Source organism: Miscanthus floridulus, chromosome 12 (assembly GCF_019320115.1).
Source record: "Miscanthus floridulus cultivar M001 chromosome 12, ASM1932011v1, whole genome shotgun sequence".
Classification (NCBI taxonomy): Eukaryota; Viridiplantae; Streptophyta; class Magnoliopsida; order Poales; family Poaceae; genus Miscanthus; species Miscanthus floridulus.
This window is the reverse complement of record NC_089591.1, coordinates 74789874-74929412: the sequence shown is the minus strand read 5'-3', so window position 1 is coordinate 74929412 and position 139539 is coordinate 74789874. Positions and strand designations below refer to the sequence as shown.

The following is a 139539-nucleotide window of genomic DNA, read 5'->3' as shown; positions in this document are numbered from 1 at the left end:
TCGGCACGCGCATGAGAGAGCCCATGCCCCGGTGCGTGAAAACCGAAGAGACCCGAAACGGAATGCGGGGCCGGCGGGACCGCAACAAAGGCAGGCTGGTGCGGGCGGCACGGCAAGTTCGGCAGGCGCGGGCCGTGACAGGTCCAATCCCCGCCTTTGATTCGCCAGCTTCTTCTGCGCGCTTTGACCGCCCTGCCCTGCACGGCTGCACCCCGTCGCAGCTTGACTGCGCCTTGACCGGGTCCGAGACCAGACCCACGCCCACGCCATGCGGTTTTTTTTTTAATTTTAACACATTTTAAAAACTAATTTTAAATCTAACACTTTTTTTTTATTAACACTTTTGACCGCACCTATTGTCATGGTATGGTCAAATGTCTGTGCCACGCCATGCATGGTGGCGCGACATAGGGCTGACGTGGCGACGATCGGAATAGCTGACCGATGACGTGACAGGGTTTGCCGCCCCACCGATCTGGCGCGGTAGTGCCGCTCCCTGATCCGTGGCACGGCAGAGCCGAATAAAACCCTTGCGGCCAGTCTCGCTGCCCGAGCAGCAAGGCCCTACCCGTCGCCGCCGCGTCCGCCCACGCCATCCCGCAGCCGAGCACGCCGGCCCTGCCCGTTGCCAAGCACGCCGGTCACCGCGCCACGACGCAGGCACGGCACGGTCGTCGGCCGCCCGGTGCGGCCGCCACGCCAGCACGCCAGCGCGCCACCCCCTCCGGCCACGCACGGCGGCTGCCCGCCAAGGCCTGCGTCGGCGCCTTCCGGGCCGGTCTAGCGCGCCACCGCCGCGAGGACGAGCGTCACTACCGCGAGGTACTCCCTTTATGTAGTTAGTATAGTTAATAAAGTTAGTAAAATTAGTAAAGTATAGTTATTATAGTTAATAAAGTTAGTTAGTTTAGTTAGTATAGGTAATATAGTAAGTTAGTATAGATAGTAAAGTTCGGTAGTTTAGTTAGTACAGTTATTGAGTCTAGTTATATATTGGATTTAGTCTAATTAGTTGTTGTAGTTAGCCTTGTATAGATGTTAATATTAGATTAATTAGTATAGTTATAGTTAGAATATGTATTAATATTACTACATATAGTTATAGTTAGACTATTTCGACGATTTGATGAAGTTTGTTGAAATACTTTTATAGATGAATTGTTGTTTAGAGTTTTATACAGAGGAAGTGTTAGGAGAGAAGATGGTATGTTTAAGAATATGGAAGAAGAATTGGAATAGTTTGATGAACCTCCTAGCTTCAACGACATCTGTGTCTGTTTGAATACAAAGTTTGGCGGTGATTTCATACTGAAGGGGAGGTTTGATACTGGAAAGACTAGGGCACACTATGTCCTCATGCTCTTACGCGACTCTGCTCGCTGGTCCCGCTACACTAGGGTTCTCTAAGGTTCCAATATGCCCATGGCTGAGGTGGTGGTAAAAAAATAGATACAGGATGCAGGGTGTTCAGGACGGCCCGTCCATTAATGATTTTGGAGGCAATGAACATAAATTAGGGGTCGAAGGGGAAGCAACTCAGGATAACATGGATTTGGACGGACAGTTGATGTAGGAGCAGTTTCATTCAACTGCAGTAGGCTGTATAAGTAATGATTTCGATGTGAATGAGTTTGAACAGAAAGATAAGAACTAGCAGGAGAAGGAGGATAGGATCGGTGATGTAGTTAGGAGTGATTCGGACGATTTTGATGATGACCAAGGAGGTACAGATGCTATGCCAACACCGGTTGATGCTATGCCAGTACCGGTTCATACTATGCCATCACCAGTGCCAACTGTGATTTTGCTTGGTGTCCAGGCTCAGGGTACAGTAATCACAGATTTGGCTGCAGATGATACCCCCTATGATTCATGGGCTAGAAGTAGCGAAGCGCAGCAGTATGTTCCACCACCATCTTACATAGCGACTGAGCTTGAGCAACTAAGGTCCAAGAACGTACCTTTCAGGGACGTTCTGAACTATAGGGATGTCAGTATGACGGATATGGTAGTTTGTGACACCGGTCGCAAGATGTGTAGGAAATCATTGTATGACCATGAAAAAAAAACCCTTAGGAAGGGGATAATATTCAACACAATGTCAGAGATGAAACTTTTTCTTCAGGACTATACTGTGTACCACCTGTCGAAGTTTCACCACCGATAGCCTGCCACGGGGATATCCAGGGCAGTTTGTTCGGACTTCAGCATATACAGAACTCGACGGTAAACACAAGAGACAGTCGATTTATCCTGGTTAAGATCCTCGATCGTGATCGAGTAATAGCCTTATGTCCAGTCGACGTTAGCCTTTGCGTTGGATTAGTTGTAAAGTGTTGTCTAACTCCCTTCTGCTCTCCCGATCTAAGGAGCCATGCCCTCCTTTATATAGTCAGAAGGCCAGAGTCCTAGTCGGTTTATAATATAGAGTCCTAGTAAAATTACAGGGTAATATTACTACTAGGATTATATGGGAAGAATCCTAATCAAACTAGATCTCCTCTCTTCCTTGCGAGGTATCCCGTGGGTCCCGCATCGATAAGCCCCCGAGCACTTCATGGTTGAACTCTAGAAACCTTATCTTGTTTCTCCAGGTTTTGCCGAGCAGGAACAAGCATCGCCCGAGTGCTTTCTTGAGTGATACCATATAGCGCTTCTTGGGATCTTTGAGTGGTGTGTGCTTTTTTGAAGAAAAAAGTACTCCCATCTTGGTGTAGCCCCCGAGCCTCTTACTATTTGGAACAAGGAGCTGGAGGGTCTTGTCTTGAAATTGCTCTGATTCTTCGTCGAAGGGCTCCCGAGCATATACCTGGGTTCTTTATCAAAAAGAACTCGGTTATAGCTTGGTCCGGGTTCTTTTTGTCTTGAGGCCTTAAAGTGGTCTGTCTTGAAGAAGTCTTCTGGGTGACGTGCTCTTTTTCAAAGAAAAAAGTACACTTACTGAGTGTAGCCTCCGAGCCTCTTGCTATTTGGAATAAAAAGTTAGAGGGTCTTGAATCTGAGTTGTTCAAAGAACTAAAAACCTCTTCTGAGGATATGTGGGATCTTGTAGACATTCTCAAGGGTGTATCTAAGTAACCCGCAAACTGCAGTAGGCTATCCATATACCATTGCAAGACAACACAGTTGCGCCACCGAGTACTTTCCATAATTAGCTTGTGTGCTTTATGTCTTCTTGCATGCTGCTGTATGTCATGCCTCTTCCTTTGTTTCGCTTGAGTAATGAAGGTACATATAAATATGCACGTGTATCCTCATAGTCGTGCTCATCTTGCCGACGTAAAATCTTCTCGTTCGACCATGATCCGATCCGAGTAAGGCAACCTAGATAATTCGTCAAAAAGCTTTGGGTGGGCAGTCCCCTCACTGGAGACCCCGTATCACCCCCACCTTAGAATTTCCAAATCACCGCAACAAGGTCGACCTTTGCTGTCGAGTAGTTGATCACCCCAACCGAGTAGTCGATCACCGCGACCGAGTAGCCGGACGTCCTGGCGACTTGTAGAGCAGCAACCGAGTAAGATAGCGCAGGGCGTGTGTCTCACCCAATGAAGTAGTGGCCAAGTAAGGCAGCCAGGGGCGAGCTCCTTATTTGATGATGTGGTCCAGAAAATGGTTCCCTGCAAAGTAATCATACGAAAGTATGTAATAATTGATACACAAGATATCAAGTTAAAAGTATGTCCCAGTATTATAAAATACATATTAAATTTTTTCACGTCTTGCTCTTACTAGGCTATGTAATTTCCCTATGTAGGTAGTCTATTACGTTTAAACACCTCTCGCACCTTTCCGACGAGTAGGCTTCACGGATTAAGGCCTCAGCAACCCAAGTAAATTAACAACCGTTAAGAGAAGACATTATAAAATGCATATTAAATTTTTTCGCGTCTTGCTCTTACTAGGCCATGTAATTTCCCTCAGTAGGTAGCCTGTTATGTTTAAACACCTCTCGCGCCTTTTCGGCGAGTAGGCTTCACAGATTAAGGCTTCAGCAACCTAGGTAAATTAACTGTAGTAGAGCCACGGAGGCATATGGATAATATCCAGAGATATATGATGATTAAAGAATATTTGAAAAAAAATATTAAACCATGACTTAGCTTGATTAACGACCGTGTGGAAGAGTCGATGAGCCATAGTATCCGTGTAGATGGATGTGGCTCGACGTCTTGCTGGATGGCTCGATCGATGGCATGATGGCTCAATGTAGTAGAACGGCTCGCTGAACGGCTCGATGCAGTTGGACGGCTCACTTATGGCTTGACGGCGTCTCGAAGGCTCGCTTGCGGCTCGAGGCAGCCTGACGGCTCGATCGTGGCTCGACGACGGCTCGACACAGTGCAAAGTCTCACCCATAGCTTGATGTAGTCAGATGGGTGCCGCCGTGTCCAAGTAGGACTCAAACTGGAATTGTTGTTCACATGTTTCTGAGTCCAAGTGGAATCAGAGTCAAACTTGGTCAGGCTTGATGCTATGATCTGGATGGCCGCCTTGAACTTGATTTGAACTTATCCACCGACCAGAGCTAGGAGTCAGACAGTCGCTACTCTGGGAGAGTCAGAGTTGAGCTCAGGCAGAGTTGGAGTCAAACTCGGTGAAGCTGAGCTGGGATGCGCTGGTCTCCAATGTTGACGCGCGCAGGATCATCTTTGCAGATTTGCTTTTTGGTGCTAATCTCGTCGAATACATGCATGCTGCTTGATGTTGTATGTGCATGTGCTTATGCATGCTGGTCTCAGAAATCTTGATCATTTTAATCATCTTGCTTGCTGAAAGGACATCATGCCGATAGACTCCATCGCCGTCATGGCTGTGGGCTGGATTTGATTCCACTGACTTGGTGCGTTATGCTATTCCGCATTTGCTGTAATGTCTGTAAGCAAATCTTGTTGCCAAGAACTCTGGTTTCACGAGAGACGACGCATCGGACTCTGATGGATTTTGACGTGTGGAGGTGTGTTGATTAGATCTTCTGACACCGGTTGCTTGAGATGTGAAGTATTGTCAGTAGGTCGTCTAGTAACCGCCGCCATACGTCGACGATGTTGTTGATCTTGAGGCTCATCGAGATCTTGATTGCGATTTCGCTAGAAGCCCCTACCTGGCGTGCTAGCTGTTGATGTTTCACCATCGATAGCCTGCCACGGGGGTACCCGAGGTAGTTTGTTCGGGCTTTAGCGTATGCAGAACTCGACGGTAAACGCAAGAGACAGTCATTTTATCCTGGTTCGAGCCCTCGACCGTGATCGAGTAATAGCCTTACGTCTAGTCGGCATTAGCCTTTGTGTTGGATTGATTGTAAAGTGTTGTCTAACTCCCTTCTGCTCTCCCGATCTAAGGAGCCCTGCCCTCCTTTATATAGTCAGGAGGCCGGAGTCCTAGTCAGTTTATAATGTAGAGTCTTAGTAGGATTACAGGGTAATATTACTACTAGGATTACATGGGAGCAATCCTAATTAAACTAGATCTCATCTCTTACTTGTGGGGTATTATGTGGGTCCCGCATCGACACCGCCATAGGCCATACACCGTCACTCATTCGGACCAGGAGTTAAGGTTCCACGTGATATGCAAAAATGGTTGTATGTGGAGGTTAAATGCACAGAAGAGACAGAGTGATGGCAAGTGGAGGAAAACTAAAGTTGTCGAACCCCACACTTGCCTAGACAATAGGGTAGAGGAAAATCATCAGCAGCTCACTGCATGCTACCTTGCCCGTCATATATTGGGGCTTGTTGATGATAATAACGACATTTCGGTGTCTTCTTTACAACAGTCCATATCTGGATTCGTTAAGTACGATGTGACATACGAAAAGGCTTAGTGTGCTAAGCAAATTGCTCTAGCGATTCGATGGGGTAGTTGGAAGGAAGCGTACAACAGGGTGCCCCGCATCTTATGTGCATTGCATTACTACAATCCTGGCTTGAAATGGTTTGTGGACACTAGAGGGATGTGTTTTTGGGACCCAATGAAGCATGTCCTCTATTGTGTGTTCTAGTCATTCACGCAAACGGAACATGCATTCTAGTTTTATCGAGCAGTCGTACTTGTTGATGGCACTTTCCTAATAGGAAAGTACGGGGGCACCTTGATGATGGCTGCTACTGTTGATCCTGAGGACCAGATAGTACCCGTGGCTTTTGCTTTGGCAGAGGGAGAGAACAATGAATCGTGGTCATAGTTCATGCGGCTTTCTACGTGTACAAGTGCTGGGCCCCTCTCGCATTATATGTTTGATCTCGGACCATCAGGTAGGGCTTCTTAATGCTATAGCTAAGCATATAGACGGGTTCCCGCCTCTAGTACATAGATGGTGCATGAGACACTTTGCCACTAATTTCTGGTGGCGTTAGCGGAAGCAGGAGGTATGTGACAAGGTAAAGGCTCTATGTTGTGTATGTACAGAGCACTAGTTCAAAGAGATAAAGAAAGAGCTAGATAAGATGGTAAATAAAGCGGGAAAGGCCTGGTTAGAGGCGCAGATGGAACAGAAGACTCAATGGGTGTTAGCATATGATGAGGGGGGTTTCAAATATGACATCATGACCACTAACTCCTCGGAGTCCTTCAACCATGTATTCACTCAAGTTCGATCATTACCTGTGTTTGGAATTATTAACTTCTCATTTTATAAGTGCAACGGATATTTTGTGAAGAGGTAGGAACTTACGCAGAGGAATATAGCTGAGCAGAGGCATTTTGGAAAGGTCAAAGCTGAACATTTGAAGGACGCTGATGAATTGGCCAAGCAGCACACCGCCGAGCCGTATGGACCTCACTGCCATATCTTTAGTGTACGGGGCAAGGGTGGCATAAGCTTTGGCGGCGAACGTTATGGTGGACGAAACTACTGAGTTGATCTTGAAAAGGTAGAGTGCAGTTGCAACGTCCCTCAGATCATGCATGCCCCTTGCTCTCATATAATCATGGCCTATAGGGTTCACGGGTACAACTATGAGGATCTGCCATATATGTCACCTTTGTATCTCTGTTCGAACACCGTTAGTATTTGGGAGATGAGCTTCAAGCCATACATTGACCCGACACAGTGGCCATCTTATAATGGTTATGACTATGTGCCGCATCCGGATCTAATGAAAGGTGGAGAAGGGTAGGAGGAAGAAGAACCAACTCAAGGGGGACATAGACGCTATGAGAGGGTACGGCAAAGACATGTACTGTGAGGGAGACTTCAATGAGACCCGTGGCAGAAATCTTTGCTCCGTTTACAAACAATATGGTCACAAGGCTAGCAGACATAGAAGACGAGGACAGCAGATGATTTCATATTATGTTCGTATTGTATAACAAGTAGTTTAAATTTTGCAATGCTACATAATGTTAATCTGAATATTGTTAATTTGAATACTCTAACTCTTTGTTTATCAATTTATAACAGGATGGTCCCTCCCACGCCGCATCAGATGTACCCCTTCTTGAGGTGGAGTACGACGACCCACTTCTTCCACCGGACGACAATGCTTCCAAGAGGCGTTTGAGGGATCCTTACATTCCTAGGACTTAGTTCGTTACGTTGAACTTATGTCGAACGAATATTGTCGACGAAAACTTGCAGACTCATAAACCAATGAAAATGTTATGTGGCAACTTATCGTCCATTTATTGCTTCATATTCGTTTCAACTTGCGCACGGTCTATTGACAACACTTGTCTTCCATCTACATGGTAAACATACTTCTAACTAAATAATTAACCTTAACATTGACAAAATCAAACTAATATTTTCCTTCAAACCGTAGCCCATAGTTCCCAAACATAATTTTTCTTCTAACCTTAACTCCCTTTCATAATATCCTATCCACCATTCAAACGAAAATAAAAAATGTGTCATTACCTTGAACGAGGACGAGGAGGAAGGGAGGCGGCAATGGAGGGCCGGGCGGCCGGTGGGCGCGGCGGCCAAGCGAGGGTAGGCGGTCTTACTGCTTGGGCAGCGAGGGACTGGCCGTGGGGGTTTTATTCAGCTCTGCCGCGCCATGGATTAGGGCGCGGCACTGCCGCGCCAAGATCGGTGGCGCGGCAAGCCCTGCCACGTCACCGGTCAGCGATTTCGGTCGTCACCACGTCAGCCCGTTGCCGCGCCACCATGCATGACACGGCACAGGCATTTGACTGCGCCATGGCAATAGACGCGACCAAAAGTGTTAGTTAAAAAACATACAGTGTTAGATTTAAAATTAATTTTCAAAAAGTGTTTAAATTAAAAAAATCGCCATGCGCTCCTCCGAAACGAACCCGCAAAACCAAAGCTATTGGCAAAGCCGGCTAGGCCAGGTTCTCATGGCGACTTGGCTAGTACTAATAATTGATTATTTGCTTTATTTAAAAATTTGATCAAACCTATTTAATTTTAACTAAGTTCATAGTAAAGTATATTAAAAAATACTAACATTTTAAAAAATATTATAATATACTAGTGAATATATTTTGTTAAACACACAATATCTTTTATAGATTTGGTGAACTTTGGGAGAGAAAAGATTGACTCTATGCATGCAGTTATTTTAGAATGGGTGGAATATATTCGATGGCCTATCTAACGAGTAATTTGATAGTCATAGCAAAAAAAAAGAGGTTAAATTTAAACAAAACTTCAACAACTTATAATTGGAGTGGAGCAGATATTAGCTAATTCTAATAGCCATAACAATACAAATCGTTACTCCCACGTCCCGAATAAGTGCACTTCTAGAATATTTGGGGGAGAATGATGATACTAGAAAAAAAATACACCCCCTCAAATATTATTCTTGCATGTAGTAATTCCGCTTTAAAGACAGAGAAATCAATAAACTATATTAGATCTAGGTGGTTCATGATCTAAATGTGCATTTATTGTAAGACAACTTTTAAAAACTACAGGTATCCTCAGTGCGACAAAGGGTTGCCACACCTCGGGCTACCAACCACAACATCCGTTACAAATCGTAAGCCGTTTTAACTTTTTCTAGATTTATAGTTTTTTTCTATGTATCTAGACATGTGTATAACTAGATACATAACGAGTTACGTTCCTAAAAAATGATCAAAACGGCTAACCATTTGAAAAGGTTTAGTTCCCAACAAACCCGAGGGTAGCAATGTGGACCCGCTCCTACCGATATATGTAAATTCAGTAGCTCATGTCAAAATCTAGGTTAACAATAAGTTAGACGGTCCGTTTGGGTATAGATGGATTCCAATAATTTTATAAGATAAACTCAGAATCCTATAATTCTATCCAAATAGACTACATTATGGAGTACTTTCAACACAAATAATATGAGATGACAAGATCCAAGAATCTTTATCTCATCCAAACGACACTTTAGAAAAAACTGAAAAAAGGTCAAGTGGTGTTTGCAGAGTTGATTTAGACACATGGTCAATTTTGCTATCCTTTCTAAAATATAAGTCGTCTTGACTTTTTAAAGTATATACCTTTTGTTGTGCACCTAAATATACACAATATTTGGATATATTGTAAAAGTTATGTACTCAAAAAACAAAAGTAACTTGTAATTTAGAATCGGATGGAGCAGGGGCAATGCCACATTTGATGAAGTCAGGTACATCGGAGCTAGTTTCTTGAAAATTGAGCTAGTTAATACTACATTTGTTTTTGTATGTAAAATGAGAAAGCATTCAATTCCATTTGTATTTTAAGTACTAATCATTATTCCTTATAACATATTGTCAATTGTCAAATCTCATAGATTTAGTCAAAGTTAAACTACCATGAGTTTGACTAAATTTATGGAGAAAAATGTCAACATTATATCACCAAGTCGATATACTACGGACGTATATTGTAACATATTGAATGTATTAACCTGATTATCATAAATATCGATACCGCTTTGTATAAGTTGGGTTATAAACTTATAATGTTTTGGCTTTGACTAGCCAATCTCTTGAGAAACGAGGGACTATGTCTTTACACTAAAATGTTCAGTTGTTCATAGATTAGTAGTTGTCGGTCAAATTTTAAAAGGAAAAAGTCATAACCCCCAACTATTCAGGGTGGACTACTTCACCCCAAACTATAAAACCGGATTTTCTACCCCCTGAACTTTCCAAAACCGGTCAAATAACCCCCCAAGCGGTTTTGGACGGTGGTTTGCTACAGTGACGGTGGTTTTGTCTTTTTCTTTTTTATTTATTTCTGCTGAATCTTTGAAAAATCATAGTAAATCACAGAAAAATAATAAAATAAAAAAATCCAATTTTGTTGGACTCCACATGAGTAGATCTACACAGTGAACATATAATATGGTATGCTTTGGTACAAAGTTTTTGTTGTAGCTTTAGATCTATGCTTTTTTGTAATTAATTTAAATAATTCATAGATGCAGCTTCTATGGTCCAATTGTGGTAAAATTTTTATGGTGGGCTAATTACTGAATGCTTGAACTATAGAAAAAATTTCATAATCATTGATCATGTATAACTTAGTTATAGATAAAATATAGATTTAACAAGAATAAACCTAAATAAATCTATAACTAAGTTATACATGATCCAATAAGTATGAAATTTTTACTATAGTTCAATCATACAATAATTAGCCCACCATAAAAATTTCACCATAATTGGATCATAGAAGCTGCATCTATGAATTATTTAAATTAACTATAGAAAAGCATATATCTAAAGCTACAGCAAAAACTTTGTACCAAAGCATACCATATTATATGTTCACTGTGTAGATCTACTCATGTGGAGTCCAACAAAATTGGATTTTCCATTTTATGATTTTTATGTGATTTACTATGATTTTTTCAAAGATTCAGCATAAATAAATAAAAAACAAAAAGACAAAACCACCGTCACTGTAGCAAACCACCGTTCAAAATCGCTTGGGGGTTATTTGACCGGTTTTGAAAAATTTAGGGGGTAGAAAATCCGGTTTTATAGTTTGAGGGGTGAAGTAGTCCATCCTAAATAGTTGGAGGGTTATGTAGATTTTTTCCAATTTTAAAATGACAAACGTAAATGGAGTACTATGGCTGAAAAGGTTTCCATCTCTTATATAGGTGAAAAGAGAAAAGGAAAGGCATCAGCTACCGAGCAAAACATCTGATGCTATTTACTTTCTTTCTTTGTTTCTTTCTTTGAAAAAAAGGATGCAGTTTAGTTGCTGAACAAACACCCAAACCTAGGAAATTTAAGAAAATGGCATGAAAACCTTGTTCTACAAGGTGACGCGGTATATAGGAGTACCAAAAGCCTAATCCCCGGTGCGTTTTCTTGGACAATCCAGGATATAAACCAAAAAAAAAACTACTACTAGTACGTGATGACCCAAGTCAAGAGCACAATGCCGAAGCTGACGGAAGTGGCCAGCGAAACTAGCACAGAGATTGGTCAGATCAGCATCGCACGCACTGACGGACAACACAACACAAATCACCCGACCGAATCATGCTCGCGGTCGTTGCTTCCACAAAATCGCACGCTCAGACAAACTCGGCTGAAACGGCCAAAAAAAAATACCGTTTGACTAAAACTGGCTCAAGAACACGGTTTCGGTTAAGGTACCGTTTAGTTCCACTTCATTTTGCAAAATTTTTCAAGATTCTCCGTCACATTGAATTTTTAGATGTATGTATGAAGCATTAAATATAAATAAAAAATAAAACTAATTACACAGTTTAGACGAAATTCACGAGACGAATCTTTTAAACCTAATTAGACTATGATTAGACACTAATTGCCAAATAACAACGAAAATGCTATGGTACTATTTTGCTAAAAAATTTGCAAACTAAATGCAGCCTAAATTATTAGGGTAAAAAATACTATTCTGACTTAAAAAAACCAAACAAACTAAACATAGGTATGTCGAACAGGGCCTACAGGATCCCCAGCCGCGTCGCGTCGGGCCCAGCGGCCGGCCGGACGCCACGGCAATGCTTGAGAGCCTTTTCGTCGGTCGGTGTTGGACCGGAGAGCTGAGCGGAGCCCGGGCAGCTGGCGTGGAGGACGGGGGAGTACGGGACGGCAAGGCAGCAGCAGTAGGGAGGGAGATGAGATGGGACGAGGGACGCGACAACTGACAAGTCCTTCACCTGTCATCTGCTCACTTTGACTGCCCCCCGTGCAACCTTGACCGGGTTCGGGACCCCGGACCCGACCCTCGGACCGAAACTGTCCAGAATCCGTTCTCTACGATCCTCCTCTGTACTAGTGTTTCCATAGCACAGAGCTGATCCTATTTAAGACGATGTTTTTCCCCCCCGAACCCTAATTCAAAACGAACTAAACCTTGGAAAGTTCATGTGCTATAAATTTTCTCCCAACTCCTTTTAATTACTTTTCAACTTAAAAAGGACAAGTCCCTACACAAGAGTATTTTATTACAAAAACATATTTACACTTTGCGACAAAAGGGGCATCCGTTTTTCGTTTTGGTATGGACGGAGTAGCGTGTCTTTGTGTTCGTCTGCTTTGAACAGGAAGACCATTATGCCATCGGTTGTCTGCACATCGATGGATGGATGGATCGGTCTTCTCTAGCGTAACCGTAGTCTGTAGAGGATTTGTTTCCATGGTTCCGGCAACAGTGGTTGTCGTCGTCGTCTAGCATCGCATGCACTGCACATGGGGTTCGCGTACTCGCGTCTGGCCGTGTTCTCTTGTGTTATAATCTTATCTTTTTTTTTTGAACAGCATTTTTTTCTCACAATAAATTAGTCAGAATAATATTTTATTTTATTAAACCCGGTTCTGGCTCTGCTGTGCTCTCTCTGGCTCAGCTGCTCCTGGATGTTCGCGATGCATATCGATTGCGATGACAAAAGGCCGGCCCTGAGGCCCAGTACGAACTGCCGTCGGGTTGCGGATTACGCATGGGCTACCTCATAGCCTATGCGGAAGGGGGAAAAAAGCATTCCCGTCCTGAGGCCCGTCGGGAGGGGCATGGTGTCGTGGGCCACTTTGATTTATACTTTTGCTTTGATCTTCTTTAAGAAATGTGATGACTTTCTCACATATATAGCCCGTTTTTTTTTGTTTGTACTGCACCACGGCGATGAGATCTATGAACCTACGTCCACGATTCATATATTCCAAAATATATTTTCTGTAATAACAACTTATTTATATATAATGTAGTTACTTGTACTAAATATATGCCGATTTTTGTTGATTTTGTTTCCAATTGTACATAAGTGGACAAATAATTACACGACTTGGTGTCTTTATATAACTTGTAGAAATTTATGTCGATGATATCAATCTAAGTTTTCTACATCATATAGATTGTGCATACCTTGCCTTTTATTTAGGGGTCGCGATAGGTATACCAATGAGAGGTCAAAACAAGCATACATATTAGGATTATGTGGTTTCCCCTCTCGTACGTCTTTTCAGGTTGCTATTTTTTTAGAGTACTGGATCCAAGTCTCGTGTATTATTCGTCCATAATGATTAGGGTTACCACATCCCTACTGATTACGAGTTGCAATGTGCATACCCAGCAGTAAGCATACTAATTAGGGGTCCTCACAAGCATACTGATTAGAGTTGCAGCAGGCACCAGTTAGGGTTACGGGCTTTGCCTTTCTAGCGCTCAGGTTGCTACTATTTTATAATTTGCCAACATGGGTCACAACTTGTTTATATATTTTATTATAGTTGAAGCACCCGTAATGAATACGGATCACAACACACGTACTAATTAGAGGTCGCAACAGGCATATTGAATAGGGTTACGTGCTTTGCCCTAACGTCTGCTCAACTTGCTTCCACTACTTACATATTTCATTTTTAGCAACACCTCCATTTTTAAATAGAGGCAAGTCATTCTACGGACGTTTCTACACATCTTTAGATGCACCTGCGTATACAAATAGATTTCTAGAGAAGCTGCTGGAGTTGCCTCAGTTTGAAGTATGTTGTGATATATTGTTGTTATAGGGGTTGAGACTATAATTTGCTTCCTAGTTTGCAACATGGTGTGATCCAGGGTCGCTCTAGAGGTTGTGACCATGGTTTGCCCATAGTTTGACGCTTGATGTTCTTTAGGGCCGGGTTTACTGTGTGCAGGGGGTGTGACTATAGTTTGTCCCCCTATTGCAGCGTGTTTTGATTTAGGATCGTCACATGTTCTTAACTATCTCACTCTCCGCCCCTAATTCGCAGCTTGTTGTGATTTGGTATCTCTATAGGAGTTGTGTCCATGGATTGCCCTATATTTTGTAGCATGTAGTGATCAAGGGTCCGTTGCAGGAGTTGTGACTATAGTTTCTCAACTTCCTAGTTTGTAACTTGTCGATAGGGGTGATTGTAGGGGTTTTGACTATGATTTGCCCCTTGTTTTCAGTAGTCCAAGAGGGGGTTTGATAGTGTTTTGTCTATTGTTGAAAATATCTTAACATCTAAAGTTATTAGATCTAGATCTAGAGCAGGGCCTGTTCGGCTGGTATTAAAGCCGGCTGAAACTGATTTGTTATGAGAGAAAAATATCGTAGATTCTATCTGATAAGTCGGCTGATAAGTTCAGATGAACAGGCCTGTCAATGTCATCCAAACCAAACAAGTGTATTATAGTTCTATGGTGGGAGACCAGTTTTAGAGTGAAATTGCTCTATTGTGAAGCTAATGCTCTGGATCTATGTTTAGAAAGCTGATGTTGCGCTAAACAGGCCCTCGGCCCTTGCATTGTTGCAGCGCTCTACCTCCACGTGCCGGCAACCTGCAGTGCCTGTCGACTATTGCAGACGAGTCACTCGATTTTGTCTAGATTTCTTGATGAAAACAACACGTGCATATATACCTCGATCGATATGTGTTATTCACAGCATCAGTATTCTGTAGACAGGACAGTGGAGATGCACATTCCGACGATGCAGCCTTGTGCAAAGTTTCTCACAAAACAGGAGACTACAAAAGGGTCCGAAGACCATTTATCTGAGCCGCCAACATTTGCCACCGACTGACCGACCTCGCCCCATCGTGTCACTTGAGCACGCTCTTCTCCCCTTCCTCCAGCCCCGCCATGGTGTCGTACAGGGGCTTGTTCATGGTCTCCGGCAGGTAGAAGACGAGCAGGCCGCCGACGATGCCCGAGGCGCCGAACACCGCGAACGGCAGCCTCTCCCCGAGCATCACTACCAGCGGCGCCACGATGGCCCCCATCTGCGCCGCCTGCGCCGTGCACCCCAGCGCTGCGTTCCGCACCACCGTCGGGAACAGCTCCGCCGTGTAGATGAACAGCAGGTTGTACGTCGCCGCCATGCCGAAGATGCCCACCACGCCGCACACCATCCGCGCCACCCTGTACACATTTGTGTGCAGTTTGCAAGTGCACGTTCGTTAGTGGAACATATATATGGATATTTTGAAGAATTGAATCTTGATGAAAGGCTATCACTATCAGTCTGACGGACGGACCTCATGATCCCTGCGCCGGGTATGAGACTCCCGGCGGTGCAGAAGACGCCGCTGAGCAGCATGGTTCCGATGGCCAGAGGCTTCCGGCCGAAATGTTCGAGGAGCAGCGCCGTGAGCAGGTAGGCGGGCATCTCGGCGAGCGAGTTGACGACGACGGTGACGTAGAGGTTGGTCTTGAGGTTGACCACGTTGAGGCTGAGGCCGTAGTACACCACCGAGCTGAGGAGGTTGATGAGCACGGAGAGCACGAGGCGCACCCGCGTGGTCCGGGACCGGAACACGTCGAAGATGGAGCCCGAGGACGCGGACGCCGCCGCCGCCTTGGCCGTGCCCCCACCACCGTCCTTCCCCTGCTCCTCCTCGTCCTCGTCGTCGAGCTTTAGCGTGAGATCCTCCGGGACGGCCCTGCCGTTGGTGGCAGCGATGTCCCGGATGACCCGGAGGGCGTCGTCGGTGCGTCGGCGCACGAGGTACCACCGCGGCGACTCGGAGACGAACGGCACGACGGCGACGGCGAACGCGAGCGACGGGAGCGAGGTGACGACGTAGAGGAGGCGCCAGGAGCGCGGGAAGAGCGCGGCGACGCCCGCGAGCGCCGCGATGCCGCCGGAGAAGAAGTAGAAGGTGGACATCCCCGCGGCGCCGCGGCGGGCGGGGCCGACGGGCTCGGTGGCCAGGACGAAGGCCAGCACGCCGACGCTGCCCGTGCTGAAGCCCGTGAGGAGGCGCAGCGCCGCGTAGGCCCAGTAGTTCGGGGACGCCGCCGTGAGCAGGCCGAAGGCGGCGTTGAGGATGCACACCACCTGCAGCGACCCCTTCCGGCCCAGGAACGAGTCCGAGAGGTGGCCGAACACGCCCGCGCCTGCATGCAGAGGAAGAGAGTCAAATGCCTTATCTAGCTGAAAAGCTAGCCCAGGTAAAAGGCCCACGCTAAAGAGGCCCGCCCCAAGGCCCTTGGTGGTTTTTGTCCGCTTGCGTGTGAGGTGGAAATTCCAGAAAAGGAGAGCCGATGGGTAGTACTAGTACTAGCCGGATCGGATGAGGCAAAGCGATTTTTGATTGGCTGCGCCGTGACATCCTCCCCGTCACTTGCCGTCGTGGCACCTGGCGCGGCGGGGGCAGCCACGTAGCCATGCTACGGGCCTACGGCGAGGCAATCTGCTCCACGCGTGACGCGTGCGTACGTGTCATGTCGCGCTACGGCGTCTCGTAGACCAATCGGTGGCTGACATGACCAACATGGCCACTGTATGTCTGTATATGAGTATATCCATGGACCATTTCCAAACGATAATACGGTGTGTGTTTTTAATTCATCCTCTGTATGTTATCTATCCATCGTCACACGGTGACAGAGTTGGTGGATTAAATAGCAGAAGCGAAGATGGTACGGAGTCAACATGATAGCAACTGGCATCGTAAAATGATAAGATAAGGTAGCCCAGCTCCAGATCTCTCTAAAACCAAACCATGGATAGCCACGAGTATAGCTACTGACTGACACGGCTTCATCTGTTCTGATCTATAATCTGTGAATGGCATCCGCATCCAGCGCACGGTCCGGAGCCACAGGTTAGTGGATGCATGCAGCGGGATGCTAGGATCAGCCGAAAAGATTCCTCGGCATGTCTCGTTTCACGGGAAGCTGTGACGCTGGGGAATTACGTGTCTGAGTGGGACATCTGCATGAGACATTGAGACCATTCTAACAGTGGTTTGGACTCACTCTCTGCGGTAGATGGGGACATGAGAAAGTGTCAAAGTTGTAACAGAGACATCTACCGGGAAAGCCGACAAGAGGAAAAAGATGCGCCGCTGCTCTGAAGTCAAACAACGGCTGCACTTTTGCCTAATACGATTGCTCTCGCCTAATGCCCACTGCCTACGGCGGCCTTACGCCTAGATAGCTGTGGTCCATAATAGTCGCGCTCGCGCACATGTATACGGCGCCCGTGATGAAATGGCACTGACCATCTCGTCCGTCGGATCAATCAGACACGCCATGTCGACAGCGCACAGCAGGTTGGCACTCGTGTCGTGCCTGTGGCCGAGCCGTCGGAAGCGAAACACTCAATCGACGGCCGCCGCGGATTGGCCAAGCAAATTAAAGAAAGCTGCAGCGCTGGCGGGCGGGGGACGCCGACGGCCGGCCAAAAGCGCACCACGACGACGAGATCGCGTCACGTCGCGCTCTTCAATTCTGTCTTCTCCTCGCGCGCGTTCCAGCGCTCCCTGCCGAATATGGTGGGACTTGAATATCCAGCTCCGCGCGCTACTCCTGCCCGTGCTTTACATTCCCGCACCCAACTGTCGACCCCAAAATGCCAAGCCGGGCCTTTACTACTAGCTACCGATTCCACGCGAAATGATTGCCGAAAACTAAACCATTTCCTAACGACGAACGCGCATCAGAAAACGAATCCAGATACGCACACGCACGGCACGGCGAAACGGAACCAACGAACTAGAGCACCGCCGAGCAGTGAGCAGTGAGCACTGACCGATCATGCAGCCGGCGAAGAAGACGGCCTGGGCGAGGCCGACCTTGTAGCGCTCGCCGCAGACGAGGCCCCACTCGGCGACGGTCGACGCCGCCGCGGCGCCGCCGGCCCACTCCCACCCGGCCGCGGCGCCGGAGCCTGCGCAGGGGTCCCCGCACCGGGCGGCGGCGCAGGACGTGGCCGGCTCCCGGTCCGCGAAGATGATCACCATGGTGTGCAGCGCCTCCAGCGCCCACGCGGCCGACACCGCCACGAAGTGCCGCAGCTGCCACCGCCCGAACTCCCCCGCGTACGACGACAGCGCCTCGTCGATGCACACGCGCCGCCCCTTGCTGCTGCTCTGATTCTTCTTCCCCGCCTCGCCATCATTGCCGGCCGAGAGGAGCGGCTCCGTCGTCGACATGTCTGCTGCTAGCAGTGTCGCTTTGATGCTGCGTGTGCGTTCCGGGCGCCGAGTGCGTCGCGGGGCGCTATTTGTAGTTGTAGCCGAGGCGGAAGCAGGCGTCGAGGGCTCGACGGCGCGCGCACGCGCGCCGCTGTTAACGGCGTCACGCTTTGGTTTCCAGAGCACGAAGCCTACTATTCACGGGCTTCCGTCGCCGTCGCCGTCGCGCAAGCTTCCGCGGCTCGTGGTAATCGACGGTCCTGATGCAATCATCCGGTTGATGCTATGGAAATCCTTTGTGCGTCGTATCTGGACGCGCATTGGTTTGTTTGTGTACTCTGCTGTCCGCGGCGCTCGCACTGCAGTGACAAGCTTCTAAAAAAAGGTCAAACGTGTCGGCAGCTCCAAGAAAAATATAATTATGAATCAGTTAAAGTGGTGTAGCACGAACCGAGATGAAAAATAGATGTCATCCCTATCGGCTATCGTTGAGCGATATGCTCTCAGACCGTCCACAACGTGTGGCCTAAGTGCAGCCAGAAGAGGAGAGAGAAGAATTGGAACCGCTCTCTACACTGCATGCTACGGTGCTAATTTCCAGCGACGCCGGAGCGGAGCAAGTACTTGCTCCGGTGCTTGCTCCATAAAATAAGAATTTCCTGGTACCTGCATGCTCAGCCAGATGCATTGATCTTCAGGCTGGTGCTCATCTATTCATGCATGACATTTTTTTATTCTTACTCAGTGGGTCCTAGTAATGATTTTGCAGTGAAGCTCCACACTGCAGCATTTTTTGGGTGATACCTGTTACTATTTATAGGGCCCAAAGATTCTTTTGGGCACTACTCCACACTACAGAAGGCCTGTACGACTGGCGTCCTCCGTGTTTCTTTGTGGTCGGGCGTAAAGCCTACTGCTACACCCGTGCGTCTCCTTTGGATCGGTAATGGCCAGCGGCCGTCGCGCTGTGCGACACGGCGACGGCGTGCGCCAACGATTTCTACCGGTGGCGGCTCTGTTCGCTTAAACTACGCACTCTCACGTCAAATCAGCGACGAATTTCAGCGAAGCGAACAGGGCAGCAGCCGACGTGACCGGCTGATGACCCTTCATCGCATCATTTAGCCTGTTCGCTTGTTAGTTTTAATCAATTTAAACCAGTTAGCCAATAGTATTTTCCTCTCATAATAAACCAACACTAACCAACATAAATCAGTTCAGAAATCAACCAAGGAATAGATGATCGACTTCTTTCCACGTGACAGGCGGCCGGCCGGCGGACTGATCGCAGCCGCAATCAGAACAATGACGAACAATGATGAAGCGGACCGAAGTTATTATCCTGTAGGCTGTATATAGATAGAATAGCCATTTTTTTTCCCGAACTATCGCTCAAGGCTTAGTTCCATCTTTAAATTTTAAAAATGGCTGTTTTAGTTCTTAAATTCTACTTTTAGGTTCAATTTCATCCAAGAACTACGAAGATGATCATTTGAGTCCTTAAACTTTGCATTTTGGACTTAATTTCATCCATAAACTATCAAAGTGTATTTTGTTCTTTAAAATTTTATTTTCAACTCAACTTTGTCTATCGTCCTACGTGGAAAGCTGTACTGTCGCACTTGGTCAGCTCCAACACCACCAACTATTATAGATAGAAAAAATAATATATTCATCCAAAAACTCTTTAGTGGCCATCAATAATTCTAAATTATTATTTTTAATGTTACCTTATAATGGTGCCATTTATATATATCCGACTAAATAATTTTTGTGGGAGCAATTATAGTTGCTTCGAACGCTATTTATTCCTTAAGAAACATGAATACGTTAAAACAATAGCAAATCTATAATTTTTTCGTTAGCTACTTCTAGAGTTAGGCTCCACTAATAACCATTTATGTACAAAATAATATGTCTTATCCATAGGTTAAAAATAATTCATATTTAAGAATATTTAGATCTATATTTATATTCATCTTAGAATATGAATATAAATGTTGAAAGTGTGCTATCTGATTCGGTAGTTGGGACGACGCTAGGGACAATAATACCTAAAATGCAAAGTTTGAGGAATGAAACAACCATCTTCGTAGTCTTGGGACGAATGTAACAGAACCGACCAATTATACGAAATTAAGTAAGAAAATCATCCGCCAGAGCAGACGATTTAGCAAACTTAAGCCCGTATAACCCGGTAGTCCGTGAAATCACGAAGGATTTCAAACCAACTTCCATTCCAGCCAAGATCGTAATAAGTTTAGCGGTCACCATCACATATTACATAAAAGTTCACAATCACAGGTACATCAGAGTTTCAACATCGTTATTACAAAACCAGTTCGAATAAAAGTAGCGGAAGTCATTTGTTCAAACCACACACACTCACGCGGAGTTTAAATATAGTACCAGCGAATGATCATCTCCAACAAAGCATCAGATGAGACGTAAGGAATGACTATGCCCATGGTCCTAAGCATCACCCATGGCAGGATAAAGGCAGTTGATACAGTAGCCGTAATACATCTGCCCATCTGCAATAAGTGGGAATAAAACCCTGAGTACGAGAAGGTACTCAGCTAGACTTACCCGACATAACCAAAAATAAATGACACCAAGGATTATGAAGGGCTTTATAGTAGGGTAGCTGACTCATTTGCAAAAAGAAGCATTTTTAGCATTTCAAGAACCTTTCAAAGAGCATTATTGCCAAGTTAATTATTATTAACCTATCGACTAGATTTGCACCTATACTAGAGTAAACATGTGATTAAGCAGATAAGGATAACCAATGATCATTAAACAACTTCCATACTGTCATATTCATTATAACTGTCCAAGTGTTCCATAACATTTACTACGATGAAGTCACTCAAGTCAAGTGCTCACTATCCAGGAGCGATGGCGATTCGAATCGATTCCTAACCAGCTGGTGATTTATTCCTTACACAAACCTCACTCACCCGCTAAAGTAAGATATTGATCACCGAGTCAACTTTCCAGGAATCTCGAGTTTGCCAGGAACCACATGTACCCGGGGGCCGACCGACTGCACTTTGGTCTTATCATCCCGCCCCCGTGTCCTACCACACCTGCTCCGGCACAGTGCATTGCGGGCAATCTACTCGGCCCGAAAAATCTCCCAGCTTCGCGGTCGGAAGGTACTTTATCCGGTCAGCTAAATGTAAGGCATGCGTTCAACATGACTCGAGGCCCAACAACGGTCGGTCCTTAATCGACACAGACGGAAAGCACTACAGTCCAAAACTCTGCAAGTCTCCATCCGGTCTCAACTTCATTTAACACTTAGTTATACCATGACTTCATAGTCATCCAAGCAGATCCAGGTAACCACCTATAGCTCGCAGGTGACAGGAAATCACCTGACTTCTACCGGTCTAAGCCAGCTAAGCATTGACTCGACTGCGGATACCAGGGTAACAAGGATATAGTATAACAAAGGTAAACAAGGTATAATGCAGCAACGGTTGCAAACAACTCCTAAACATAATGTATTAATTAAAGTAAAGCATTTAATTAAATAATTGCAAACCGGGAGAAAAATGCTCCGGGGCTTGCCTCTCTTGAAGGAGCTCGGACGGTGATCGGGGCACTCCGGAAGTTCCTCAACGTCCTCCTCGTCGGCTTCTGGCACTTCCTGCGGCTGCACCTCGAACTGCTCCTCGGGCTCCTCGGGTATGATGACTGGGTTCTCGGTTTGCGATCCTGTATGATGCAATGCGCGTAAGTGCTTATGCAAACGGTGCATCGAAGGAGATGAATGCAATGGATATGTTTAAATGCAAGGTAGTCTACATCATCAAGAAAATATACTACAAGCACATGTCATCTACTGCATTCTCTTCTACTACTAATATGTTTAAGTCAACACACCTTATCAAATGCTTCAAAGATACACCAAAGCTATTATTATTAACTAATCTTGTATTAAAGAGGATTATTTTATTTCCTTTTAAATTAGGGCTACAACAGAAATCTATATTTCGGGTGCTTATAAAAATCTGAGAAAATTACAGTAGCATAGTACTACTCTAATTAGACTACCATCAGATTTTCATGGTGTTTGAATGAGTGGATTAGCCTACACAAAAATCATAAGCTATGGCATGATTTTATACATAAAAATACTTTGAACTGTGAAAGGTGTCAAACAACAGAATTGATATTTTTCCTAGGTTCTTCATAGCATATAATGACTGTACAAAAATTGTCACACGCATGTTTTATACAAAATTTACTCTCTAGCTAAAATAACAAAATTTAGCCATTATAGGCACTTGCACTACACCTCAAATTTTTTCTACAGCACAAGCATGACACATATTTTTCCGAAGCCTATAGATTTTTCTACACATTTTTCAAGTTATCAGCAATATACATGATTAAATAAAGTTCTACCAAAAAGTATCTCAAAAATGACATGCAATAATTTTCCCAAGTAGATCTGGTGATAAGGAACCTAGGAAAATTTATTTCAACAGATTTGGAGCCAAAATGAGTACACAACCATTTTCTAAAGCATTTAAACAGAATTCTGAAAATCATTTCTTAAACCCTTTTAAAAATCAGCTGACAAAACTGCTGGGTGCACCCGGTGCTGCACACCTAGAGGGGCTGCCATGCGGGACCCGCGGTCAAGCCGGACCCACGTGTCAGCTGGAGCCAAGGCAGGGCCGTCGTTGACCGGCCGGCTCTCGCCGACGGCGAGGTCCCCGGCGAAACGGAGGGCACCAACGTGCTCTCCATGGTAAACCGCGTCAGCTAGGGGTGAATAGGGAGGGGCGGTGCAGGGGAGAGAGGCTCGGCGACGACAATGGCGGAGTGGCGGCGCAGGTCGTCGCCGGTGGAGCATCTTCGGCCACGGCATGGTGAAAGGAGGCACTCGGGAGACTCATCGTTGCCGTGCGGTGCTTGTGCGCGCGAAGTAAAGGCGGGAAGAGGAGCGGAAAGGGGGAGTCCACGGGAGCGGAGCTCACCAGCAAGCTCAGCCATGCTCCGGCGAGCAATTACCAAGGACGGGATGCTTACCACGGCGAAGTAGCGAGAGCATGGGGTGCGCGGGGTGACGGCAGAGCTTTAGGCGAGACGGAGTGGTCGCCGGCGAGCTGTGATGGCTGGGCGAGCGAGCTCCGGCAAGGCGCAGTGCGCGGTGGCGATGGCGGGCGCGCGCGTTGCTGCTGTCCGAGAGAGAGACGAAGGGAGGAGCAGGAAATGCGATGCCAAGCGAGCTCTGCGGTAGCTTAAGCAGTGGCCAGCAGTGCCAGAGCTGCCGCGGTGCGTGGACGCGGTGTCAGGCCACCGTCGACGGGTGGCGCCACGCGGCGGGCAAGCCCTGACGCGGTCGGGGGCGTGGCGCGGCGACGGGCGCTACGCGCGGCGCTGGGCTGGGCCGAGCGAAGCGAGGCGCGCGAGCGGCGGGCGCTGCTGGGCGGACTTGCGAGGTGGGCTGGCGCGTTGGGCGGGCGAGGCGCGCGGCTGGCGGGGACGCAGGCCAGGCTGGCTTCGGCCGTGGGCCGAAAACGAGGTGGCGGCCCGCGAATGAGAAAAAACCTTTTTCAAATATATTTTCAAGGAATTTTTAAATGCCATCTTTCAAATATTATTTTGAGCAAGAAAATGACATCTTTTGAAAATGTACCAAAAATGAAAGTTGACTAGAATTTAATTCTCTACAACTTTGCTGTTATGACCAAAGCCAAATTCTTTCTAGATTTTGAATTATAAATTCAAAGTCAATGTTTAACTCCAAACCCTAATTTTTGGAAAATTACTTTTGAAGCCAAATTTTGAATTAGTTTGAATACAAACCTTGCTCCAAAAATTGAACTATACATTGCTAGATGATTTACAATGATAGCCAAACAAGTTCTACTAACCTAGCAAGCAAAAATTCAGGGCAAAACAATTCTAACCAAGGTATGCAACATTCAGGTTTCACACATATTTCAAATGTTTCGAAACAATGTTTCAGTTGTTATTTACATGATTAGGCATGTGTGATTAGAATGCTTGATGATGCCTGATATGCATGATTTGCAGTGCCTAAATGCAAGCATAACACTAGGGTGTTACAGCCCTCCCCCCTTATAAAAATCTCGTCCCGAGATTTGGGTTACGAACCATTTGTTATAAAATTCTTCATAAGCTTTTTGCAGATACTCTCCTGTTTCCCAAGTTGCATCTCCCTCATCATGATGATCCCACTATATCTTGTATGTTTTCACCACACTATTCCAAGTAGCACGTTCCTTAGTGTCTAACACCCGGACTGGTTGTTCACGATACACCAAATCTAATTTGAGTTGAATACCTCGAGGTTCTATTCTTTCCTCCAGAACACGCAAACATTTCTTGAGATGTGATACATGGAAAACTAGGAAAATGATACTCATTGTCTCAGGTAACTCTAACTTGTAGGCTACCAGACCTTTTCGTTCTAAGATCTTGTATGGTCCTACGAATCTCGCAGCAAGCTTTCTTCGGACTCCGAACCTTTTCTTCTTCATTGGCGTGACTTTTAGATAAACATAGTCACCAACTTCAAACACAAGGGGTCTCCTTCTTCTGTCTGCATAGTTTTTCTGACGTGATTGGGCCGCTTTCATATTCAACTGAATAATATGAACTTTCTTCTCAGCTTCTTCTACAAAGTCAATGCCATAATACCTTCTATCACCAGGCTCAACCCAACTCAATGGTGTTCTACATTTTCTGCCATATAAAGCTTCGAATGGGGCCATCTTGATGCTTTCCTGATAACTATTATTATAAGAAAACTCAGCTAACGGTAACCATGACTCCCATGATCCCTTAGAAGACAATACACAGGCTCTTAACATATCCTCCAAAACAGCATTTACTCGTTCAGTCTGACCATCTATCTGAGGATGATAAGCGGTACTGCGAATCAAACTAGTTCCTAAGCCTTTGTGTAAATGTTCCCAAAAGTGAGCCATGAACTGTGAGCCTCGATCAGATACTCTAGTCTTTGGTATACCATGCAACCTCACAATTTCTGAGATATACTTCTCGGTATATTGAGGTGGTCGATATGTTGTTTTGACAGGTAGGAAATGAGCGGTCTTAGTAAGACGATCCACAATTACCCAAATCGAATCATGTCCTTTTGGGGTAGTGAGCAAACCCGTGATAAAATCCATACTGATATCGTCCCACTTCCAACTAGGGACTGATAAGGGTTGCAACATACCAGCAGGTTTCATGTGAATGGCTTTCACTCGATAACATGTGTCACATCTGGCAACATATGCTGTAATTTCTTTCTTCATTTTGGTCCACCAATAGCGAGATCTTAATTCTTGATACATCTTACTACTTCCGGGATGGATAGATAGCTTAGAAAGGTGAGCTTCATCCATGAGTTTATTCCTAAGCTCTCGATCCTTGGGAACCATAAGACGGTCGTCAAACCACAACACGCCCTGTTCATCCACTTTAAAGTGTTGAGACGGCTTTTCTTTTATTTTCTCTTTGATGTGGAATATCCCCTTGTCAGTTTTCTGACCTTCTATTATCTTACTCTCCAAAGAGCAACTAATCTGAATACTATGTAATACAACATGATGCATTAGATCGAACCCATCTTCAAGTAATGGCTGCATATTCAAGTAATGTGACTTTCTGCTCAAAGCATCTGCCACTACATTGGCTTTTCCAGGATGATATTGCACATTCAAGTTGTAATCCTTTATTAATTCTAACCATCTACGCTGTCTCATGTTTAGCTCTAGTTGGGTAAAAATATACTTAAGACTCTTGTGATCCGTGAAAATATTACACACATTACCAAGTAGATAATGTCTTCAAATTTTTAGGGCGTGCACAACTGCAGCAAGTTCAAGATCATGTGTTGGATAGTTGACCTCGTGCTTTCTCAATTGTCGTGATGCATAAATAATTACTCTCCTTTCTTGCATAAGAACACAGCCCAATCCAGTCTTCGATGTGTCGCAAAACACATCAAATGGTTTCTCGATATCTGGTTGTGCTAGAACAGGAGCAGTGGTCAACAGTTTCCGCAAAGTGTGGAAAGCTGCTTCACACTCCTCTGTCCACACAAACTTGTGATCCTTCTGTAGGAGGCTTGTCATCGGTTTGGCGATCTTCGAGAAATCTGGTATAAAGCGATGGTAATAACCGGCTAGTCCTAAGAAACTTCTAATCTCAGGAACTATGGTCGGTGCTTTCCAATTCATAACTTCTTGCACCTTACTTGGATCGACTGAAACTCCATTCTCTGACAGAATGTGACCAAGGAAAGGAACTTCCTTCAACCAGAATTCACATTTGCTAAACTTAGCATACAATTGATGATCTCTAAGTCTGGTCAAGACAGTTCTCAGATGCTCTTCGTGATCTTTCTTGTTCTCGGAATACACCAGAATGTCATCGATGAACACTACCACAAACTTATCCAATTCTGGCATGAAAACCATATTCATCAAAAACATAAAGTATGCAGGAGCATTTGTCAAGCCAAAAGACATGACAAGATACTCATACAACCCGTATCTGGTGGAAAATGCAGTTTTCGGTATATCCTGTGGCCTAATCTTGATCTGATGATAACCGGATCTCAAATCTATTTTTGAGAACACCTTGGCCTTGGATAATTGATCAAACAGAACATCAATATGTGGCAAGGGATATTTATTCTTGATGGTTACAGCGTTGAGTGGCCTGTAATCTATGCACGTTCTCAACGTGCCCTCTTTCTTTTTCTTCACAAACAAAGCGGGACATCCCCATTCAGACTTGCTTGGCCGAATAAACCCCTTTTTTGACAAATCTTCTAATTGCTTCTTCAGCTCAGCTAACTCATCTGGAGGCATCCGATAGGGTCTCCTTGAAATCAGAGCTGTTCCGGGGAGTAGCTCAATTCCAAACTCAATCTCCCTATCTGGTGGAAGACCAGGTAGCTCATCCGGGAATACATCCGGGAATTCACACACTACTAGAATCTAATGAATAGGAATGACTGTCGTAGCACATATAACACTTATCAGGTCTATTCTCCGAGGCAATGGTACTCGGAAAGTACCCTCACCCAGGGGATCCTTAAGGGTAAGTACTCGACTTCCAGTATCTATGACTGCTCCCCAATCCTTCATCCAATTCATCTCTATAATGACATCCAAGACTAACCCAGGCATAACTATCAAGTTCACTCGGAACTTCCTGCTACCTAATTCAAGGGTTGCCCCTCGAACCATCCGGTTAGTCAAAACATCAGCCCCTGCTGAACTTATACGGTACCCATAACCCAATTCTGTGCATAGTTGTCCATATTTCTGTGCAAATGCTTGACTCATAAAAGAATGCGATGATCCAGAATCAAATAGAACAACTGCAGGGTTTTCGTTGATAGGAAACTTACCAGCAGTGACGGGCTCTCCCTCAGGAATTTCATCCACTGTTGTACTGTGCACTCTAGCATTATAAGTCTGCTGCTTCTTCTTGGGCGGGCATGGACAAAACCTCAAGAAATGGTCAGGTTGATCATAGTTATAGCAGGGTCCTCTCACTGTCCTGGCAGATCCCATAGCTCCCTTGGAACTGCCTTGTACCACAGCTGTGGCTGCTTTGTTAGACTGTACTGCCATCTTGTACGGCTTTTGAGGTCCACGGAAATTTTGACTTCTTTGCTGAGGGGGCCGAAACCTAGCGCCAGGTGCCGATGGGCGATATGGGGAACGACCTCCCATAGGGGCTCTAGCTTGAGACGGCCCACCTTCAAAGGCTCTCTTGCGTGTCTTGGCTACGGTGCTGGCGTTGTTATTCTTCTCCTACTTCAGACAGTCACTGATGAAGTCATTGAATCTAACGTGGTTATTGGTACCAACATGCTTCAGCATTTTTGGATTGAGACCCCTCTTAAAACTGGCTATTCTTTTAGCATCTGTGTCAACCATGTCGGGAGCATAGCGACACAAGTTGTTGAAGACATGCAGGTATTGCATCACGGTCTTGGTGCCCTGACTTAACGCCAAGAATTCTCCCAATTTCATCTCGGTCAGCCCGGGTGGAATATAGACTCCACGGAAGGCCTCAGCAAACTCTCTCCAAGAAATCTGAGCATTTGGAGGGAAGGTGGTGCGATGGTGCTTCCACCACATTCCCGCCGGTCCCTGCAATTGAAGTGCAGCATACTCCGTTTTTAGAACCTCAGTCATTCTCAACACACGAAATTTATCTTCCATCATGTTGATCCATTCCTCAACATCGAGTGGCTCTGTTGCTTCCTTGAATACTAGCGGCCTGGTGTCCATGAAATCTTTGAAGCTGCTATATTGGTTCACTCCCATGCCACCACCTTGATTGTTACCACGTTGAATGTTGTTGGCGATGGTTCGAAGAAGATCCTCCATGTTCTTCTGGGATTGTTCCGCGTTGCGCTGACTCCCGAGCAGCTGTGCGAGGAACATCTCGGGGGTAAATGGGGGAGGAGGCGGCAAATGGGGTTCATGGGGAGGTTCATTGTTGTTGCCGTGGTTTCCACCACCACCACCAGTCCCCGCACCATTAGCACCGGGCTCAGCGGCCTCATACGTGGTTCGGCGAGTGTTTGTCATCTGCATATTTCAGCAACAAGTAACGATTGAGTAAAGCTGTAATAATTGCGAGTGAAGGAAAAAATATGCCGTACTGAATTTACTGGAGAGAATAAATTCATGCAATAAAACAGAGGCACAACAATCGCATCCCAATTAAAACAACAGCACTTAATCGAATTACTTCAACTGCAAACATCGCGTCCATATAATCAAATTGCCAGCATACATACACTAGACTTTTATGCGTTCAGATATCGCACTCGAAAATCAAGTTCCACCCATATGCCAAGTCTCATACGTTCGAAGCAACATACAATAGGTTACATGCCCACAAAAGAAAGGTCATCGCGACAAGACCTAGATACTAGCGCAAGGCAACTAGCCTACTCCTCGGGGCTATCGTCAGGATCGAAGACGTCACCGTCGCCTCCAGGTGAAACTGTAGGCTCGTCCTAGTTGTCGTCGTCGATGTCCATGCCAGCGGCGTTCGGTGGAGCATATGGGCCAACCCCATTGTAGAGCGCATGAAGCTCCTTATGTAGGTTGCCGTTGTATTCCTCTAGCTCATCGACTCTCTGCAGCAGAAGGTTTCTTGCGTTCCAGGCTTCATTCCTTTCCTGAACCAACTGTTCTATCATGCGGTCTGCATTATTGTTGGCTTGAGTCAACGTATGCACTCGCTGCATAGCTCTATCACCTCTCTCAACCGCCTGATCTCGCTGTAAGTTCATATCAGCCAACTGCTCCTGCAAGCTAGCTATAGCACGTGCCTGTCTCTTCTTCTGCTTTTTCCCTTTTAGCTTATCCTCACTATGCAAGCTAGTCAAAGTCCAGTAGGTACTCTCGAGACCCTCATACGCTCTGATGACGGCGAACATAGCACTCATTGCCTGGTTGTCGCTAGCCTATCCTTCAGCTGGACCTCTGACCAATGCACTTCCCTGAGGCTGAACCCAAATGGCATTACGAGGATCATCCCTAGGAAAAGTACCAGCTAGAGCTGCTGCAAGCTCACTGGGAAATCTGCTCATAATGTCCCTAATGACACGGAAGGCTGCTCCCTCTGCACCCTCCGCTGGAGTGCGACCCTCAAACTCCAAATGCCAACCATCCCAATCTGGAGCATCACCAAGAGCATGAACCGTGATCTCCACCACTGCGAGTCCATCCTCTGCTAACTGGCTCTCATTCCAAGAGTACACCAGCTCTTGACCCTCTAGGTACCCCACATCATGGAGCACTCTCCAAAGTAAAGTTAGCATGCCAAACTCGCTTAAGAAGGTGTCCGTGGTGCGGTGCTCCCTCAGGGCCAAAGGACGTCGAGGTGCTCTTCCTCCGGTGGACTTACGGGCGGTCTGCTTCGTGCGGGCCATCTGTAGCAAAAGTTCTTTTATTACCTTGGGAAAACATATTTTAGGTGATACAACTTTTATCAAAATGAGATAATCAATTTATAAGGGGAGGAATGCATGAGATGAATGAAATGCACAAGTAACATGATGTATGTACGTGCCGTACGTTCTCACAAACTTAGGAAATAAATAATTTCTAACGACTAATTCGGTGGCATACAACGATCTCTCAAATACGTAACTAATACGTTCTACACGATAGCGTTGTTATGTACCTGCAGAAGATCCATTTCAGCCCAATTCCCAATGAATGCATAAAAAGCAGTAACTTTTATCTACACGCTCTACACGAATCCCCGGATACGTGTACAACGGTAGTAACTACCCGAACCATCGTCCTATTGACGGCATCGCCTCAACAGACAGAAGACCCATACATGAGATACCTTTGTAAAACATGCATAGAACATGTAATTACTCTAGCATCATATAAGCATTCACCCTAGATCGGCGGTGTATCCGATCATGCTCTCACAACTCACACTTACCGAGGCGTAGAGGCAAATGATCCATTCATTACCACTCAACAAGTGGCACTCATACAATAGCACACCGTATGAGCGACGAAAGAGAAATATGATGCAAGAATCCTAGTCAGTACTTAATTAAGCCACCTAAAGTCCTTAACTGGGCATAAAGGATATGATCACTGGCACACTTTATAGTTTTAAAATCACGTTTTCCAAATGCCTTTTTGTTTTAAATACACTTGTGAACAGTAACACGCTAAACCATGCTCTGATACCAGCTGTAACAGAACCGACCAATTATACGAAATTAAGTAAGAAAATCATCCGCTAGAGCAGACGATTTAGCAAACTTAAGCCCGTATAACCCGGTAGTCCGTGAAATCACGAAGGATTTCAAACCAACTTTTATTCCAGCCAAGATCATAATAAGTTTAGCGGTTACCATCACATATTACATAAAAGTTCACAATCATAGGTACATCAGAGTTTCAACATCGTTATTACAAAACCAGTTCGAATAAAAGTAGCGGAAGTCATTTGTTCAAACCACACACACTCACGCGGAGTTTAAATATAGTGCCAGCGAATGATTATCTCCAACAAAAGCATCAGATGAGACGTAAGGAATGACCATGCCCATGGTCCTAAGCATCACCCATGGCAGGATAAAGGCAGTTGATACAGTAGCCGTAATACATCTGCCCATCTGCAACAAGTGGGAATAAAACCCTGAGTACGAGAAGGTACTCAGCTAGACTTACCCGACATAACCAAAAATAAATGACACCAAGGATTATGAAGGGCTTTATAGTAGGGTAGCTGACTCATTTGCAAAAAGAAGCATTTTTAGCATTTCAAGAACCTTTCAAAGAGCATTATTACCAAGTTAATTATTATTAACCTGTCGACTAGATTTGCACCTATACTAGAGTAAACATGTGATTAAGCAGATAAGGATAACCAATGATCATTAAACAACTTCCATACTGTCATATTCATTATAACTGTCCAAGTGTTCCATAACATTTACTATGATGAAGTCACTCAAGTCAAGTGCTCACTATCCAGGAGCGATGGCGATTCGAATCGATTCCTAACCAGCTGGTGATTTATTCCTTACACAAACCTCACTCACCCGCTAAAGTGAGATATTGATCACCGAGTCAACTTTCCAGGAATCTCGAGTTTGCCAGGAACCACATGTACCCAGGGGCCAACCGACTGCACTTTGGTCTTATCATCCTGCCCCCGTGTCACAGTGTGTTGCGGGCAATCTACTCGGCCCGAAAAATCTCCCAGCTTCACGGTCGAAAGGTACTTTATCCGGCCAGCTAAATGTAAGGCATGCGTTCAACATGACTCGAGACCCAACAACGGTCGGTCCTTAATCGACACAGACGGAAAGCACTACAGTCCAAAACTCTGCAAGTCTCCGTCCGGTCTCAACTTCATTTAACACTTAGTTATACCATGACTTCATAGTCATCCAAGCAGATCCAGGTAACCACTTATAGCTCATAGGTGACAGGAAATCACCTGACTTCTACCGGTCTAAGCCAGCTAAGCATTGACTCGACTGCGGATACCAGGGTAACAAGGATATAGTATAACAAAGGTAAACAAGGTATAATGCAGCAACGGTTGCAAACAACTCCTGAACGTAATGTATCAATTAAAGTAAAGCATTTACTTAAATAATTGTAAACCAGGAGAAAAATGCTCTAGGGCTTGCCTCTCTCGAAGGAGCTTGGACGGTGATCGGGACACTCCGGAAGTTCCTCAACATCCTCCTCGTCGGCTTCTGGCACTTCCTGCGGCTGCACCTCGAACTGTTCCTCGGGCTCCTCGAGTATGATGACTGGGTTCTTGGTTTGCGATCCTGTATGATGCAATGCGCGTAAGTGCTTATGCAAACGGTGCATCGAAGGAGATGAATGCAATGGATATGTTTAAATGCAAGGTAGTCTACATCATCCAAGAGAATATACTACAAGCACATGTCATCTACTACATTTTCTTCTACTACTAATATGTTTAAGTCAACACACCTTATCAAATGCTTCAAAGATACACCAAAGCTATTATTATTAACTAATCTTGTATTAAAGAGGATTATTTTATTTCCTTTTAAATTAGGGCTACAACAGAAATCTATATTTCTGGTGCTTATAAAAATCTGAGAAAATTACAGTAGCATAGTACTACTCTAATTAGACTACCATCAGATTTTCATGGTGTTTGAATGAGTGGATTAGCCTACACAAGAATCATAAGCTATGGCATGATTTTATACATAAAAATACTTTGAAATGTGAAAAGTGTCAAACAACAGAATTGATATTTTTCCTAGGTTCTTCATAGCATATAATGACTGTACAAAAATTGTCACACGCATGTTTTATATAAAATTTGCTCTCTAGCTAAAATAACAAAATTTAGCCATTATAGGCACTTGCACTACACCTCAAAATTTTTCTACAGCACAAGCATGACACATATTTTTCCGAAGCCTATAGATTTTTCTACACATTTTTCAAGTTATCAGCAATATACATGATTAAATAAAGTTCTACCAAAAAGTATCTCAAAAATGACATGCAATAATTTTTCCAAGTAGATCTGGTGATAAGGAACCTAGGAAAATTTATTTCAACAGATTTGGAGCCAAAATGAGTACACAACCATTTTCTAAAGCATTTAAACAGAATTCTGAAAATCATTTCTTAAACCCTTTTAAAAATCAGCTGACAAAACTGCTGGGTGCACCCGGTGCTGCACACCCAGAGGGGCTGCCATGCGGGACCCGCGGTCAAGCCGGACCCACGTGTCAGCTGGAGCCAAGGCAGGGCCGCCGTTGACCGGCCGCCTCTCGCCGACGGCGAGGTCCCCGGCGAAACGGAGGGCACCAACGTGCTCTCCATGGTAAACCGCGTCAGCTAGGGGTGAATAGGGAGGGGCGGTGCAGGGGAGAGAGGCTCGGCGACGGCAATGGCGGAGTGGCGGCGCGGGTCGTCGCCGGTGGAGCATCTCCGGCCACGGCATGGTGAAAGGAGGCGCTCGGGAGACTCATCGTCGCCGTGCGGTGCTTGTGTGCGCGAAGTAAAGGTGGGAAGAGGAGCGGAAAGGGGGAGTCCACGGGAGCGGAGCTCACCAGTAAGCTCAGCCGTGCTCCGGCGAGCAATTACCAAGGACGGGATGCTTACCACGGCGAAGTAGCGAGAGCACGGGGTGCGCGGGGTGACGGCGGAGCTTTAGGCGAGACGGAGTGGTCGCCGGCGAGCTGTGATGGCCGGGCGAGCGGGCTCCGGCAAGGCGCGGTGCGCGGTGGCAATGGCGGGCGCGCGCGTTGCTGCTGTCCGAGAGAGAGACGAAGGGAGGAGCAGGAAATGCGATGCCGGGCGAGCTCTGCGGTAGCTTAAGCAGTGGCCAGCAGTGCCAGAGCTACCGCGGCGCGTGGACGCGGTGTCAGGCCACCGTCGATGGGTGGCGCCACGCGGCGGGCAAGCCCTGACGCGGTCGGGGGCGTGGCGCGGCGACGAGCGCTGCACGCGGCGCTGGGCTGGGCCGAGCGAGGCGAGGCGCGAGGTGGGCTGGCGCGTTGGGCGGGCGAGGCGCGCGGCTGGCGGGGACGCGGGCCAGGCCGGCTTCGGTCGTGGGCCGGAAACGAGGTGGCGACCCGCGAATGAGAAAAATCCTTTTTCAAATATATTTTCAAGGAATTTTTAAATGCCATCTTTCAAATATTATTTTGAGTAAGAAAATGACATCTTTTGAAAATGTACCAAAAATGAAAGTTGACTAGAATTTAATTCTCTACAACTTTGCTGTTATGACCAAAGCCAAATTCTTTCTAGATTTTGAATTATAAATTCAAAGTCAATGTTTAACTTCAAACCCTAATTTTTGGGAAATTACTTTTGAAGCCAAATTTTGAATTAGTTTGAATACAAACCTTGCTCCAAAAATTGAACTATACATTCCTAGATGATTTACAATGATAGCCAAACAAGTTCTACTAACCTAGCAAGCAAAAATTCAGGGCAAAACAATTCTAACCAAGGTATGCAACATTCAGATTTCACACATGTTTCAAATGTTTTGAAACAATGTTTCAGTTGTTATTTACATGATTAGGCATGTGTGATTAGAATGCTTGATGATGCCTGATATGCATGATTTGCAGTGCCTAAATACAGGCATAACACCGGGGTGTTACAACGAAATTGAGCATAGAAACAGAGTTTGAGGACTAAAACGTCCGTTTTAAAAGTTCAATGATGAAACTGAGCCTCCAGCAATAATTTGAGGACCAAAACCATCTTCGTAGTCTTGGGACGAAATTGAGCATAGAAACAGAGTTTGAGGACTAAAATGTCCGTTTTAAAAGTTCAATGATGAAACTGAGCCTCCAGCAATAATTTGAGGACCAAAACCATCTTCGTAGTCTTGGGACGAAATTGAGCATAGAAACAGAGTTTGAGGACTAAAACGCCCGTTTTAAAAGTTCAATGATGAAACTGAGCCTCCAGCAATAATTTGAGGACCAAAACGGCTATTATGCCCTATATAAACGAATCAGCTCGTGGGACACAAGGTCGGCCTGAGACAAAGTTCATATATAATGTGCCAGTCTCCCGGCTTTGGCAGTATGTTCGTTCTCTCCGTTTACTACGGTAGTGCATCTGAATAGTTGTTGTACTCCAGTAATTTGCGTCAAGTTTATACGTGGTGACCGGGGCGGGTCCAGCAACACCGTGGGCTTGGCCCATGCAGGCTGCCGCCACGCAAGATCCACCGAGCGCACGTACGGCGGGGAAACAGACAGATCCGCCGCGCCGGACGGACGCGACGCGATCAAAATCACGCACCAAAATTCAACCGGAGATCCGACTGACACGCAGGCGCATGTGCCGCCCCGCGCGCCGCTGTGGAATCGAATCCCACACGCCACTGCTCCGGCCGGCAGCTCTCAGCCACGCCACGAGGGTGCGCGATCAAGGTTTTGGCACCACACGGCAGCAGCGGCGCGCTTGCCTGGCCGGGGGATAAGACCGACGGGCACGGGCGGCACGACCGCTGCGTTGGCAGCCTGCTGCATTGCTGTCCTCGGAACCACGCGCGGAGCTACCTACCTTAGGGCCATTGAGGGCCATGGCCTCCTTTATCGTGATAAGTTCCGTAGTTGTCATGTGTAAGTGTATGTATATTTCCCCACTGTCTATTGGCATAGCTACATATTGTTTGTTACTACTGACTAAATGCTTGATGCATGCAAAGCTTGCTAGCTATGATGTCATGCTTGCCTGTAGCAGTATGTTTTTAGGCCCGTTTAGCCCGTGCTTGCTTTGAGCGCTAGCTCCGCCACTGCTCGGAACCAAGCATGGCAACCCATGCAATGCAATCGGATCTCGCCATCTCGGTGTGGCCTGTGGCGAATGGCGTGGTGTTAACTCCTCGAGTCGTGGGATGGCTTGATGAGGGTCTCCTGAGACAGTTTGAGTCCTGGCGCCTCGGTTTGGCGCTTGCGTAGCCCTCGTCATCGCCTCCCTCGTCCGCGGGGCCAGCCGGCCAGGAGGGGCTGTGCTTGTACGCGGCATGCCCAAGTGGCGCTGCGCTGCGTTGCGTGACCGCGCGGGCCGCGTGGCGGCTGCCGGACGGACCCGGACCGCCGGCCGGCAGCTGAAGGAAGCGGCGAGGCCGTGCGAGGCGGTGGCGCTGCTGCAGAGATCCACGGTTCCCGGGCCCCGCGTCACAAAAACCGGCTGCGGCCAGGCCCAGCCATCCAAGCTGCATGATGGGCGGCCTACACGTTCGTTCGTTGTCGATCAGCTCACGGGCCGCCTCCTGTTATTTGGTCCAAACAACACGAAACTGTCATACCACATGTTGTTTGGGCCAAATTTTTATATTCTTTTCTTTTATTTACTCTATCTATACAGCTTCAAGAAATAAACTATTGCATCAACTTCTTTACGAAAGAAGGTGGCGCATGAATTAGCTAGTGTATAGCATTGAAACATACATGTATTTCAGTGATGAAATCCCCTAGCTTCATTTTTAAAAAGTTTGGTGAATGGCGTAACTTTGTTTAAATCAATAAAGAGCGACGGCGCCCCCATGACTTCCCTCAAAAAAGAAATAAAAAATAGGCGACACTAGCGCTCGAACGTCCGTACGCGGCTCCACCGTCTCTGCACCTTACGCAACCTCCACGCCCGCGCCCATCCTAGCTCCGGACGCGGCGTCCGCCCGCGCCCACGCTCGACTAAGCTCCCTCGCCCGCGCCGGTCTGAGCCCGAAGTAGACCATGACCTGCTGATAGCGTAGGCGAGCAGGCCATTTGATTCAGGAGCAGCGCGATGAGGACCCACTCCAAAGCCACGTACGACATCGCGGACGTGACCCTGTGTGTCCTCCGGTAGAGCGCTGCCGTTAGCTTACCAACCGTTGCCATGGCTTTCGTGCTAGGTCTCTCTTCCTGGCTTGATCACCCTATATCCAGATCTACTTTTACAACACTCAGATGAAACAATTACGTACAACATATGTATGAAAACAAATGAAATATTTGAAACATTCACTTACAACATAGCCATTGCAACGTATGTAACATCCAGTTATAAACACTTGCAACATATGTCTAAAACAGATAAAACATTTTAAACAACTCTTACGACATATGTGTATAGCAATTGCAACATGTGCAACATCCATATAAAAACACTGGAAACATATCTCTGAAACATCTGAAACACCTGGAACATACGTTTGCATCACACGTTTTTAGCGCAACATGACGCGGACGGCATGGTGAACTGACACGGTGGAGGTGGCCCTGCAAGACGGCCGCGACAGACGAGGCGCACGACGGCCAGGGCGAATCCGCGCGGGCGAGAGCGAGCAACAGCGCGGGCAGGCAGGGCGCTGGGCGCACGGGACATGTGGAGCGAGCAGTGCACGAGCAAGCAATGGCAAGTGCGGGCGGGCCATGGGGCGTGCGAAACGAGTGCGGAGCGGTCGGCCCGTCTGGACAAACGCCCTACAACAAGCATTATTATAAAAAAAATTCTTTGATCACTTTAGATTCTTTTATCTTATTTCATCTATTATTTTTATTACTATATCTTATTTTATTCCATTTTTATATTTTTATTTTGTTTTATCTCTCACGTAGCTTTTTTATATATTTTATGAGATGTCACATGTTATATTTTTTTAATCTAAAAGATTATTCTTGTGAGCATGGAATATTTTTTCTTTGATTTAAATAGTCTGATACCGTTTATAATAATATAAATATTTTATAAGTAACACAAATTATCTATATGGGTCCGGTTTGGTTTACTGAAACTTAACTGAAACTGACTGAAAAATACTGTTCTGGCTGAATTATTGTGAGAAAAAACACTATTCGAAAAAAAAAAAGGCCGGCTTCTGTAAGGCGAACGGGCCACGGTATAGTGGTGAGAAACGATTGGGGGTGGCGGCGAATGGAGTGGAAAAGGGGTGGGCCATGAGAGCGACCCTAAGTCAATGTACATGGGCCCCTGTGAGTATATCTTTTTATAAGACACGCATGCACATTTCAAAATTAAATTTCTCCTCTACAATTCAGGCGGGGTTCGAGACCAGAACCACCGTCCACGTCATCAGGAATTCCCTTGCCTACCGCTTGCATCCCTAATCGTGCATTAGCAACAAGTCAGGAGCACATCTACTTTAAGGTGATCAGGCCCGTGATCCTATCCTCTTCTCAAACAGAAATGCAAGTTTTCTATTGATCTTGACCGTTCAGTTCATCAGTTAACAAAGTTTTACAACGTATGAAAATTTTGGGCAGTTATATTGCCAAATTGAAAAGATTACACCATGAGTCTGCCAAATTTTGGTGTACATTCAGCCTGTTCGTTTGCTCGTATACGATCGTGGATTATAAGCTGAAACGGTATTTTTTCTCTCACACCAAACCAGTCAGCAGTAAATAATCCATGATCGTTTACGGCCTGACGAACAGGCTGATTGTTTTTTCATTAGAGTTTCCAGCACATAGTAAGAATTATAAGTAGCTACGAATCATTTATTTGTTTTTATTATACAGCTGGTCATATAATCGTGGTTATATAGATTTTTTCTATACTAGGGTTTTTATCCTAGGTATAAGAAGATTAGCTGAACTAACGCATTTTTTTGATAAAGGTGTCATTGATGGAATTATCAATGGAGTAGGTCTTGCTGGTTTTTGTATAGGAGAAGAAATCAAATATGTAGGGGGAGGGCGCGTAATGTCTTAACCCACCCACAATCGCAATAGGCAAAGAGTTGTCATGCCTATGGCCCGGCGATGTGGAGGGTCACACGACTCGTAGAAACCAACAAGTTCCTCGACGAGGCCGAAGCACAGTAGAGCGAGAAGAACGCGGTAGCAGAGCACTGTGTGGTGAAGAAAAAATCCGACTGGATCTTTTTATGGCCTATAAGCCTAATGATGCTATTTTGTTGTAAGAGAAAAACACTATATCGTGACTAATAAGAATGGCTGATACGATTAAACGAACAGGGCGTAGATCCTTAAAGGCGGCCAGATAGCCCGCCAGCGACCATAAGGCCGCAACTTACCAGCACTCCCCTCGAGTCGATCGACCCTTGCACAAAAATCGCCAGCGTGCTGTCAGCCACTCCATTGAGTGGAGAGCAGATTCATGTTGTACGGGTGGAGTGTGGGTATGTTGGTGTGCGTACTGAAGAGCTTGCATCCCGTGGTGGATCTAACAAATAAGTTGAGGGGCTAAACAAAAGTGCTACCGTGCTCATTGTAAATCCCCACCGTTGCCTGTCCTGTTCGTTTGAAATTATTAGTCTAATTTAGTATTTTTTTTCGTAATAAAATAGCATCAGAGGGTCACAGGTTCCGGGCCCCGTGTCACAAAATCGGCCTGCGGCCAGGTCCAGCCGTCCATTCAGCACGATGGGCCTACCCGTTCGTTGTCGCTCAGCTCACGGGCCTCCACTCGTATTCAACCTTGTCATTTGGGCCAAACAGCGCGAAACTACCTAATCTCCCCCGATGGTGTGGCCAGCTGCAGCAATCAAATGCCAGCACTACAACGCCTCCTCGTCTCTAGAGATTTGGTCTCTAAGAGCAACTTCAGCATAGCCCTTAGAAGTCCCTAAACCAAAGTCTGAGAGCACTAGCTAATTTTCCCAGAATCAATCTAGGTTGGCTAATTTTGGGTGCGAACACTATGATTAATCATTGGTCATCTGATATGCATGAACAATCTTTAATGGGAATATATATAGTACACTGCTAGAGCAATATAATGAGGACCAGAAGGCCCTTTGCACATGGAGATTTATAGCAATACAATTTACAGTTAATAATGGAATCTTTCGTCCAAACTAGTGTTGGTATATTGTGCTTATTCATGTGATCATGCCGCAGATGCGTGGTGATTTCTAGCCTAAGTGATGCAACTCATGAACGGTGCAGTGCTCTCAATGGGTGCAAAGAAACATTCATTTTTTCAAATCTAGAATAAAATATGATTCATATGGTGTCATCATCAATATAATCATGTGAATCATTATTGTTTCACATAGTAACATACAACCGGGCATCACTGTATAACATCACAATGCCGAAAATCCCATATTTACAGTTCAAAATAAAATCGTAACTATCCAGGAGCATAATAACACAAATTATTCATTAGTTCATATACTTAAAAGTGGCAATCTCCAAGATCGCCTATGTTGACTCCAGGCAGTGGGGGATCCACCAGCAAAGCGCAGAGGATTTTTATTTGTCGCAAAGGGTAAACATAGGATTTATCTAGATAATTACTTAGAGCAGTGAGGATCACCCAGGCTCCAAATAATTTCTAGACCCACCACTGCCTCTAGGGTATGTCATCCGTAGTTCCCACCATCAGTCCATTGGCTTGTATTTTCCATTGGCAAATAATTAACTTCCATGATTACCATCATAGACTCAAACTTAACAACGAGCCTGTGTAATTAGATTAGATGATCAGAGGTTAACAATATGAAACAAAGGGCAAGAACAGCTGAGTTGAGCATTATATTAGTTTATCGGAGAACATTTTGTGCCTCTTTAACACAAGGCTCAAAATTGGATAATTCTTTAAATTTAGGTAGACCAGTAATAACTTCATTTTATGGAAAATTGGCGGTCAAACTATGCTCTTATAGACTTCTCCAAATCCTTTTACTTTCAATAATTCATTGTAAAGCTTGCTTTATAAAAAAATATTAAATAACGTTAGCATGAAAACTACACTTCATTCTTTCATCAATATGTACTTCCTATAAAATCCAGTGGCAACTCGCAGGGTATCATCTAGCTACTACAGAGAACGAAGGCACACGGTTACTGTTTTAGTTCCAACGTCGATAGAAAAAAATTTGTTAAGTAATACCTTGCCGTGTCATTAATATCGGCGATGAAAACCAAATCAAGAGCACGGCTGTCCGTAATCTGAACTGTTTGCTCAAGCCTATATAATAAGGAGACCAGCGTTAGTTATATTTATTGCTTTCAAGAACAAACAGAAAATGTGCAAGCAATGTAGACAATGCTAAAATAACAAAGCACTGCTAGTAGACTGTATTCATGGTTGATTGGACAACTAATCTTTATTAGGTTGTAAAATCACAGGACATTCTTCAGATTTTAAACTATTTATTGTTGGTGAAATACCTCGGAATTCCCTTGCAGATACCTCAGAATTCCACTTTCTCTGAGGAAGCTAACCAAGGCACAGGTGCAGCCAAATATTGACCTAGTTGCTGATCTTTTGCCGGGATGGAAAGCAGATCTTACAAAAGAGGGACGCAGAATTTTAGTCCAGTTTGTCCTCACATCCATGATGGTTTACTGTGCCATGGCAATGGACTTACCACCATGGGCCATCAAAGCTATTGACAAAATAAGGAGAGGGTTTCTCTGGAGAGGCAGGAGAGACGTGAAAGGAGGTCATTGTGCTGTGGCTTGGACTAAAGTGTGTCTCTCTAAAGAACTTTGGAGGCCTCGGTGTGTCAAACTTGCAGAACCTTGGCTGGGCTCTTAGGATGAGATGGTTGTGGCTGAACAAAACTGATACAGGTCGACCATGGTCTGTTTTCCAGATTCAAGTCCATCCCTCCGTACATGTTTTTTTCCTCTATGGCTGCTATAACAGAGGTTGGAGATGGAACAAACACCTTGTTCTGGACTGACCGTTGGATTCATGGCAAAAGGATCAGTTACCTTGCGCCCCCAAGCTTTTGCATTGGTATAAAAAAGAAGAGCTAAGCAGGAGGACTGTACATGAGGCCTCCTCAAATAATATGTGGGTAACTGAGATCCAAGGCGCTCTAACTGTGGGAGTTGTCTCAGAATTTCTATCAATACGGGATTTGATAAAGGATGTGATCCTGCAGCCTGGAGTCGCAGATTATCATATCTAGCGGTTATCTTCAAATGGCCAATATTCAGCAAGGTTGGCTTACAAAAATCGCTTCCAGGGAATGAGTTCTTTTCGGCCTTATACTAAAATTTGGAGAGCCTGAGCTCCAGGAAAATGTAAATTCTTCTTGTGGTTGGTAGCTCATGACTGGTGTTGAACAGCATAACGTTTAGCAAGAAGAGTGCTTCCTCATCCTGATAGATGTCCTCACTGTGATCAAGCTGAAGAATCTATCAACCACTTACTCCTGTCTTGTGTTTTTGCAAGAGAATTCTGGTTCAAACTTGAGTTGGCCTGCAGTTCCTTGCCCCACAGATCGATGAGTTCTTTGATGATTGGTGGGAAAGAATAAATTTGAACATTGGGCACCAGTTACAGAAAGGCCTCAACTCCATTGTCATCCTTGGTGTTTCAACCTTGTGGATTCATCGTAGTGTGTGTTTGATGGAGTTTCTCCAGACTTGGCTAGAGCCTTACTGCTTGCTAGGGAGGAGTTATTTTTTGGGGTTTGGCCGAGGCTAGAGGTATCTCCTACCTCCTCGCCCTTGTGCCTATGTAGCATGTTTGCTTTGGTTGGGCCATTTCATCCTTTGTCACAGGCGAGTCGGATTGTTAGTAGCATGTTTTTTTGTGGTGTTTGGTGTGTGTGTGTTTGTAAGGGCTCTTCCCCTTTTTTCTTCTTAATATAATGATACACAGTTCTCCTATGTGTTCGAAAAAAAAATATTGTTGGTGAAAATTAGTGTGTTTGAATCATGGAATACATGCATGTTCGTATAAAAAAGAGGGGGTATACTGAGCAGAAGCATTGATTACCTGTAGGTACTGGCATCCCAAAAACATACAGTCCCGTCATCTAACATGGTAACCAGTATTGGAAGCGTTGGGTGGCAAGCAATGCAGATTGTTTTGCTTTTGCGCCCACCCAAGCTAAGAGTGTGATAAACTTTTCTTGTCTCCAAATCCAATATCTGATTTTCACATACATGAGAGAGAGAGAGAGAGAGTAATATTATTAGGCCAGTTTCTGCCCTGTATATATGCAGACAACTATTATCAATGCTGTTATGAAAACAATCAATAATGCTTAATATTCTTCACCTGGACTTCGGCTGATGTTGGGCTCAAAGTAACCATCAAGTGCAAATGATTGTGAGAGAAGCAATAATCAGCTTCGAATGGCCCCATCAGTTTGGTGGTAAGACGGGAAGAATTTTCAATGTTCCCAGCCTATAAATTTCATGCAGAGAAGACATCTTGTGCCGTCAAATATACAAATACTCCAGGATAACTGAATTAGTCGATTCTTCACTAATTATGACATGCACACATACGAGGACAAATTATATAGGAAAGGAAGAGGCTAACAAACCTTTACTTTATTCTCACAGGTAACACAAGCAAAAGTGTTGGTGTCCCTTGGTTTAAACTTGAGACTGCGCACTCCATCCGGATATGTAGGTTTCACATCAAATGTTTTAATTCGCACCCAGTCCATGCTAGGGTCACTTCTCCAGTCCCAAAGCTTGATCGTTTTGCCATGAGCAGATGATGAAAGAAGGTACGGCTTGGTTGGGTGGACAGCCAACAAGTCGACAGAGTTGTCATGAGCTCTGAATTTCTTGGCCTCCTTCAGTTTAGTGTCAGTGCAAGCGTAGACATATATGTATCCATCACCATTTCCCACTACCAGCCATTTCCCTTGAGCGATAAATTTGGCTGAACAAACTGAATGCGGGACACCCGTCTCTTTGAAGTTTTGAGAAATGTCATGCGCGAGACGTGCAAACTTGCCTGGCACCTCATTGACCTGCAACTCCATCACAGTTTTCTGCCACACAATGTACAGGTAAGTTTCACCAACTTAATGTTTACTGCATTCACAATCATAGGGAAGCTACACACGTGCAGTGCTGATACCTTCTCCTGGTAGTCCCAAATGGAAACCTTCCCTCCCTCATAACTCATCACGATCCTGTGATGCATATAGTGCAAATCAAAGAGGAAATATTGGAATAACCAATATAAGAATTTGTCATTGGATGAGCTATGCATATGACTCAGACTCACCATGTCTTGGTGGGGTGTCCGTCAATGGATGTCACCGCGGTCATATTCTCGGATAATCTTGATATGATCTGGTATAACCAATTAATGCAAAAGTTAAGATAATTATTCCCTGCACGAAATTAAATGGTCGATCTGGTTCACTGCACAAAATATTTAAAAAAATTATCTAGGACCTATTTGGTTGAAGAGTGTTGTTTTCATTGAAATGCAGGGACTTTAGAAGTAACATGTAATATCCTAGTTGATTTCATGTCAATCTGAACCATATTTGCGTGTGCATCAAAAGTCCACTTTACGATGGAAAAATCAATTATATCAATTAGAGCATAGGACATCCTTTTTATGAAAACAGACCATAGGACAAATGATTTTCCTCAAACAACAAAAATAATATACTGATTCATATATAAGTTAATCATATGGAACAATACCTTGTAGACAATACTAGGGCCACCTTGACCAATCACACTTTTCAGCGCAGTAGACTTGGCTGAGCCTATATATCATAGGTCAAATGCATAAATGTCATAGTCTAGATTATGAAAACATGATACCTTTAAGAGAACTTATGAGTTAAGAGTTTGTAATGCTCATTTGAAGGAGCATAGTAGTAAATAAATGATGATGATATAGGACTCACTAGCCATGGCATGCCAACCTAAGACCTAACCAGCAATGCACCAAAGAGAATTATGATGCAAAAAGATAGATACATCCTTCTACATTTTTACTTATCACTTTGGATACTGACAGATCTCCAATACACAAATTTTTTACCATTAATTGTTCTAAACATTTGGTAGTAGCAAAACATATGGCAAATAAAAATATTGACACTATTTCTTTGAGAAACCATGTAATTTCATTTTGAAATGACAGACAGAAATTTGTGTGTATTAATGTTATAAAAGACACTATTTAAGTTTGGCTACATGCATAAATGGTTAGAATAACATAATGGAAGAAGTGAACTTACAAACTGATAAGGAAGCACGTGGCCCCTTCCTATCTGCTGGTTCATTGTTTGTCTCAATCTTAACTTGCGGCCTGCAATTTCCATGCAACAAAATTGAATGCCTTACCATATGAGTGAAAGTGAAGCTACGAGGTCAATTCATTTCATTGACATTCATAACCAACAAAATTCATAAAAATAGATTAAATAAAATAGGCGCATTTGGATAATCCCTAGGGAAGGCCAAGTGAGCATACTTTGCATATTTTTTTTTGATGGGTGGATAATCACCATGAAAGACTAAGTCACAATATGAGAGTATTGTTCCTTAGCACATTTAAGTGGATTGTACATTAGTTTATGGCATGAATATAACTGAAACTGGTTATGTATAAGGATTCTAATGGCTTGCAGTTTACTTAATATTACATATTTACATCACATTGGCATAAGTTACATAATACACATATCTTGCCTGGTAGTGTTTTTTAGAAAACTCTTACCTTGTAGTGTTAGGTCCATCTACTCTCTTTATCTCCTTTTTCTTTTTTTTGCTAGAACCATCACCACCAGTTGGGTTGCTGCTATGTGCCTGTATCAAAATGAAAGAATATATCTAATGTACGGTATTACGGAAAATGACAAATAAACTTATGTTAGCACTGTTTTATTCATGCCATAATTAATTTTGCATTTCATCCTACATGTATATTTCTTTCTTGGTGTGCCCACATACTCAATAATATGGGTCAGACCCATAATGAATCCTCTCCCAGCTACATCTTGTTGACTTGTTATCATAGTAGTTTTCTACCTTCACTGTGTGACGGTGATACTCTGGTTGGGGTTTCACTGGGACTGAGGATGAAGGAGCATCCACAGTCCTATCCTCAGTGATGATGCGATCTATGGTAGTGCCAGGGACAACAGAATTTCACACACAAATCCTATTGCAGGAACACCTCATGGGCCACCTGGAATAGGTTCTTATTTTATTATCAAATATAGACCAAACAAATTGGCCAGAGTTTACTGTGTTATATACCAATTATCCTAGATTTGATGTTAATTAAACCTGAACCACCCGCTGGCTTCAAATAAAAAAGCAGCTCTATAAGGAAAAATATCAATCAGAGCATGGGGCATCCTTTTCTATGAAATCAGGAAAACTATGATAATGATTGTCCTCAAACAACAAAACTATGACAATGATTATTCATATATATGTTAATCATATGGAACAATACCTTGTTGACAATGCTAGGGCCACCTTGTCCGATCACACTTTTCACTGGAATAGACTTGTCTGAGCCTATATATAGTAATACAAATGCAGTCTAGATTACAAAAACATGATACCTTTAAGAGAAGTTACAAGTAAGAGGTTCTAGTGTTCAATTTAAGGAGCAGAGTACAAAACATGTTATGATGATATGGGACTAGCTAGCTGGCTGGCCATGGCATGCCGGCCTAACCAGGAATGCACCAAAGAGAATTATGATGAAAAGATAGATACATCCTTCAACATTTTTACCTCTCTCTTTGGATACTGACAAGATCTCCAATGCACAACTTAATAAAACTTATGGAGAACACATACTATTTTTTTCATGACAAACCATGTAATGTCATTTTCAAACAGCAGAAAAAAAATTATGTATATTAATGGTAAATGACATTTTTTTTAGTTTGATTACATGCATGTTAAACAACATCAATTTGGGAATGATCAGAGAAGATGTGATCTTACCATCTGATAAGGAAGCACGTGGCACCTTGCTATCCATTGGTGCATTGTCTTTCTCTGTCTTAAATTCCGGTCTACAATTTCCATGCAACGAAAACGACTTACTTACCACATATGAGTGAAAGTGAGGCTAAGAGGTTAAGTGATCAACATTTATAACAAAAATAAATAAAAATAAATAAAAGAGGCACATTTGGATAATCCCTAGAGAAAGCCAAGCGAGCATACTGCTAGTACAGATCTGTACCTGTACTGGTATGTTCACTTGGCCTGGGCAGGCCACTTGAGCGTACTTATGCAGATACCTTACCTGACAACAACTGTTTCCTTTGTCTTCCTTTTGTTTTTATTTTGAGACCTAGTATCATCAGTTGAATTAAGGTAGGTCTGCACCAATCTATCCATCTGAATAGCAAAAGAAAATAAAAAAAAAGTACATGTAGGCAGTATTACTACAACTATGCTTGCATAAAAACATACTGTTTATTTAGCTTTGTTTTAATAAAACAAGCTAATAAAATTTTGGTACCGTCCTGCAAAATTACTGAGGCACTAGTAATACTGCGATGTATGGTAAGCTAAAACAGCAATACCTCTCGTCGTCGCAGATGAACATCGGGATAAGCAGCACAGATTTCCAAAAGCTTGGCCAACATTGAGCTATTATGGGTAAGAATCTTCTTGATGTCGACCACGTTGACAAGGAGCACCGCATTCAAATTCAGCAAAATATCAATGCAAACCCCGCGCAGCTTATCGGCGATTTCATTGGCCTTGAAGGCACGGCTCACTAAGGTCTTGCGCTCGCACTTACTGACGATCTTGGACGCGCGCTGGAGGGCCTCCTCCAGGCCCTTCGTCGTGTCCCCCATCGTGTTGTCCTCCAGCTCCAGGTACTTGGCGATGGCACTCAGTGTGTGCAGGAGCTCACGGATCCTGCGGCAGTCCTCCGCATTGTGGTCGGCCTTCTCCAGCGCGCTCGTTACCTTGAACCCGGCCTCCAAGATCATCTTCAGGAAGCTCAGCAGATCGGCCATCCCTTCCTCCGTACAAGTTCAATCGATCGGTGGGTCGGTCAGCCTACAAGAAGATCAATCGAAGACACGCATCAATCAATCGAATTGAAACGGCGAGTAATAAAGATCCTTGGAGAATCCTTCCCGCCTTCGAGGATCTTCTCAGGAATGTGCAATCGACTAATCGAGGAAGATTTAATTAATTAATTAGAGTAAGAGCACACGCAAGAAAGAGGCGCACTGACCTGCTTATCATGAACCAGCTCCACCTAGCTAGTCCTAGCCAATCGAGCGATCGATCTCCTCCTCGCTAGACCTAGATCTCTTCCTCACCGCAGCTCGTCGCTTTTCCTTTTTCCCCTCTTCCAGTGGAAGCCTCGGACTGGAAGTCAGAGTATATATAGGAGGCGCTGCTCTGCTTTGCGTTGCGTCCACGCCGGGCACGACGCGTTTCCTTCTCGCCCCCGACACTCCCTTTTTTCCCACTGAAACAGGGGGGTTGTCGTACAAAAGCGTCGTTGCTTTGCCAGGCCCCTGGGCCCTGGCCGGGACGACGTGGATTTTCTTTTTTTGATAGAAAAAAAAACCTATGAAATAGTCTATGACCTATACAGTATTTCACACCCTTCTGGAATTCCCATTACAAAATTGATTAAAAGAAAATGGTGCGCCTTTCCTTTGAGGTTAAATACACACGTGTCAACGAGGGGAGCGAGGTCTCCAAAAGTTTGCTTCCGCTCGAAGCATGCATTGTCACGTCTCGGCCTTATTTAAAATCAAATTCAGTGCTAAAGTTTTAAGGTGTCACGTCAGGGTGTTATATGAGAGTGTTTGGATAGTAATAATAAAATAAATTATAGAAATCTTCAGTACTCCGCGAGACGAATTTATTAAGCTTAATTAATCCATGAGTAGCATATATTTACTGTAGCCCACATTGTCAAATCATGGACTAATTAGGCTTAAAAAATTCATCTCGCAAATTAGTCGTAATCTGTGCAATTAGTTATTTTTTAGTATATATTTAATACTTTATGCATGTATCCAAACATCCGATAGGATATGGACTAAACTTTAGAGGAGGAACTAAACAAGGCCTCAACAGACTTCCTCTCTGGATTTTTTCTTCAAAATAGTTCTTTAACAAAATAATGGACTGTCACATACAATTTAAAAAAAAATAAAATCATATGTGCTCTCTCCGTCTCATAAAAAAGGTCATTCACGTTTCCAATAAGTCAACTATATTTAACTTTAAAAAAATATGTATAACAAAAAATTAATATTTATAGTAAATAATTAGTATCATTGATAGATCTTTGAATATATTTTCATAATAAATTTATTTAGAGATATATGTTGCTAATATTTTTTATAAATCTAGTCAAACTTACAAGTCTTATAGTGACTCTTTTTTATAGGACGGAGAGAGTATGTGCTTTGGAAGAGAAGAAGAATACCCTGTGCTTAGGGCAGCTAGCTTCAATCAATGGCAACTTATGAGCTACTTCAAACCCTATTGTTTTATATTTTAATAGAAGAGGGAGAAAAACTAGTTCTTTATCAAGGAATAGTCACATGTACATATTTCAAGATTATGTAAGGATGTGATGTGAGACTATTCATGTTATATGAGCTATATGTTAAAAGTTTGTATTATTAAAAAGGTTAACTTAGAGCTAATAAGCAGTAACTAGTTCATATTATCGACGTATCCCTGTATCGCGTGATTTTTTTTCTGAAAATTATATCCCATATATCTCGGTCTGAGCGCTGAGACCGAAGTAGTATACCGAGCGATCGTATACGCCTAAGGCCCTGCTTGGTTTCCATAAGTCAGGTGACTTATTAAGTCAGGTGACTGAAAACCAGTGACTTATAAGTCATGTCTGTTTGGTTGTAGATGACTTATAAGCTCATTAAAGGTGTGGGCCCCACGCGAAAAGGGTGACTTATAAGTTTTAAGCAGGGGTGAACCAACTTAAAACTTATAAGCAGGGGTGACTTATAAGTTGATGGTGTTTGACAAAATAAGTCACTTTTTCTACTTTTTAACTTATAAGTAGGTGACTTATTTGGAACCAAACAGGGCCTAAGGACTGACTACTCTCTAGTGGTTTCTCTTTCTCTTATTATTTTTTTTCTTTTTCTCTTATTTTTTTCTTTTCTTTTCTTTTACAGCTTCAAGAATAAACTACGTTGCACCGATTTTCTTTTACAAAATCCGGCTGCGGTCCGGTCCAATTGTCCAAGCACGATGGGCCTACTCGTTCGCTGTCGCTACGGGCCTCCGTATGCTACCTAGTTATTCGGCCGAACGGCACCAAACTGTGATACCACACATGCTACCGTGTTATTTGGGCCAAACACCACGAAACTTTTCTTTTCTTTTATTATACCTTCAAGAAATAAACTACTGCTAAGTGCTAACCGGGTCTCGCAAAAAAAATGATAATGCTCCTCTTAGGACGCTCGTCCGTGAGTCTGCATCTGGACGCGGCTAGGAGCGAGCTCCAAACAAAATAATCCCCATTCGGATAGCCTTCCACCGCTCACTCCCGCACCGTGATGGTCGCCCTCGCTTCCTCCTCCCCATTCTTATCTCTTCCGCGCTCGCGCCCTGGGCCACCCCGATGCATGCGCGCCTCACCCACCCCAGCATGCACGCTCTCCCACCCCGGCGTGCGCGCTTCCCCACCCCGGCGGCTCCTTCTTCCCCCACCCCGACGGCGCCCCTCCCCCCACCCTAGCGTCCTCATCCACTGGGAGTGCCCAACACCTGCGGATCCGGTGGCCCTCTCCCTCACCTCGGTGAGATCCATGGAGGTGGCGCGGCGGTGTTGCAGGGGAGTGGGCGACTCTTGCCCCCTCCCCGGCGCGGCTCCCTCTTCACCCTTGCTACCGAGCTCCCCCCCACCCCGGCGGCCGGAATCAACCGGCCTAGCATTTTCCTCCCCTATGTTGCATATAAATGTTTCAGACGTTTCAGAAGCATGTTGCATTGTTTCATATAGATGTTGTAAAAGTAGATCCGGGGATGTTGCAATTGTTTCAGAGGCATGTTGCAAGCGTATGCTTTGAGTGCTTCAGATGTTTCAAAGGCATGTTTCATCTGTGTTTTCCGGACGCATGTTGTAAGTGTGTTTATCTGGATGTTGCATATGTTTCACACATACTTTGCATGTATTGTATTTGGATGTTGCGTATGGTTGTAATGGTTTTCAAGTGTTTTTCAGATGTGTTTTTTTCCAAGTGTTTCAGCTACTTTCAGACGTATGTTGCAACTGTTGTATTTTGATGTTTTAAAAATAGACCGGGTATTACATCTCTCCTCCCCACCTTATGCTGCATCGTCTCTCCCGGCGCCGGCAGAGCATCCATATGATGCCGCGGCCGGGTCCTTCCTAATCGGAGGCACTGCGCGCCGTTCCCCTCTTGTCGCTCGGGCGGCGCGGGCCCCGCGTGGAGCGTGAATCGGAGTGCAACGCACAGACGTCTGGACACGGGCGTCCGTTCGGACGTCTGAGCGCAGCACTACCGGAAAAAACAAATCTACCAGGCCCATGACACTGCAATGAGACTGGCCTTAGAGGCAGAAGCCGCAGTCCTAGATGTAAATATTAAGTGTATGATACATGTGGGCCCATGGGGACCAATGGCCAAAGAGCCTTATATGTTGTATACTATTTGCTTGTGTAAGACAATTATCGAAATTATTATCAATAGAACACGAGAGACAGAGGCAGTCCTTTGCTCCGGTGACTGTATCCCATGATCTCCCTCGTTTGTTCACGTTGTTAACGACTATCGCCGGCGGCAAGGGGTGTTACAGTAGGGCACATGGGTGTACAACCTAATATTTAAAAGAAAATCGAAGCTCGTGTACATGCAAAGGCTTGTAATTTGATAAGATCTGGATACAAATAGCCAAATAGCTCAATTGGTTCTCGGTTTCGCACAACAGGAACGGAAGAATAAGGATCCGCATACCTGGTGGGTGCGCGGTGCTGGTCCCCGACGAAGGACGCCATGATGGCCTGACGAAGGGACCGACAAAGGTCTGGGCATCTAACCAGGGCGCCGGCGGTTTGCCTTACTGCTAAGCTGGTAGCTGCTACACGCGAGAGGAAGACAAGGAGAGTGCACGCGGTGCACGACAGAAGAAAAGGCAGGGGCCAAATTGTAATTTCTTCTTTTTAAATTTGACCCTTTTGTATGCTTATTACAGCCCGCTTGATCCCTAATCGCGCGTTAGCAACAAGTCGGGCGCACGCCTACTTCAAGGTGATCAGGCCCATGATCCTATCATCTTCTCAAACAAAAATGCAAGTTTTTCATTGATGACCTTTCAGGTCATCAGTTAACAAAGTTTCAGAATGTATGAAAATTTTGGGTAGCTATATTGCCGAATTGAAAAGATTACACCATGAGCAGCTATGAATCATTTGTTTGTTTTTATTACAAGTCAAAATCACTAGAGCTTATATGTAAACCCACCCACAATCGCATTAGGCAGCAACAAGGGCGAACACAAAAATATATCTTGGGGGTGCTCATCTCCCTTCTTTCTCCAGCATCCCCTCTTCTTCTTCATCTCCCTTTTCTTCCCTCTTCCCCTCTCTTTTAACTCCATAGAGCTCCGGCGGGTAGGGGGGCTTGAGCCCCAATAGCCCCCACACTGGATCCGCCCCTGGGAACCAGAAGAATGCCGTAGTAGAGCCCTGCATGGTGAAGAAAAAGTCCGGCCAGAAGAATGCCGTAGTAGAGCACTGCGTGGTGAACAAGAAGTCCGGCTGGATGCAGCTTGGACAATGCGAGTCCGACGTTGCCGCCGTCGATCATAAGGCCGAAACTCACTAGCGCTCCCCCGAGTTGATCGATGCTTGCACAGCTGTCCTGTGGAGAGCAGATTCGTGTTGTATTGGTGGAGTGTGGGTGTGTTAGTCGATCAACTGTGCGTACGGAAGAGCATGCATCCCGTGGCGGATGTAGGAATTTTTATAGGAGGGGCTGAACAAAAGCGCTACGGCGATATAACTCCACTACCCCCAACCCCATCCACACACACACAAAAGACAAATATAATAGTTCGAAGTAGTGTTATAACCCCTACAAAAGTCAAATATAAAAGTTTGAAGTTGTCTTATATCAAAACACCGATGAACAATAAAAATCACAAAATAAATCATGGAAATAAAGGAAAGGTTACAAAAGTTTCTTGGACGGTGGGAATACGTTTTACATTGCCGACATGATCTTGCTGCACACACGTTGGTCCCCAAGAATCCACATATTGGTCGACGTGAGTTACGCCGTTTTGGACTAGACTACAAACTCGGGGCGCGGATGCATGCGCGCGCGCGCATAGGTTTGTAATGGGGATTACAAAAGTTATAAAAAATATTCATGAAACATCCCGACGGGAATGATATATACCACATCATTTGGTAGTGACTCCATCACGTGATGAAGAACAGAAAGGAAAAAACAGGGACATCTACCAGTACCGGAGAAGAATCCCCAGTGCCTTGCCGTACTCGATCACGTCCCCGTATATCGCATCCAGGGTGTTGTACTTGAACTCGAACCCCTCCTTCACCAGCTTGGCGGATGAAAGGCTCACTCTCGGCTTCTCCAGGAGCTCATCGTCACCGGACCTGCAAGTTTATTTTACAATAAATACTGTCCGCATGCATGGACAATGCAACCATTATTTGATCATCCTCCAAACAATTAAAGCAATAATTTTAGCTTACTGCTTTATGTTCACGTGGTACTGTGGGTACTGTTCTGCCAGGAACCGGGCGATCTCGACGACGGTCGTGCCGATGCTGCTGCAGATGTACCTCCCTGACGACGCCGTCGCCGTCTCAGCGAGGAACACCTCGGCGCGGCAGAGGTCGTGCAGGTGGATGACCGGCACCGCGCCGAAGGACTTCTCGATGCCTTTCAGCATGGCCAGCGCTGCCTCGTCACCGGATAGCATGGAGAGGCTAGCCCGGATACTTGCGCACGCCTTGGGCGCCGGCGACGCGCCCACGGTGAGGACCGAGCACACGACGACGAGGCTGATGCCGTGGTCCTGCGCGAACCTGAACGCTTCCTTCTCCGCAAGCACCTTGGAGATGACGTACCCCTGCAATGCAGCGCAAACACACGGCAAGCAAGCATGCTTTCAGTGATATATACACTGACTGACTGATTTTATGTGCCATGAGCATATTATTATAGGACCAACAGACATTGGGAGGCGGTTAGAGCTCTCGCCCTTCCCCACGCCACCAACCACCGCCGCGCCCCCATTCCGGCCGATTTCTCCGGCGATCTTTCATTCCACCCCCTAAACACTCCAATCCAAAATCCGCCTCCACTCGATGGTTCTGGATCGCCGCCGCTAGGGTTCTGGACCCATCGGCTGAGCGTTTTCCGGCAAGCGCAAGAGATATCAAGAGATTTGGGTTGCAAGCTAAGAAGATTCGTCGTGTTCCGCCAGCCATCACCGACGAGAGATCCTTCGTTGAGGTAATCAAACAACCGATGGATAAGCGTTCGTATCAGGAAAGAGACAATATGGATGCTGATCGGTTCAAAGATGGTCGGGAAAAGCAAGATGGATATCAGGGTCCCGCAGAGATAGCCGTGATACCAATCAGCGTGATGAGAGATCACAGCGAGATGCTCAAGCCTATGGCGATGGAGATCTGTGGCAGTCTCACTTGATGAATAGAGATCATGACAGAGATTTTCAGGGTCACAAGAGGGCTGGAGATCAGCATGAGTATAGGGATGTGCGACAAATGACAGAAGCTGATCTTCGCCACAAAATTGAGGATCGCCGCAGGGGCTACAATCAACAACAAGCGTGGGATTCCTCTCAAGGTCAGTTCTCGGGTGCCCCCATGAAATGTTTCAATTGCAATGAAGATGGGCACCACTGGTCTGTGTGTAGAAATCCGCCGTTCTACTATAGTTGTAGAGATACTGGTCATAAATCCAACCAATGCCCTATGATGAGGTCAAACAAAGGTCTGCGGCTGTGTGCTTTTGTTATGCCTAGACAACTCTTCTACTCCCTGAACATTCCTGAACCTAAGCCTACCCAAAAGCAGGAATCAGAAACTCCTATTAGAGCTATTGTTTTAGTTCTTGAGGGGAGAGGTACAAAGTTCAGAATCAAGACAGAGCTTCAGTATCTGATTGACTCAAAATGGAATTGGGATGTTAAGAGATTATCTGGTAGTGAATTTTTGGTCAACTTACCATCCAAGGTTGCTTTGAATTTGCTGGTCAAAATGGGTAATATCAAGTTTATCACCTCTGATATCATTGATGTAGTGGAGGAAACAAATATGGACAACCCTGGTGCTTTCCAAGTGCTCCAATCAGTTTGGGTTAGGGCAGTTGGGATTCCTAAAGTGGCCAGATCAGAGTTTGCAGTCATGGAGTTGGCTCATTTAGTTGGAGATCCTGAGGAAGTTCACATCCCATCTCTACATTGGAAGTCAGTGTGGGTTAAGGTCTCTTGCAAAAACCCTGATCAGATTGGAGGGACCTCAGAAGTTTTCATCAACAAACAAGGGAGGAAGATATCCTGGTACTTCTCTGACAAACTCAAACAGTTTTTCTCTAGCAAAGCCTGATGAAGATCTAGATGATGAGGATGATGAGATAACAGATGAGGAGGACCCAGAATCTCAGGAGAGTCATGGGTGGCTGGAGTCTGGCAAACCACCACCACATGATTCTTCTAAGCAAAATGAGGCTGGGCCTTCTGACTATCAAGGCAAAAAGAAGGACTATGGTGATTCAAGTGTAGTTACTGCTAAGATAGCACCTATGGCTCCCACTAATAGTGATTCATGACTGTCAGAAGATGTTGGATATGTCTGATATTATCTAGGAAATAAACAACATGGCATTCAGTTTGAATCTGAGTTCTTTGCATACAAAAGCTCCTTCTGTTGAGAACATTATGAGTCAGTCTGCTCCTACTGAGGAACCTATGAGGGGCACTCAATCTGATAAATCCTTGTTTGATAGTCTTGACTCCTTTGTGAATAGTGACTTAAACAATTTGGATTATGCAAATTTAGAGGTCTCATGTGGTACAAGTTCTGGTGGGAATTTGTCAGTCGAGGTCATCTCTAATGAGGCACAGTTGCTACCCAAGGCGATCAATGTGGATTCTGATTAGCAAACTTCCAAGAGGGCTGAAGATGGTGGGAGTCTGCCAGCAAATGTAGTGCCTGAAGCCCCTGTGCCCAAATGCTCTACTAGACAGAGCTCAAGAATTCAAGATTCTGATGCTTTCTGTCAAGAGAAGGCCATGGCTAGGAAAGCTGCAACTAAAGGTAATTACTCTACTCCCCTCCCCTCCCCCACTTCTTATGATCCACTTGATGATCTTGCTAGAATATGTGGCTTCTCACTGGGGTCTGAGGAGTCAACTAGACTTGCTAATATATCTTTGATACAAGCCAAAGAGGAGGCTATGACTGCTCTCTTGAACACCAAACAGAAACTTCATTCGAGCTCTGTTGTCACCAAAGAGGAAGATGTTAGAGTTACTGATTCCCCTGTGAGTTCTGAAGTACAACATCATCTAGAGATTTTGGATGCAGAAAATAGAGCTATTCCAGATGCTAATTTATTACCTATAGATCAGGGATGAAGATTCTTGTCTGGAACATAAGAGGATTTGGTAATGCAGGTAGAAGGAAACAGTTGGTAGAGCTAATTAACAAATTCTCCTTTGACTGTATCTGTCTTCAAGTGACAATTAAAACATCTTTTGGGCAGAGAGAGCTGGACAGATTTGCAGGTCATAAAGATATGGCATGGTCATGGTTGCCTTGTTCTGGTCACTCTAGAGGTTTGTTGATGGGGGTAGATAAAGATCTGGCTAGTGTTACTGAAGAAGAAATGGGAGAGTTCTATCAGTGTTGTACCTTGACAATGAAGATTGATGGTTTCCAATGGAAATTATTTAACATATATGGCCCTGCATATGATAATAGAAAGGGAGATTTTTTTGAGGAAATTCAAAGTAAGATACAGAGCTTAGAGATACCTTTGCTCCTTGGTGGAGATTTCAACATGATTAGGAAGGTGGAAGAGAAATGTTCTAGCAATGTTGATGTACATCTAATGGACGCATTTAATGACATGATTAATTTTACTGAGTTAAGAGAGCTGCATAGGACTGGTAGTAGATTCACATGGTCCAATAAACAGACCCCCAATTTTATGTGTTGGATAGAGTTCTATTGACGGAGTTAACATTTATCATAAACCGTCAATATAACTTGCTTAAATGGCAAAAATAGATCACCAACATAAACTTAGGGGTTTAAACTGACAAATTCCACGAGTTTTGGTGAATCTGTATTTTCAGTAGGATTTAATTAGAAAGCCATCAAGGGGGACCTATTCGCCAAAGGAAATCACAGAATTCCGCCATGGGATCAACGTGGGAAGGTGCCAGAAGACTCCAGAAGGCTCTCCACCAAAGCGGGGCTCGACCCACTGACATGTGGGGTTGGCCGGCCCCACCTAGAGGCCACCCGACCCCTATGGGCCCCACCAATCATCCTCTTTGTTATGTTAGTCTCCTCTACGCTCCTATTATCTAGCCTTGATTATAAAGTTGGGTTAAGTTAGAATTGGTTATTCTCACCCCCGTTCCTTTGAGTTTGATATAAAACTGGGTTACTCTCGGTGAAGTGCTACAACGGTATAATATCTGTGCGCTTATGGATTATTCTATGTGCATTAATTTATACCAACAAACATTTCTAGCGCCGTTGCCAGGGAACGATCGCTGAGTTAACTTCGAGTCTAGCTTAACCTTTATTATACTTTTATCCTTTTTATTTTTTCTTTCTTTTTTATCATAGGTCTAGAATCCACCCCTATCTACCAATATGGTGCACCCATGGGCACAAGCCTACAACCACAAGAATCTTCAAAGCATATCCTAATGCCTGGCTATGAGCTACGCCCGCAGTTAATCAACATGGTTCAGGATCAACCTTTTTCGGGCGAAGATGATGAAAACCCATATTCTCACTTAAATGAGTTTGAGCAGACCTGTGCATGCCTACACATTGCGGGCAGGTCAGATGAAACCTTACGATGGAAGCTCTTTCCATTTTCTTTGATGGGAAAAGCTAAACGTTGGTACAATCTCACCATTGAGAATAGACAAGGAGATTGGAAAGTCCTGTGCTCTAGCTTTTGCTTGTAATTCTTTCCCATCTCTAGGGTAGTCAAACTTCATTTAGAGGTTCTATCTTTTAGACAAAAGAAAAAAAGAATCTCTAGGCATGGCATGGTAACATTTTAATACTCATTAAAACTAGCCCTAACCTTACCATTCAAGATCCTATTCTTCTTCAACACTTTATATGGATCTTAATAGGAAAACCTCGAAGCATCTTAATACGGCCTCAGGAGGCTCATTCTTATATGTCTCCGCCAATACGGGGAGAAGCATTCTTGCTAAAATCTTAGAGGACGCCCTAAAGAAGTAGAAGAGAAGCCATTGGAGGAAGAATCCTAGATAGCTGAATCTGAATCCATAGAAAACCCATCACCAACTTCAGCTATTTTAGATCCTAAACCACCGGAAAAGGAGGAAACTCCAATTTCGGATTTTATGCCTAAATTTGAGGATGAACTTTTTGATGAATATGAAAATACCTTGAATTACCATACTATGAGGAGACCCCAGAAGTCTAGGAAATCATCATCTTATGAAAAACCTTTAGACCCTTCTAAGGAAGCTTTCCTTAAAAAGACTATGAAAGAGCTAGTGTCTATTATAAGTAATGAATGGTTAAAAGAATTAGAGCTTTCCTCTAATGTGATTCGCTTAGATTCACCTTCTATATCCATTCATTGCCAAATTAATAAAGCTCCTTTTGATGCTCTTTACAATCCAGTTGTGGGTGTTAACATCATGTCTGCATCTTTTGCTCATGATTTATTGAAACACATGCCATTAACCCCAACAATAAAATTATTGAAAGGTCTTTCAGGACACATGCTCCCAAGTTTGGGAATTATGTATGTCCTCCCTATCTAGGTACAAGAAACCAAGGTTCATTTGAGCTTTTATATCTTTGATATCATGGAGTTTGACCTGTTGATAGGATAACCAATTGAAAGATTTATCTAAGAAGAACAAACGGGAAAGTTGAATATAAGACTTGAAAAAAACTTTTAAGCTTTCTATACCCATCACTCATTCTCTAAATGCTAAGACTAAGCCAATTCCTGAGGAACACCCAATGGAAGAGGTTAAGGCTGCATCTCTTGATGACTTGATTGAACCTAACCTGAAAGATGATGCCTAGTTCTTCATCGAAGAAGAAGACAAAAATCCTATAGACCCTAAACCTCTAGATGAATTGCTAGAACCACCTAAGCCCTCCATTGAGCTTAAACCTCTGCCTTCTGGTTTTAGATATGCTTTTCTCAATAGTGATCAGGATTCTCCTGTAATCATAAGTGATAAACTCTCTCAGGAAGAATCCCTTCGCTTACTAATTGTCTTAGAAAAGCATCGTTCTGCTTTTGACTACTCACTCCAAGACCTTAAGGGAATCAGTCCTGCTCTTTGCACCCATCGCATCCCTATAGATCCTAACTCTACCTTCTAGGGGGCCTCAACGTAGGCTTAATAATGCGATGAGAGATGTTGTTAAGAAAGAGGTTTTGAAACTCCTGCATGTCGAGATCATCTATCCTGTGCCACATAGTGAGTGGGTAAGCCCTGTTCAAGTTGTTCCTAAAAAGGAAGACATGACTATAGTTAAAAATGAAAAGAATAAATTAATCCCCCAAAGAACCGTCACTAGATGGTGGATGTGTATAGATTACCGAAAACTTAACAAGGCAACAAAGGAGGATCACTTTCCGTTGCCCTTCATTGATGAAATATTAGAGCGACTGACGAACCACTCTTTTTTCTGTTTTCTTGATGGGTATTCAGGTTACCACCAGATACCGATTCATCTAGATGACCAAAGCAAAACTACCTTTACATGTCCATATGTGAAAGCATCTAGGCCCCTAGTTGGATTTCGGTGATTAATGTCAATACAAGATTACTATGACTAACGTGTGTTTTGCAGAGGCAATTAAGTTAGGTCATGGTAATGGAGATCGATTGGGCAATCGAGGTTGTCATGCCCCTACGATGGAAATCGTTTCGGTTTTCAAAGGATGGACGACAAGGTTAAGGATAACTAGTTCTAAGTGTCGATTGGAGTTGGAGAGACACTTAGAGTAGTTTAGGACTTTGTTTTTCCTTTGGCCGTACTATGAAGGGGGGTATGAACGAGTAGCTTGACCTAGTTGAGTCTAGTGAATTAGGTGTGGTGCACACTTGTTAAAACTAGCTCTAGGTAGCTCCTATGAATGCCTAAGATCCTTTGGAGCAAACTTCATTCACATATGTTCGAAAGATGAAAGTGAATGGAGGGTCAAACACTGACCGGACGCTGGCTCCGGTGCGACCGGACGCTGGCCGCAGGGTCCGGTCAGTTCGTTTGACTGAGGTGGTTAAGTCTGTTGTGACCGGACGCTGGAGAGTCGTGTGACCGGACGCTGAGAGCTAGCGTCCGGTCGACTCCAGTAAGGGTCCAGACTTGGAAAAGTGTGACCGGACGCGTCCGGTCAGTGAGACCGGACCCTGAGGGTTCAGCGTCCGGTCGAGTCCAGTAAGGTTCCAGTAAGGGTTTTATGCGACCGGACGCGTCCGGTCAGTGCTGACCGGACCCTGCCAGCGTCCGGTCGACTCTTTAAATACTGGTTCGCGGGTAGAACTGACCGGAGCGTCCGGTCATCACGACCGGAGCGTCCGGTCACCCCGCAGAAGCTCATAACGGATAGTTTTTCAGGCTGCCTTATAAATAGAAGCTCCACTCGTGAGTGGAGTAACTTTTGCTCATTCCAACAGCTGAGAAACACGTTTGTGAGTGCCAAGAAGAGCAAGTTCCTAGTGAGGTGTTTGTGATTTGAGAATCCAAGAGAGTAGCCTCACTAGCAAATCAAGAGTAGCAAAGTGTGCATCCATCGTCTCATTAGGCTTCGCGTGGTCAAGTGAGAGTTCGTGCTTGTTACTCTTGGTGATCGCCATCACCTAGACGGCTTGGTGGTGATTGGGAGTTTGGTGTTCACCCGGCGGAGCTTGTGGGTGACCCAACTCAAAGTTGTGAGCGGCTTTGGGTGATTCGCCGCGACGGAGTGTCGAAGAATCAACCCGTAAAGAGCACTTGATCCTTGCGCGGATCAAGGGGGAGCTACACCCTTGCGCGGGTGCTCCAACGAGGACTAGTGGAGAGTGGCGACTCTTCGATACCTCGGCAAAACATCGCCGCGTTCCTTTCTCTCCCTATTTACTTTGAGCACTTACTTTGAGTATTCACTTTAAGCAATTCAATACTTGTTTTACATCCATAGAATTGCTTGCTTGAGTAAGGTTGGAACATAGGTGGTGAGTTCGTTGTGCATTAGTTTGATAGAAATACTTTTCTAGGCACAAGGGGTTAATTGGGCTATCCGTAGGATTTGTTTATTGCAAGAGAATTTCGAATTAGCCCAATTCACCCCCCCTCTTGGGCATCTTGATCCTTTCAATTGGTATCAGAGCCTCGTGCTCACGTTTTTAAGCTTAATCGCTTAGAGCAAGATGTCTCACGGGGATGGTCCTCCTCCTATCTTTGAGGGAGATGATTTTCCATATTGGAAAATCCGCATGGAGGCATACTTAGAAGCTCTAGATGTTGGAATTCTTAGAGCCGCCTCCCAAGGGTTCCCCGCACCTAGGAATGCCGCCCAACTTCAAGGCGATGAAGTAAATTATGAAAAATGGAATGCAAAGGCTCGCAACACCATTTTTAGAGGCCTTTGCAAAGAGGTGTTCAATCGTGTAAGGAACCACAAAGACGCCCATGCACTATGGTCGGACGTTTGTGCGCTCCATGAGGGAACCAAGAGTGAGCGTGAGGAACGCTATCATCTTGTGATTAAAAAGCTAAATTCTTTTGAGATGTTTCCCAAAGAAAGTGCTAATGAGATGTATTCTCGACTAAATGTTCTTGTAGAGGAAGTCAATGGGCTTGGACTTACTCAAATGTCACCATCCGACGTTGTGAGAAGAATCTTGAGTGTCCTCCCCATTGACAAATATGGGCACATTGTGACCGTGCTACATCAAGGTGATCTTTCCACCGCTACACCGACACAAATCTTGGGAAAGATCAATGCTCATGAGATGTACATGCACATCACACCACAAGACGGCTCATCCTCTACAAAGAAGAAAGAGAAGGACTTAGCATTCAAAGCTAGCCAAGACAAGGGCAAAGCAAAACTTGAGTATGAGAGCTCAAGTGATGAAGATGATGAAGAAAGTCTTGCCCTCATGGTGAAGAAGACCACCAAGATGCTAAAAAGGCTAAATAAGAGTGGCATCAAGTTTGATGGCAAGAAGAAGAAGTTCTTCACAAGTTCAAGAAGAAAGCCAATCTCCGAGATGGATTGCTACAATTGTGGCGAACTTGGCCATCTAGCTCATCAATGCACAAAGCCCAAGAAAGACAAGTTCAAGAACAAGGGCAAGAAAGATGATTCAAGTGATGAAGATGAAAAGAAGAAGAACAAGCCATACAAGAAGAGAGATGGCAAAAAGAGGGACTTCTACAAGAAGAAGAAGAGTGGCAAGGCCTACATTGTCGGTGATTGGCTCACGGACATCGATTCATCAAGTGGATCATCCGATGATGAGAGTGACGATGAAAAGGTGGCCGCCATTGCTATTGATCTTGCATCTTCACCACCACCATCGCCATCATCCTCTACACACCTATGCCTTATGGCCAAAGGTGAACGCAAGGTAACTAAGAGTGATGATAGTAGTGATGATGAACATGCTAGTGATGATGATAGTGATAGCGATGATGATGACTCACCTACATATGATGATCTTGTCAAAATACTAAGAAAATATACAAAGATCATTAGAAAGAGTAGAGCTACAAATGAAAAACTTGATGCTAAAAATGATTCACTCTTAGCTAAGTGTGATACATTAGAAAAGACTAATGATGAGCTCAAAGAAGCAAATGATTCCATATCATCCAAACTTAAGGAGCTCAAATCTTCTAAGAAAGAGCTTAAAGATAAAAATGATAAACTTGAGTGGGTGCACAATGAGCTTATCACTAGTCACAATAAGCTAAAAGATGAATATACAACTCTAAAGATCAATTATGATACTCTTATTATTGCACAAGAATTCTTACCAAATGAGCCACATGATGCTACTAACCATGTTGTTAAGATTGATATAGCTACCTCATGTGATGATTTAATTGATGAAAGCATTGAGCATGGATCTAGTAGCAAGGGCAAGCAAGTGGTTGAGTGCAATGACTATGATGAGTTTGTCAAGCTCAAGAGTGACAATGAAAAGCTCATGAAAGATCTTGAAGAGATGAAAAGTCACAACACCATTGTGCTAGAAACTCTTGATCATGACAAAGAGGTGATCCTTGAGAATGAGAAGCTAAAAGAAGAAATCAAGAAACTCAAGGAGGAGAAGAACAATGATATTCTCAAGGAAGAGAATAAGAAGCTCAAGATGGAGAAAGAGCATCTCAAGGTGGGATTAAGCAAGTTTGCTAGAGGCAAGCATCTCCAAAGTGAGCTACTCATGAATACCGTCATGAAGATGGATAGAAGTGGCATTGGATATATGGCAAGTGTAGAGAAGAAGAAGGCTCAAGCTCAACACCAACAATCAAAGCCAAAGCCAAAGCCAAAGAGATGTTTTGAGTGTGGACAAGAAGGCCACTTTGCTCATGAGTGTCAAACTCCACCACCACAACCCTTGCCCAAGCATGCTAGACCCTTTGCCTTCAATGCTCACTACATGCTTAGAAAAGATTCGAGTGGAAAGATGAAAGTCATGTTCTTAGGTCCCCCCAACAAGAGTAGGCCTAAGAAAATTTGGGTGGCTAAGTCACTTGTTGAGAAGGTGAAGGGCCCTCAACAAGCTTGGATCCCTAAAGCTTGAATCTCTTGTGTGTAGGTGAACTACAAGACCGGTGGAAGTCATTGGGTTATTGATAGTGGTTGCACTCAACATATGACCGGTGATCCTCGTATGTTCACCTCACTAGATGAAAAGGTAGATGGACAAGAGAAAATAACATTTGGAGATAATTCAAAGGGCAAGGTTAAAGGATTGGGCAAAGTGGCAATATCAAATGATCATTCCATTTCCAATGTACTCTATGTTGCTTCATTGAGCTTCAACTTGCTATCCGTTGGGCAATTGTGTGATCTTGGATTTCAATGCTTATTCACCGAAAAGGAGGTTGTTGTATCCAAAGTAGATGACAATCAAGTGATATTCAATGGATTTAGATACAACAACTTATATCTAGTTGACTTCACCTCCGAAGATGCAAACTTGAAAACTTGCCTATTCACCAAAACAACACTTGGGTGGCTATGGCATAGAAGACTTGCTCATGTTGGGATGAGCTCACTCAAGAAGCTTATGAAGAATGATTTGGTAAGAGGATTGAAGGATGTGAAGTTTGAGAAGGACAAGCTTTGTAGTGCATGTCAAGCCGGCAAGCAAGTTGCAAACACTCATCCAACCAAAGCCTTCATGTCAACCACAAGAGTGCTAGAACTCCTACACATGGATTTATTTGGACCAACAACATACAAGAGTTTAGGAGGAAATCTCTATTGTCTTGTAATTGTGGATGACTATTCAAGATATACATGGGTGTTCTTCCTTCATGACAAATCCGAAGTTGCATCATGTTTCAAGAAGTTTGCCAAGAGAGCTCAAAATGAATTTGAAGTGAAGCTAAAGAAGATAAGAAGTGACAATGGCAAAGAGTTTGACAACACAAATATAGAAGCTTATTGTGATGAAGTTGGAATCAAACATGAAGTCTCCGCAACCTATACTCCTCAACAAAATGGTGTAGTTGAGAGGAAGAACCGGACTTTGATCACTCTTGCAAGGACAATGCTAGATGAGTACAACACCCCCGAAGCTCTATGGGCGGAAGCAATCAACACCGCATGTTATGCATCCAACCGCCTATTTCTTCAAAAGTTCCTTGTCAAGACACCATATGAGTTGCTCAATGGGAAGAAGCCGGACGTCTCCTTCTTTAGGGTGTTTGGTTGCAAGTGCTACATCTACAAGAAGCGGCAACACCTAGGGAAGTTTCAAAGGCGTTGTGATATAGGTTTTCTTGTTGGTTACTCATTGAAGTCCAAAGCATATAGAGTATTTAATCATGCCACCGGCTTGGTTGAAGAAACATATGATGTGGAATTTGATGAATCTAACGGCTCCCAAGGAGCACATGAGAATCTTGATGATGTAGGTGATGAACCATTGAGGGAGGCTATGAAGAACATTCCGGTGGGAGACATCAAGCCAAAAGATGATGAAGATGATGTACAAGTCATTAACCAACCTTCTTCATCAAATGTACCACAAGATGGTGAAAAAGTTGGGAGAGTAGAAAATGAAGATACTCATATCTCCCATGAGCAAATGGTGGTACAAGCACAAGATGTTGATGCTCCACAACCTCCTCCTCAAGTGGTCAATAGAAGAAATACACCTCTCCTACAAGATCATCCACAAGATCTCATCATAGGGAGTCCAACAAAGGGGGTGATGACTCGATCTCAAAAACTTACTTCATTTATTGCTCATCACTCCTTTGTCTCTTGCTATGAGCCTACCAAGGTAGAAGATGCTCTTAAAGATCCGGATTGGATCAATGCCATGCATGAAGAGTTGAACAACTTCACTCGCAATGAAGTTTGGAATCTTGAAGAGCGACCAAAAGATGCAAGAGTCATTGGAACGAAGTGGGTGTTCCGCAACAAGCAAGATGATCAAGGTGTTGTTGTGAGGAACAAGGCAAGACTAGTAGCAAAGGGGTTCTCTCAAGTTGAAGGTTTAGATTTTGGAGAAACCTTTGCACCGGTTGCAAGATTAGAAGCCATCCGTATCCTTCTTGCATATGCATCACATCATGAAATGAAACTATATCAAATGGATGTGAAAAGTGCATTCTTAAATGGCTTTATTAATGAACTAGTCTATGTTGATCAACCTCCCGGGTTTGAAGACCCTAGATATCCTAATCATGTTTATAGGTTGTCCAAGGCACTATATGGGCTTAAGCAAGCCCCAAGAGCTTGGTATGAGCGCCTTCGGGACTTCCTCATTGAGAAGGGCTTCACCATTGGGAAGGTCGACACCACACTATTCACCAAGAAGCTTGATGGGCATATCTTCATTTGTCAAGTATATGTTGATGATATCATCTTTGGATCATCAAATGAAGACTCATGCAAAGAATTTGGTGAATTGATGTCTAAGGAGTTCGAGATGTCAATGATTGGTGAGCTTACATTCTTTCTTGGTTTTCAAGTCAAGCAAATGAAAGAAGGCATCTTCATCTCTCAAGAGAAATACACAAAAGATCTTCTCAAAAGATTCAAGATGGATGAATGTAAGCCAATCAAGACCCCAATGCCTACAAATGGACATCTCGACCTAGATGAGGGAGGTAACTCGGTTGATCAAACTCTCTACCGTTCTATGATTGGTAGCTTGTTATATTTAACCGCATCTAGGCCCGACATCATGTTTAGTGTGTGTATGTGTGCTAGATTTCAAGCTAGTCCTAAGGAAACACATTTAATTGCCGTAAAAAGAATCCTTAGGTATCTTAAGCACACACCAAGCATTGGCCTTTGGTATCCCAAAGGAGCTTTATTTGAATTAATTGGCTATTCCGATTCGGACTACGCCGGATGCAAAGTTGATAGAAAGAGCACATCCGGAGGGTGCCATTTGCTTGGTAGATCTCTTGTATCTTGGTCCTCCAAGAAACAAAATAGTGTGGCTTTGTCCACCGCCGAAGCGGAATACATTGCCGCGGGTGCTTGTTGTGCACAAATATTATACATGAAACAAACTTTACTAGACTATGGAGTAGTTCTAGAGAAAGTACCTCTTTTGTGCGACAATGAAAGTGCGGTAAAACTTGCAAATAATCCGGTTCAACACTCTCGCACCAAGCATATAGATATCCGCCATCACTTTCTAAGAGATCATGTAGCCAAAAATGATATATCACTAGAAGGTGTAAGATCCGAAGATCAATTAGCGGATATCTTCACTAAACCGCTAGATGAAGCTACATTTTGTAGATTGCGGAACGAGCTCAATGTACTTGATTTTAGTAACTTCACAAAAAATTGAGCTTGTGTTGTCCCTTGCATTCATTGTAAAATACAACTTGTTTAATTTGTGGCAATGCATATAGGGCTTGTCTAACATGGTTAAGATAACCGCCGAAAAGCGTGTGAAGAAGCTTAACCTTGGATCAAACTTGACAAGCAACTAGATTTACTTACAAGCATTACATTTGCATGAATGTTGTTTTGTCGTTTTGTTCCATTTGCCCTCTTGTTGCCTACTTTCTTAAAAAGAATTATAGCCTAAGGCAAAATATTTTGAAAAATATGAGGGTTTGAGAGAGGTCACTCACATCAGTCCCAATTGGTGTTTATTTGGATCTTATTCAAGTTGGGACTTGATTGGGAACAGGTAGCGCGAAGGTATGTTGAAGAATTGCTGAAAAAGGTGCACCGGACGCTGCACCGGACGCTGCTGTCCAGCGTCCGGTCAGTTCACAGGAGGTGAACTGCTGTTGAAGGAGTGACCGGACGCTGCGTCTGTGCGTCCGGTCAGAAAGGGTTCAGCGTCCGGTCGATCGGAGGATGACAAAGTTGTACTGACCGGACCCTGCCTGCGTCCGGTCAAGGACCACCGGACGCGTCCGGTCGCGATTCCAGAGGATTTGGACCTCTCTGGAATCGACCGGACGCTGGGTGGTAGCGTCCGGTCGCTACCACCGGAGCGTCCGGTCAATGGATCTCGCGCGTCTTAAGGACTCTTTTTTCCGTTTCCTTCTCTGTCACGTGTTGGGGGTTATAAATCCGGATCTCCTTTTTCTCTTCTGACCCAACCAGCGCCGCCACCTCCTCGCGCCCTACCTCGCGCACGCGCCGCCGCTGCCTCGCCAAGCCGCGCCGCCGCTGCCTCGCCGGAGCCGCCGCCATAGCCGGTCACTTCGCGTCCGCGCCGTCGTGCCCCGGCCTAGCGCGCCACCGAGCCCCGCGCCGCTGTCCCGTGCCACCATCTGCCCGTCGCAGCCAAGCGCCGCCGAGCTCCGGCCCTGCCTTGCCTCTGCTCAGCACCTCGCCGGTCACCTCGCACCCAAGCTCGCTGCCCCATCGGTGCCGAGGCTGCCAATCTTCGCCACTCTTGCCCGATCCTCTAACTGGTTGGTAAGGCAAAATCTTGTGCTTCAATTTTGATCTCAAATTATGACCTAGATCAAACTCTAATCGCACTGATTCCCCATTGCATTCAGGGCATTTGACATAACCCTAGCCCGGTTCCGAGAATCCCCCGCGTGATATCTTACCTCTTCTCGGTTCGCGTTTCGTCAGGTAGAAAGCCATACGATTCAATTTCGCATCTACATTGCTTTCTCTATTAGGATTTCGCAACTATTAGATATATGGTATTTATTTGTATATCCATCTATTCTATCGTGCAGCGAGTCGGTTCCGTTGTGTTTCGTCTGGCAGTTGGCAGTAAACTCGGAGCCAAGCTCGCGAGTAAGGATCGAGGCCAAGCCTCGAAAGCGGCAGATTGACAGTTGATCTTCATCAGCGACAGTTCACCATCTTGTCAGCTCAGATGGCTCGCACCAAGAATGTTGGTGGTGGCCCAGGCGATGATGATCGGAGGCCCCCGCCTCGTCAGCCAGCCGGATCCAAGGGCAAGTCAACCAAGCAAGTAACATCCAAGAAGCGCAAGTACCCCGACGCCGAGACAGCGAGAGCAGCAGCTGTTGCAGAGGCCGCAGAGCGTGCAGAAAGAGGTGGTACCCGCAGCGGAGTTGTTATTGCAGATCAGCCAGTTTCACCCGCACTAAGAGCTGCGATTGAGGAGGCTGAGCGTCGTCATGGTAGTCCAGCTGGGACTGCCACGTTGGCAGGACGACGGGTTGCCATTGAGGAGGGTCCGTCAGCACAGCAGCAGCCCCCACCAGCAGAGCCTCAGCCAGCCCAGGAGACTCAGGAGAGTCAGGAGACCGAGCCTGCACCTCAGCTACGCCGCTCGAGTCGTACCAGTGCTGCAGTTCCACCGAGGCCAGTGACACGGCGCAGGGGTTCACGTCCTTCACAGGGTCCGCCTCCAGTGGTTCACCTCGACTTGAGGGCCGCTACAGCCAGGCAGGTTCAGCAGCTGCGGTTTGTGGAGTTTGAGGTCTGGTTTCCTCCGAGGAGGGATGAGAGAGCAGCTGAGGGGTTCTACACGCCACTGCATGAGGATTTCTACAATGCATATCTTAACAGTGGGGCAGTGTTCAGATCACAGAGGGTCTGTCAGATAGAGTCCATTGTGGCAGCAGCCGGAGAGGGCATTCGGCAATACTTGTCATATTTGCCAGGACTGTCAGATCTGATTGGACGGACGGGGATATATGTACCATCTTGGGTCCGTCAGTTTTATGCCTCGCTCTATGTTGATCCTCATCACAGATTCATTCACTTTGCCTTCAACGGCAAAGACCATAGAGTGACTAGTGGCAGAGCCAGGGAGATACTGAGACTACAGGAGCAACCTATAAGGATGCATGAGGTTTGCTATGGACAGCAGGGACCTCCCAGGCGTCCCCATGGAGGGTTGGTACCCCCTACAGACTTAGTGCGGCATTGCTTCAAGGAGCCATTTGGTGAGGGGTCGAGCAGGAACCCCAGTGACTTGACTCCTACAGCGAGGATACTAGAGGCCATCATCAGGAGGACACTGCTTCCCAGGTTGGGATACAGGGAGGGCCTGACTCGCTTACAGCTCTGGCTTCTCAATGCCATCATGCAGATGACAGTGTTTGACATCTGGGACCTCCTTCTTTCTGAGATGGAGGATACTATAGCTGAGGGATTCAAGGGTCGCAGGCAGCTTCCCTATGCTCACTGGATCACCTTCCTTATTCGCAGAGTTGTGATGGATAAGCCCCCTGGCATGATGGATGAGTATACAGCTGCCACCACAGAGTTCCCAGCTTACAACCTGTCACAGAGGATCAGACACGCCACTCCTCAGGCACCCAGTCAGCCTAGCCGTCGCCCCGACGTGCCAGAGTCTGCAGCTCAGCAGGATGAGATCATCAGAGGGATAGCAGCTACTGAGGAGGAGGAGCTAGAGGCACAGCAGGAGGTGAGCGAGTACAGTGATAGCTCCGACGACGACTACCAGCCTATACCTCAGATGCCTCCTCGCAGACACGATGCAGAGGCCGGTAGCTCCAGTTCTGCTCCACCTGCTCCACAGACAGACCCCGCTCTCATTGCTATTCTCGAGCGGATGCAGCAGGATCAGACACGACAGGCACAGGAGACAGCTGCCAACTTTGCACAGTTTCAGGCTCGTCAGGACGAGTTTCAGCGGCAGCAGCAGCTCCTTCAGCACCAGCAGTTACTTATGCAGCAGCAGCTCATGGGATTCATGCAGCATGTAGTGACGGCTATTGGGATTCCACTGCCACAGCCTTCGCCCCAGCTTGCACAGCCTCCTACCACTTCGACGACTCCAGCAGTACAGCCCATCGGGCTTCAGAGTCAGGGACAGCCTCCAGTTCAGTTCACGTCACCTCCAGTACAGGTGTCCCAGTGGTTAGCCTCACCGGGTGTTGCCCCGCAGTTCACGCCCTTTCAGACGGGCTTTACACCAGAGCAGTCTTCCTCGCTGTTCGTGCCTGAGTCGTCAGTCTCCAGGAGTCTTGGAGCATCATTCAGCGAGTTGACCGGCATGCCTACTCCGCCTCACATGCATACTGCCGGTCCGTCTACAGCAGCTCCAGCTATCATGACCACTCAGAGGCTCCCCTCGTCTGTCGCCTCGTCAGATCCTACGACAGACTTACTTGCAGCGTCACAGGCAGCACCAGCCCCAGCTCAGACCCAGACCGCTTCAGCGACACTTCCTGCTTCAGAGGGTCAGTCAGTTCAGAGCTCAGGATCTGATGATGATGGCGCCCAGTTCCATCTTGCTCCACGTACTTCAGCGCCCGACTCGTCCGCTGCAGCCCCGCCGTCCGACCCTTAGGTTTTGGTGTTTGACGCCAAAGGGGGAGAGGGTTTGAGTATGTAGACTTAGGGGGAGCGAATTTTAGGGGGAGCTAGTTATCTAGTATTAGCTTTTTATATACATTTGGAGTTTTATTTGTGTGATACACTATTACTTATGCATTCGTGTGTTTACTTTCATGCATACTTTTATATATATGTGATAGTGCTATCTACGTGGTTGTGATATTTGACATATGTGATTTCTACTTCGCTTTTCTATATGTCATATCACTTGTGATTATGCTCATTTGCGTTTGCTTCCGCGTTTATACCTCGAAGCAAATGAGCTTTATTATTTGTACTCATGCTTAATTCATATCCTTTGAGTACATTGTGTTGGCTTGGGTCATATAAGCTTGACTAACTCTTTGTTCTTATTGACAAAAGCTTATATGAACCAAGCCCGTCAAAAACCTCACTCCATAACATACTCGAGGTGGTATTGTCATCAATCACCAAAAAGGGGGAGATTGAAAGCATCTAGGCCCCTAGTTGGATTTCGGTGATTAATGTCAATACAAGATTACTATGACTAACGTGTGTTTTGCAGAGGCAATTAAGTTAGGTCATGGTAATGGAGATCGATTGGGCAATCGAGGTTGTCATGCCCCTACGATGGAAATCGTTTCGGTTTTCAAAGGATGGACGACAAGGTTAAGGATAACTAGTTCTAAGTGTCGATTGGAGTTGGAGAGACACTTAGAGTAGTTTAGGACTTTGTTTTTCCTTTGGCCGTACTATGAAGGGGGGTATGAACGAGTAGCTTGACCTAGTTGAGTCTAGTGAATTAGGTGTGGTGCACACTTGTTAAAACTAGCTCTAGGTAGCTCCTATGAATGCCTAAGATCCTTTGGAGCAAACTTCATTCACATATGTTCGAAAGATGAAAGTGAATGGAGGGTCAAACACTGACCGGACGCTGGCTCCGGTGCGACCGGACGCTGGCCGCAGGGTCCGGTCAGTTCGTTTGACTGAGGTGGTTAAGTCTGTTGTGACCGGACGCTGGAGAGTCGTGTGACCGGACGCTGAGAGCTAGCGTCCGGTCGACTCCAGTAAGGGTCCAGACTTGGAAAAGTGTGACCGGACGCGTCCGGTCAGTGAGACCGGACCCTGAGGGTTCAGCGTCCGGTCGAGTCCAGTAAGGTTCCAGTAAGGGTTTTATGCGACCGGACGCGTCCGGTCAGTGCTGACCGGACCCTGCCAGCGTCCGGTCGACTCTTTAAATACTGGTTCGCGGGTAGAACTGACCGGAGCGTCCGGTCATCACGACCGGAGCGTCCGGTCACCCCGCAGAAGCTCATAACGGATAGTTTTTCAGGCTGCCTTATAAATAGAAGCTCCACTCGTGAGTGGAGTAACTTTTGCTCATTCCAACAGCTGAGAAACACGTTTGTGAGTGCCAAGAAGAGCAAGTTCCTAGTGAGGTGTTTGTGATTTGAGAATCCAAGAGAGTAGCCTCACTAGCAAATCAAGAGTAGCAAAGTGTGCATCCATCGTCTCATTAGGCTTCGCGTGGTCAAGTGAGAGTTCGTGCTTGTTACTCTTGGTGATCGCCATCACCTAGACGGCTTGGTGGTGATTGGGAGTTTGGTGTTCACCCGGCGGAGCTTGTGGGTGACCCAACTCAAAGTTGTGAGCGGCTTTGGGTGATTCGCCGCGACGGAGTGTCGAAGAATCAACCCGTAAAGAGCACTTGATCCTTGCGCGGATCAAGGGGGAGCTACACCCTTGCGCGGGTGCTCCAACGAGGACTAGTGGAGAGTGGCGACTCTTCGATACCTCGGCAAAACATCGCCGCGTTCCTTTCTCTCCCTATTTACTTTGAGCACTTACTTTGAGTATTCACTTTAAGCAATTCAATACTTGTTTTACATCCATAGAATTGCTTGCTTGAGTAAGGTTGGAACATAGGTGGTGAGTTCGTTGTGCATTAGTTTGATAGAAATACTTTTCTAGGCACAAGGGGTTAATTGGGCTATCCGTAGGATTTGTTTATTGCAAGAGAATTTCGAATTAGCCCAATTCACCCCCCCTCTTGGGCATCTTGATCCTTTCAATATGGAACTTATGTTTACTGTAGAATGTCTTTTGGATTATGTAACGCTCCAGCTTCTTTCCAAAGATGCATGATGTCTATATTTTCTGATATGATTGAAGAAATCATGGAAGTTTTTATGGATGACTTTTCTATTTATGGAAAAACTTTTGATGGTTGTCTTGAAAATTTAGACAAGGTTTTACAAAGATGTGAAGAAAAATACTTAGTCCTTAATTGGGAAAAATATCATTTCATGGTTAGAGAAGGCATAGTGTTTGGACACTTGGTGTTCGAACGAGGAATTGAGGTAGATAGAGCTAAAATTGAAGTAATCGAACAGTTACCTCCTCCCATAAATATCAAAGGGATCCGTAGTTTTCTTGGTCATGCTGATTTTTATCGCCGCTTTATAAAAGATTTTTCACACATTGCTAGACCACTAACGAATCTTTTGGCTAAGGATGTTCCCTTTGAATTTGATGATGTGTGCTTAAAATCTTTTAATATTCTTAAGAAAGCACTTATCTCTGCACCAATCATACAACCCCCTGATTAGTCACTATCTTTTGAAATTATGTGTGATGCTAGTGATTATGTTGTGGGGGCAGTTTTGGGACAAACTAAAGATAAAAAGCATCATGCAATTGCTTATGCTAGCAAAACTTTGATAGGACTTCAACTTAATTATGCAACAACTGAAAAAGAACTCCTGGCTATTATTTTTGCTATAGATAAGTTTAGATCTTACTAAGTAGGAGCTAAGGCGATTGTTTATACTGATCATGCTGCTTTGAAGTACCTGTTCACTAAGAAAGATGCTAAACATAGACTGATAAGATGGATTTTGCTACTCCAAGAATTTGATTTAGAAATGAAAGATAAAAAGCGAGTAGAAAATTCTATTGCCGATCACTTGTCTAGAATGCAGTTGGAGAATTCGTTGGGACTACCCATCAATGATTCGCTGTGAGACGACATGTTCTTCAAAGTAACAAAATCCGACCCCTGGTACGTAAATATTGTTAATTTTATGGTTACAGGTTATGTACCACCAAGGGAAAACAAAATGAAGCTCATCTACGAAAGTTGTCTCCACATATGGGATGAACTGTACCTCTTTAGAGTTTGTTTTGATGGTTTGCTCAGAAGATGTGTACCGGCAGAGGAAGGCATCAAGATTATCGAATGATGCCACTTATCACCATATGGAGGACATTATTGCACATTCCACACTCATGCGAAGATTTGGCAGAGTGGATTCTTTTGGCCAACCATGTATGAAGACATGAAAGACTTCATTAGGAGATGTGGAACATGTCTAAGGCATGGGAATATCAATTTAAGAGATGCCATGCTACTCACCAATAACCTCTAGATAGAGCTCTTTGATGTATGGGGAATAGACTACATGGGTCCGTTTCTAAAGTCAAAAGGCTATGAGTACATCTTGGTGACAGTTGACTATGTCTCCAAGTGGGTTGAAGCCATGCCATCTAGAGCTACTGATGCAAAGAACTCTAAGAAGATGTTTAAAGAAATAATATTTCCAAGATTTGGAATTCCAAGGATGGTGATTAGTGATGGAGGAACTCACTTCACGGACAAGAACTTCCACCACTATTTGACGAAGCATGGGATCCATCACAATGTCGCTACTCCATATCACCCTTAGACAAGTGGCCAAGCAGAAACATCAAATAAACAAATCAAGAACATTATGCAAAAAACAGTCAATGAGATGCGGACTGCATGGAAGGATCGACTACCCGACACATTTTGGGCTTACAAAACGGCCTATAAAACACTGTTGGAAATGTCACCATATCGACTGGTCTATGGAAAGACCTGTCATCTACCTGTGGAGCTAGAATTCAAAGCTCATTGGGCCATCAGGCGATGGAACATGGATTTTGAAGTCGTAGGAACCAAGAGGAAGATGCAACTCTCTGAGCTTGATGAATGGCGTGAAAAAGTATATCATAATGCTAAGATATATAAGGAGAGAACCAAAAGATGGCATGACAAGAGGATCAAGAGGAAGGAGTTCGCTCCTAGAGATAAGGTATTACTTTTTAATTCTAGGGTTAAATTATTTGGGCACGGAAAACTTTGAAGCAAATGGGAAGGACCATTCAAGGTGATAAGCACCTCGTCACATGGAACAGTAACACTTCAAAACGACGAAGGTAAGTTATTCAAGGTAAGTGGCTACCATCTCAAGATCTTTCTAGAACCTAAAAAACCACTTGAGGATTTGGATGAGGTAGAGTTTCTTATTTTACCATAATTACACCACTGCCATCCTCCATAACGAATTGTAATACGAAAATATATTTTTTGGGATTAGATAGAGTTTAGAAACCCACGTAAGAAAAATCACCCTGAGAGGATGACATGTGGGGCTAGCCAGCCCCACCCCTAGGCCACCTGGCTCACTGTCAGCCCCTCTCGTGTTCCCTCAACTATCTCGTGTCTTCTAGATGCTTCGTTGTTAGAATCCTATAGTTTTTCAATTCATTCGCATATCCTTTCGTACGACACTCTTAGGAGTAGATCTTGACCACTACTACAAGTTGTTCCTCCCTATATAAACAAGCCTCTGTTTGCCTCCATAGCCATCCCATCAAAGCATTCTTCTCCAACAGCAGCAAAGCTCTCCTCCGCTCTAGTTCCCATGGCGGACAAGCAGATCATCCCCTTTGGGACCGACCTCAACAAGCTACCTCCTATAGAAGAGCCTCTAGCCATTATTCCTGTAGGAGAACTTCTCCCTCTAGTCATTGTTCATCCCAAGCAGTTAGCTCTAGTTCCTCCAAAAAGAAGCTATGTACAATCTTACTTTGCCTAAGTTCGTCAACCTACGCTCACTCCACTGTAGGAGCGCCTATTCCTGAAGGACAAGTCGCATCAGTTGAAGGGCCCGATGATCCAAGTATAGAAGAACATCAAGCTCCTTCCCCCAAGACCCAATGAGATGCTGACGAGTGTGAAGACTAACAAGTTCGGGGAGGTCTCATGTGCCAAATACACTATGGCCATGCCTCAAGTAGTTTTTGATGGCGTACGAGCTGCACTAGGGCAGATCAGGATCATTCTGCCAAAGGAGACGATGAAGAGACCTACACCAGCTCCACTAGAGAGGGAAGAGAAGCATCAGAGGACAACAGTTGCAGCCCTAGAGAAGAGGATTGATCTTCTTACCTAGACCGTCACAACCCTCCAAGAGAAGACCAATCTCCTTACTAGGACTCTCGAAGTTATGCATAATAGGATGAAACTAGAGCATCTTTAGCGAAAGAATTTAAAAAGCAAAATCTCTATCCTTTCCTGCTGTGTTGGGAATAAAGGGCAAAACTGAGTAATAGGTCAATTAATAAGGCATAAGTGTTAGGTTAAGTGTTATCGTGTGTTTAGGTTTGTCGCTTAGCTCAGATGGTTAAAAGATTGTGTTAGGTTAGTTAAAGTTTGTGTTTAGTTTGTGCTTATGTAATAAAGTGCCTTATTGAAATTAATAGAGTCATATTATTATCTGCTCTCTATTTCTTTTGGATATGTGTTTGTCTCCACATGTTGTGTAGAAAATTATACAGGAAAACAAGTGTGGGGGAGACACACAGCAACAACAAGACGTAATTTAATCGCGAAAATCACAAAATTCAGAAAAGTAATGAGTCAAGAACCATGTACAACGAAGCGAGCCTCGAGTAGATCCTAAAGTGGGCCACTCGGCCTCCTCTATGGGCTGCTCGGCCCATCATTGCACTGCCTCACCTCGCGCTTTGTCCACGGTCAGGTTTGTGGCCCATACACTCTATTTTCACATATTTTGCTTTCTGTTTTGAACTAAATTGAAAATCACATGATAAAACAACTTAAAACATGAGGAAAGGTTATTTCAGTCATGACTTAAGGATAGACTCACATAATACTTTTCCTGGAAGTCATGCTACTGTTGGGAACTTATTATTAGGGACCCCATGTCACTTAAGTTGTTGTGGAATGAGATATAGTAGAATAATGAGAACTTGATTCTTGATATCTTGTTATTGGAGAATTTTATTTCAAAAAGTAAAATGAATAGCTACACCTCTACTTTGTGGTAAAGCAATGTCCTACCAGAGCCATACATGATATATAGACTAGAGAAACCTTCTACACATACTACTTGTGATGGTATCGAGTTTGGTCAAACCTTTGTGACCCTTGTTGAGAAACTTATCATGCTCTCAAGATCAAGATCACGTACACTCCACATATATCTACTGCTCCTACACTAGGGGTACGCAAAAACATGTTTTTCATCCACCCAAAAATGTTCTACTCCTACACTAGGATAGACATAAAAAAATATAATTGTTAGGATAAATGCTCCAAGTTCTTGTAAAAATCTCTCTTGAAAGTTTCAATTATAGAAAAAGAGACATGGGGCTATGCAAAAGTTATTCATAAAAGAAAAAGAAAATGTATTGAAAAATGGACAAGTGTCCAAGATATTTAAAACAATGGGTACTTAGATGCCCGCCTAAAAAAGAGAGATGGATAAGATAGCCCATGTTTTCTTGCAAAAGTATCTCAAAGTTTTAATCAAGAGAGATATGTTTCATGGAGCATAGTAAAATTAGGTTACCCACTATATACATGTTCCACACACATGCACATCTTGATCTAAGAGTATGCCATTTTCTCTTTGATCCTTGTTTAGAATTTACAATATATGCAATGCAAGTATGTTCTTATATTCATCCCTACCTGAGCTCCACACAAGCTTTCAGAAGTAGGTAAAAAGAAGGCAAAGTCATTAATACCTTGGTGAGGATCCAAAAATACCACATATATTGAGTGATTTGAGAGAACCACAAGAGGAGAAGGTAAGCTATGCTTTGTTTTCACAAATCTTAAAACATTTCTCCAATTGACTTGACCGAAGGAAGATGGTGATCTGTTTCAAGCTGTTCCATTCTTCAACCGCCCAAAGTTTCATGGTAGACACTTTGAAATTCTATAGTGCATGAATGACTGGGAATGGTTTTATGTTGATGCCTTATCCTAAGGTTATGTCTTGAGTAATCCACCCTTTTATCGAGGACGAGTAAAATCCTAAGTGTGGGGGAGTTTGTTGACGGTAGTTAACATTCATCATAATCCATCAATATAACTTGCATAAATGGCTAAAATAGATCACCAACATAGACTTAGGGGTTTAAACTGACAAATTTCACAAGTTTTGTTAAATATGTATTTCCAATAGGATTTTATCAGAAAACCGAGGGGGACCTATTCATCAAAGAAAATCACAGAATTTCACCGTGGGGTCAACGTGGGAAGGTTCTAGAAGACTCCAGGAGGCTTTCCACCAAAGCGGGGCTCTACCCACTGACATGTGGGGCCGGCCGGCCCCACCTAGAGGCCACCCGGTGTAACACCCTCGGTGTTATGCCCTAAACAAACTACTAAATCATGTTATGAGCATCATGTTTATGTAATAATGTATGTGATAGAAGGTGTTGATAAATTTCTTGTAGCCTAAAATAACCAATAAAAATGTTAAATAGAAATTTATTCAATAACTCATGTTATGTCATGTAGGGTAGAAAACCAATTTTTATTGAACAAAAGTATTATAGAACATGTGTGTGACACCTAAATAAGGTTTGAAGTACAAACTTTGTAGATGACAATGCAACTCTTGTTGTAGAAAAATAATATGACTAGCTAGCATTTCTAATGGCTTGGAAATGGAACTTGAAGTTAAATTCAGCTCAAGACTTGGAAGAAATTTTAAGTTTGAAAATAGTGTGACAATGCCATGTTGGTGAATTAATTCTAGAAAATATAGCTAAAGGTCAACACTATGTTTTTCCCCTTATGGTAGACTGATGCCCCCTCATTAGCATGGTCGAGGTAGTTTAGCTTCAACTATGTTAGGTTAGTTTTTAGACACACTTTAAAATTTGTGCACGTCATATGCCTGGTTCGTGCGCATGGTCACCTCACGTGGCCGCTCGGCGTCATGCGGCTGGCCACGTTCCATGCGCCGCGGTGCCAAGCCCGGTTGGCACGTCTGGCCATGGGTTGGTCATGGCTAGCCCTAGCGGGCCGCTGTCATCGCCCTCCAGCTGCTGGCCGTCGCGCTACTGCCCCACCTCGCTGCTGGGCTACTGCCCCGCTACGCCATGCCAGAAGGCTACCACTGTGCTATGCCGGTGCAGTCGCTGCATGGTCGCATGGCGAGGCATCATCGCGATGCTATTATTGAGTGCCCCTACTGTCGCCGTGTGCACGTGCCATTTTGACCGCTGATCCATGCGCGGGGTCGGGCTGAGGCCAAGGCTGCTATTGCCATGGCTACGTGGCAGTCAACCGACCCCTACTTCTGGGTGACGGTGATGCCTCCCTGCTTCGCCCTGTCCTGCTAGCCGACGTCGGTGAGCCGCTCGAGCCCGGTTACCGCATTCAAGTGCTCTGCACGCCGGCACCCCTCTTGGCTCCATCTAAGCACTACCCGATGTGCCTCCTGCCCTTGTTCATGTGGCCATGTCCTTGCGTTGTCGTACCCTATTGGGTCATGGTCGGGTCACCTCTGATGGGGCCACGTCGCGTGATGTAGCAGTGGCGATGCGCCACCCTCTCTCCTTCATAATCACCAACTCAAAGCTTCCTAGCCCAATTCCTCGCGTTAGTGAGAAGCAGAGGAAGTTTGCTAGATGCCCCACTCTCATCGGGTCCAGTGGTGGTCTAGCCGCAGCCAATTTCAGATTTTGCTCACCGCCGGTCATGTGCGCCATCGAGCCGGTAGGTTTAGGGGTAAGGCCCGTAGGGTTAATAGTAGTTCAATTGCTCGTAACCCCGAACTCGCCTTGACTCCCTCCATCCGATGCTCGCGCTATTTTGGCCAAGGAACTCGTCGGTGATGTGGTGACGCATGGGTGTCCATCCTAGAGCACCGCCGCCTCGGTGGCTCGCACATGGCCAGACCATCGCAGCGCTCCCCTGCTTCAACCGTTAGTAGGGCGTACACTACGGTGAGGTAGTGATGTTTCTCCGCCATCTCTACCTTTTCGTGAGGGCGTAGGCTCACCAGAACAATCGTGGCGCCACCGTGGATAGCTGCTCACCGCTGCAGCCCACGATAGTGCGCCTTTGAGTCCCTAACCACCACCCATCCTTGCGTGTTTAGCTGTAGATGGTGGTCGGTCCCTTAATTCCGTCGTAGCGAGCCTAGGTTGCCTGGCGTAACCGCCTTATGCTGTCGGCCACTGAGCCGGCACGCGGGGGGTTTCCAGGGATCTCCCCGTGGTAAAGGTGAAAACATCCGAGGGTGTGGATACAAGATTACTGACGATAGGAATAGTGCGCATAGTAGTCGTATTAATCTTTAGAAGATCGAGGGCTTTTCTGCAAAGCCGCCACCACGCGCGAGCTCCCCCGGCCTTGGGCCATACTGGGCCGCCACGATGAGTGCGCAACCACGCCCATGTTGGCCGCTGGGTTGCCGGGACGAATTGATTACCGTCAGCCCTTTTTTCTTTTCTAAGCATTTTCTAAATTAGTTTCTAAGGCAAAGTTGTAAATTCAAAATAAATTTGTGTAGTTGACAAAAAATTATGAAACCAGTTTTGATAAGTTCCTAAAATCATGATCTATCTGTTAGTATATTTTGTTCACATGGTTTTATAATATTTTCATGAGTTATCTAATTAATTTTATATGCTTAATATTGTAAGATATAAACTTGTAGGAATTGTTGTGATAAATTGGTGATAGTGTTGGCTCTGAAACTTTCGTAGTAAATTCCTAACATTATTAGGTGCTCACTGTAATTTTTGTAGCTCCATAATAATTAGTTTGCTAAGGTAGCTAAATGAGCCCTTTTTCAAAAATATATATTTAATCTATAAAATGCCACAACACCTTGGGATTTTAGAACTAAAACATTTTTCTGAAGACAAAGCCTTACTTGACGACATAGATAAGTAGACTAGTATGTTAGTCATTAAAGCTAGCTCATTAGCTTGTGGAGCGTAATCGTATTTTAGAGTTGCAGTTGTTGTTGATTATTTATGTCTCTACGTTGCATCCATGTATATCATAATAAGAACAACGATGGATCATGGAGTCGACCAAAGTAGCGAAAAAAGATGGTGCCTTGATGATCGTGTCACTATGATGGAATGCTAACTTCTGGTTATATCTTACCCAGGCAAGCCCCGGTGTATAACTCCTATTATTCTGCACTTTATTTTATGCTTGTGCATTAAGTTTTAAAGAGTTGAATGAAACCACCTGCATATATATATATCCTTATCCTATGAGTCCTACTAGTATGTTAAGATTGTGTAGATTGCTATGCTATAGGATCCGATAGAAGTCGAGTGATTATCTGTCACTCGTGAGAGATAGGAAAGATATTATTGTTGTTATTATATTACTATCACATGGAATATATATGGAGGATAATTGGAGACCGGGCGGAATGGTACTTTGGATCTGGACTTGGTTAGACATTCGAGTGAGGCTCGAATTGCACTTATTCCGCCTGTGTCGATTGAGGATTGTCCGTTGCTGTAGATGGTAGTCAGGTCACAGACTTATTATCCTGAGCATATACTTGCTTTTGGGAACATGAAGGCTTGTTACGCTCTTGTTGTGAGTTCTGTCTCTTTCTGGACCGACTGATTGGAGGTGGGGAAAGATGGAGGTCTAAGCACCATGCTGAGACTGGGTCTCAAGTGTGGGGGCTAGAGTCCAAGTTTAGACAGAGATCTGGACCCCTCGATAGGAGTAGAATGGGTTGGTTTTGTTTGTGTCTGGGGTACAAACGGGGCATGTTTTTCAGGATACCTAGCTATGATACATTGATTCATGAATCACCGTTTCCGTGAGACGATACGACTTGGCTATGGTCTAGCACCGTAGTAAGAACTGAAATATGAAAGATGGTAAAATGGTTTTGATTGCTCACCACCTGCTTGAAAGTAGCATAGGTGCTTACATAGAATGGTTCGTTAATGAACTAATGATGACTGCTAATAAAATTGAATATAAGGACGCACGTTTAGTAATGCTTCCTATAGATGCAATAACCCACAAGTCAGATAGCCTTGCATATCCTTGGAGTCTTTTATTTTCCTCCTATTGGGTAAGTCTTATTGAGTACAATCGAGTACTCAGGGTTTTATTCCCCCTATTGCAGGTGACCGATAGATGGTAGAAGACTTTTGTGTGTGAAAACCTCCTAGTGGACACAACGAGGATTTCCTTACATTGCTGATGTAGAGTTTATTCAAAATTTTCATAAAATGTTTTTGCAAAGGAAAAGACTTACAACTTGTTATCATTCCATGTATATAAATGTTCCCAATGTTAGCACTTAAACTTGTCGTTATATACATTTTCGCTGAAAACTCTGATAACATCGTTATTTTCCGCTGTTATAATCAATTGAGGTAATATTCTGCTACTGTAATAAAGTGACATAAGAAATGACTTAAGAATATTGTAAGCTTTATTCTCTCATTTATGATTCTAATGAAAAAATATGGATTTTTAAGTTATCCCTTGAGGTGTGCTCGACGGAACAACACAATTTAGTGCACTCTCTTGGGTACTTAGTGTCTAATGAAAGACAAGTATTCTTGGGAGGGCATTAGATTAGGTGGTTATGCCACACTCGGCCCTTGTGGGCCCCACCTATCATCCTCTTTGTTACGTCTGTTCTCCACCTCCTCCTAGGATGCATCTCAGCTGTTATTTCAAGTCGGTTTGATCCAAGGGCTGAAGATTGATGCTCTGGGCAATATATATACCTGCCTACACCCCCTTCAAGGCATGCCTCATTTGATCCTAAGAGCTGAGAAGCCAGAAACCCTAATTCATATATCCACTAGGATTAGGGCTAGCAATCAAGAGAAGATTAGTCCACGATCGAATCTAGTCTTGTATTAGAGATAGAGAGATAAAGTGAGAGAAAAGAGTTTTGGAGGAGTCTCGGTAAGTTGGTGCTCTCTCTACGGCTTGTACCCTGGCGGAATTAAGTTCTTCTTGAGCTTGCTTCTGAGATTTCTCTAATAATCGACTTCTAATTCAAGTAAGCATCTTGTTCATATTATTTTTCAGGTTTGTGACTCTCTTTTGAGTACTTTAATCCTTGTAGCTCCTGGGTTAAAGTAGTATTCATAGTGTAAGCGTGGTGCTCAGACTCGGTTACTCATGGATGTACCATATTTTTCGGATCGGTGGTAGCTCACGAGGGTGACTCTTATAGCCTCGTTGAATCCTCTGTAGTCCACCTCTTGTTAGTAGGCCTAGCAGGACTTTGTTACTATAGAAAACATATTCTGCTTGTGTTTTCTCTAGTAATATCCTTAAAATCGAATAATAGAAGATAAAACTTACCGAAATTAGAACTAGAAGACTTTAACAGTCTCCTCTATGCTCCTGTTATCTTGCCTTGATTGTGAAGTTGGGTTAAGTTAGAATTGGTCATTCTCACCCTGTTTCTTTGGGTTCGATATAAAACTGGGTTACTCTCGGTGAAGTGCTACAACGGTATAATATCTGTGAGCTTGCGGATTATTCTGTGTGCATTAATTTATATCAACAAGTTATTGTCTCCAATTCTTGGGAGGATAAGTTTAACCTGACATCTATGCTGACTGCTCCCAGGGTGGGCTCTGACCATAACCCACTCATCATTGATACTGGATCCAAACAGAGCCGGCAACAACACTTTTTTAAATTCAACTCTCACTGGTTGAATCAAGGAGGCTTTGCTGATTGGGTGAGAAACAAATGGCCTGATAGGTATAAATTTAACCCTCTTGATCATTGGCACATAGTTTCTAGGAAATTGAGGAGAGCAATTAAAGGTTGGGGTTAGAATAATGAGAGTCAATAGAAGGAGGCCAAGCAGGACATTATGATGAAGATTGGGATATTGGATGATCAAAGTGAGTCTAGAAGCCTGTCCACAGCTGAGTGGGAGGAGAGGTATGACCTGGATAGAGATCTGCAACAAATCTTGAGAGATGAGGAGTTACGATGGAAGAGGAGGGGGGATGAGAAATGGATACTAGAGGGAGATTCCAACTCAAGTTATTTCCATAAATGTGCAAATGGCAGGAAAAGGAAAATGCAGGTTTCTATGTTAGAAGTGGAAGGACAAGAAGTCATAGACCCAGTTTGTCTCAAGAACCACATAACAGAGTACTATAAGCAACTTTTTGGTAAGGCAACAACTGCTGACATGCATCTGGATTCAGATATGTGGCCTGCTAAACAACAAATCCAACAAAGTGAGAATGAGTTCCTTACTAGAGAATTTACACTTGAAGAGGTGGATCAAACCATTAAAGAGATGAAGAATAACACAACACCTGGGCCTGATGGTTTCTCTATGGAGTTCTTTAAAGCTTTCTGGCCACAAGTCAGGGGGCTTATGAAGGAGCTATTGGACTGTCTACATGAAGGCCATCTGGAGCTGTGGAGACTCAATTATGGGGTGATTATTCTGATTCCCAAGGTGAAGCCTGCTGTTAATGTTAAACAGTTCAGACCCATATGTCTGCTCAATGTCATCTATAAGATCATTACTAAAACCCTGACAATCAGGTTGACAGCAGTGGTTGACAAGGTGATTAGTCCATTTCAAACTGCATTCCTACCAGGCAGAAACATTTTGGAGGGTGTGGTCATACTTTAGGAGGTTCTTCATGACTTAAAATCTACAAAATCTGCTGGAGTGATTCTCAAATTAGATTTTGAGAAGGCCTACGATAAGGTAAACTGGGATTTCTTGGAGGAAACTCTACAAAGAAAAGGCTTTTCAGACACATGGATTTAGTGGATTAGTAAAGCTATCAGGGGTGGTAAAGTCTGCATAGATTTCAATGGAGATAGAGGTGAGTATTTTAGAAGCTTCAAAGGTCTCAGACAAGGGGACCCTTTGTCCCCTCTGCTCTTCAACCTGGTGGCTGATGCCCTATCTGCAATGCTGACTAGAGCTAGTAATGTTGGAGCAATACACGGCTTGGTACCACACTTAGTGGATGGAGGTCTAACTCACCTGCAGTATGCTGACAACACTGTCATCTTGCTGCAGTTTTCCTTGGAGAATTTGAGGACTGCTAGACTTATTCTGTCATGTTATGAGGCCATGTCAGGGATGAAAATCAATTTTGAGAAAAGTGAGGTTTTCACTGTTGGTTTTTTCAGATGAAGATCAGTTATTGGCTGCTAATACTCTGGGTTGTAAGGTGGGAACATTTCCCATGAAGTATCTAGGAATGCCTGTAAGTCACCATATAATCACAAAAGCTCATCTGAAATATGTGAGTGACAAAACTGAGAAAAGATTAGGCACCTAGCAATGTGACTGTCTGTCATCTGGAGGTAAATCCACTCTGATTGATTCATGCTTATACAGTATCCCAATGTATACTATGGGTGTTTATCAACTATATGAGGGTAACTTTCAAGCTCTAGACTCCATTAGATCCAGATTCTATTGGCAAGGCACATGGAAGAAAAGGAAGTACCATATTATAAAATGGGAGGCTTTAAATAGACCCAACCACTTCGGAGGCCTGGGATTCTGGATGTTAGAGCTATGAATACCTGTCTGTTGGTTAAATGTATTGACAAGCTGGAGAGAGGAGATGATAGTTTGTGTTGTTCTCTGCTGAGGAAGAAATATCTGGGACAGAAAAGCATATTCCAAATTAGGAATAGGAAAGGATCCCAATTTTGGAGATCTCTTCTAGACTTGAGACCCTGGTATAAAAAAGGTAGAGTTATTGAGGTTAAAGCTGGTCACCAAACTAGATTTTGGTTAGATTGTTGGCTTGGTGACTGTCCTCTGAAAGTTAGCTTTCACAAATTGTTCATGATTTCGAGTAATCCTGCTATAGAGGTAGCAGATGCATTTGTGAATGGGCAGTGGTGTCTTATATTTAGAAGACAGCTAAATGAAAGTCAGAGACATGAGTGGAACACCTTACAGGAATTACTTAGAGATGTACAGCTGACAGAAGGGCCGGATAAAGTTTTATGGGCACTAGAAAGATCTCACAAATACTCTACAAAATCTCTTTACAATGCAATGACAACGGGAGGAGTGATTGACGCTAGAATGATGATGGTTTGGAAATGCCCCATCCCACTGAAAGTCAAATTTTTTGTTTGGATGGCGGTCCATGATAGAATTCAATGTGGAGTTCAGTTAAAAAAGAAAAGATGACAGGGTTTGAGAAATGTTTGGTTTGTGACATTCATGAAACAACCTGTTAGGATTGATCTCCCACCAGTTAGGCCCAATGGCCTATTTGGGCCTTGTTCTCGCGCCCTGATCGGGGGCGCCCAACCCTACATGGTTGCTGGGCCCCCGTCGCACAGCGCTATAAAGGAAAGGTGGGGGCCGGGGCTCGCAGTACGAGGTTCATCGCGCCGCTAGTCACCCCACTGACATCCTAACCCTAGACCCGATCTTGAGAAGGGGCGCTGCCAGCGACGGGAAGCACCACCGACGCCGGCAACGCCACCCCGACGCACACGCCACCGCCGAGGATGCCACAGCGCCGACTCCCTCTCCACTGAACGTCGCTGCCGGCATGCAGATGGCGTCCGTCAATGAAACCCCGGCCAGAGCTTCGACCACTACGGCTTTCGATGGTTTGCTACCTATCACCCCCTTTCTCTCTGTCTCTCTGTGAATCCTGAACACCTATTCTACTACTATGTATCCCGATCTGATGAATATGCCTAAAACGAATTCTAACAATGGTACCGGAGCCACGGTTCGACAAGAAATCAGATCGGGGAAGTGAAACCGACCGATCTGATGTGGATCGGGAAAGAAAATAGAAAGCCGAACCCTAAGACCTAACCCTAATTCCCCAAATCAAATCGGAAGAAGGGAAAAGGGGAGGGTCGGATTCTGAGAACCCTAGACACAAATTCGAAAGAGGGAAAAGGGGAAGAAGAAAGAAAGAAGGGTCGAAACCCTAACCCTAATCCCAGTTTTCCATTCAGATGAACAAAAAGAAAGAAATCGAAAGCAAAGAAAACGAATCGGCAAGAACGAAACCTAACCCTAACCCTAGTTTTTCCCATTCAGATAAACCCGAAAAGAACAACTAAAATCAGAAAGGGGAAATGCGTTAGGGTTAGGGTGCGTCGGATGAACCTTTCGCCAGCACGGGAGAAGAAGCCGAGCCGGGGGGGGCGGGCTCACCGGGCTCGGCCAAGGTAGCGCCGCGGCCAGACCGCTCGACGGCGGCGTGCTCACCCATTGGGGAGCATGCACGCCAGCGAGGGGGCTGGCGACGGCGCCAAGGCTTGCCATGGCTTCCCGCTCTGCCTTCCTCGCTCGCGGCTGCTCGGTGGCTGCTGTCATCGCTGCGGCTGAGAAGAGAGAAAGAGCAAAGAGTGAGAAAGGGGAGGAGCCAAATGAGCTAGGGTTTTCAGGCCCCCGCGCGGTGTCGGGTTTTTATCCGAGCGATGGAAACGGACGACCGTCCGATGGGGAGGAACGACGCCAGATGCTTGGGCCAGCATCCTGGCCCAAGCGAGAGTGCGCTGCCGAGGCACTTTGCCGGCCCAGGCCCAGGTTGCGGCCTGGGTGCGGCCTGGGCGAGCGCGCGGACGCTGGGCTGTCTTGGGCCGCTGCTGCGCGTGCTGCTGGCCGGGCCGCGCTGCTGGGCGAGCTGGGCCGCGCCGGGCTGAAATGAAAGAAGAAGAAGAAAATTTTCTTATTATTTTCTAGAAGCAATTTTTAATGCATAATTTTGATGAATTTGAATGATTTTGATATAATTTTCTGTGCAAATTTTATCCAACGATATTTTGCTCAGAAAACAGTGAATTTTTTAGTGCTTCTGGAAAATAATAATATGAAAAGATTATTAATGTTTCTGCTGTGCATGATAATTATTGTTCTCTTTGATTAAATTTAAACCAACAGGATAATTTAATTTTAAGAGAAATGAATTTCTAATAATTTTGATACGATTATGATATTGTTATTTTCTAACCAACGTTGTTAATAACAATATTATAATTTTTGATCCATGAGAAATTGTGCATTAATTTTACTTCTGCCCAACGGTGATGTAAAATGTTTTGCATGGATGAATTATAAGTTTTAATTTGACCAACGTTGAGTTAAAACATGAAATTTTATGTATAAATGTTCTTACTTACTCTGGTGTGATTTTAGGAGGCAAATGCATTGTGAACATTGCCAACATCCCGACACTAAACGGAACCAATCACCGTGTGTGGCGGGAGAAGTATGAATTGGAATTTACGTTGAGAGAGGTTGATTTTGCCATCACCTCACCGTGTCCTACTGAGCCAGAGGACCCGGTGAGAGGTGACAATGAATCTGACGCTGATTTCGCTGCTCGAAAGCGTGATCATGCTGAAATAAGAATGAAATATGACCTTGAACATAGGCAATGGACTCTCTCCAACCGCAAGTGCCTGTTGGTGGCCAAGGCCACCATAAAAGATTAGATAAGGAGCTCAATCCCTGAATGTGCTACTGCCAAAGAATATCTTGAGAAAATCAAGAGACAGTTTACTGGGTCTACCAAGGCCACAGCAAGTTCACTGATTAAGAAGCTTGTGAATGAGAAATTCACTGGTGGTAGCATAAGAGAGCACATTTTGAAGATGAACACTATGGCATCTAAGCTAAAAGAAATGAATTTGAAGGAGGAGGATTTCCTGATTCATTTGATTTTTGCTTCTTTGCCAAAAAAATATGACACCTTCATTGTGAACTATAATATGCAGCCTAAAAGATGGGACATAGAAAGACTCATCTCAATGTGTGCTCAAGAAGAGGAGAGGATAAAGTCCTCACAAGGTGAATCTGCTCATTTTGTGAAGGATAACAAAAGAAAGAACTTTAATGGCAAGAATTCTAAACCACAAGGGAAACCTAAGTGGGATAAGACCTCTTCCTCTAGTTCATAGGGAAAGAAACCCCAGGATTCTGAGAATCAGTAGTATGGTGGAGCTGAAAAAGATCAGTGCAAGCACTGCTTCAAGAAGGGACACTACAAGAGGGATTGTCCAGACTTCCTGAAATCTCTGCTAAAGAAAAGTGATGAATTTATTATATTTGTAGATGAATCCCTGTATTTATGTTATGATACATCCACTTGGTGGGTTGATTCAGGAGCAACTACTCATGTTGCAAATTTCTTACAGGGGTTAAGTGGGACGAGAACCTTGCAAAGAGGAGAAAGAACGATTAAAGTTGTAAATGAAGTGCAAGCCAATGTTGAAGCCATTGGAGATTTTTCTTTAGAATTGAATAATGGTTTTGTACTTAGACTTAAAGAAGTACTTTATGTTCCCTCTTTGCGTAGAAATTTGATAAGTGTTTCGAAACTTGATGATGATGGAATTGATTGCCATTTTGGTGATGGCAAGTGTAAGATACTGGTTAATAATAAATGTGTTGGTCTTGCCTTCCGACAAGACAAGCTTTATTTATTATCTCTTGCTGAGAATGCGAACAATGTATGTGATGAGAATGTAAATGATTCCCCATCTGCGGATGTAACTAAGAAGCGGAAGAGAATTGATACTGTCTCTTCGAAATTATGGCATTGTCGCTTGGGCCATATTTTGAGGAGGAGAATGGAACGATTGGTTAAGGAATCAATTCTCCCGCACTTAGAATTTTCAGATTTAGAACAATGTATTGATTGCATCAAAGAAAAGTATGTCAAGAAAATTAAGAAAGATGCTAAACAAAGCACATGAACTTTAGAAATAATCCACACAGACATATATGGTCCTTTTCCTGTAAAAAGTGTGGATGGTTATGACTCATTTATAACATTCATAGACGACTACTCTCGTTATGGCAATATTTATCCAATTAAAGAAAGATCGGAAGCATTGGATAAATTCAAAATATTTAAAGCTGAAGTTGAAAATCAGCACAATAAGAAAATCAAGATAGTACGATCAGACCTGAGGTAGAGAGTACTATGGGTGACATACCCCATATGGCCAAATTCCTGGACCATTTGTAAGGTTCCTACAGAAAAATAGCATAGTTGCTCAGTACTCCACATCGGGGGAGCCTCAGCAGAATGGAGTGGCTGAAAGACGTAACCGTACCTTAATGGATATGGTAAGAAGCATGATGAGTTACTCCACATTACCGATTAGTTTATGGATGGAGGCACTGAAAACTGCTATTCACATACTTAATTGAGTACCAAATAAATCGGTGCCTAAAACACCGTATGAATTATGGATAGGAAAGGAACCCTCACTTAACCATTTGCGTGTGTGGGGCTGTCCAGCTAAGGCAAAAGTGTTTAACCCAAACATAGGAAAGTTAGACTCCAAGACAGCCAGCTGCCATTTTATTGGCTATCCAGAAAGATCGAAAGGATATCGTTTCTATTGTCCTGATAGACATACGAAGATTATAGAAACAAGACACCCTGTGTTCTTGGAGGATAACATGATCAGGGGAGGCGTGGTAGCACGAGAAATCAGCCTACAGGAGAAGCGGGTACATGTACCCACTCCGATGGTTGAAGAACCATTCTTCACGCTACCTGCTGCTGTTGCACCGACAGTGCAGGACACTGTAGTGCCAACACCTGTTGCAAGTTCTCCCGTGGCGACAATGAATGAACATGAGGAACCTGTCCTCGAGGAACCTATCCTTGAGGAACCTATAGAACCAAATGTTGCACATGAGGAAGAACAACAACAGCCAAATGTGGAACAAGTGTCGGAGGCACCTAGAAGGTCTCAAAGAATAAGAAGATCAGCTATTACTGATGACTATGAAGTTTATGAAACAGAAGAATGTCAGATGGGGGATGATCCCACCTCATTTGAAGAAGCCATGAGAAGCGACCACTCATCAAAGTGGCTTAAGGCCATGGAAGATGAATTGAAATCAATGAGTACCAATAAAGTTTGGGACTTAGAAAATATTCCTAAAGGAGCTAAAACAGTAGGCTGTAAATGGGTCTACAAAACAAAATATGACTCCCAAGGGAATATAGAAAGATTTAAAGCGCGACTTGTGGCGAAAGGCTTCACGCAAAGAGAAGGGATTGATTACAATGAGACATTTTCTCCAGTCTCATGTAAAGATTCCTTCAGAATTATAATGGCACTTGTAGCCCACTATGATTTGGAGTTACATCAAATGGATGTAAAGACGGCTTTTCTAAATGGGGATTTGGAAGAAAATGTTTATATGACACAACCGAAAGGTTTTGTCGTAAAAGGAAAAGAAAATATGGGATGCCGCCTAAAGAAATCAATCTACGGATTGAAGCAAGCTTTAAGACAGTGGTATTTGAAGTTTGATAGAACAATAAAAGGTTTTGGGTTTGAAGAAAATGTTGAGGACAATTGCGTTTATGCAAAGTTCAAGAATGAAAAGTACATATTCCTAATTTTGTATGTGGATGATATCTTGCTTGCTAGTAGTGATATCAATCTACTAATGGAAACGAAGAAATTCTTGTCCTCAAACTTTGATATGAAAGATCTCGGTGAGGCCTCGTTCGTTTTGGGAATAGAGATTCACCGAGACAGGAGAAAAGGGGTTCTAGGATTATCGCAAAAGGCATACATAGAAAAGGTCCTGAAGAAATTTAGTATGCATGTGTGCAGTCCTTCACCTGCTCCTATAGTCAAGGACGATAGATTTGGGGAACATCAGTGTCCCAAGAACCAATATGAAATTGACCGAATGAAAGCGGTACCGTATGCTTCAGCTGTTGGAAGTTTACAATATGCTCAAGTGTGTACACGCTCTGACTTAGCTTTTGTTACCGGGTTACTTGGCAGATATTAAAAGAATCCAGGAATTGAATATTGGAAATTAATGAAGAAAGTCCTGCGTTATTTGTAGAGTACGAAAGGCCTCATGCTTACGTATAGAAGATCTGACACCCTGCAGATAGAGGGGTATTCAGATTCTGATTATGCGGGAGATGAAAGAAAATCCACGTCAGGATATGTATTTACTCTCACAGGAGGGGCTATATCGTGGAAAAGCTCCAAACAAACCGTGACTACATCCTCGACGATGTATGCCGAGTTTGTAGCATGCTATGAGGCAACGAGGCAGGTGAATTGGCTGAAGAAATTCATACCCAGATTGAAAGTGATTGATGATATAAATGAACCACTGAGATTGTATTGTGATAACAATTCAGCGGTACAGTATGCTCACAACAATAGGTCAAGTGGTGCTGCCAAACACATTGACATAAAGTACTATGTTGTGAAAGATAAAGTTCGGGATCATATAATAAATCTTGAGCATATAAGTACAGAGAAAATGCTCGCGGATCCGTTCACAAAGGGCTTACCACCCAACGTGTTCAGAGAACACATAGCCAGCATGGGTTCAAGGGAAAGCCTATGATACCCGAACATACGAAGGGCCCAATGAAAGTTTATATTTCAAAACGGAGAATTGTATTATGGCTGTTAGTCTAACGGCACTAATTGCTGTGACGATGTGACAGTTCTATGCACTAATCTGTGATGAAATAGGATGGAAGCAAGAAAAATATGAATTGAAAGTTTTGAGTATGAAATTAAAGAACGAAGAATAGATGAGAGATAAGGGGGAGAATGTTAGGATTGATCTCCCACCAGTTAGGCCCAACGGCCTATTTGGGCCTTGTTCTCGCGCCCTGATCGGGGGCGCCCAACCCTACATGGTTGGTGGGCCCCCGTCGCACAGCGCTATAAAGGAAAGGTGGGGGCCAGAGCTCACAGTACAAGGTTCACCGCGTCGCCAGTCACCCCACCGACATCCTAACCCTAGACCCGATCTTGAGAAGGGGCGCTGCCAGCGACGGGAAGCACCACCGACGCCGGCAACGCCACCCCGACGCACACGCCGCCGCCGAGGACGCCACAGCGCCGACTTCCTCTCCACCGAACGTCGCTGCCGGCGCGCAGATGGCGTCCGTCAACGAAACCCCGGCCGGAGCTTCGACCACTACGGCTTTCGATGGTTTGCTACTTATCACCCCCTTTCTCTCTGTCTCTCTGTGAATTCCGAACACCTATTCTACTACTATGTATCCCGATATGATGAATATGCCTAAAACGAATTCTAACACAACCGACCATATACTTTTTCATTGCCCTATGGCAGTTTTCCTATGGTCGTTCCTCCAGGACTGTGTAGGCTGGCCGCGTTCGCCATCTAGCTGCTCATCCCTCTTTTTAGAGATATTGGAAAGTTGCCGAGGTAAGAAACAGACGGTAACCTTGTTTATCTGTGCAGGAGCTTTGTGGTCGATCTGGAAGTCCAGGAATGAGATGGTGTTCAACAAGAAGGTCCTGTCCTCACCGGTGGCGCTTGTCTACAAGACCCTGATGCTGACCAAGACTTGGTGTCCCATCTTGAAGCCAAAACTGAAGCCTATGGCGGAAGACATGATAAATCTGATTTCGGCTCAGGCTACGGCTGCGATATAGCAAAACTTGTGTTCTCTCGTTGGATTGTTAGGCGTGTCTAAATGCCTGTGTTCTGTTTCATAGAATCTTTTGTTGAACTCTCTTGAGTCCTGCTGGGTTGTTAGTTAGAGTTAAAACTTGGATAGGTCTAGTTAGCTGGTCCCCCGCTTATGCGTTCTTTGTAAAGCTGGTGTCCCCAGCGCCGGACCAGGTGTTTGATACGCTTTCTAATAAAGCCGGGTAAATGCCTTTGGTCTAAATGAGCATATTATTATACATACCCAGGCTGGTGGCTTCTCGGCGGTGACGTAGTCCACGTCGGACCAGTAGTGCTCGTCCAGCACGTGCCCGTCGCCCTCCAGCGGAGGGATGCAGATGGAGGAGGCCGCCGAGGTGAGGACAACGCGCCTCACCGTGCCGGCTTTCACGCACGACCGCAGCACGTTCAGGGTTGCTCGCACGATCGGCTCGATCTGCTCCTTCTGCCGGCCCGCCGTCACCATGCATCATTCACCGCTCACCATCAGTCAAAAACACTACGCAGCGCATGCAAAAGGCTCACCGGAGGTCCACCGTACCTCCGGATTCTCAGACGTGAGGTTCACTGGAGCAGCGACGGCGTCGTCGAAGCTGCCTTCGTAATCCAGGTCGGCGCGGAGGACCTCCAGGGGGCCCAGTGCCTGCAGCTCCATCAGGTGGGAGTTCTTCTCCATGTCATCTGCATGCGTTGGTCCAGATCGATTGTTCGTTACGTTTGCTAATTAAGTATTATTCATGTTCAACAACTATTGAATTTACATACTGGAGCGTACGTTAGCAGGGAAGGAAGCAAATGAAATGCAAACCTGGATTTCTGACAGTCGTCTTGACGGCGTAGCCCTTCTCCAGCAGCATCTTCACCAGTGCCGAAGCGATGTACCCGTTCCCTCCGGTGACGCACGCCGTCTTTCCCTTCACAGCAGCACCCGCTCCCGCCGGCATATTGTCGTCGAGGCAGCGGCGGGCGGCTGTCTACAAAATTGTCGTCGATCGGGGCGCCGCCGACGAAGCTGACACCTCCTCGATCGCCTCGGGTGTGGCTGCCACACACGCACGCACGCAGCCCACACAGAGAAAAGTGAAGAAGGCACCCAAATGGATCGGTATAGATTGCGGCATCATTAACCGTACGGATGCACGTGTTCAGGGGGAACAAAAACGTGCACTAAACTGATCGATTGGACAGGCAGGTTGAAGTTCTCAACGTCAAATTTGTTTTATTCCAGAAAGGTCATCTCACATGGTTGTTGTAATGCACGTGTAGAGGTACTAGGCCCTCGTTTAGTTCCCCAAACTCCCAACTTTGGCACTGTGCAAAAAGAAGATTCCCCGTCACATTAAACTTGCGGTATATGTATGGAGTACTAAATGTAGATGAAATCAAAAACTAATTGTACAGTTTGGTTGAACTTTGCGAGACGAATCTTTTAAGCCTAATTAGTCAATGTTTGGACAATAATTCACAGATAGAAGCGAAATTTCTACAGTGTTTGGCGTCACATCAAACACTGTGCAAATGCCGATTCCGGCCGAACTAAACGCGCCCTAGCCTAAAAATCGACCTTAAGGTTTAAGGGATTTGATGGATTGTCCGTGGGTCCCTATGAGTATTTCTTTTTATATAAGACCACGCATGCGGATTTCAAGACTCAAACAAACATTTCTAGTCTTGAACAACAATTAGTCTTATTAACTTAATTTTTTGTCGACAAATGAACGCCAAAATGTCAATATCAAAACCTCATACTCCCTCCGTCCCAAACTAGTTGACGCTTTATGATCCAAATTTTGCCCTAAAGTAGTTGTCATTCTCACCTTCCAATGCACCTTTCTTTTTCTCATGATACACCTTTTTTTCCAATACATTTCTTTTTCTACCTTTTAAGGGTATTTTAGTATTTTGTCTTCTACATTTGTCTCCGTGAAAGAGTCTAAAACACCAAGTATTATAGTATGGGAGTATGCCTTTTATGATTTCCTCATAATCTTGGAAGCCACAAATCTGTTTCTCCCCTAGCTCTAGGTCATAGGCATCAAAATCATCTAAACCGTGATTATTGCCTCATTGGTACGGACACGTTTTGTCTTTATTTTTTGTCCTCTTCATTAATGTTGATGGTGACACCGCCCAAAATTTTTGGTCACAAACATGGCTAAAGAGCGTCTTGGTGTTTTTAGGGCTAAGGTGACAGAATAGGTTAAGGTCGCGAGGTGTGGAGCATGAAGGACGAAGGAACGGTGTGGGGATCGAAAGTCCTTCAATGATTTTCTTTGGCGTGCCAAGATATTGGTGCTCGATACGGATAGCTCTTGTACATTTGCGTAACATACCTTCTACAGAGACTCATGTAGTTCTTTTTAATTTTTTATTGCAATGGCAAAAATCCAATTGTAATGCCATTTGATTTGAATTTACACACTTATCTCTTTGTATATTTGAATATGCATTGATTGTTTGGTCATTTACACACTTATGTCTTTTGAATATGCATTGAATTTACATGGATCAATGTGGTATTTTTAGCTCTTGAGAATGAAAAAAGTTTGACTTCTTTTTACTTTACTTATAGTAACACGCCAACTCTTTATTTATGTATTTTTCCCCAACATATGGACCACTACTACATTTTTTGTAATTTCTATCACCGGGTTTGATATTTCTAATTCTATTTTTACAATTTATTTAGGTATTTTTCTTGAATTTAGATATTCAACTATTTTTATTCAAATTTTTTCCTTTCCTATTTGGCGTTTACCATAGACTTCTGATTTAAATATTTTCTTAATTTATGATTTAAAATTTACTATTGATTAATTGAATTAGGCCTGGACTGTCCCCGCTGCTTTAATTTGAGCCGTTAGATAATAAATCCAACAGTATAAATTATTTTATTTTTCTCAATTACTATGGTAATTTTTAGGGTTTCTCGATGAACGTGATGGGTTGTCCATGTGCTCTAACGTATGGGCTGGGCCCTATGTTTCTTGAGATGAATATGTGTTGGGCCCTTTTTTTTGACAAATATGGGTTGGGCCTTTTTTTTGAGACGAAGATGGGATGGGCCCTTAAGGCTGGTATCATCTACAGCATGCAGTCCAATTTATCACCGATGCTGACGGCATTGCTGTCGTCTATGAAGCTGAAAAGGATCAAGGATGATATTTTGGACATTGGAGTGTTCACGTACCATCCTAGATGTTAAAAAGCAATTAAAACCTTGATCATATTCAACATCATGCATAATCATGAAGTATTAAGACATAAATGCATTGCATATTTTAATTATAGCATTCATAGGTTGCATATGTGTTGAGATGTGCTTGCATGAAATGTTATGAAAACATTAATTAAGGTTCTTTGTGATTTTATGGTTAGAAATTTCCTTAAACAACTAAAATTTTTCCAATATAAATTTTGTAGTTGATAGTATGCTCTTAAATATAGAACAAAGATTTGTTTGAATTTCCAGTAAAAAATGTTTAAATTTGAGCTCAAAGTTTAAATTCTAAACAAGTTTTCCAAACTTAACCATTTGTGGTGAAGTCCCTGAAAACAGTGTTAAAGTTCCAACTTTGGTGAATTATTAAATCAAATTTGTACAACTTTTGTTTTATTATTTGGTGTAATGTTTGAGCTTTGATAATGAGCAATTCATTGATTTATTTGGGCACTGTTTAAACAATAATTAATTAGTTAAAGTTACTAATAAAAAATCAGTTTTACAAAACCCAAACTGAATTCCAGTTTTCAGTTTGAATGTGCTTGTGTTCTATACTCTTGATCTCTCTCCCTGTCGACCTTTTGACGTTGGTCATTAAAGCAAAGTTGGAGATCACATGAAGATGAACAACTTTCATTTTTGGAGATAATCAAGTTTTTGCAAGAAATCAAGAGAAAGAGGGAGGAAGTTGAGCTGTCAGTGTTGAACAGTAACGCCGGGAAGGCGGGAACAGCTATCTGCCTGCTTCACCGCTGTGCGCTGTCCGTGGCGCCTTCGCGACGTTTCTCCGCGCGTGGCCACATCTCCGTCTGCGTCATCGCTCGATCGGGAGTTGGAGAAGCCCAGAAGCGTCCTCCGCGCCCTCCGCCCAACGTGTGTCCTGGCCGCCGCTCGTTTGCTGGACGTGGACGCCGAGCTGAGCGCCCTCCCTTCGCTCGGTCTCTCTTTCTCTCCCTTTGCCGCCGCCTATGTCTCGCCTCCAGCTTTTTCCTCGAGCCCACAACCACCTCCACCCTGCCATGACATGCCTCTCCTTTCCTCACCCTAGATTCCCCTCGCTCTGTGCTGCTCCTACGCGCGACCGCGGCGACCATGGCCGTCGGCACAGCAGCGCCTGTCGTCCCAGCTCCTGTTTGCCTCCAATCCAGCTGAGCATCACCTCGCCATCCCACGCCTCTTGCGCGCGCTCGCCTGGAGGAACCTAGCCAGAGATGATCCACCGTCGTGGACGGCCATGCGAGTGCCACCATCGGCCACCGTACGTGGCCAGGCGGCCACGGGTCGCTGTGAGCCATGGCCGGTCTCCATGCATCCACGTCCAGTCACTACGCTGCTGCGTTCAGCCCGCCCTCACTGCCACCGGCCGCGCCCTGGCCAGATTCCAACCATCGCCGGTTGCTCTGCTCTATCCCTACGTGCTCTGCTCGTGAAGAAGAAGAGAGGAGGAAAAATGAAAATAGAAACTCTTTCTTGGTTCTAGATGCTTAATAGCCAGAGATAAGGTTTTTCAGATCGAGGCTTCGTTGATTAGTTAAAAATGCAGGGTCCCTGATGCAAATGTGTTTTTCTTTTTCCTGTTAATCTTTTTCAGAAAATGCTATTATATGTTGATTCTTGTTTATTTCATAACTAATTCTTTGGACATGCTAAAATTATGAAATTTGCTCTGTAGCCTTGTTATAATATGCTCTACCATAGAAAAATATTAGTTGGTCATGATAAGTAATTGTGTTATGCTTAAAAATTATCTCTTTTAATTATAAAATAGACCTTCCATGATTTTATAGGCTAAACTAATTATCTTTTAATGATGAAACTTTTTGTGTATGCTTTAAATGCTAATATCTATCTTCACAAAAAGTTTGGTTTTGATAATCCTAAATTGGTTAATTAATTTAAATGTGTTTAAATGTCTTTCCCTTTATTTAATAAATACTAAAATAAATTAGGAAAATGCTTAACTGACTTTGGTGTGTTTTACACTTTGATTGTGGACCTTGGAACACCCAAACCCTTGCTGTTCCTTGGCAATTAAATTCCTTTCTTGCTATGCTTGTAATCAACTTGTTTAAATAATTAAAATGGTTTAATTAAATATCAAACCAATAGATGCATGTATGCAAGTATTGAGTACTTCTTGTAAGCAATATCCTGAGTAAGTGATTTAGCCATGTGAATGCTTTTCATGTTAATCACTTGCTTGTGCATGCTAGTGTAATTCTTTTATGATAAACAATGAATTGATTTGTTAGTTAATAATGAAAATGCTTTTATAATAATAACCCTAGATTCTTTGGTGAAGGTAAGTTGTACTCAACTTTCTTAACCCCGTTTAAAGTTTTGTTATGCACTTGTTATACCTCTCATCATGCATCATGGTATGTAGTTCATCATGTTGAACAAAACATCTATTACGTGAAGTGCAAACGAGAGTGAGAAGATGCATGTCGATCAAGTTTTGGAGGAGATTCGTCCACCAGTGGTGTTGGTTCCAAGTCTAACTTCAGTGGTTCGTCTATGGAAACGTCTATGGAAACTAACCTTCTCTGCAATACAGGCAAGCCCCGGTGCATAAACCCTCTTCTGGTATTTATAAATCTTTATTACACCTTAAGTCTTGTGAGATATGCATTAAGTAATTAGGAGTTAGTCGAATACCGTTGCTGCATGATTACATTGATAATCAGGTATCCTTAGTTATACCCTGTTAGTATGAATAAGTCGGTACCTCTTATGCTTAGTAATGCTTAGACTTCGTTAGAAGTCGAATGATGGTTTCATCGTTCGAGAGAAACGGGTTTACCTTGCTCTTCTCGGCTCTACCGATGGATCGTGAGAATACCATGATAATGTTAATGTTTAAATTGAGACCGGACGGGTAGCTTGCATCGTGAAATGATTCGGTGTAGTGCTCCGCCTGTGTCGATTAAGGACCGTTCATTGTAGACCTGTCATGTTCGAGACCTTGCAGTATTGGCCACATACTCCAGTAAGCCTAAGACCTCGGCTATTCCATTATGTGAAAAACTAACTGCGCACTGGGAGTGGGAGATGGCGAGAGTAGCGTGTACCCACATTACAGAAACATCACGGATGACGTAGGATGGTGGAGTACTTTATTCTCGGGTAGTGCAGACCGGTTCACATTTTGGAGGATCCGAGTGAAGGTTGATATATGTAGGTCTTGGACTTGCATATGTCGTGTGGTAAGAAAATCCTAGCTGGGCCAAATTGATTCAAATCGTCGTGCTTCTCTAAGGAGAAGACTTGATCCCCTCGATCTACATCGTAGTTAAACAATGGAACATGGTTACTCATGTTACTATGGATATAAGATGAGATGAGATGTTTAATGAATTGATTGATTTAGATCAGGTGCAAATTGGATACCGATGATAAATCTAATACAAAAACTAAAACAATGAAAGTAAGGATCTACTGGTAGTAAGCTTTTCTATAAAAGTTACTTCTTGTTTCAACCTTTTCCTTAAGCCAGCATGCCCTTGGAATCTTTTTTTAGTCGGGTAAGACTTGTTGAGTACCCTCATGTACTCAGGGTTTGTTAAACCCTGTTGTAGGATTTGACATGTGCGGCTAATTGAGGTTATGTCGGTGGGCTCGACATGATCTAATCGTCTCTTCTATCTTAGGTACTTCCCTCAAGTTAGTTCCGTGGTTCTACTCAACTTTTGAAATTCAAGTGTTACTTAAAGGTACATAACATGTTTTGTAACTTAATGTTGTAAATCTTTCGCAACTCTGATGCATGATTTTTTTGTAGCAATGTGGTAATGTTGTGGTAACTCCATTGTTGATCCTGTATGAGTTATAAAATATGGATGATTCGGGGTTCCCCGAGGACACCCGACAGACTACTGGATTATTTGGCTTTCGTGTATAGCAGTCAGAGGTTTTTAGGACAATGATGGGTACACGTGGGTCAGCATAATTTGGGTGGTTCTCATTCACAAGCAAAAGGAGAACTTGCGCCCGGGAGGAGCGGAGGAAGAATGGCATGGGCCCAACACCAGAGTAGTAGTGGAGTACGGTTTGATTCTCGCACCCAACATTTTGTGCATGGGCCGATAGAAAAACACTTGTTGCATACGTAGACAATAGGCCTTTCTCGGCCCGTTATAGCAGGGCGCAGTATATAGTGCATGGCTGCATGCGCAGCATCATGAGGCGATGCAGAAGCATAGAGATGCATGGATGGAATCAAAGCTGCTTGGACAGAGAGAGATGACGGCATGCCTGAGCCTGACGACGCCTGGCCTCATGGCCTGCTGGGTGTGCATGCTTCATGCTTGAATGCACACATGCCACTGGGCACTGGCACGGGCGATATGGTGAAGCGACGATGGTAGTGGCGGCCTAGTGGCATACAGGTTGCAGTGACGCAGGCGGGAGCGTGATGCCCCCAATTTTTTTATAATTTGTTTTTTTTAAGAAAATTTATGTTTGGCCTCCTGAAAAACATAAACTCATCTTTGCACCCTGAGGATCGACGCTAGGACTCATGGCTCTGAGGTAACACGTCCCGACGCCACAGATCTTGACTTCGAGGTGTTTGGCCGTGCACAGCAGGACATCCTAGGTGGCATTGATGTGGCGGGTACCTCGGAGCCATAGATCTTGACTCCGAGCTCGACGCCGAGATCTGTGGCTCCGGCCTCGGAGCCGTGGATCTTAGCTCCGAGCTCAGAGCCATGGATCCTGGCGTCGAGTATGAATTCAAAACCCACAATCAAGTTCAGAATAGTTAAATAATTGAGAGGATGAGATCGATACATGGGCTCGGCGCCAGGTTCCACGGCTCCGCCCGATTTCTCAACGTCGATCAAATTTTTTATATTTTAGCCCTTTTTTGAAAGTTTCTCACAAATAGACCCCTGGCGAAAAGAATTCAGAAAATAGATCCTTAGCTCGACGCCATTGGTGCTGGCACCGAGCTAACACGTCTCGGCACCAGCATCTCTGGCGCCGACCTCCTAGGCACGGTAGATGACATGGCAGTGAGCTTGGCGCCAGTCACTCTGGTGCTGAGCTCGGCGCCGTAGATCTTGACGCAGAGCTCGGCGCCAAAGTGACTGGTGCTGAGCCTTTAATACATATGGGCCCCACGCCTCTCTTCCTCTCCCTCTCTCGCCCTAGCAGAGCCGAGCTCCGCCGCCGCTGACGACCGCGCCCTTGCCTCCACCGGCCGCCCTCGCCCGTGCTGCGCTGCACCTGCGCCCACGCCCGCACCGCTCCACGCCGCTCTACGCCACCGCACCCGCTCTCGTGCCCCGAGCCCCATGGTCGCCCCGCACCGCCCCCACGCCACGGCGTTGCCCGTGGCTAGCCGCACGCGCCGTGGCCAGCGGCCCTCTTCCACCCTCCACCACCGTCCTCGCCTTAGCCTCGCCTTGGCCTCCACCGCCGGCCTCGGTCGTGGCTCGCCTTGTCGGCCTCGCCCCGCCTTGCCGCCCTCCACCACCGCCCTCGGCCGTGGCCGCCGTGCCTCCCACGCCCGTCGAGCCAGACTCACCGCGCGGAGCCCTGGGCATCCCGCGCCCGCCACGCGCCACCGCTGTCGTCAGCCGACCGTGCCACCGCCGGCCCGGATCGTCGGCCTGACCCACGCCCATCGTCCGCTGTGACTCTATCAACGTCCGCAGATCAGTCATTAGAAAGATTAAAAATTATGAATATGCAATGTACCTACTTAGTAGGCATTTGTTATTTACTAGTTAATGTGATAACTCAGGTAGATGATTTAGTTAGTGATCTAGTGAGATATATATGTCGATAGATAGAAACATAGATATAGTTAGATAGCTACTTAGATATGTAGTTACATATTTGGTTAACTACATATGATCTAGCTATTTAGTGAGTACATTATATATATATACGTAGTTATTATCTTATTTACTTAGTTTGTAGTTAGAAAATACTTATTATGTACTATATATCGTCTAATTTGGACTAAATGACATGTGTTTCGTTACGTGTTTGAACTAGATGGACAACCTAGTCACCATATATCATGGAGGCACTGTTGAAAGCGATCGCTACGGATATGTTGAGTTTGTTGACATGCAAAGCGTGCTTGTGCTATTTAATGACAGGACTTCATTTAGTGAGATGGTTGCAAGGGCTCAGGAGGAGCTGCATTACCTTAGAGATGATGGCATTACAGTTCATGGTGTACTGCCCCTAGGTTCTCCTCCCAACATATTTAGGCGAATGATCTCAATTGGTTGTGCGGATCAGTGGGAGAACTATGTGAGATCGGCTATGAAGAGCCAGCTGCAATGTTTGGACGTGGTTGTGCGTCGGTGAAAGCTCTAGTTTGGTTTTGGTTAATTGATGAAACCCTAAGTGCTAACCTAGTTTATCAAAGTGATTATGAGATAGGTAGCACTACTCTAAGTGATGAAGCAATGGCAAAGATCATGACGATGGTGATGGTATGGTGATGATCAAATGCTTAAACTTAAAAAGAAGAAAGAGAAAAACAAAAGGCTCAAGGCAAAGGTACAAATAGTAGGAGCCATTTTGTTTCGGTGATCAAGACACTTAGCGAGTGTGATCATATTTAGGTTAGATAGCCCTGTTAAGAGGGTTGAAACTCGTATTGAAATGCGATTATCAAAGTGCCACTAGATGCTCTAACCTATTGCATATGCATTTAGGATCTAGTGGAGTGCTAACACCCTTGAAAATGCTTGTGAAAATATGCTAACACATGTGCACAAGGTGATACACTTAGTGGTTGGCACATTTGAGCAAGGGTTAGAAACTTCACCGACGGAGTGTTCGCCCATAGAGTGCGGACAGTCCGACGGTGCCACCGGTGCCCTATACAGAAAAGATAGGGGTTCACAGAGTGACCGAACGCTGGTGGTGCAGTGACCGGACGCTGGGTTCAGAGTCCAGTTAGTGATAGCAGTAAGCACATGGTCTCCATCTTGTGACTAGATGCTGGCGTGTAAATTGACTGGACGCTCATGGTCTGAGTCTGGTCAGTGCTGACGTACACTAACATAAGGCACACAGAGGAAATGTTGAGTGACCGGACACCGGGTGAGTCCGGTCGAGCATGACCGGACGCGTCCGGTTGTGAAATTTCATGTTTGGAACCTTACTGGAAATGACCGGACGCTGGGGTCCTACGTCCGGTCACTTTCTAACTGACGCATCTGGTCATCACTTGACCATTGAGATCGAGCGATCAGTGTTTGAAGCCAATGACATGTGGCAAGCATCGGGCGACCGAACACTGGGGTCCAGCGTTTGGTCGATCTGACCAGAGCATTCGGTCATCCCGTGTTGTGCCCAGTGAAGGAGTACAACAGCTTTATTTTGTGGGGGCTTCTATTTAAGCCCCATGGCCGGCTCAAGCTCACTCTCTTAGCTATTTGCATTGACATAGCAACCTTGTGAGCTTAGGTAAAGCCCTCCCACTCATCTCCATCATTCTTTCATTATCATTGTGAGATTGGAAGAGAATCTAAGTGCATTGCTTGAGTGATTGCATCTAGAGGCACTTGGTGTTCATGTTTTGCTGTGGGATTCACTTATTGCTCTTGGTGGTTGCCACCACCTAGATGGCTTGGTGCAGCGGAGGAGGATTGGCACGAGTTGGTGATTGTTCGTGGCCATCTCTGATGATTGTGAGGGGATTTGTACCTTCCCTAGCGGAGCACCAAAAGGTAACTCTAGTGGATTGCTTGTGTCATTGAGTTATCTCACTTATGGGTAGGTTCTTGCGGTGTCCAAATTGTGAGGATGAGGTTTGTGCAACACCTCTTAGCCATCGAACCACCAAGTGTTGGTCGACACAATGGGGACGTAGCGTGTTGGCAAGCACATGAACCTCGGGAGAAAATTGGTTCCCTTGCCATTTGGTATTCTCCTAGTGATTGATTTAATATTCACCTTGTGATTGGTTCACTCCTCTACACAGTGGTATAATCACCCTACTCACTCATTTATATTCTTGCAAACTAGTTGTGGCAAGTTCTTTAGTGTAATTAGAATTAAGAGCTTGCTTTGTTATTTTAAGTTCATCTAGTGGAGCTCTTTAGAGTAGCAAGATTGAAAGCTCTTAGTGAGTAGTAACATTGCAAGTTGTGTGCCTAGTAATCATTGCAACTAGAATTATTGGATAGGTGGCTTGCAACCCTTGTAGAGCTAGAGCAAGTTTACATTTTGCTATTTATCATACTAATCAAAGTGCTCTAGTTGATTTGTAGATTTTTAAATAGGCTATTCACCCTACCTCTAGCCATATTAGGACCTTTTAGTCAGGTGTTAGTTGATCCCATCCCTCATGGGTTTACCACAGCAATGGATCATCAGGCACACATCGACCCTCTCGTTCTAGAACCTTATCTGCATGTGCAGATTGCACCTACGGTTCTTGATGCTTAATCTGCCCCCAATGCGGTAGTTGGAGATGGTTGTCAAACTCATGTTTCCGTGGCAGATCCTCCTTATGAGATTCTTTTGACACAGAATCATCCGAGTAAGTGTCTTAACCGTATGGTTTTTGGGAGCTTACCCCGTTCCTTATATCTATTTTTTTTATTCTTTCCTCATTTTTCTACTGATGTTGTAGGAGACATTCCTGAGAATGTGGATGTGCCCCCTATTGCTGTGAAAGTGCACTTTGGAGATGGATTCCGTGGCTCCAATAGTATTGAAATTATGCATGATTCGGAGCCATGTGAGATGGCTAGGGCTCTTGATTCTGATGATGATCGCCCTGTTGGAGAGCTAATGAAGAGTGATGTTGAGATGATGAGGCATATCTTTCTAGGCCAATGTGATCCTAGAGTTCATGAGTTCATTGATCTTGCTCATTCTGATCAGGCGTTTGTAGAAGGACGTGATGATGAGCTCCTAGAAGCTCCTGAGGGCGGTCCTAACATGGTAATTGAGAATAGGAAGGTGTTCAATGACCTCCCTACTTTGAAGAGGTGGTTGTAGGCTTTTGCAGTGATATGAAAGAGGCCTTATAGGGTATTGCATTCATATGTGGAGTGCCATTACACAGTTGTGTGTGATAAGGAGCGCTGCCCATAGAGGGTTTGTGCAAGGAAGCAACATGTAACCAAAAAATGGAAGATCATAAAAGTTGTCGGGCCACACAATTATGTTGACCATGAGCTAACATTGAGGCATCGGTAGTTGACTTCTACCCTCATTGCCAAGCGGTTGATGGGAATTTTGCAGGGAGAACCCAACATGAAGGTGAGGACAATTATCAGGACCGTTGAGGTGTTGTATGGAGAATATGTGATAACTTATGGTAAAGCATGGAGGGCTAAGCAGTGAGCATGGAAGATGATATATGGGGATTGGGAGGATGGGTATGAGCAGCTGCCAATTCTTTTCAATGCAATCAAAGTAGTGAATCTAGGCATGCATTATGAGTACATCCAAAAACCTAATGCATGGAAGGATGGGAGGCAGATATTCTTCCGTGCCTTCTGGTGCTTCCCTTAGTGTGTCGAGGCCTTTAGGTACTGTCATTCTGTCTTCTCCATTGATGGTACATTCTTGATTGGCAAATACCAGGGTACACTTCTTATAGCCATATCATGTGACATGAATAACAAGTTGGTTCCTTTGGCATTTGCTTTGGTTGAGAAGGAGAACAATGACAGTTGGGGATGGTTCTTGAGGCTAGTTCGGATACATGTGGTTGGGCCTGGCAGGGAGGTTGGCATCATATCTGATAGGCACCAGGGCATACTTAATGTCGTGCGAGAGCAGATAGAGGGGTATGCACCTTTGCACCATTATTGGTGTACTTGGCACCTTGCCGAGAATCTACTCTAGAAGGATGGTGTGAAGGGTAACTTTGATTTGTTCCAGGAGGCTGCTCGACAGCTTGAGGACAAGTACTTTTAGGAAAAATTAGAGGAGGTCAGAACCGCATCAAATGCAGAAGGTAGACAATGAATCACAGGTTTGATGAGGGATTTGGAGAAATGGACGAGAGCTCATGACACCGATGGATGGAGGTACGAGTTTCAGTATAGCAACATGGCAGAGTCATTCAATAGTTGCTATTGGGGATCCGTGGTATGCCCGTAAATGCAATTATTCAATTCACCTTCTATAAGCTTGTTGCCTGGTTCAACAATAGACACGCTCATGCATTACAGTTGTGGAGTGATGGAGAGATATGGGCTCCGAAACCAAAGGCACACCTAGAGAAGACAAGAGAAAGGGCTGGCACACATGAGGTTACATGCTTTGATCATGTCATAGGGACTTATCAGGTCGAGCACAGGGGAGGTACAACGTTCGACGGCGAGGTCCAAGAGTCGAGGATACATGTGGTTGTCCTCCAAGATTTCAAGTGCACTTGCGGTAAACCAATATAGTACCACTTTCTATGTTCTCATTTGGTGGCAGCAGCTAGGCATCACAACTATAATATCGAGAGGAGGATACCTCACGAGTTCAGTGTCGACATGCTTGTGCACACATGGAGCCCTCATTTCATGCCTTTTCGGGACCCTAGAGAGTGGCCTCCATATGATGGGCCGAAGTACATTGCGGATCCAACTTACCATTGGAACAAGCGTGGATCAAGATAGAGGACAAGGCACATGATGGTTATGGATCAGATACCCGAAAGAACGAGGCGTGGGAGAGGAACTCCATTTGTTACTGACCCCGAGCAGTACGAGTGCGGCAAGTGCGGTAGACTTGGCCACAATTCACGAAGTTGCCATTGGCAGATTAGTGAGGTGGGACTATTGGTTGATTTTATTATTTTATATTTGTCGTATTTATTTAATTAATTATGCATGTCTCAATTTACGCTTGTATTTGTGTCAATTACTCATATATTTCTAAGTTCATGCTTCATTGTATATTGAAATTCTAATTCATTCACTTTTTTCTAGGATAGAGCAATTCCACCTGCTCGACCCGACGTATGAGGCGACCCACCGAGGACGTCTCATAGCGCTGGGGCAGGTAATAATCTATAAGTTTTGTTCAAAATTTGGTGAGCATACATGTGTTCGTGAAGTAACAGGAGACTATATTTTATTCGATGCAGGACCTTCCGCTCCTTCATCCTAGAACCCACAATGGGTTCTTGGACATGCGGTACGATGATAGGTACACTCCTTTCCTACAAAGAGCTGGCCTGGATGTCATCTCTTTTCAGGTCCGTCATAGGTTGCCCAAGTTCAACTCAGCGGCCATAACTACATTGGTTGATAGGTATTAAATTGAATCATTGCCTCCATTTATGGCCATTTGTTCATGCGATTGACCTTTTGACAAGTAATCTTGCTTTGTCTTTAATATAGGTGGTGGTCAGAGACTCACAGCTTCGACCTACCTTTTGGGGAGATAACAGTCATGCTCTAGGACTATCAGAAGATGCTAGGCCTAAGGATTCATGGCAACCCAGTCACCAGGTAGTGCAGGTTAGAGGGCTAGAGAGCACGAGTGGATGCCTTCCTTGAGCGTGAGCTTGGCGAGCAAGGGGCTCACACTTCTGGAGTTCCCATCTCCTGGCTACGGGAAGAGTTCACACAGTGCCCTAAGAAGGCAGATGAGGAGACAGTTGGGTACTACTGTAGGGCATAGATTCTACACCTGTTTGCCTGTGTTCTCTTCCCTGACATCACGGGTGACAGTGCGTCCTGGATGTGGATCCACTGCCTCAGTGACTGGGACCAGGTGGGTCACTATAGCTGGGGCTCTGTAGTATTGTGTTTTCTATACCGGCAACTATGCGAGGGGTGTCGTTAGTATTCATCCAACCCGTCACTTGGTGGATGCGTGTACTTGTTACAGCTGTGGATGTGGGCTCGTCTTCCAGTTGGTTGTCCAGAGGTTCTAGCTCACCGTGAGTGGTTCCAAGGTCAGCCTCCAAGTCGGTAGCCGACGTGGGCGTACCTTTGGGACTAGGTCAGGGTTCCGTAAGCGAGGTTAGACCAAGCGTACATTGAGTTCATGAACGAGCTAGACACGCCGACAACATCTAGTGTAAGTAAATTTTATTTTCCATGCTGCTTTGAAAAGGATTAGTATACCATCTAACATCTTGTTTGGATATGTTGCTGGTGGAGTGGGAGTCATACGGTGGAGAGGGCGCACTTCCTTTTCAGTTGAGCAACGTTTGTGGGTTTGACGACGACTTCTATAATATGAGGTGCCCTCTAATCTGCTTCTATGCTGTCGAGTTTCACCTGCCAGATAGGGTTGCACGCCAATTTGGAGTGAGACAGCTTTGGCCTATGGCTATGTTCTCGACTGGCGTTGACTTACACAAGTAAGTGTTTTGATATTTCAAATGTCTCATGATGGTCCATTTCTATTAATATGGTGACATGTACATAAATTCAAGTAATGATGACATACGTGTAGGTTGGATCGTCAGAAGAACAAGAAGATTTTTGACTAGGAGAGGCACCACCAGTTCTTCATTGAGCAATGGGAGGAGATGCACGACAACGTGGACGGCAACAACGAGCTGCACATGAACCGTGAGTTTAGGCGGTACCAAGCTTGATACCAGCGTGTGACATGTTGCAGACTAAGGGTACAGTGGATAGAAGATGGCTACACCAACATCGAGTCCTTCGATGATGAAGACACGGCGTACGACCAATTGACTCATGCAGGAAGGCAGGTAGAGGCAGAACCGATCTTGGACAGAGTGGTAAGTCAATTGCCTTATTTTTCTACGTTAAGTTGCACAACAGTACATTAGGCGTTCTTGGACCGACATTAGGAGTTATCTATTTTAGTTAGTGCCACCTTCGAGCCATATCACCCTTATAATACGTTAGATTCTTGTACAAAAGAAAACCAAACCTATTGCTATCTGTTCAGAAGTATTATTACTGAGAACTTTGTTGCAGGGCAATACACTCAAATGCTCAGTTGAAGAGATTGAGCGTATTCTGCCGAGAGTCAGTGACGACTACATACTTGGCTTCCTGAACGTAAGATTAAAAATATTATTTCAAACATATCATTAATACGTTAGATTGTTTTAGTTAACATAGTTTTGTATGATAGGGGCTGTCACATCGTCTATGCCGTGCGGCTGGATCGTTGTGGTTACAGGACAAACACGACGCAAGACGTGTACGTTCCTTCCGTAGACAAAGGAGGCATGGGTTCCTCTAGCCAAGCAGCTACAGGGGCTAGGGATGAGGACGAGGAAGATGACGACGACGATGACGTGGACAAGAGGCACGAGGAGCTTGGCCCCTCTCAGCTCCATGGCGCTCCCTCGACTCATCCTACACCACCTCTAGGCACTAGGCGACGCTGTCCGTGATACCCTTACACTCCAGGTACGAGCGCTCTAGGTCATAAGGGTAAGGGCAAGAGTAGGAGGCAGTGAGGGATTTGGTAGCTGTTAGTATGCACTATTATGGATTTTGTATTTACTTTTCTGTTACTATTTGGGATTGTATGGATATTGTGGACTATTTGGACTGTTCATGACATATTATGTTGGTTGTGATGTTGGTTGTGGTTGCATTTTGCTCCTTGGATGATTAAATGTTTGGAATATATAATGATGTCTCTGTTCGTAACTGTGGATGCTCTTAAAACAAGGAAAACTCCTGCGAATTTTTTTCGTGAAACATTAGTCATACTACACTACTACAAAGGTACAAATATAGTACACAGATTAACTATAAATTTATTAGAACATGTATAATCCAAACGTACCATACATACGCTTTGTAGATGAATCTAGGGTTACCAAGCAACAATGAACGAATCTATGCTTTTCAGACAATAAAAATAGACTTTTAAGATACAAGGACAACATCGATTTATCACATCATTGACATAGTACTGGCTTGCAAGGAAGCACAACTCCACTCTATCTCCACCATCCATCTTATGACTGTTTGATCCAAGGGCCGAGGTGAAGAGGCACACGGATCGCCGACATGGCACATTGAGAGGCCTCCATTCCTCGTCTCAACCCATAAATAACCACTCACTCCCTCTTATTCACACACACAACAAGGAAGAACACTCCTCAGCATTTTTTTCGTTGTAGTACCAATGTCTGGAGGGTTGTCCAGAAGAAGAGGAAAGGGTAAGGGAACTACCATTAGGTGAAAGGGTCCTCTTGGTCCCGATTTCTTTGAGTAAGCTCTTTATGAGAGGTTTCCAGTTGAGAGCAAAAGTGATTTCACCAAAGAGGCACCACTGAGAGGATACGATGAAAAAAAGAAGAGTGACCAAAATGCATGCATGGTGAGGACTGCCTAGTGCAGATGTTCACCGAGAAAATAGATGAAGGTCGTCGTTTCTTCAAATGCCCACGAGCATGGGTAATTGCTATTACTATTTATTTCTTCAATATGTTCCTCTTGTATATAACTTACATGACATACTTATTATAGTCTTCCTTAGCCAAAGACAACTATGGGTTCAGTAGGTGGGTCGATCCTCGACCTATTTATCTGCATGCAGAGTACATCTACTATCTACAGGACCATATCTTCGATCTAGAAAGGGAAGTTAGCAGCGGTTACAAGGACAGCGGACAGAACGACAACAACAATGGTGCCGATTCATAGGAGACTCTGCAATGATCCATATTGCACCTGCCCTAACCACAAGAACAAGGGGCCTCCCCCATCACCCCCGCCACCACCAACAACAACAACGGGAGGATACTATGGAGAAGGTGCAACGCAATTTGCTATGTGGCCACACTACTAGGACGACTTTATGCTATTTACATGCCATATCTATGTGTTTGTTGTTTGGTTTAATAACCTAAAGCATGTTAGGTTTAGTCGAAGGAAACTCTGTCCCAGGTTCGGTATATGTTCTCACATACCATTTCATTTGTTTTGTATGTTGAATTATATAATGTCATACGTCGTTAGATTTTATTTGCAGCACGTGTTTACATTTCAATACGTCCGTATCATTAAGCGGAATATTAAGACCATAAATAATGAAAACAACCACATAATGAAAAGTTCAATACTATGCCACATTACACAACATATTATTACTAGAAGTACGTGCCGATAGTAGACATAGGGGCAAATGCACTTCCAAATCCTTAGTCTGTAACATACTAAGTAAGCAACTCATCATCCGAGTACTAGTCCTCTACTACAACCCTATTGCTGTGGCTAGGCTCACCTGTGTTTCTCTGACCTGCCTGTCGCCTATAGTAAGTGGCCTCCGCTCCATCTATGGCCGCTGCGGCCTGAGTGAAGAACGCGTCGTCATCCTCCTCCGCCTGTAAGCCCGCCTCTGCTAGACCGATGAGCTCACTCAGTCTACCAGTGTCTTCCTCTACCTACTCCGCTTGCAACCCCACCTCTACTAGAGCGATAAGCTTGCTCAGTCTGTCAGTATCGTCCTCAGCCTCCTATGTCTGCAAGCCCACCTCTGCTAGAGCAATGAGCTCACTCAGTCTATCAGTGTCATCCTCATCCTTGTCCCCCTTATCAGACAACACAATAGGTGAATGAATGGTGTGATCAACTCGAGATCTATGCTCATCTAACTTCTTCTCCTCATATCTTGCACGAGCCAGCTCTGCTTCATGTCCCTCGCTGCAACCAATCCCTTCATGTATAAAATGCAATCAGTTAGCAACGCGATTATATTTCATTTAAAATCATGCAACGAAAAAAATGCTTTCAAGCACTCACTGCCACATAATGCAACAACATACTCGTTCGAGACCTGCATCTGTACTCTTGTCTTCTCCCTTGCCTCATTCCTTGTCCTCTCCTCCTCTAACGTTATCCGCCTCTCCAATCCCCATTTGTTAAGCCCAATATCGATCGGGTTACATATACCGCGCTGTCTAGCAAACTCACGCATCTTTTCTTTGTGATGTTTAACGAATAGGTTGACGTAGTCAGGTGCATATCCCCTCTTCCATGCAATTACTTGCCTCTTCTTCAGTTCATCCAAGAACTTAGCTTGGCCATCATAATATTCCCACCTGCATTTTCTAGTGCTCTGTTCAAACGGCAAATTCTATCATATATGTCTTAGCAAAAGAAACAAAATATGATTTTATGTTTACCACAAAAATAACCAACCTCATCATACTCAACCATATGGTCGTAATAATAGCCTATTCCAAGCTCCGAAGGGACTAGGCCATAGTTGGATTTAACACCACATTTACACATGATAGGAGGTGCTTTGTAAATTACCCTTTCTTTCTTCTTTTCCTTAACCTTTCGCGGTTCTTCTGGCCATTGGTTCTTAGGACCATACAACCACTCCTTGAAACGACACTTCTCCATTGAAAACACCTAAATAAGTAGACATTAGTACATGAACACATATAGCTCAATATTTCAACACATACACTTTGTACTTACTTCATGCTTGTTTGGACACACAAACTGCAACGTATTCTCAGAATTTATCACAGCTCGATCTCTACAATCACACAGAGGAGGTTCTTCGAGTCGTCTAACTGCGGCTAGGTGCTTCTCCTTAGCCGTCATTGGCGGAGGGTTAGGGAGGGGGTGGAACCCACCGCTTGAAGTGCTCACGTGGATGTCTTACTCTAAACTAATCGTCGAAAAGGAGGTACCTAGGATCAAACTTGTCTGCACCGTCGATCCACTGAAAGAAAAAGCACCTCTCATGGCCCTACACAACGAGATTCCAATAAAATATTAGTAGCATACTTACACAAATAAAAAAAAGGATAGTGAAAACAATTTCTTACATTAAAACGACGGCATGTGTAGAAGCAACGCGCCGCTGTGTCTAGATGTTTTGATTGAAAAACATGGGCCAGAAAACCACAGTCACAGTTAGGGACAGGGAGGTCAGGAGGGATGGGGGCATCTTTGCTAGACGCGTCGGGGTATAATTCTCGAGGACGACCTCATTTTCGCCAAAACTCCTCCCGAAATATTTCTTGCATCTAACAAAACAGATGTAATTTAACAAACATAAATCAAAGCATCACAAATAAATGTCAATGAGAACCATAACTACAATACAACCAATTTCGTTCTAAGAACTCAAAGCAGTTAACATTAAACTATAAATCTAGGGTTTCCCATTTGATGCACAACAATAAACCCATAACATAACTACATGCACCTAGGTTTGCTAGCTTTTTCACGTCTTGGCATCATCCTACGGTTGTATAATACATATATTGATGGATACAATGAAACCCTAAGTGATGACGATTATTACGTTCAAAAATCCGACTAATACATACCGAATCGATGCGAAAAAAACTAGGAGGAGAGCGAGGATATCTTGCTCTCGAAGATCTACGGATCAAATCAAAGTTTTCAAGGTCCAATATACCGATTCGTGAGGTAGAGTGAAGTGGGGAGAGAAAAAACCCGAGAGGGAGGAGAAAGAACGCTCGGACAGGAAGGTTGCCCGGGGTTAAATGGTAGGGAGCTTGACGCCGAGCTCGGCGCCAAGATCTACAGCGTCCAGCTCAGCGCCAGAGTGACTGACGCCGAGCTCAATGCCATGTTATCTACCGTGCTCAGGAGCTCGGCGCCAGAGACGCTGGCGCCGAGACGTGTTAGCTCGGCGCCAGCATCAATGACGCTGAGCTAAGGATCTTTTTTTTTTTTTTTTGGTTAGAGGTCTATTTGTAACCAACTTTCAAAAACATAGCTAAAATGTAAAAAATTCAGTCTTCCCGGAGGGCGCTGTCTGCAGCGCCGGGCTCAGTGCCAGTGGCTCTCACCCACGCAACCACGTGGGCAGCTGAGCGGATCGGCTGAGCAGAGCAGCGTGAGCCAGTGACTGTGAGCACACTGACCACCTCGCTCGCTCTCGCTGAGACGCTGACGCTGTGACCCTGACCCCGGGGTCAAAAGACCGGAGGCCCGCCCGTGGCCAGCCAAGTTGGACGATGATGGGTGGGAGGACGGGACGACGAGAGGAGGCCTGCCTGCTGCCTGCTGCCTGCATTATTGGCGTTATTTTACAGCGCGTGCGTTGTGCTTGTGGAGTTGTGGTGTGGAATCAATCATTCATGGCTGTCTGGTTCCGTCATGAATCTCCTCCGTCTTTGACCCGCTGTGCCTGTCAGGTGTGGTAGGTTGTTTGCTTTGCTTTCACTCCTGTGCTAAGCTTCTGAAAAGATCAGCACTAACGCTGCCACGCTGCACTATCGGTGATATTTCTCGATGTTTATCCCCTCTTTTTTTTAGCTTTGGGAGGGAGGGAGGGAGATATCAGTGTGGAGGATGGATCGATCTTTCTTCTGAGCGGTGTTTGTTCTTTAGTCGCTCCTAAATTTTATGTCACATCGAATGTTTAGATATTAATAAAGAGTATTAAATATAGATTAATTATAAAACCAATTACATAGATGGAGACTAATTTGCGAGACGATTTTTTAAACATAATTAATCTGTCATTAGCACATGTTACTGTAGCACCACGTTGTCAAATCATGGACTAATTAGGCTTAAAAGATTCGTCTCGTAAATTAGTCGTAAGTTGTGTAATTAGTTTCGTAATTAATCTATATTTAATACTCCATGCATGTGTGTAAATATTCAATGTGATAGAAATTTTAGGAGCCTGTAGAACCTTATTTTCTTTCTTTTGAGGGGGGTTGGATTCAGATTTGATAAAAGAGTACGCTTGTCGGATTTAGGCCACTGATGCTTTGTTTAGATTTGGGTTAGGAATTAGTATTTGGCACTGTAGCACTTTTGTTTGTATTTGACAATTATTGTCCAATCATAGCTTAACTAGGCTCAAAAGATTCGTCTCGTAATTTACAATCAAACTATGTAATTAGTTATTTTTTTATCTACATTTAATATTCCATGCATATGTCAAAGATTTGATGCGATGAAGAGAGAGTGAAAAAACTTGCAATCTAAACAAGGCCCGAGAAGAGATCCAATTGTGCTACTGAAGATGTTGAGGCCCGTCTGTCGTGGCCCGTCCCGTATGGACTCAGAAAGAAAAAGATGGTGCATCAGATGCCGGCATATGGCCTAACCCCTAGGCCCAGTGCGATAGTATACTCTTATCGTGCTGCTGGTACGCTGATAGGGAAATTTCCCATTGGAGCACGGCGCAATGTAAACAAGGAAATTTCCCATTCGAGGGAGTGAAAGAACTTTTTTAGCTTGATTTCCACGAATGCGTTGACATTTGACAGGGTACCTGTAAACAAGGAGACATGAGATGCAGAATTTTATCGGAGACCTGACTTTTTAGGCCCCGTTTAGATGTGAAATTTTTTGGCTTTTGGCTATTGTAGCACTTTCATTTGTATTTGACAAAAAATATTTAATTATGGACTATTTAGGCTTAAAAGATTCGTCTCGCCAATTACAGATAAACTATGCAATTAGTTATTCTTTTTACCTACATTTAATGCTCCATGTATGTGTCGTAAGATTTGATATGACGAAAAATTTTGAAAAATTTCGAATTTTGGGTGGGATCTAATATGACACTGTACTATAATACAATACTCCAGTTTTCATGTCGCATCACATCACAAGGACCACTCCCGAGACCACTCCCGTTCCCAGACCAACATCTTGGGAATGCCATCGCGGAAGACCATTTCAGAAGATCAGGTAGGGAAATCAACCTGGGGCTTGTTTTGTTCGATGAAGTTTAGGATTTTGGATATGGTAGCACTTTCGTTTTTATTTGATAATTAGTATTCAATTATGGACTAATTAGACTTAAAATGTTCGTCTCGTGATTTTCAATCAAACTGTGTAATTAGTTTTTTTTCATCTACATTTAATGCTCCATACACGTATGACAAGATTCGATATGATAGCTAGCACTTTTTGGAAAAAGTTTTTGAACTAAACCAGGCCCTATTAGTGCCAACTCCTACACGGCTAATGCGTACTCCCTCCATACCTCAATTAGTTGTCGTTTAAGACATGATTATGCTTACCAAGGAGTAATTAATTAGAGGTATTTTTCCCTGTCTATCCCTATTAAATACTGGTTGTGGATGCAACCTATATGAGAAACAATCATGGTTCAGACTGGCTAGTGCAGTGAGGCTAACGCCCTGAGGACAAGGGCGCGGGTTCGATCCCTGGCAGCCACATCTTTTTTTGCTGTCACTGGCGATTTTGCATGGCACTGTTTCTGTGTAAGTGGCGTTTGTGCTGGGCCTCGCTGTGAGTGGCAATTTTGTATGGCGCTCGCTGGGTCGGGTGTGGGCGCGTTGCTGCTCATGCGCGCGCGCGTTTTGGCCCGTGCGCGCTCTCGTTTTTTGCGCGGTTTCGAATGTTTAGCGACGCGCACGTTTAGCCTTCCATACAGCTCGTTCTTTGGCGCTTTTTTTTCGTTGCATAGCACCGTGCGCGCTCTCGTTTTCTCTGGCCGTCTGTCCATCTACCCCTTCCTATTTAACCGGTGCTACATCCTATCCATCTCAACCTCTTCTATTTCCATCTGTGCCGTGCTCCACTGTTTCCTTCTCCACTTCTTCTCTTTTCTCTGTACTGCAATGGCTAATCCATTCGATTTGAACGTTCGTTTAGAAGAAGATGATGACGACAATCTTTCATTCGATCTCAATGAGCCAATAATGGAGGATCACACCACATATGGTAATGTACTCAGTTTGTTTGTTCTTTTTTTGATATTCAAATCAACAACGTGTAGTTTTGTTTCTTATTTTCTTTCTTCTTTTTTTTGACAGGGTTTGATTTGAACTTGCCACTAGACGAGTTTGGTGCGGTTGATTTCAATTATGTACAAAACCTGCCCGGTAAGTTTTATGAATGAGTTTGTTTTTTCCTATAGCTAGAACATGCTGTGGCTAATTATTACTATGAATGTGCTTGTTTTTTTTCCTTTTGCTAGAACAAGATGTTGAGGCTCCCGTTCAAGTAAACCGTCCAAAGCATGACATGCCTGAAGAAGTTAGAAAACAAGTGTACCAAGCATTGTTGGCTAGAAGCAAAAATGGGAAACTAGGTAAGAGAGATGCAAGCATTGTTGCCGATCAGTTTGGTGTACACATTTGATCGGTTCAGCGCTTATGGAAGCGAGGTAAAACCCAACTTGCTCAAAACATTCCGGTCGTGGTTGCTAGTCAAAAGAAGGGTAGATGTGGCCGTAAGGCAATCCCTCTTGATTTGGAACAATTGCGCAACATTCCTCTAAAGCAAAGAATGACCATAGAAGATGTGTCTAGTAGACTTGGTATTACCAAATCTGGGATACAAAGGTATTTGAAAAAGAGTTTGCTTAGGCGCCACTCTAGTAGCATCAAACCTTACCTCACTGATGCTAACAAAAAGACTAGGTTGAAGTGGTGCATTGACATGATTGAGCAAGGTTTGGTTGGTGATCCAAAGTTTAAGGATTTTTTTGACTTTGTGTTCATTGATGAGAAATGGTTCTACCTTTCTCAAAAATCCAAGAAATACTACTTGCTACCCGAGGAAGATGAACCACATCGCACTTGCAAGAACAAGAATTACATTCCTAGGATCATGTTTTTATGTGTTTGTGCTCGGCCAAGATTTAGAAATGGAGAGTGCATTTTTGATGGGAAAATCGGTTGCTTTCCACTTGTCACTTATGAAAATGCTATTAGAGGAAGTCATAACCGTCTTCATGGTGAACAAGTTATCAAGCCAATAACTTCAATCACAAGGGATGTCATTAGAGATTTCATGCTAAATCAAGTGTTGCCGGCCATTAGAGCCAAATGGCCAAGAGAAGATGTGCACAAGCCAACATTCATACAACAAGATAATGCACCTTCTCATTTAAAAGTGGATGATCCTATTTTTTGTGAGGCTGCTAAGCAAGATGGGTTTGATATTCGGCTTATTTGTCAACCACCCAATTCTCCTGATTTCAACATTCTAGACTTGGGGTTTTTTCGTGCTATACAAGCTATACAATATAAGAAGGATGCAAAAACAATTAAAGATCTTGTTCCAGCCATGCAGCAGGTAAATTGTTCACTTTTTCACTTGTTACATTGCTTCTTTAACAACTAAATGGAGTACTCATTGATTCATTTTCACTTTTCATGTAGGCATTCGTAGAGTACTCACCACACAAAGCAAATAGGATCTTTGTGACACTACAAACCGTTTTGAAGGAAGCCATGAAGATAAAAGGATGTAACAAGTTCAAAATTCCTCACATTCAAAAACAAAGACTAGAGAGAGAAGATCGGCTCCCATTCCAAATAACTTGTGAAGCTTCCTTGCTAGCCGAAGCACTTGCTAGTCTTTCTGCAGCAAATTAGAAGAATGTAGTACCAAATTAGTTTTTTCAATCTGAAGCAAGAATGTAGTAGTAGCAAATTAGATTTTGCAAGCCGAAGCAAGACATGTACCTTACTCTTCATGTTTGCATCTTCCTTCATCTTTGCATCTTTGAACTTCTTCATGTTGTAGATCTCGTCCACCTTCTGTTCAACGTGTTCAGGTACTAGTATTGTGTCTCCATCCATCTCAAGTTTGTCCACATCAGGGATGAACAGCTCGCAATCAAATTTGTCTATGCCATGTAGTATCCAAGTAGTGAGATCGTAGTCATCATGAACAAGACGGCAATGTGCACACCTGCGAGCTTCGCGGCGAGCTTGGAAGTAGGCTTCTCCGAAGACGCCGCCACCGTGGAACATGCCGCAGCGAGCGCACTGCACCTCGACGGCGTCCGGCGCGATGTCGAGGGAGTCCGGCACCACCTCGACGTTGAACGGGGCGATGTCGAGGGAGTTCGGCACCACCTCGACGTCGAACAGGGCGATCTCGAGGGAGTCCGGCACCATCTCGACGTCGTCCGGGTCGATCTTGAGGGAGTCCGAGTCCAGCGCCATCTCAGAGGCAATCGCCATCTCCGAGTCCGGCGCGACCTCCGCGTCCAGCGTCTCCTCCATGGCGCGAGTGACCTTCATGGCGTCGGACTCCTCCATGGTGCGAGCGACCACCATGGCGCGAGGCTCCTCCATGGCGCGACCGATCTCCTTGGCGCGAGCTTCCTCCATGGCGCGAGCTTCCTCCGGGTGGCGAGGGACGTGAGCGCGCTGACGAGATAAAGGGAGGCGAGCGTGTGTGGTCTGCCTTGATGCGAGAGCCGACAGGCGGCGACGCAGCGAACCGAGGCGACGCGCGATTAATTGCGAGTAGTTGGCGAGCGCAACGGGCGGCGATGGGAGGGGCATTCGCGTCCATAAGGCACTGCACGGGCGAGCGACGACAGGCTTTGTGAAAATGGGCTTAGTGCCCAGAACGACAGCTAATACGGGTATGGAGGGAGTACTCCGTGCTTTACAACGGCAGTTGTAGAACCTCTGTACATCACAACCCTTGGCCAGCCATCGATTTCCAATCGAACGGTTGCCAGAGCTCACACACTGACACGTGTGGCGTCATCACGCCATAAACAACCCCAGATAAAAATTCGAGGAAAAAACATCAATAAACATAATAATAGTTTGGAAAAGGGAGGAAAATGTGGGTTGAAAGCGATGCACAGTTGGATGCAGCACCTGTTGGCCGCGGCGACAACGGCCGGCGTCCTCCCGGCCGCTGCCTGCGCGGCCGCCTCCGTGCTCGACGCCTTCCACACCCCTGCCGTCCAAGACCAAGCCCATGTATCGATTTCATTCTCTCCTCGCTTGTTTAACTGTTCTGAACTTGGTCGTGGGTTTTAAATCCATGCTCGACGACAGGATCCATGGCTCCGAGGTCGGAGCCAAGATCCACGGCTTTGAGGTCGGAGCCACAGATCTTGACGCCGAGCTCGGAGCCGAGATCTGTGGCTCCAAGCCGAGATCTGTGGCTCCGAGGTACCGGCCACGTCAACGCCACCTAGAATGCCCTGCTGTGCACGGTCAGACACCTCGGAGCCAAGATCTGTGACGTCGAGACGTATTACTTCGGAGCCATGAGTCCTGACGCCGACCCCAAAGGTCCAAAAATAATTTTACGTCTCCCAAAGAGTCAAACGTAAATTTTCTTAAAAAAAAGAATAAATTGTAAAAAATTGGGGCGTGATGCGATGCCGCTGGTGACTGGTCCTCGTTGATCTGTTCTGTGCTATATATCGTGCTTACGCTGGCGCGCTGCACGGGTCAGAGCATCACAATCGACACAAGTATCATTCAGATTACACCGTTCATAATCCAATCAAACCTCGAGTCCCAAATCCACTTGACCATTTGCAAATACTAGCACTAGAAACCAATCTGAATCCAAAACCATTGCAGGGAGCCAGGGACATAGTGACACCGGCCACAGCCTCGGTCGTCGCTCCCTTTCTGATGCGATGCCCAGATGGGAACGGGGCCATGGGCAAGGGCACTCACTGCCGCGGCCCGCGGCCACAGCCTACGACGTGACACGGAGAGCACCTGACCATGAATCCACGATGGCAAATGCTCAGCGTGCCCACGGTCGTCCACGGAGCGATGATATCGTCGAGTCGCAGCGCACCGTCGTTGCCACTAGCTATCCGGCATGACAAAAAGTGTCATGTCACCATGTCGGCTTGTCGCTGCCACCTGTACACAGCAGCACTCCTGGTACTTCCGTCAACGGAAGAATGCAATTCTCGTTTTTTATGAAGGCAAGCTTAAACTTTGATTAAATTTATATAAAATATTATTAACATTTATAATAAAAAATAAGTATCATTGGATTCGTTATATGATATATTTTTATAATAAATTTATTTAAAGATATAAATATTAATATTATTTATTATAAATTTAGTCAAACTCTGTGCGCAAGCGCATCAGGTCACCGTGCCAGAAATCTCTCTCTCCCTCGTCACTGTCTCCACTCTCCACCAAACAAAAGTCGAAGCGTGCTCGATCAAGAGCGACGTTGCATACTCCTGCGTCGACCACCCCTGATCACTCGCTGTCTGTCACTCACTCAGTAGTAGTCAGTACACGGTGCCGAGCGCAAAGCGACACAAAAGCAGACAACAGACAGGCTACCTTGTCGAAGCTTTTCCGTCACATCTGTTGATCTCCTGCATCATATTGCTTTGGACTTTTTTCTTCCTGAATGCGTTCCACGACACGCGTGGAGAACGTTCTCTCAGCTGTTTCAGCTTGATGGCTTTGTTCTGAATCACTGTACGCGGTGTAGTCTGTTCTGTTCACAATGATTGCCGATGGTTCTTTTACCAGGGTGTGTCTGGTTTCACCAAATTTTCAACTTTGACCCTATATAAAAAGAAGATTCCCCGTCACATTAAACTTGCGGTACATGTATGGAGTACTAAATGTTGACGAAATCAAAAACTAATTGTACAGTTTGGTTGTACTTTGCGAGACAAACGTTTTGAGCCTAATTAGTCAACGATTAGACAATTATTATCAAATAAAAACAAAAACACACTGTAGACAATTCATGGGTTACTTTATGTTGTTTCTCAAAATTGCTAAGGTGAGTAATTATTTTAAAATAGAATTGATCCAATGGTTGTTATTATTAGAGAAATGGTGATTAGATTCTAGAAAATTAAAGGCTCGATAATTCTAGTTTTTATGAGAACTTCTAGGATTTTTTTTCTAGCAAGTCTCACGAGGATTGATATGGAGACTCCGTTGGGGGCCTCTAGTTAGAATATCTAGGATTTATATCTTTTTGCTTTATAGTGTGATATGTATATAAACTCTTATTGCCAAGAACTGAATTTACCACCAGGGAAGGCCTTAGTGGGCAAATATCAGATTCATTTGTTCCAATCTGAAATATAAACAACGACAGGGATGAAAAAAATAAGCTTTTCTTCTCAAAAGTAAAAAGAAAGTACTCACAAAATGTCCAAATTGGAAATAAGAAAATAAAAATAAAGGTTACATTTTAACCTCAAACGGATACCTTATTCCCAAAGCACAGGTAAAATTGACCGGTGAGAGGGTAACGGGCCCCTGTGTGCGGGCGAGACATGGGGTTCGGTGTTTTTCTCGGGCTAGGTGAGAAGTTCTCAACCTTAAGCTAAAAATAGCTCGGGGGTATCTATCCCCGCAGCCCGAGTTTTTTTTTAAAATCGGATATCTTTGTATATATATTTTTTATATTTGTTATTTCTAACTCATATTTTTAAGAAGATTTCTAACTCATATTTATAAGATAATAAAAGATGTTCGAAGCTATACCAAGTAGGTTCACATAAAAAAGTGCGTAAGCTGTAGCGAATTCATGCTGCTGAAGGCAATTGGCAATAGGAGAAACGAGTGCAGGCCGAGAACACATAGGCAGGGTTTTTGCTAGCGATGCAAATTTTTTATCGGATGGTAGCAAGAGACAATTATCGGATGAAATTCACAAATTTGATCAAATTTTCTTATAAATTCACTGATACACCGGCGTGCCATATTTGTCTTTGAGAGTGCTAATATTTGGTGGTTATGACTGATAATAATTTACCCTGGCTGTGGTGCGTCGTGCGGAAATAATGCATCATGCGGAGAAGTGTGATTGGCATAAGACTGGTCTTTTCCCGGCCGGCGAACAACTCAAGTCTTTTGGACGAACAATTCAAGTTCTTAAATCTCACATTTCGAAGGAACAGGATCGAAGGAACAGGAAGAGCTTCATTACATTCAAACTTCCTCGCAAAACACATTTCCATGGAACAGAGGTGCCACATTCAAACTTACTCGCCAAAAAGAAGAAAAAAAAGGCGAAAGAGCGACACTCAAACAAACTTGCTCGCAAATACTCCAGAAAAGGGGAATTGAACAGCTACGTTCAAGCCACCCGCAGTTATTTGGCCTTCTGATGACGTGACGATATCAACACACGGAGGATCAGCATCACATCAGTTGGACAGGATCCCCAGGGCCTTGCCGTACTCCACCATGTTCTCATAGATATGCTCCAGCGTCTTGTACTTGAACTCGAACCCTTCCTTCATCAGCTTGGTGGACGGCAGCAGCGCAATCGGCTTCTCAAGAAGATCGCCGCCGGAGCTGCAAACAAAGGTTGGAGCAACATGATCACCTAATATCATGGCATGCAAGCAAATCCAGTGCTAGCTTGGGAGTTCTTCATTATTGATGCTCACAGGTTGGTGTTGACGTCGTACTCCGGGTACTTGTCGGCCAGGAACCGGGCCATCTCCAGGATGGTGGTGTCGAGGCTGTTGCAGATGTACCGCCCGTCGGCGGCCTCCTCGGCGGCGAAGATCTCGGCGCGGCAGACGTCCTCGACGTGCACCAACGGCACGGAGCCGGAGGCCCGCTCGATGCCCTTGAGCACCTTGAGCTCCTTCTCGTCGCCGGAGAGCAGGGAGAGGATGGCGGGGACGGTGGTGTAGACCTGCCTGTCGGGCGCCTCGCCCACGGTGACGGAGGGGCACAGGGTCACCAGGCTGATGCCGTGCTCCTCCGCGAACTCCGACGCCGCCTTCTCCAGGAGCACCTTCGACACCGGGTACGCCTGCGTTGATGCCCGTGCATGCATGTCATCAGCGTTCCAGTTCAGAACTCAGAAGAGAAGAGGTCGAGACCCGGCCGAGAGGACGTGCGTACCCAGAGGCCAGTCCTTTTGGCAGTGAGGTACTCGACGTCGGACCAGGACTCCTCGTCCAGCACGTGCCCGTCGCCTTCCAGCGGCTTGCTGGAGACGGCGGCCGTCGACGAGGTGAGCACCACGCGCTTCACCGTCCCGGACTTGACGCACGACCTCATCACGTTCAGAGTGCCTTGGACGCCCAGCTCCATCAGCTCTTTCTGCACCATGCCACCATTGGCTCATCGCCAAATTAAACAATCGAGCAAGTCCTTGTTTGCGCGTGGCACGTACATCACTAAAGTCGACGAGACGCGCGTTTAATTTGTGCACGCACCTCAGGGTTGTTGGACGTGTAGTTGACCGGCGCGGCGAGCAGGAAGGCATAGTCGCAGCCGGCGACGGCGTCGTCGTAGCTGCCTTCCTCGTCGAGGTCGGCGCGGTAGACCTCCAAGGTGCCCAGCTTGTTGAGGTCTTCCAGGTGGGAGTTGCTCTCCTTGTCCTCTGGGTGCCTCACCGTCGTCTTCACCACGTAGCCCTTCTCCAGCAGCATCTTGATGAGCAACGAGGCGATGTAGCCGTTCCCTCCGGTCACGCACGCCGTCTTCTTCCTCTCCTCACCTGCTGCCGCCGCCGCCATATCGATCGACAAGGGGGCAAGGGCAAGAAGCCAACTAGCTAGGATATTCTCTCGATCGAGTGTCGTCGAGGTTCGACTCTACTGGATGGGACGGGATTATTCCGACACTGACGGAGGCCAGGTGGTAGCAGCAGTTTGTGCTGTGGCTCCTGGTCCTGGAGTGCAGATTGGTGTTGAGAGGAATTGAATGGGGGATGCCCCTTAATATGCACATGCACGGCGAAACCCGTGCTGCATGCGGCCGCGCTCGGTCTCACTACTCACACGGGCAGCCAAAAGCTAAGCCAGCCACCGTGCCCCACGCGACGGATCATCCGAGCCGTGCCTGATCTTATCGCTTGCTCACACTAGTGTCATGTCGCTGGCCTGGCATGACGAGTCGGTTAGTGAATAATGACAGCTCCGCGAGCTTAATGATCGCGTGGGCATTTAACAAATGTATCTTTCATCGAGTTGCTTCTCACTTTCATCGAGTTGAAATAGAGCTTTTTTCTTATACCTTTCAGTCGAGAGAAAAGGCAAGCGCCCACTTTGTAATCTCTCTTCTAACATGATCATTTTTTCGTGACGTGGATCTTCTTTTCATCGGCGGAATGGCTGATAGACGTTAGTGTTATACTAGCTCTAAGCGGGAAAGGTTAATGTTGGCTGTTGCAGTGGCCAAAGTTGCATTATGAGCGTAGAATCCTCTGTTGTTGGTCAAACTTTCTCAAGCTTGACTGTATTTGTAGAAAATATTAGCAACATTTATATCTCTAAATAAGTTTATTTTGAAAATGTATTTATGATTCATCTAATAATACTAATTATGCTATATAAATATTAATATTTATATATATATATTTGGTCAAACTTAACAATATTTGACTTCTCAGAAAATAAAAATGATACCTCTTTTAGGACGGAGGGAGTATACATGGCGTTGGCGTTCATTTCAATAAAGCAGACATACACATGTGACTAGATACATACTCCCTCTATCCCCTTTTAATAGTCATTATGGGAAGCGTGCTGATCAAACTTTCTTATGTTTGACTAGTTTTTGTAAAAAATATTAACAATATTTGTCTCTCCAAATAAGTTTATTATAAAAGAAGATTCAATGATCTATCTAATGATACTAATTGTATACCATAAGTATTAGTATTTTCTAGTATATATTTGGTCAAAGTTGAGTACGTTTTATTTCTTGGAAAGCTAGAATGACAGATAAAAAGGAACGGAGGGAGTAGGATGCAAACTAGGGCATGCGAGTACGCTTTATTTCTTGAATTGGAAAACTAGAACGACGGATAAAAAGGAATGGAGAGAGTAGGATGCCAACTAGGGCATGCAAGCAGGACCTCAGTCAGGATGAGAGGCAGGAGACGAAATTAAATGGGTTGAACATATAGATTTTACAAACATAACATATAAAATGAAAATTATAATGTAGCAAAGTCTAATGGAACTGTAATTTGCTAGTCCTCATCGGATTTTTTCGCCCTTCTACAAACAATGGCTGAAACACCCGGACACGTACGTAGGCACATTGAACAGTACTAACTAGTATTATTAGCTCCTATGAATATCTTTAGCAGGCATAGTAGCAGCACTACTGGTATCCCCTCCTTTTATTTTGTTTTTCTTTGCATATATCAAATAAAATTGCTCTAAGTTGATTTAAGGAGCCACGAGCTCATTAGGGCTCGAGCAAGGCCCAATTTGTTTTAGGCCTGCCAGCCTTGCTCAATCCCTGGCGGGCTTCAAGCCATTGCTGAGCCAAGCCCAAAATGCTGGGCTCTAGTGGGTTTTAATCTTCCAATTTCTCTTCACCGATAAAAAACAGTTTAAATGGAGCATTAGCTATTCTTTTTCCTATAATGGATGAAATTCCTGCCTTGCAAGTGAAGCTAAGTAAGCAAGTCGTGTGTTGGTGTTGCCGGCCGTGCCCTATTTGTAGTACGTGGCTGGTGGTGGCCCGGCCGGCCGGCGGGCGCCGGCAAAACTGGCAGGGCACAAGGGGCGCCACTCCATCCGATCCTACGCGCCATGCATGTGTTTGCTAGTCGTCGTTGCTAATCCTGGTTAGTTGCTATACATGCATATACGTGAGGGTACGTACGTGTTATTAGGCTGCAGCTGGCCAGGGGCTATAGCTAATTAAGTTTGGAATACTACGAGCATCGGATGGTACATCGATCTTGTACGTGTTACTTGCATTTAATTTGCGGAATTGATATAGAGCCGAACCAACTCACCCGTCTCCCTCGCTCCTCCTTATCCCTTTCCTCGAGCCGCACTCCCGCAGCGCTCGCGCTCCCATTCTACTGCCGCGCCCGCTCGCCCACCGTGATGGACACCACGCGCCGGTCACCCCGCTCGCCCGCCGGCGCTCCCTCCCTCCCACTCTCCCCCTCCGCGACCTGCTACCCCGCGCCCCCAGCTACCCGGCTCTCACTCCCCCAACCGGAGACGAGGACGACAATGGCGGCACCAACGAGGTAGGTCATTCCTCCTCCTCCTCCTCCTCTTCCACTTGATATGAGGAACGCAACGTTGGCTAAGGTTCCGGCGACCTCTATGGTCCTATTCCCTCCTCCCTCCGGCGAGCTCAAAGGGGATGGGCCTGGGGCTCGAGTAGCTTCCACCTTGAACCCATCCTCTTGTTGTTTTGTACGTCTTTTTTCTGTTTCTCCGTGTTGCAGTGGGGATTTTTGGATGTCGCAACAGATGATTTTCGTATGTTGCGATAGGTAATTTCTTGTGTTACAGAAATGGAGTTCTAATGTTTTTTTTGGATTGTTGCAATAGGGGATCTTAATTGTTGAAATTACCTTTTCCAAATATTGCAGCACTAAATGGTGATTTTTGAGATGTTTCTATTTCCATGTTTCTTGGTTGATTTTTTGCGACATTGCGGTACTACTGTTTCAAATGTTGCAGTACAAATTTTTCAATGTTGCATTACATAATTTCCTATGTTGTAGTATATTTTTTCGTTGTTGCACTACATAGCTTTGTGATGTTGCAGTATTTATATCCCGATGTTGCACTATATTTTTTGCGATGTTGCACTTAAAAGTGTTTTGTGCTCTTGGGAGAGGAGGCGCGGTGGGGTAACGAGGTGCGGTGGGGAACGGGGACCGGGGCGCTGTGAAGAACGGGGCGCGGTGGCGGACAGAGGGCGTGGCGCGGGGGGAACGGGCCACCGTGACGAGCGTGGGTGGACACTCTCGCTCGTATTGCTCTGAATCAAATTGTTAGGTTGCAGTGGTTGGTCAGGATCGAACCGGTTACGTTACGGGCTCTGGATCGACGGTTCCTGGTAGGTGCGTCGGGATCGAATCGAACGGAGCCGGGGGTGTGTCCAGACACGCGCTTGCGCCGGACGTACGGGTGCTAGGTGCATCGTTTAATTTGTGTGCATCTTCGGGAAAAAATTAATTTGTGTGCACGTACAGTGCAGTGCGGTGCGTGGTGTCCTCTCTCTCGCGCGCGTTCCGTGCTCAATTATAAGCGGCGGCGACGCAATCCCCGGCGAGCAGCGCGATGCACTACTCGTCGTGCGGCGGCGCGACCGTGAAGCCGTCAACCTCGGCCGGGGCCGGACGACATCATCGTATTCGTGTGGACTGGCCTGGTGGGAGGCCGACGGGCACGTACCACCGACCACCGCGCAGCAGAGGCACACACAATCATATCGTTGGATGATTGAGATCGAGATCCAGCGTCGTCGGAATATCGATCATGTGTTACATGTGAGGTGACCAGGGGCGATCGAGCTATCTACCTGTTTTTCGCCTGGTGCACTCGATCGCGGCGTGCCTCGACGTTGACCGGCCTGTCGACGGACGGGTCATGAATCATTTTACTATTGGTCGTTCGATCGATAATGTGCGAGCAGAGCATTTACATATACGGCCCCTCCTCTTTTGGAAACTCAAATCCCTTCAGGATCCTGCTGACTTTTTTTAGTTGAAAAATTTATGAGAAAATAATTTAAATAATTATCTAGTTTGTTAGGGAGGATTTTGCATCCCTGGTTGTGTCTCCCCTAGTCCACAAGGGAAAAAAAGTGGAAAGCATTGGCGCATGTGAAAGTTTGGTTACACTAGTAGAGAAACGACTTTTGATCCAACTCAAAATTTGGCTTTAGTCCTGATATTTTTCGCGCCCTAGAGAAACCTTTAGTCCCGGTTGGTAGCTCCAACCGAGACTAAAGGTCCCTGTCCAATGGCTATTGCAGCAGGCTTTTACTGTAGGGGACCTTTAGTCCTGGTTGGAGCTACCAACCGGGACTAAAGGTTAACTTTTACTCTCGGTTAGTCCCTCCAACCGGGAATAAAAGTCTACTCCCGGCTGAAGGCTCCGTCCGAGACTAGAAATGGACCTTTAGTCCCGGTTTCTGTCTCCAACCAGGACTAAAGGTCCCCTCCTATATAGCCCTTGTTCCTCCCCGAGCCCGAGCCACTTCGAGCTCAGTGTTCTTGCTTCATCGCCGGCCTCTCTTCTTCCTCATCGTCGGTAATCACAAGATTTCTTCGATTCCTCCATCGATTCTTCGGTTCTAAAGGTTACCAACTTTATACTCTCATGTTTCATCAGTAGCATATCTCATTTTGTGGACTAGATATATGTGGTTTTTTATGGTAGATTTTTTTATTTGTAAACCATTTAAGCTCAAAATCACTTTAAAGTTTACATATTTGGATGAAGGAAGGTTAAAGTAGTTATTCAAAACTAGTATTCAGCTTTCATTTCTAGTATGCATAGCACACTTCATGGTTTAGAGATATAGAGAATTTTAGAGTTTTTTTAATTTTATTTGTTTATAAAATGAGAAATTTACATTATATTAAAAATGAGTATAGAGAGTAGATGGCAACTGCTTCTGGGTCCTCAGCCTCTCATCGGGTTCCAAAGCGACTGAGGCCGGACCTCCCTTTCATTGCATGCGGCAAGTGTGAGGAGAAGATTGTGATGGAGTATCAGGTGAGGAAGGAGTGTCCCAATAAGAGCCGTATCTTCTACAAGTATCCGGATCGCAATATGAGTTATTTTGTCGCATTTGATGATTATGGTTAATTTATACTTATTTTCATAATGATTGTGATTAAAGTTCTAATTTTTTGTTTTAATTTTAGTGGGATGGCACTGGATGTTCAGGCTGGTACTGGGAGGAAGAGTATGTTGAACACGTGCAAAACTCTCTTGTACAGGCGGCTACGGCGGCTGATGAGGCAGTGATCCTGCGGAAGAAGCCCATAGATATTGAACAAACGCATGATCTATCTGTTTTAGTTAGGATTGGTCATGAAATCCTTATGCTGCTGAAGTGCATTTTAGCTTTAATTTTTTAGTGGTAGTTGGGATTATCTACATTGTAGTGAGACTTTCATAAATTAATACCTTGTGTGGTGGTATACATGTCGTATAATTAACTAATTATGTTCTAGGTTTTAATATGGTGTGTATGTCATGTAATGCAGATGAGCCGGCATTGGATGTACAATGCTGATCGCCGCTCCCGAGAGTTCATTGAGGGCGTGCATTCTTTCTTACGTGTGGCCGAGGCAAACAAACGCGATGGTTTCATATGCTGCCCATGTGCCATATGTAAGAATTTGAAGGAATATACTTACTCAAGGAGTTTTCATTCACACTTATTGAAGTCGGGTTTCATGCCAAACTATATTTGTTGGACGAAGCACGGAGAAACCGAGGTTGTAATGAAAGAAGGTGAAGAAGAACAATGGGACGATGATGACATTATTGCTGAATATGGTGCATTCAATGATACTGCAATGGGGGAAGCTGAAGAAGAGGTAGTGGCAGAAGATGAGCCCGCTGATGATATTGGTCAGGCCATTCGTGACGCACAAAGAGAATACGAAAGTGAAAAGGAGAAGATCAAGTTCGAGCGCATGCTAGAGGATCACAAGAAATTGATATACCCAACTTGTGATGCGGGGCAGAAAAAGTTGGGTACCACATTGAAATTGCTGCAATGGAAGGCAAAGAATGGTGTATCTGACAAGGAATTTGGAGAGTTACTAAAAATCCAAAAGAAGATGCTTCCCAAGGATAACGAATTGCCCGTCACTATGTACGAAGCAAAACAGGTAGTCTGCCCTTTGGGATTAAAAATCCAGAAGATACATGCATGTCCTAATGACTGCATCCTCTACCGTGGCAAGGAGTACGAGAAGTTAGATGCATGTTCGGTATGTCATGCATCGCGATATAAGATCAGGCGAGATGACCCTAGTGATGTTGAGAGCGAACGTCCTATGAAGAGAATCCCTGTCAAGATTATGTGGTATGCTCCTATAATACCACGCTTGAAACGTCTGTTCAGAAACAAAGATCATATAAAGTTGTTGCGATGGCACAAAGAAGACCGTAAGGTAGACAATATGTTGAGACACCCTGCTGATGGGTCCCAGTGGAGAGCAATCGATAGAGAATTCTCGGAGTTTGCAAATGACGCAAGAAACTTAAGGTTTTGCTTTAAGTACGGATGGTATAAATCCTTTCGGGGAGCAGAGCAGTAGTCATAGCACTTGGCCTGTTACTCTATATATCTACAACCTTCCTCCCTGGTTATGCATGAAGCGTAAGTTTATTATGATGCCAGTGCTCATCCAAGGCCTAAGGCAACCTGGCAACGACATCGATGTGTACCTGAGGTCACTAGTTGAAGAACTTCTACTTTTGTGGAACAGACCAGGTGTACGTGTGTGGGATGAGCACAAACAGGAGCACTTTGACTTGCGAGCACTGTTGTTCGTAACAATCAATGATTGGCCTGCTCTAAGTAATCTTTCAGGACAATCAAACAAGGGATATAATTATGCATGCACTGTTTCGATGACATTAAAGGTATATTCTTGAAAAAATGTCAAAAGGTCATGTACCTTGGCCATCATCGATTTCTTCCTGCGAATCACCCCCTAAGAAAGAAAGGCAAGCATTTTAAAGGTAAGGCAGACCACCAGACCAAGCCGGGCAACCGAACTGGTGAGGATATACTCAATATGGTCAAGGATGTGAAAGTAGTATTTGGAAAGGCACATGGCTGCGAACCTGTTCCGAACGACGCCGACGGTCACGCACCCATGTAGAAGAAGTCCATATTTTTTGGGAGCTACCCTATTGGCAAGTCCTAGAGGTCCATAGCGCGATCGACGTGATACACCTGACGAAGAATCTTTGTGTGAACCTGCTAGGCTTCATGGGTGTGTAGAAGCCTAAGGACACACTTGAAGCACGACAGGACCTGCGGTGTTTGAAAGAACGAGACAACCTATATCCAGAGAAGACAGATGATGGACGCCATTACTTAAGTCCTGCCAGCTACACTCTTAGCAAAGAAGAGAAGGAAAGCATGTTTGAATGCCTAGCAAGCATCAAGGTACCATCTGGATTCTCCTCGAATATAAAGGGTATAATAAATGTGCCAGAGAAGAAATTCCTAAACTTAAAGTCCCATGACTGCCATGTGCTCATGACGCAATTGCTTCCAGTTGCATTAAGAGGAATTCTATCTCCAAATGTACGTCTAGCCATCGTGAAGCTATGTGCATTCCTCAATGTAATTTCTCAGAAGGCAATCGATCCAATGGATCTAGCTAAACTACAGAATAATGTGGTTCAATGTCTTGTTAGATTTGAGTTGGTGTTCCCTCCTTCCTTCTTTAATATCATGACACACCTCCTAGTTCACCTGGTCAAGGAGATTAGTATTCTCGGTCCTGTATTCCTGCACAACATGTTCCCCTTTGAAAGGTTCATGGGAGTCCTAAAGAAATATATTCACAACCATGCTTGGCCAAAAGGAAGCATCTCCAAGGGCTATGGAACAGAGGAGGTCATTGAGTTTTGTGTTGATTTTATTCCTGACCTTGACCCGATTGGTGTTCCTGAATCACGACATGAGGGGAGACTAAGTGGAAAGGGGACACTAGAGAAGAAAACATATATTGGTACATAGGACAATTATTTTAATAAAGCACACTACACAATTTTGCAAAACTCCTTCTTGGTGGATCTGTATATCGAGACACATAAAGAGTTGCTCCGATCCGAGTTTCTAGGGAAGTCTGAAGCTTGGATTACGCATCAGCACATGGAAACTTTCAGCGACTGGTTGTGAAAAGAATGCCAGGGTGATGAGAGTATTGATGAGCAACTGTATTTGTTGGTTAGGCAGCCATCGTGGCATATCCTCACATACAAAGGGTACGAGATAAATGGGAATACATTTTACGCAGTAGACCAAGATAAAAGAAGCACCAACCAAAATAGTGGTGTTGGCATAGATGCCACCGACCCTAATGGAAATAAGCAAACATATTATGGCCGCATAGAGGAGATATGGGAACTAAACTATGCACCTACTTTTAAGGTACCTTTGTTCAAGTGCTAATGGGTAAAGGCGACTGGAGGCGGGGTAGCAGTCGACAACCAGTATGGAATGACAACCGTGGACCTCAATAATATTGGGTACAAAGATGAACCATTCGTCCTTGCCAATGATGTGAATCAGGTGTTCTATGTCAAGGACATGTCTACAAAACCGAAGAGAGAAAAACAACAACGACCCAATCAATGAGCCAATGCGCCACATAGTTCTTTCAAGGAAAAGAAACATCGTTGGAATTGAAGACAAGTCAGACATATCAGAAGATTATGAAAAGGATGACCAAATTCCACCCTTCACAGTGAACAAAGACCCAAGCATCCAGCTAAATGATGAGGACACTGGTTACGGCGCGATCATAACCAAGGGATATACGTTAAGAAGAAGTTCACTACTATGCCCGCTTGATATATATAGTGTATTCATATTTCTATCGTGTATTCATATTTTCTACGATTTAAATGAATTTTTTGCTTGACGATGGATTTCCTGTGGAGAATGTGTGACAAAAAAACAAATGATCAATGTCAATAAGATGTGAAAACTAATTTCCTGTCAAAAAGCAATAGTTTTAATGATTTTAATTAAGTAGTACATTTTTGCATGGTGAAAATTATGATTATTATTTACACTATGTTAAATATTTATACGGTAAAACAAAAGAGTTTAGGTTACAGATTTTTCTTATGTACAATAATATAAAATCAGGTCCCGAAATTCTTTTTGTAATTTTTTGCTAATATTTTATTTACTAGGCAATTAACAACTCTCTGCATATTTATATAAAAGAAATATATAAAAAAGGAAAAACTTATAGAAACTGGCGGGAAGCCAAACTGCAGCCCACCTTTACTCCCGGGTGGAATAACCACCCAGGACTAAAGGTTAAACCTTTAGTCCCGGTTCTAACCATCACCTGGGACTAAAGAACCTTTAGTCCCGGTTCTAACCATCATCTGGGACTACTAAAGATGGGATGCATTTTCGCGGCCCGCCAAAATCCCCTTTACTCCCGGACCGTGGCTACACCCAGGACTAAAGGTCAGACCTTTAGTCCTGGTTCTAACCACCACCCGGGACTAAAGAACCTTTAGTCCCGGTTCTAACTATCACCCGGGACTAAAAGGTCCTCCTTTATAAACCACGCCCTTCTCCCTTAGTTCTCTTCCTCTCTGTCTCCACCGCCTTCTTCTCCAACCGGATCCAGTAGCCACCAAGCCTTCTTCTCCATCGCCTCATCTTCTCCACCAGATCGATTCGATCTAGCAATGCCGCCGCCCCCAGGTGACCACCCTAGCCTTGCCTCGTCATGCGCGCACGCTATCACCAGCCGCACGCACACGCGCGCTTCTTCTCTAGCAGGCCAGCGCATGCCTCGCGTTGTCCTCGTCCCCGGCCCACCTCGCTCGTCCTCACCAGAGTGTCGGCCCTTCATGCCCGAGGAGGATGCCACCATCGTTCGTGCCCATGTCGGCGCAGCTCCACCTCGAGGGCGCCGCCAGCGTGCCCAGCCTCTGTAGCTCAGACCGCGCCGAGGCCATCACCGATGATGGCGCACCGCACTGCGATGATCCTGTCCTCGCTGAGACGGAGCGTATCAAGGCCGTCCTCCTCAACGACCAAGAAAAGGTCCCTCCTCCTCCTCACCTCTGCAACATTCTGCCGCCGCCATTTTTATCGCCGCCGGTTCCATTGGTAGCTCGCACTGAATCTTCTCTGCTCTCACGTTGTTGCAGTCAGAGTCTGATCGAGTTGCTGGAGCTACTCCGACGGCTGTAGGAGCTAGACCTCGCATTTGACACCTTGGATGTGAGCCACTGCTGCCACCATATATAATCCGTTTATGATGGATTAATTGCTCCAACCTTTTATAATCGGATGGATGCGTGTGCCGAGCCCTCATGCCGACAATCTTGTAATGCGATTTTGCGCTGAGCCATCAAGCTCAGTGGAGCATGGGCGTGGCCCAATGTCTCGTCGTTTCCTCCTTTTTGCGCGGTAGCTTATGACGATGCCGGCCCCTAGATCCAAGACGTTCGACGACGTCCGTGATGTTGTAGTAGCAGGGCATGTAGTTCTCGTACTCGGCCGGGCATACCTCTACCTCCTTGGCGCGGACTAGTTAGAAAATTATAGAAAATCCATACTAGTTGAACTTGCGGACCGTGTTCATCTCAGCTAGCATGTTCTCTGTCGAGCGATAATGGACGTCAAGGAGGAGCTTTGATTCTACGAGGGAGAGCGGCAACGGTCATGGAAGACCGTGTTCCCTTCCTCTTAGAATCGGAGCTCTTCCGTGGCCAAGTACCATGCCGTCCGGTGGAGAAATGCCCGCTGAGATGATCACGTAAGCAAGGTCAACTAGTATGGAAGCTTACGTGATCTTAGAAGATGTGTGGGGTCATGAGAGCGTGTGTTTTTTTCTCAATTTTGTCGAGCAAGTCACTAAGAATGAATTTTTCCATGAAACGCCCGCGAGCTCGCCGATGTCGAGCAGGTCACTTAGAATTAATTTTTCCATGAAATGAAATACTTAGAAACCATGCCTTTTATTTTTAGAATTAAATTTTCTATGAAATGAAAAACTTAGAAAATAGTTAGAAAATTGTAGAAAATCCGTACTAGTTGAACTTGCGGACCGTGTTCATCTCGGCTAGCATGTTCTCTGTCGAGCGGTAACAGACGTCAAGGAGGAGCTTTGATTCTACGAGGGAGAGCGACAATGGCTGTGAAAGACCGTGTTCCCTTTCTCGTAGAATCAGAGCTCTTCCGTGGCCAAGTACGGTGTCGTCCGGTGGAGAAATGCTCGCCGAGATGATCACGTAAGTAAGGTCAACTAGTACGGATGTTTATTTATTTAAACATGTTTTTGAGCTAGAATTTGATGGATATTTGATAACTTTAGATCTACAAATGTCATCTACAAATGTTACTATCCTCGAGGTGGCACGTCCTGCAGAAGTCCATTTTATAGACATAGTTTTTATTTTTTATAGATATATCTAGTGGTGTAAAAGCTAGATGGTTGCCCTGAGAGACAACATGGATGAAGAAATGATGGATATTATCAACACCGGCACTGAATTTGCCGATGGTGACCAACAGGATGTAGATGATGGGAGTCAATACCTGGCTCTTGAAGATAACCAAGAAAATATTGTGCAAGAAAATACTGGCGAGGTATATATATTTATATATATATTTGAATATTATATATATATATTTGAATATCTATCATCTATTATGTGTACACATGATATTTATTTATTTTTAAATGTAGCCCTCTGGATCGACGACCACAACGGCGAAAAACAAAAATATTCGAGGCCCGAAAAAGTCATTGGAGGGACGCTACATAATATCAGAATTCAATATCGAGATAGGAGAACCACTTGGTCCACATGGAAGGAAATTCGTGCAACACTGTGGGTGCCTTGTAAGAGACAGACTTCCAATCAGTGCCCATGAATGAAAGCAAAAGATCAACGAGCCCCATGTTAGTTTTGTCTCTAATCTTGATAAGAATTTAATTTGGGATGATATCCTTCAACATTTCATGTTGCAAGCGGATGATTATGATGATATCAAAGATGACGAATTAAAGGAGCTAGTTCGAAAGTGGGCTATGAAGAAGATGGCCACATAATTCCAGACTTGGAAGAAATCCCTATACACAAAATACGTCAAGAAGAACCTAACGCCTAATTTCAATACTAATGGCCCGCTCGCAAAGCTGAGGCCCTACTGGAATAATTTTGTACAATACAAGACATCAGAAGAGGGTGATGAACGGGTGAGAAGGAACCAAGAGAATGCTCGACAGAAGGTATACCACCATGGCATGGGATCAGGTGGCTACGCGACTACCATTCCCAAGTGAGAAAAAAATGGAAGCGGACATTCTTGCCAAGGGCATCACACCAAAATCACTCAATTGGCCCAAACACGTGAAGAATTGGTTTTTCGCTCATGGGGGAAGACTGGACCTAGAGACCGGAAAGCTGGTTCATGGCCCAAAACTCAAAAGAGCAACACAAAGATTTTCTTATGCTCTACAAGCTAAAGCTATTGGTGCGTTCAGGCCCAATAGAGAGAAGGATGAACTGACGTATTGAAAGGTCCTTGTGTAGTTTTGGTAATTGAGTGACAACCTAGATGGACTAATTATGTTTATGTGAGATACACAGGTAATTAGTCCACAGGTACATGTGTGTGAGCAACATATGCCATGAAGGTGAAAATGGCTTGGAGATGTTGCAAAGCTCACACATGTAATGATGAAGGAGCTCATTGCAATGAGACATGACATTGAGTCATGTGATCAAGGTGGAGAAGATCAAGACAAGACTTGGCTTGATGGACCGGTTGCAAGCGTGAAGGGCAAGTCGGAGGCTTTGGAGTGATGGACCGCGTGGCGGTGAAGCTTGAGTAAGACCTGGCGCCGATGGATGAAGGCAACGGTAAAAAGCAAGTGAAGTCAAGATCGATAAACCAATATGATCACATGATGATATGAAGTGGATCATATCATTGTTGATCGTGTTGGTGCATGTGTTGCATCGACATTGGAGGAGATGGAATGGAATGCGCAAGGCAAAGGTATAACCTAGGGCATTTTATTTCGTCGGTCATAGGTGTGTAGAGAAGTTGATGACCGGGTTTAGGATAGATGGCCATACTATCAAGAGGGGCAAACTTGTTTGCATATCGGTCATCTAGTGCCACTTGAGTGAGCTAACTTTGCATCGTCGCTAGGATTGAGTGGCGTGGCAAGTTGAGTGGCTAATCCTTTGAAAAATGATTGTGAAAATGCTAACACACATACACATGGTGGTGTACTCTTGGTGGTATTGGCACATTTACAAAGGAGATGAAGTTGGAGTTGATGTGGATCAACTCGGCGATGGAACAGAGGTGAGAAGGGTTTGAAACTCCACCGGTGCCCTGTTCTGAAAAGATACGGTCTCACAGAGTGGACCGGACACTGGTCATGAAGTGACAGGACGCTGGGTTCCAGCGTCCGGTCAGTAGTGGCAGTCAGCGAGTAAGCGTCGGTCATCGACCGGACGCTGGCACTGGAAGTTACCGGACACTGACAGGGTGCGTCCGGTCAAGGTGACGTGTGATGACGCAGACAGAGCAGTGTTGCTGGAGGTGACCGGACGCTGGTGCTGTGTCCGATTACGACCGACCGGACGCGTCCGATCATGTCTGGTACCTTACTAGAAACGACCGGACACTGGGGTTGCTGCGTCCGATCAGTTCAAGCTGCAGCGTCCGGTCATCAGATGACCGTTGAGATCGAATGAACAGCGTTTGAAGGAGGGGACACGTGGCGTGCATCGCACGACCGGACGCTGAGGTCTAGCGTCTGGTCGATTGGACCAGAGTGTCCGGTCGTCCCGACTTTTGCCCAGTGAAGGGGTAACAGCTCTATTTGTTCGTGGGGTTATAAATAGAGGCCATGGTCGGCCTTGGGCCGGTAGCTGAGCATACTAGAGCCTTGGTGGCTTGTGTAGTAGTGCTTGGGAGCTCTCTATCTCATATATACTTGATAGTGATCATTCGATTGTGTGATAGAGCGATTCTAGTACGATTGCATTGTGAGGTTACATCGAGTGGCACTAGGTGATCGAGTTGCAAGCCGGTGGTGCTTGTTACTCTTGGAGGTTGCCACCTCCTAGATGGCTTGGTGGTGGTCTCCGTCGAAGCCCGCAAGAAGCTTGTGCGGTGCTCCGGAGAAGAGCTTTGTGAGGGACATTGTGCTCGCCCCGTGGGAGCCACGAAGAGCAACTCTAGTTGAGCGTGTCATTGAGCTACCCTCACTTTCGGGGTAGGTTCTTGCGGTGCCCGACGTGCGGGCTTGGCGGGTGATGCTAATTAGCCGCCGAACCACCAAGTGAGCGGTCGACACAATAGGGACTAGCGTGTTGGCAAACACGTGAACCTCG

General features: G+C 44.7%; 5 protein-coding genes and 1 pseudogene across 6 annotated transcripts; 1 reads left to right on the top strand and 5 right to left on the bottom strand.

The window, feature by feature from the left end:
- Window positions 1–14761: 14761 nt before the first annotated feature.
- On the bottom strand, window positions 14762–18403 carry LOC136496592 (organic cation/carnitine transporter 4). Its single transcript, XM_066492305.1, has 3 exons — window positions 17904–18403; window positions 15403–16264; window positions 14762–15286 (listed from the first exon to the last, which is right to left on the bottom strand). The coding sequence occupies exons 1-3, from the start codon at window positions 18304–18306 to the stop codon at window positions 14968–14970; spliced, it is 1584 nt and encodes a 527-aa protein (XP_066348402.1). The 5' UTR covers window positions 18307–18403; the 3' UTR covers window positions 14762–14967.
- Window positions 18404–40301: 21898 nt separating this feature from the next.
- Window positions 40302–48417, bottom strand: LOC136496733 (uncharacterized). Of its 2 annotated transcripts, none has more exons than XM_066492484.1 (15): window positions 48267–48417; window positions 47599–48085; window positions 47316–47410; window positions 47009–47079; window positions 46506–46570; window positions 45762–45850; window positions 45280–45350; window positions 44735–44799; window positions 44304–44371; window positions 44139–44208; window positions 43606–44064; window positions 43335–43463; window positions 43050–43204; window positions 41205–41282; window positions 40302–40774 (listed from the first exon to the last, which is right to left on the bottom strand). In XM_066492484.1, exons 2-15 carry the CDS (start codon window positions 48040–48042, stop codon window positions 40675–40677), a joined length of 1959 nt encoding a protein of 652 aa, XP_066348581.1. In that variant the 5' UTR covers window positions 48043–48085; window positions 48267–48417; the 3' UTR covers window positions 40302–40674. The 2 variants fall into 2 exon arrangements, with proteins under 2 accessions (XP_066348581.1, XP_066348582.1); XM_066492485.1 differs by having other exon boundaries at window positions 44154–44208.
- Window positions 48418–53230: 4813 nt separating this feature from the next.
- On the bottom strand, window positions 53231–94391 carry LOC136497611 (anthocyanidin reductase ((2S)-flavan-3-ol-forming)-like). The gene is made up of 3 exons (XM_066493462.1): window positions 94090–94391; window positions 53778–54157; window positions 53231–53678 (listed from the first exon to the last, which is right to left on the bottom strand). The coding sequence occupies exons 1-3, from the start codon at window positions 94309–94311 to the stop codon at window positions 53519–53521; spliced, it is 762 nt and encodes a 253-aa protein (XP_066349559.1). The 5' UTR covers window positions 94312–94391; the 3' UTR covers window positions 53231–53518.
- Window positions 94345–95069, bottom strand: LOC136496160 (anthocyanidin reductase ((2S)-flavan-3-ol-forming)-like). The gene is made up of 2 exons (XM_066491858.1): window positions 94654–95069; window positions 94345–94526 (listed from the first exon to the last, which is right to left on the bottom strand). Exons 1-2 carry the CDS (start codon window positions 94787–94789, stop codon window positions 94345–94347), a joined length of 318 nt encoding a protein of 105 aa, XP_066347955.1. The 5' UTR covers window positions 94790–95069.
- A 22481-nt stretch (window positions 95070–117550) lies between these two features.
- On the top strand, window positions 117551–119060 carry LOC136496159 (uncharacterized; annotated as a pseudogene).
- A 4545-nt stretch (window positions 119061–123605) lies between these two features.
- On the bottom strand, window positions 123606–125488 carry LOC136497608 (anthocyanidin reductase ((2S)-flavan-3-ol-forming)-like). Its single transcript, XM_066493460.1, has 4 exons — window positions 124882–125488; window positions 124565–124765; window positions 124099–124472; window positions 123606–124003 (listed from the first exon to the last, which is right to left on the bottom strand). The coding sequence occupies exons 1-4, from the start codon at window positions 125182–125184 to the stop codon at window positions 123853–123855; spliced, it is 1029 nt and encodes a 342-aa protein (XP_066349557.1). The 5' UTR covers window positions 125185–125488; the 3' UTR covers window positions 123606–123852.
- Between the last annotated feature and the right edge of the window lie 14051 nt (window positions 125489–139539).

What these genes read in the sequence shown, in the direction of transcription:
- LOC136497608 (XM_066493460.1), bottom strand. Translation starts at nt 125,184, where the DNA reads ATGGCGGCGGCGGCAGCAGGTGAGGAGAGGAAGAAGACGGCGTGCGTG. An exon ending in CCAAAAGGACTGGCCTCTGG is followed by an intron (nt 124,473 to 124,564) that starts GTACGCACGTCC and finishes GCATCAACGCAG; the next exon opens with GCGTACCCGGTGTCGAAGGT. An exon ending in TACGACGTCAACACCAACCT is followed by an intron (nt 124,004 to 124,098) that starts GTGAGCATCAAT and finishes CTTTGTTTGCAG; the next exon opens with CTCCGGCGGCGATCTTCTTG.
- LOC136496592 (XM_066492305.1), bottom strand. Translation starts at nt 18,306, where the DNA reads ATGTCGACGACGGAGCCGCTCCTCTCGGCCGGCAATGATGGCGAGGCG. An exon ending in CTTCGCCGGCTGCATGATCG is followed by an intron (nt 16,265 to 17,903) that starts GTCAGTGCTCAC and finishes CTCTGCATGCAG; the next exon opens with GCGCGGGCGTGTTCGGCCAC. An exon ending in CCCGGCGCAGGGATCATGAG is followed by an intron (nt 15,287 to 15,402) that starts GTCCGTCCGTCA and finishes AAATGTGTACAG; the next exon opens with GGTGGCGCGGATGGTGTGCG.
- LOC136496733 (XM_066492484.1), bottom strand. Translation starts at nt 48,042, where the DNA reads ATGGCCGATCTGCTGAGCTTCCTGAAGATGATCTTGGAGGCCGGGTTC. An exon ending in TTCATCTGCGACGACGAGAG is followed by an intron (nt 47,411 to 47,598) that starts GTATTGCTGTTT and finishes TTTGCTATTCAG; the next exon opens with ATGGATAGATTGGTGCAGAC. An exon ending in GCCCTAGCATTGTCAACAAG is followed by an intron (nt 45,851 to 46,505) that starts GTATTGTTCCAT and finishes ATTTTGATACAG; the next exon opens with GCACATAGCAGCAACCCAAC.
- LOC136497611 (XM_066493462.1), bottom strand. Translation starts at nt 94,311, where the DNA reads ATGGTGACGGCGGGCCGGCAGAAGGAGCAGATCGAGCCGATCGTGCGA. An exon ending in CCGAGAAGCCACCAGCCTGG is followed by an intron (nt 54,158 to 94,089) that starts GTATGTATAATA and finishes GCTGCATTGCAG; the next exon opens with GGGTACGTCATCTCCAAGGT. An exon ending in TACCACGTGAACATAAAGCA is followed by an intron (nt 53,679 to 53,777) that starts GTAAGCTAAAAT and finishes ATAAACTTGCAG; the next exon opens with GTCCGGTGACGATGAGCTCC.
- LOC136496160 (XM_066491858.1), bottom strand. Translation starts at nt 94,789, where the DNA reads ATGCCGGCGGGAGCGGGTGCTGCTGTGAAGGGAAAGACGGCGTGCGTC. An exon ending in GACGACTGTCAGAAATCCAG is followed by an intron (nt 94,527 to 94,653) that starts GTTTGCATTTCA and finishes CAACGCATGCAG; the next exon opens with ATGACATGGAGAAGAACTCC.